At 46.6% G+C, this 140,740-nt stretch overlaps 6 protein-coding genes across 14 annotated transcripts in view; 3 read left to right on the top strand and 3 right to left on the bottom strand.

The window, feature by feature from the left end:
* Positions 1-42,982, top strand: part of CFH (complement factor H) — a 62,073-nt gene extending 19,091 nt beyond the window's left edge. The window contains exons 10-34 of one of the 6 annotated variants that reach the window (XM_081123735.1): positions 2,031-2,213; positions 3,859-4,035; positions 7,374-7,550; positions 8,355-8,537; positions 8,654-8,833; positions 10,312-10,488; positions 11,545-11,721; positions 12,268-12,477; positions 13,444-13,617; positions 14,326-14,502; positions 16,063-16,236; positions 25,485-25,661; positions 28,095-28,277; positions 29,923-30,099; positions 32,882-33,058; positions 33,863-34,045; positions 34,162-34,341; positions 35,818-35,994; positions 37,051-37,227; positions 37,711-37,920; positions 38,887-39,060; positions 39,768-39,944; positions 41,505-41,678; positions 41,869-42,051; positions 42,564-42,982. In XM_081123735.1, coding sequence (XP_080979861.1) covers positions 2,031-2,213; positions 3,859-4,035; positions 7,374-7,550; positions 8,355-8,537; positions 8,654-8,833; positions 10,312-10,488; positions 11,545-11,721; positions 12,268-12,477; positions 13,444-13,617; positions 14,326-14,502; positions 16,063-16,236; positions 25,485-25,661; positions 28,095-28,277; positions 29,923-30,099; positions 32,882-33,058; positions 33,863-34,045; positions 34,162-34,341; positions 35,818-35,994; positions 37,051-37,227; positions 37,711-37,920; positions 38,887-39,060; positions 39,768-39,944; positions 41,505-41,678; positions 41,869-42,051; positions 42,564-42,760 — 4,535 coding nt within the window. In that variant the 3' untranslated portion in view covers positions 42,761-42,982. The remainder of the gene's footprint in view (positions 1-2,030; positions 2,214-3,858; positions 4,036-7,373; positions 7,551-8,354; positions 8,538-8,653; positions 8,834-10,311; positions 10,489-11,544; positions 11,722-12,267; positions 12,478-13,443; positions 13,618-14,325; positions 14,503-16,062; positions 16,237-25,484; positions 25,662-28,094; positions 28,278-29,922; positions 30,100-32,881; positions 33,059-33,862; positions 34,046-34,161; positions 34,342-35,817; positions 35,995-37,050; positions 37,228-37,710; positions 37,921-38,886; positions 39,061-39,767; positions 39,945-41,504; positions 41,679-41,868; positions 42,052-42,563) is intronic. The other 5 variants (XM_081123736.1, XM_081123738.1, XM_081123737.1 and 2 more) reach the window with 5 other exon arrangements.
* A 2,392-nt stretch (positions 42,983-45,374) lies between these two features.
* LOC308550205 (complement factor H-related protein 3-like) lies at positions 45,375-51,222 on the top strand. Its single transcript, XM_081123743.1, has 6 exons — positions 45,375-45,527; positions 48,225-48,419; positions 48,856-49,041; positions 49,610-49,786; positions 49,991-50,173; positions 50,916-51,222. The coding sequence occupies exons 1-6, from the start codon at positions 45,470-45,472 to the stop codon at positions 51,110-51,112; spliced, it is 996 nt and encodes a 331-aa protein (XP_080979869.1). The 5' UTR covers positions 45,375-45,469; the 3' UTR covers positions 51,113-51,222.
* Positions 51,223-51,950: 728 nt separating this feature from the next.
* On the bottom strand, positions 51,951-64,472 carry LOC308550255 (coagulation factor XIII B chain-like). 2 transcript variants are annotated; one of them, XM_081123892.1, is made up of 13 exons: positions 64,411-64,472; positions 64,162-64,292; positions 62,741-62,941; positions 61,419-61,604; positions 60,437-60,613; positions 59,879-60,055; positions 57,343-57,522; positions 57,071-57,256; positions 55,918-56,100; positions 55,241-55,441; positions 53,936-54,118; positions 53,373-53,586; positions 51,951-52,183 (listed from the first exon to the last, which is right to left on the bottom strand). In XM_081123892.1, exons 2-13 carry the CDS (start codon positions 64,277-64,279, stop codon positions 52,150-52,152), a joined length of 2,040 nt encoding a protein of 679 aa, XP_080980018.1. In that variant the 5' UTR covers positions 64,280-64,292; positions 64,411-64,472; the 3' UTR covers positions 51,951-52,149. The 2 variants fall into 2 exon arrangements, with proteins under 2 accessions (XP_080980018.1, XP_080980019.1); XM_081123893.1 differs by lacking the exon at positions 64,411-64,472 and having other exon boundaries at positions 64,162-64,324.
* A 2,765-nt stretch (positions 64,473-67,237) lies between these two features.
* Positions 67,238-91,268, bottom strand: ASPM (assembly factor for spindle microtubules). Of its 3 annotated transcripts, none has more exons than XM_081123828.1 (27): positions 90,848-91,268; positions 89,321-89,464; positions 87,689-89,162; positions 86,363-86,467; positions 85,843-85,989; positions 84,631-84,876; positions 84,329-84,396; positions 82,963-83,104; positions 82,332-82,462; positions 81,734-81,909; positions 80,960-81,105; positions 80,793-80,878; positions 80,205-80,423; positions 79,719-79,926; positions 79,482-79,627; positions 79,243-79,371; positions 78,952-79,146; positions 74,219-78,439; positions 73,362-73,528; positions 73,043-73,136; positions 71,999-72,148; positions 71,262-71,453; positions 70,608-70,800; positions 70,321-70,475; positions 68,812-68,988; positions 68,233-68,402; positions 67,238-67,491 (listed from the first exon to the last, which is right to left on the bottom strand). In XM_081123828.1, exons 1-27 carry the CDS (start codon positions 91,088-91,090, stop codon positions 67,389-67,391), a joined length of 9,627 nt encoding a protein of 3,208 aa, XP_080979954.1. In that variant the 5' UTR covers positions 91,091-91,268; the 3' UTR covers positions 67,238-67,388. The 3 variants fall into 3 exon arrangements, with proteins under 3 accessions (XP_080979954.1, XP_080979955.1, XP_080979956.1); XM_081123829.1 differs by having other exon boundaries at positions 79,482-79,624; XM_081123830.1 differs by lacking the exon at positions 86,363-86,467.
* A 2,573-nt stretch (positions 91,269-93,841) lies between these two features.
* Positions 93,842-111,390, bottom strand: ZBTB41 (zinc finger and BTB domain containing 41). The gene is made up of 11 exons (XM_081124227.1): positions 111,268-111,390; positions 109,502-110,765; positions 107,379-107,586; positions 106,775-106,844; positions 105,883-106,030; positions 104,432-104,561; positions 102,806-102,901; positions 101,362-101,468; positions 99,920-100,025; positions 98,883-98,971; positions 93,842-98,503 (listed from the first exon to the last, which is right to left on the bottom strand). Exons 2-11 carry the CDS (start codon positions 110,622-110,624, stop codon positions 97,848-97,850), a joined length of 2,733 nt encoding a protein of 910 aa, XP_080980353.1. The 5' UTR covers positions 110,625-110,765; positions 111,268-111,390; the 3' UTR covers positions 93,842-97,847.
* A 2,897-nt stretch (positions 111,391-114,287) lies between these two features.
* Positions 114,288-140,245, top strand: CRB1 (crumbs cell polarity complex component 1; the record flags this gene model as incomplete). Its single annotated transcript, XM_081123983.1, is given in 13 exon segments — positions 114,288-114,298; positions 116,783-116,882; positions 116,884-116,925; positions 116,929-116,965; positions 116,968-117,054; positions 117,057-117,113; positions 117,116-117,137; positions 120,089-120,228; positions 123,363-123,512; positions 136,544-136,808; positions 139,721-139,930; positions 139,932-139,961; positions 139,963-140,245. Coding segments are annotated over 13 exon segments (1,434 nt in total).
* Between the last annotated feature and the right edge of the window lie 495 nt (positions 140,246-140,740).

The following is a 140,740-nucleotide window of genomic DNA, read 5'->3' as shown; positions in this document are numbered from 1 at the left end:
CCACCTTCCTGAGCTCCTCCTTCCCTGAAGTGTCCCTCTTGGGCGTTTGGGCTTGCAGAGGTCGAGTCTTACTGGTTGTGTATTTGGTTTTGGAAGGCTAAGGTGGCTCCAGTCAACGCGATCCAGTCAAGGCTTGTTTTTAAACTAATAAGCCTGGTTTGGAGAGCCTTTTACTCTCAGACTAATTTTTTCAGAATACGGATGAATACGGCCTCTTCTGGTCTCTCTACTAAATGATATGTGTTTAAAGATGTCTTTCCAGTTTGACTGATCAAATAGGAGTGTTTTGCCCGGCCAGCGTGGCTCAGCGGTTGAGCCTCAACCTAGGATCCAGGAGATCACCGTTCGATTCCCCGTCGGGGCACATGCCCGGGTTGGGGGCTCGATCCCCAGTCGGGGGCGTGCAGGAGGCAGCCGATCAATGACTCTCTCATCATTGATGTTTCTCTCTCTCTGTCCCTCTCCCTTCCTCTCTCTGAAATCAATAAAGACATAAAAAAAAAAAATCACGTGAATGTTTTCCAGAGTTGTGTGTGTCCTGGAAATCTTGGAATTTATTGTTTCCTAGTAGCTCTTTCCTCTGCTACTTACTCTTGCCATTCTCACGGGGTCTCGCCCGGCGCTGTAGTGTCATATATTCCTCCAAAGAACCGAGGGAGCGCTGCGCAGATTTGTGGCGCTCGCTCTTTCATTCCACAGTTCTTTCCACTCTGCTGATCTGGCCTCAACATTTGGTGGCGGCACCTCTTCGAGAACAGCGGGTTTCGTTTCTTCTGTTGAGTGTGGCCGACATGCCCTGCTTGGGCTTTCTCTCCCTGTGTTGTAATCTGGAAAGTTCCCACCTGCCCGTGGAGCCACTTTGAGACCAGGCCTCACCTCACTTGCGTCTGTCTACCAGGGGTCACAGGCAGGCACTGGCTGTGTCCATGCTGCCTCACAGGTGATTGTCATAGATTTGGGTCGGCTGCCTCCCGAGCGACCCCAGCTGGGCATCCAGCCCGCAGCCCGGGCCTGAGCCCTGACCGGGAATCGAACCGTGACCTCCTGGTTCATAGGTCGATGCTCAACCACTGAGCCACACCGGCCGGGCAAAACCAAATCTGGTCCTCAGTGGTTTCCCCATTGTGTGTGTGTGGCTAGAAGTGTCTTCATTAGTCTTTCCTTGTGTTTATCGATTTTACTCTTTTTTCCAACGAACCACCTTTTATTTAACTACATTTTCTCTTGGGTCTGTTTTCTATTTGCTCTCTGCTCATACTTTCATCTCTTCCAATTTGTTTTTCTTTTATCAGCGTTAATGGGTGTAATTGAAAAATGGGAATTGCATATGCGTAACGTGTTTTCTGTCTCGACATATGCATACGTTGTGAAGTGGCCACCAGATGGAGCTGCTAAACACAGCCATCCCCTCACAGAGTGACCACTGTTTCCCATAGGGGGACAGCACGTAAGCTCTACCTCTCAGCAGTATTTAAAGCAAGTCAGTCTTAGGAAAGGACCCTTTGCTAGGAGAGCTCTGGCATGCTGTAGGGTTCCAGATTCATTAGAGCGGGGTGGGGAACCTCTTTTCCACCTAGGGCCACTTGGATATTTATAACATCACTCTCAGGCCTTACAAAATTATCAACTTAAAAAGTAGCTATGAGAAAAGCTCCTCGACTTACTGACTTTCGAGTTCTCCCTGTGGTTGCCTTGGCAGGGCCAGACCAAATGACATACATACAGTGCAGGGGCTCCATGTTCCCCACCCCTGCATCAGACAAGCAGATTTATAACAATTTCTTACAAGGCATCTGAGTATTTTAAATCTTGCTTAGCTCCAAAACAAATTTTTTTAATGCCTTGCTTTAATATATTTTCAAAAACTCATAGCTTATTTTCTCTGACACCATACCTTGGGTGATTAGGATTTTTGCAGGTTTTCATTTAAAAATGACTCCTTATTTTTTAGGCTGTAATATTGTCTGAGTCCTTGTGAGAATGTTTACTGACCGTACGCTTACATTCTGCTCCTGCTCTCTTCCCTTCAGACATATGTTTAAAATCAGAGGCAAATATTGAGAATGGATTTATTTCTGAGTCTGAATCTACATACACCTTACACAAGGAAATAAAATACAACTGCAGACAAGGTTACGTAACAGAGGATGGTCAGACATCGGGATATATTACGTGTCTGCAAAGTGGATGGTCAGCTCAACCCAAATGCGTCAGTAAGTCATTCATGAGGATCCTGTGCAGTATTTAATGACCGTTGAACAAGTTTACTTTAACTGAATTCTCTTTCTTGGGGTGGTGGAAGCTGAGGTGGTAATATTTGAAAAGCTAAATAAAAAGTTTTTGAGAAGGTAGAGGTAAATTTTTTTTTTTACCTTCAAAATTAACCACTAGCCGGGTAGATAGAAGCCCACCTTTCAGTTCAAGGTTTTTGCACCGTAAGACATCCTGTGATTTGCAAACAGGTCAGGGAGGCTTCTGTGTATTCTCATGGAAACTCACCCATTTTCAGCTGAGACCTTTGCCTGTTGTACCTGCTTTTATTTAGGGGCTCAGACTTTTATGTCAGAGTCTTTGTTCCTAGACATGAAAGTTAGTTGTTAAGTAAAAGTATCGGTGCACAGTACATAACTTTGGGATAACTTCACCTGTGTGTTTATATGCTAGATACTGAAGGGCAGGTCGTCTTCTGAAAGACCATTCCCCCTAGAAAACCCACGGAACAGTTAGTGGAGCCTGCGAAATGCTTCCAGACGGAACTGGATTCTATCCTGTTGACAGATTCCTCTGCTTTACTGCCTCCATGTTTATGAACATTTCCTAAGAACAGCTTCCTCATTTTTTCTTACTCATCCCAAGACACACAGTGATATTTTCCATTCACTTTAGGTGAAGGGGACATGTAAAATGCCCATTCCTATTATTTTTATTTTTTTTCCAATTGAATCACTTCCTATGGGAAGTACCGAAAGAAGAAATGATAGAGGTTGAATCCATATCAGACTCATTTTATATTAAATTGAGATCGGTTATTCATTACAACACTCTTAATAGGAAAGAAAAAATGTCTGTATTATTCTTGTTATTATTATAGTTTTGCTTTCTTTTTTTTAAACCTTTAAGCTAGCGGACTGCATAATATGTTATAAAATTTGAGGTAAACTATTTAAACCTTTATTAACATCACTCCAGAAAAGAGTTAGTGAAAACTGAGACCATTTTTAACATTTTGTTTTCCTATACTAATTATAAATATAGAACTGTCTTTACATTCAATCTTGATAAGCATAAAGGAATATACAAAGAAGAATATATATTAAGAAGTATCTGTAAAAGCTAAATTAACATGTGAGCTTTAAAACTTAGTATGCTTTAAAGTAGAATTTTATAGTGTTAAAAATTTACTCACTGTTGAAAATTAATTTTGTGTTGAACCAGTTCATTTTCTCAAGCATGTATTTCACAACTGCTAACAAGTTTGGCATCTGCATTCACGAAATGCTATTCTGCTTTGTTAAAAAAAAAAAAAAAGTATAATGCATCTGCTATGGCCTGTTTTACTGCTAGCATGGAATAAATGTCTAACTTTAAATGAATTGAGAAAAATGCTCCTAAAATGAACTTTTTGGGTGATTTAGGCAATGGTGAAACTGCTGTGTAGAAATACATGTTTGTATTATGAGTAACGATTTTAGGACAATGATTTACCACTGGTACGCTTAGATTATTTTTATGTGATACATAATTTATTAGCACATGCTAAGTGATAAAGCTTTTTCTGTTCTTGGGATGGAACTTATGCAATTGGATTGTCCGTTAAATAATATTAGAAATGAAATCTTCAATTCTATTATGCATTAGAATCTTGTGATATGCCAGTATTTGAGAATGCCAGAGCCAAGAGTGATGGCACGTGGTTTAAGGTCAAAGACAGGTTGGCCTATGAATGCCAGGACGGATATAAAAACGGAGATGGACACACCACAGGGGTCATAGTGTGTGGTGAACATGGTTGGTCTGATACGCCCACCTGTCATGGTAAGTACTGATCTTCAGGATTATCCAAATAGACAAAATCTGTTCGTAATGTATACGGGTTTTATGATTCTACATGCAAGCTTTTATATTCTGTAAATATTATATCATATTGTGGTCACTCATGACCCAAACTGTATTTTTTTACAACTTCCCGAGCAGTTTCCTCCCCAGTTTGTGCCTGGCGCCTCCCAGCTCCGGGGTGCGTCCCTGCAGGTCCCGAGAGGATCTCTCTAGTCTCTGATTTCGAATATCTCTGAGGACTGTTGCGTGACTCTCCTTTATGTCTGCCGGTCAGCTGTCTGTCTTTCAGGGTTAGAAACAGAACTGCAGTCTGTGGGCAGCTGGGCGGTTGGAGAATATTCCAGCTCAAGGGGACAGTATGTGCAAAGCTTGGAAAACAAAACAGTATTTGGGAAATAATCGGGGATTCTGCTGAAGATGATGGAGACTTTTAGGTGGGAATGGGGATAGATGGACGGCTGAGAAGGTGAGGCGCAGAGGACAGATTTGGGACACGTTCTGGTGAGAGAAAACACAGGGAACGTTCCTGCATGCTGGGTGTCAGACAGTAATGACCAAGGGGCTCGCATCTTTACATTTTTCATAAGAAGGCAGGCAAATGGATTCGGCTTTTTGTAAGTGGGTGGGTGCGGTAGAAGGAGCACTGAGAGGGACAGCTCAGCTTTTGACTTGGGCACATGATGGTTGAGCTGCCCGCGGACGGTCAAAACTGGGTTATAAACTGTAGAGCCCAATGTTTAGGTGCAGCCAGGTCTCCAGGCGATGATCACCATGTAAGTGACGACATCTCCGAGGGAAGGGGACAGCCTGGGAAAGGCAGAGACCTCGGGGCTGAGCCCTGAGCTCCCGGCCTGTTTGAAGGTGTCAGCCAGAAGGGCAGTGGGCAGCAGAGCGGAGAGACAGGAGCCCCGGAGGGCAAGCGTTGGAATGGACGCTGTGGCAGGTGTGCACAGGGAAGGAAGGGATGAAGCCAGAGGAAGGGTCGCTGGCGGGTTGATGGGGTCCGTGCGCCGGCCCCACCCCACGATTTGCTAAGGCCGCGTCTCCGGGCAGCCCCAGAGCTCATCCGAAGGGGTGCCCACGCTTCCTGATCTGTACAGTGCTTCAGTGTGGACAAACATCCTAGTATTTTTTAAAATGTCTTGGTCATTAGACTCCATTCTCCATGGGCACTTCTCCCACAGGGCCTGCCAGGCAGCGCCCCAAGGAAGCCGCAGTCTAGCCACATTGCTATGGGGACGGGGGGCTCCTTCTAACTCAGTTGGTGCGTCCCGTTCGAAGAATGTCAGATGGTGGCGGATTTGGCTACTTAGAAGCCAACAGTAAATAGACCAGAAAAGGTTTTGGGTGGGACGGATGGAGCAGAACCTACTAGTACCTGCTGAAGAGAGACGATTAGTCAGAAATGTGCACGGCCGCGGGGATAACTCCTCCAAGAAGCTGGCTGCCTGGGGACCGGCGCCCAGGACAGTGCTCAGTGAAACGATGTGCGGAAGGAAGTAGTTTTGGGGAAAAGTTGGTTGACGGCAGAGCCCACCGAATGCCGAGGAGTGTGTAGTCCAGAGGGAAGCAGGCAGGGGCTGCGTGCCTGAGGTTGGGAGTCCCCGGCAGGGTGGCAGGGACAGGCAGCCAGAGCTCCTGTGGAAGCCCGAGGCTTTCGTGGCAGCAGAGCCCCTTCCAACATACGTGTACATACTGACTTCAGAGAGAGGACGGGAGAGGGAGGGAGAGAAACACCAATGATGAGAGTCATTGATCGGCTCCCTCCTGCTCGCCCCCTGCTGGGGGTCAAGCCCCAACCCGGGCCTGTGCCCTGACCGGGAATCGAACCCCATCTCCTGGATCCCAGGTCGAGGCTCAACCTCTGAGCCACACCTGCCGGGCTCCTCCCAGCTTTTTAACAGGCGGATGGAAGGAGCAGGGATGTGCGACTCTCCCGCTGTGAGGAAGCTGGAGTTGGACGTTTCTGCTCCCCTTGACCTAGGAGACAGGGTCGTGTGACAGGGAGCGTACACGGGAGAAGGGAGGCAGGACCACAAGGCTGAGTAGAAAAGGTTTACAACAGGTTTCAGAGAGGGGGAGACGACACACGGGGACTTTATGACCAGGAGAAGTAGACGCTCCGTGTCTAAGGCCCGGGTGATCGCGCTCCACTCAGGCTGTGCACACGCACCTAGTCGGCTCCACGTCGGCTGAGAGAAAGTGGTGAAAAGTACGAGGCGTCTGCCTTTTGAGAGCTTTCCTTGCATTATGGGGGAAAAAATGACAAAGCCAGTGAACCAAATGAACAACTGTGTCTAAGACATTTTTATATACCCTGTGCGCAAAGAAACAAAAGAACCTGAGGGCTTCTAACATAGGAGGGATGGAGGGCTCTGTCTCACATAGGACGGCACCAATGCCCAGAAGGGCTGAGAACCATTAAGGACGGCGCAACAGCGAGAGCAAGAACTGACCTGTTTAGAAATATTCAAGGACCATAAAGCCTGGAGTCTGGATTGACAAAGGGAGATGATATAAGATGACACTGGAATTGTAGGCAAGAGATGGATCCTAAAGAGTTTGGATTTTACTCTCTGTAAAAGGGCGGGGCTTTAAGGTGATCATAAATGCGTTTTCTGGGATTAGAGGCAGATCCAGGTTGTATGAAGGCAGAAGTTTTACACCTTCAAGGGGCCTTCTTTAAACACACACACACAGACACACACCAAAAAACATGCAAAATCAGGAGTATGACAGGAAAACATGAAGGAAAATATGAGGAAGTGATAAGAGAGAGCAGTAGAAACCAAGGTGGCCAACACGGCTTCCTATCGAAAATTTTATAACTTATGAGCTTGGGAACGCATTGGTAGGAATTGATTTAATTTATCAATTAAGTGACTTTTAACGTTCCTCTACTGAAATATATTAGAAATGCCTCTCTGAGTGTCCTGGTTCCCCACTGGTATTTAAACAAAAATGCCAATTTTTATTCAAGCATGTAGTTTAAAATTGGAGCACTAATGTTTTGGTTTTTTACGTGAGAGAATAGTAGTGTTTTGATAATACCCAAAATGTAACATTTGATTTTATAAGTGTTGGTGATAAAATCAGATCCATTGTAAGCAAGTAGCTTTTACAGGACACATCTATTGCTGTCCTGAGAATCCCATATGGACTTGAAGAATGTATTAAACATGACAGATAATGCATTTCCAGGGAGATTTTTATTTGATGCCTCTCTGTTTATGCAACACCCAGCAACTTATTTTTGCATGACATACACAGTTTACTGACTAGACATATGTTCTCATTAAATATTTAACTTTTTATAGAGAAAGAATGCATCGTTCCCGATATAGAAGCAAACTTACTTGCTCAGCCCCAGAAAGACAAATATGTCGTTGGAGACGTGCTGAAATTTTCCTGCAGACGGAGACTTAAACTTCTTGGACCAGATTCGGTTCAGTGCTACCACTTTGGGTGGTCCCCTAACCTCCCAACATGTAAAGGTGAATATTTCTCTGGCAGCCGCTCAAATAAGAATTAGAACTTTGGATGTTAATTTTGCTTTTCTCTCTGAATTTTCTATTGGCTTCCAGTGTGTCTTATAACTCAGTGCGTTAAGCCAGAGATAAACTTTGGAGGAACACGTGTTGGGTAGTAGATACCTCAGATTTCCTTATTTAAGAAAATAATCTTCAGTTGTTTTTTGAACTATATATTGGAAGTATCCGTAGATAGACATAGTGTGTCTGACACTGCAGCGACCTCTTTAGTCGTATTTTTTGCACCACATTTCACCACTAATGTTGGACGTTTCTGTCAGCATGGGCCTCACCTCAAGTTGCCCTGATTGTGTCTAAACAATATTCAAGGGTCATGGAGTTAATTCAGGCCCGTGGGTAACTGAGAGTGAAAATTCGTTGACTAAACGCTCGCCTCCAGTGACGGTCTTTTTAAAAAGAGTTTTGATGAAATGTTTCCCTGGAATGCGACTATCACCGTAAGTTACACAATTATATTTTCTCATTGGTTTGCATATGTTTTTAGGTCATCTAGAATATTGAACATGTTTCCTGGGCTTAAATATACTTCCAATATGCTAGTTCGGTGTAAGTAACAGAACCGGGAGACGTGAATGTGGGGCAAAGACCATTCTTTTTCCTTTCTCAAAGAACGTGCTAATAAAGCGGGTCATGAATGATAAATTTAAGAAAGCAAAATCTTCACTTTCCTGGATTTTAAGTTGTAAATTAATACAATTTTAAGTTGTAGACGATGTGACCTTGAACTATGCAGTATTTCTCCCGTAGCTGTGGTACAGGCGTGCGGTCCACCTCCCCCCCTCCCCGATGGGGAAACCGCAGAGACACCGAAGGGACACTATGAGCACGGTGAGGTGGTGGAATATGTCTGCAACCCGAGGTTCCTGATGAAGGGCTCTAGGAAGGTCCAGTGTGTGGACGGAGAATGGACACCCCCGCCCGTGTGTATTGGTAATGTGCACAAAATATCAGTCTCTCTCGACTTCACTCAGCACTTTGTGTTTCTACTCATATACGTGTATAAATTACATTTTAAAGATGAACATATGTCTGTGGAACTTTCACAGAGGAGAACAGTACATGTGGAGATATACCTGCTCTTGATCACGGCAACGTGTCCCATGCGACTCCCCCCTATCACCATGGGATGTCAGTAGAGTTCAGTTGTGGAGAAGCATTTACGATGGTCGGTCACAGATCCATTACGTGTATCAGAGGTAACTGGACCCAGCCACCTCAGTGCATTGGTGAGAACACACTTCTATAGTTGACGTTTAATAACATGTAATCGTTTTATTGTAAAACTCGACTTGCAACCACATTTTTGAAGTTCAGAGATATTCCTGAAAATGTCAGGTTGTAGATTATAACAAATCCTAACATTCATTGTTTATAGTTCAGTGGTGTGTACAGAGGAAAAATAGAAACCAGCAATAACATTGTATGTATCTGTCCCTGATCTTAACATTGTTTGCTTGACACGTGTGAAGCTCAATTTTACGTATAGACATATGATTAAAATGTTCCGCCCCAGTGATTATTCTGTACCTCCCTATAATCCAACTTTCCACTCTTCTAAAGATGTTTATTTTCTCCCAATAAACAAAGAAATTCTTTCAGAAACCAGTCATCATAGGGCATATGACAGCAACCATCACACATCCTTTTGACTACAAAGCTTCCTTCAGTCATCTCTGGAAAAAGATTCATTTTGTCTCCCTCAACACTCTGGACCAGTCCTAAAAAATAAGATGAATTCTCAAGCCTCTTGTCTGTTTTAAATTAGTCCCCTCTGTTTTAGTTTTATTTTCAAGGTTGCATTGCAAAATCATTACTTTGGCCACTTACTTGACTTTGTTTTGTTTTGTTCAACCTCACTTGACTCTCATCATTAGCAAATTATTAACAAATACTACCTAAGACCTACACTGATATCTTATCAGAATCAAAAAGGATTGTCAGCTGCATTGCATTTTTGAAATATGTGGCTGTATAAATAACTTCAATAGTCTCTATATGACTCGTAGCGAAGCCAGCAAAAATTTATTATTATGGCATTATAATATCATTGGATAGTAGGATGATCTGATGTATAAAACAGCTTCTCAGAGATTCTAAGAATATATACAAAATAGGTTATGACTTAAAGACCCAGTTCCTTATTCTGGATTTTGGTGATCATGCCAAAGATATGCTTAAATATTCACATTCTGTACATTGCACCGTAGATCAACTTTTATTATTATTTTACATTAAATTTATTTAACAATGTAATTAGACTAGCAATTTCCTATCTTCTACATCCACAGATAGTTTTTTTTTCCACTTAACGTTTTAAGATTGTTGATTAATATAATGTAGAGATGTTTGAGATCAAGTAAAAATGGATATGAAAATTTGCATATTTCTCAAGTGGGACCACATTTAGTCATGAGATGACTCTACTACGTAGATCAGACAAAAAGTGAACCTCCAGTGTTCTTGCAGTCCCCGGAGTGCAGAAGGTCTTTAGGATGGTTGTTGTTTCTGCAGTTTCAACACTGGACATAGGACTATGCTCGTACATAAGAGCTCGCCTCATGGACATGCTCAGGAATGACTTTGCTGGTGGAATTTATAGACCTAAATTCTAATTTCATTATACTCTAGACTGTAGAGTTATATTTATGTTAGTTGTTTGGATACTCCTAATTAGTGTTTTCAGTGGAATATTTCCATTTTATAGCAACAGGTGAACTTGCGAACTGTAAATTACCAACGCCGACCACATCTGAGAGAATCCAGTTGGAATGGGTTGACTCTGAGCATAATCGGCAAATGAACTACTCATGTGAAGGGAAGTCAGGGCAGAAACACTCAACCTGCGTAAATGGGAGATGGGAGCCTGAAGTGTCCTGCAAAGGTGAGCTCTTGTTTACAACATTTTCAAAACGTATTCTTTTTCTTCTTACCTTGTAAAGGGAGTCTCTGTGTCTTAAAATTTTTTCATTAGCTATTTATTCTGTATAGTTTTGCAGCTGGAAGGTAATTTACAAAATAACCGAAACACTGTTTCTGAATATTAAGTGTATCGTGCATTCGTCAGCTATATAACAAACCACCCAGAAATATGGTGGCTTTAAATTAGCATAGGACAGTGGGCATGCCCATTACTGTTGGAATACAATTGCTGCCAATTTCTCGTGTTACAAATGTGCCTTTGCCTATAACTCATGTGCTTATCTAAGCGTCTGTGGATGCATGTGTCTACCTACGTATCTGTCTTTGTAGGCATCCATCTGTCTCTGTGGGCATCTACCCATCTACTCATCTGTCTTTGCGCGCGTGTGTGTGTATATATAAATGTCTTTATTGATTTCAGAGAGAGGAAGGGAGAGGGAGGGAGATACAGAAACATCAATGCCTCCTGCGCGCCCCCTACTGGGGATCGAGCCCGCAACCCGGGCCTGTGCCCTGACTGGGAATCGAACCTCGATCTCCTGGATCCTAGGTCGATGCTCAACCGCTGAGCCACGCCGGCCAGGCTGTCTGTTCACTTACATCTGTCTTGAAAACACTGAGTTATTGCCACCACCAAATTCTAATAACACAGGGTTCGTTCCCGTTTCCGCTTTTCATGTCTTGCGGCGCCTCTTTAACTGTAGGGCACCTTGACCCACTGTCCTCAATATTTGTACCAGTTTCCTCAGGCTTAGAATATACAGAAAGCATTTTACATAAACCTTCCAAGACTGATGGTGGAAGGAAGAAAAAGTAAGGATCTGTGTAGGCCGTGAGAATATACACCCAGGGCGGTGTGTTAGTGACGGATAAGACGAAACAGTGTAAGGTTTAAACGCGGACATAGCATTATAACTTGATCTTTTGGGATGCCTATTACTGACCACTTCCTGAATTATTCTTCTAATATTTCTAACTTGCGATTTTTCACCAAGAAATCTAATTCTTGTATTTCTAGAAGCGCCAAGGTGCCCACCCCCACCTCAGATTCCCAAATCTCAAAATATGACAACGACAGTGAATTATCAAGAAGGAGAAAAAATATCTATCCTGTGTCAAGAAAACTTTCTAATTCAGGAAGGAGAGGAAATCGTGTGCAGGAACGGGAGCTGGGAGTCGATCCCGCGCTGCGTGGGTCAGTAGCGGGCCCAGCTTCAGCTGCCTTTCGGTGGGGCCCTCCCGCGTCCCTGTCGCCTTGTGGGGAGCAGCGCATTGCAGTCCAGGGGCGGAGATCAGTCTGCACCGTTCAGCTCCTCCTGAGAAATGAGCACAAACGGAAACGGCGGGTGGCTGTGGGAGTGCCAGAGACAACGGCTGCTTATGCGCATTTTAGGCCAGAAGATGAACAGGGGTGACGGGGCTCCTGGGGCAAATGGCCGGTGGCATGGGCTTTCTGGAGCCCTGTGTCTTTGCAAGTTTCAAGTGTTTTTTAGTTATTAAATCATTTCATTTGTTCAAATTATCCTTACTGTAAAATCCCAGCCATCAGAAGGCTTCACTGTCCCATCGGAAGACTTCACTGTCCCATCAGAAGGCTTCACTGTCCCATCGGAAGGCTTCACTGTCCCATCGGAAGACTTCACTGTCCCATCAGAAGGCTTCACTGTCCCATCGGAAGGCTTCACTGTCCCATCGGAAGGCCACCTTGGCGCCTGACCCTTGCCCTCTGCTCTTTATACAGAAAAGGCTCCCTGCCCCGAGCCGCCGCATGTGGAGCATGGACACGTCGAGTCCCCTGGCACCGCGGAGGACGGAGAAGAGACCCCGGGACCCCAGCTCTACGCACATGGCACCAAGTTAAATTATACTTGTAATGACGGCTTCAGATTGTCTAAAGAAGATGGGATAACATGCCACCTGGGGAAATGGGGGACTTCACCTCAGTGTGTAGGTAAGACAGCAGGCAAACTAAAAGCTTATTTTTGGTACAATAATCATCATGCCTTTGATGAAAATAATCATCATCAAAAGCATAATTCTTTAGATGTACAAATATTCCAAACCATTTATATATTTATGTGTCATTTATATATTAACACATTTTACCAAACAATTTTTGCATAAGCAAACCAGTCCCATTTTTGTTCATTTTATTGGTTCATAATGAAATCATTTTTAATTTTGGGGGGGTTTTTCCTACTAAAACTGGAAGTGTAGTAAAATCAAACCCAGCTATTCATCTAGGTCTGCATAGTCATATTCCTACATATTCATTTGGGTTTTAGTGAAGGCTCTGCTAGCAGGTTTTTTAAAAAATTTATGTTCTTCCTACAAATTTATGTCCCTTCTTTTTTAAAAAATATATTTTATTGATTTCAGAGAGAGGAAGGGGAAGAAAGAGAGAGAGAGAGAAACATCGGTGATGAGAGAGTCATTGATCGGCTGCCTCCTGCACACCCCCTGCTGGGGATGGAGGAGCCCGCAACCTGGGCATGTGCCCTGCTCGGGAATCAAACCGAGATCTCCTGGATCCTAGGTGGATGCTCAACTGCTGAGCCACACCCGGCCGGGCCCTGCTATGTCCCTTCTGATCTCTTACAATATATGCTACTTTTATTAAGGTGATTAATTCTCATGTGTTTCTTTTTATTACTCATGATTGGTTAGAGAACCATTGACAGCCCCATTTTTAGATATGTTCCCATTTTTGTATCAAGTTCTTGGTTCAAGCTGACAGCTGGACACAAAACACAATGGTGGTTTTAGAAGCATTTGTGTACCTTTTCTGTGATGTGATATTGGCACCTGTTGGTCATTTTCTTTCAAATAAAAGTACCAAATATGACAGCCAGTATATGAAATAAGTTACATTTCAGTTAATGAAATATGCATTCTTTTTGTGTGTGTGTTTTTTTAGGACTTCCTTGTGGACCACCACCTAAGATTCCCAATGCTAATATGTATAATGTGTTAAACAGTTATCAATATGGGCAAAAATATACGTACAGCTGTCTCAAAGGATTTGGAATTCAAGGACCTGCATCTGTAAAATGTGAAGGAAGAAAATGGTCCCCTGAACCAGAATGCACAAGTATAGTGTACTTAATTTCATTCTAAGGCTGACAAATATCTATAATTCAGAGCATTAATGATACAAATATAAAACTGCAGTCATTCTAGAAGGTACCTCTATAAAAGTTCTGGATTCTGGTAGAGAATTCATAGCCCCAGTAATATGAAAACTTTGGCAACAGGGGCCGAAGTATTTCATTTTGACGTCATCTGAGTTCACTTTCCACGTGTCCAATGGACATCCCATCGCTCTTCCTGTATCACAGCTGGTCCCTGCCTACCAATCTCAGCATTATTCAATTCACCTTTTAGTTTATCAGTTATCTCCTTATAAGTACATAATTTTCTAAGATGTTTGATGTAATTATGGGAAACAGATTTAGACAGAAGCAAAACATAGGAATATGTACATACTGTAGGTGGTCCATATGGACAAATAAGAATTTGGATGTAAGAAGTTGGTCTCAAGCGTTACCTGTCTGCCCATCTCCTCGGGCTTTCAATATCACCGTTCCCGCGGTACGCTTTGGATAAATGTAGAATCATTCAGTGTAATTAAGTCACGACTGCTAACATATTTCCAAGTTACAAGAAAAATATTATACAGGATGCATTGGTTTGGTATATACCTAATATTCTAGATTATAATTATTGGCCAATATGTGTTTTTAAAGCTTTACTGAACAAGTATACGGGTGTTTTTTTGTTTTGTGTATGTGCGTTTCAGAAGCAACTTGTTCTCAGCCACCCAGCTTTGATAATGCCATCTTTGTGGGCCCGAGGAAGACATTATATAGGTCAGGAGACCGAGTGACTTATAGATGTCAAGAATATTACCAAATGGATGGATTCAATTATGTAACATGTAAGAACAACAGGTGGATAGGATCTCTAGCATGCAAAGGTATGTTGATGAAATTTTAAAATTTATTTTTATTTTTATTATTACTTTTCAATATGTCTTTACTGATTTCAGAGAGAAGAAGGGAGAAGGCGGAGAGGTGAGAGAGAGAGAAACATCAATGATGAGAGTCATTGATTGGCTGCCTCCTGCACACCCCGGACTGGGGACCGAGCCGGCAGCCTGGGCCTGGGCCCTGACCAGGAGCCGAACCCCGATCTCCTGGGTCAGAGGTCAATGCTCAACCGCTGAGCCATGCCAGCTGGGTGAAAATTTGTTTTTAAAGTGTCTTTAATAATATAATACAAAATTGCTTCTTGCATCAATAAAAAAAAGACATAGGTTCTGGTTTAGGCCAGACCAAGGAAGGTTAACGCCTTAACCTAGAGGAGTGAGTGTGTCCTCAGAGGTGGGCGTTGGAGCCCCAGAGGTCTCAGCCGCATCGGAGTCCCTGGGGGATTGGTAGGACTGCAAATGGAAATCCACAGGCTCAGCTACCTCAGAATCAGAAACTCCAGGGCTGTGACCCAGAAACTTGAAGAATTCCCAGCAGAGTCTACGCACACATTTTTCCGGGAATAGTAGCTTTAGCCTGTGATTCCTTTATATCCACCTGAACCTCACCCGGGAGCTGCACGTTGCTCACTGCAGCGCCCGTAAGCACGCCAATGACTGAAGAGTATTTTTATAAAAATTATAAATTCTGTTTCCCTCAATTTCTGTTTGGATCTTCTAAGTGGTCTTCTTCCTTCACCTGCTTGGTTATCCCTCCGAGCACGTTGATTCATAATTTTTTCTCGGTGCGTGTTTTTCTAAGGACCTGAAGCTACAATTCAAAAGCATGATTGTAAACCAAATTCTGATGCCAAATAATCTCTTTATTATGAGTTTCTAGGGTTTATAAATTCATTTTGAATTTATATAATTTATGTTTATTTTATTAAATGTGAAGGAAAATGACCAGAAAAACCATCACCCTTTTTTTCTTTGCCTTTAAAAGAAATGGTTTAAATCTGTAGTGAATTAATTAGGGTGACATTGGTTATTAAATGGTGTTGGGAAAATTGGACAGATACAAGGAAAACAATGAAATTGGGTCACCTTCTTACACCCTACACAAGAGTAAACTCAAAATGGATTAAAGACTTAATGTAAGATTCAAAACCATAAAAATCCTAGAAGAAAACATAGGCAGTAAAATCTCGGACATTTCTCGTAGCAGTATTTTCTCAGATATGTCTCCTCGGGCAAGGGAAATAAAAGAAAAAATAAACAAATGGGACTACATCAAACTGAAAAGTTTTGCAGAGCAAGGTCATCACTTTGATGGGCCTGAAAATCTCTATTAACCTTCGAGAGAGGATGGGGAAGAAGCTTAACTCACCCAGAAAAATATTGCTTTATCTCCTTTGTCGCTCTTCTGTGTAAATTTGTGGGAATGTCCAGTCTTAATGACAGGTGAACTGCTGGCTTTAAGTGCCCAGAAGCAGGTGGGAATCCCGTTGGCCGATGTGCGTTCTCACGAGCGCGGCTTGGGGACCCGTGTTGTTTCCTTCTGCTCAGATACTTCCTGCGGCAGCCCCCCCGCCGTGGAAAACGCCTTTGTGCAAAACAACATGTCCCGGTATTCGTCTGGCGACACAGTACGTTACGCGTGCAAGAACTCTTTGGATCTCTTCGGCAACGCAGAAGTGTCATGTTTAAATGGGAACTGGACAGACCCACCTCAGTGCAAAGGTAGGGTGTCAGTCCCCGTCCCCCGTCTCTGTGCAAAATACTTGGAGTGGGCACCTGGCTCTAGTGCTGCGGCCCAGCCGCCCCTCATTGGGTGATTGGGGCTGAAAGGGGCCAGTGTCCCTTCCACCTAGCCCACGGCCACCTGAAGATCTGCCGATCACTCAGTAAATCCAATAACATCTCTTTTTAGAGTCCAGGTGGAAATGTGGGCCCCCTCCTACTATTGACAATGGAGACATTACCACGTACCCATTGGCACGCTATGCTCCGGGGTCTTCAGTGGAGTATCAGTGTCAGTCCTACTACGAACTTCAGGGAAACAGGAAAATAGAGTGTCGCGATGGAAAGTGGAGTGAGCCACCGAAATGCTTAGGTGAGTCCTTTACTGTCCTTGTGGGCCCCGGGAAATACGTGCAGTGACTGTCACGCTTTGCTGTTTAGAACAGAACTTTCACGGACTATCAACCACTCTCTTAGATGCTTGACAGCCAAATAGTAATACGCGAGGTTATGAAGTTTGAGAAATTCGTGAGCAACCAAAAGCTATTTGTCTTTATTTTACTTCATTTTCCCCATCACCATTTATTCCCCTGCACCCTCCCCACCTCCGCCCACCCCCTTCAGCGATTCTTCAGTGAAAGCTCTTCGTAGTGGACTCGGGTCGACATGTGATGATCACGTGTTACAGATAGTTCCTCATTTTACTGCCATTGGTCGTCTTAAATGACTTATGTGTACATGATGGGTTTTCAGTGCATTGGTTTGGAAAAGATTTTGAGAATAAATTCCTGGATCTGTGTAGAAGATTCTACATGAAAATCTGAAATTCTGTGGAAAATATTTGGATACTAATTAACGCTTTATGGTCCTTTTTTTTTCCTTCAGACGCTTGTGTAATATCAGAAGAAACCATGAAAAAACATCACATAAGGCTCAAATGGACACATGAAAAAAAAATTTATTCAAAAACAGATGACTATATTGAGTTTACATGTGAATATGGATACAGAAAGGTGTCACGAGAGTCTGCATTCCGAGCACTCTGTCTAGAAGGGAAAGTGGCATATCCCACTTGTGCATGAAATGACAGTTACGTGGCAGTCTTAAAATCAAAGTAGGCACATTCATTCAGAATTTTTTTATTATTAAGCCAAATTCTTCACAATTTAGTTTTTCAAGTAGGTTTAACTCATTTTTATTCATAACTCAAAGTTTGTGTTAAGTATTATGTGGACGATGTCATTAGAATCCGAGAGACCAATGAATCACTTCCTAAAAGCATCTCATTAAAATGGGACAAACCCAAAGGCTGCGTGTTCTGTTCATGAAATGCCTGTGGCCCGAACTGAGCTGCGTTCCCGGCCCGCTCCCACCCCGCGTTCCCCTCACTTCTCGAAGCTTCCTCACAACCGCTGAGGCTTTTGAGACTCTTATGTCAGAGGAAATGGGAAGACATGCTTGTCTGCACCTTCAACATAAAATTACTTCACAAACATGTAAAAACCAAACTCTGTCACACCCATGCTGCCCATTAGACGTTAAAGGTTATTAGTTAGTGTTGCTTCTCTACCAGTAGCTTAATACACCCCAAAAGTGACGAGATGCGAGACCCTCTGCATGTCCATCTAGCAGGTGTAATAATTCAGACAAATCATAGAGAGGTGCTAGAACCTCAGTGGGGCAGAGCCGTTGTAACACGGACATAAAAACTGATAAAATACAAGGTCAGGGACAGTCACACCCGCACATCCGCACAATGTGCCCTGAGCAGTGCCCAGAAGTTTACAGGACAAAGGCCGGGAGGAGGTACAGGGACGCGCTCCCTCCGCCGCAGGGAACCGGCGCGCGGGTCTTCAATTCCTGTGTTTCCCACTTCTCTGTCCTCAACATATGTCCCCCCGAACCACAAGACATGCTAGTGGAACATAAACAGACCCCGAGGGCAGGAGCGTGCGGCCTGAGAGGCGTAGAGAACTCTGCCACGGCCAGGTGGACACTGTCAGGACAGACTCCCCAAGGGAGGCTAGCGGGCCATCAGGCAATCTCATGGGCTTCTGGTTTCCCATAGGGGTGTGTTGTCAACCTGTTGAACAGCCCCCCTCTTTGGTAGATGATACATGGCCCCCCGTGGAGTTTTCGTGTGTACTTTGTACCGAATGTGCTTTCGTGCGCTAGTGTTGTAAGTACCATCTGTTTGGGGTTTCTCTGAACTTTCTGATGGACACCAGTCTCTTTTCCATATTGTTGTTTTCGTTTAGAGACAATAGGATCGTCACATTTCATCTCACACTTCTGTGATATAAATTAGAAATAGTCTCCAGGTTGTTACTGGCTTTTGGAGTTCATGCTCATTTTCTGAGGCAGAAAGTTTTGAATTGTATGTTCTTACAATTATGACCCGTGTTGAATGTACTCTGTGTCCTTCCCACGACACCCTCACACCGTGATAAACAGACTATTTATTTTCCATCTAGGTATTTAGGATTAAAGACCTTCCGGTTGTTTTAATGAATTTTCGAATCATGTTGTCAGTGATTTTGTTGTTGTTAAATAGGGTCCTTTTACTTGGGCCATACTGAAAGCATAAATTAATTGAGAATTGACATCTCACTGATAGCAAGTCTTCCGATCCACAAACATTATGGGCCTCATCATCTATTTGTCTTTAAAATTTTTCTCAGTAATGTTTTGCAGTTTGCAGTGTAGCGATCTTACCAATATTTTGTCAGATTTATCCCTTAATATTTTAAGGGTTTTTTTTTAATGTTTATAAAAGATAGTGTTCTTTTTAACATTTCATTTTCTAAGATTTTTTTCTCCCAATATAAACAAAATGCTTTTGTGTATTAGTTCCAGTAACTCTCTTTTTGTGAAATTCTGAGAGTTTTTTTCAATTACAAATTCACATTCTATGCTCTCCTTACGGTGTTCACGCTGTTTTCCCTCCCTCAGTGAATTGGAAATCACCTGGGCTGAATGTTTTATCATTAAGACACTTTTCATGTTCTCTGGTGTTTCCCTTTTGAACTTCATTGTATCTGATGTTACCAGAACCACTCACTTTTTACACAATTGCTTAATACAAGGTTTGCATTTTTCAACGTTCTGTTTTTATGGTGTCACTTTCGTTTTGTTTTGTTTTGCTTTTTAAATATATTTTTATTGATTTCAGAGAGAGGAGGGAGAGGGAGAGAAACATCAGTGATGAGAGTCATTGACCCGCTGCCCCCTGGGGACCCCCAGCCGGGAATCGAGCCGCAACCTGGGCCCTGGCCCTGACCGGGATCGAACCCCTGACTTCCTGGATCCCGGGTCGATGCTCAACCGCTGAGCCAGGCCACCGGGCACGGTGTCATGTTTTGTAATTGGCGTTTAGTTTTAATTTAACATCAGTAATGAATATTGATGGCTTATTTATGCCATTTGCTAATCGCTGCTCATTTGTGCCATCTGTGTGTCAGCATGCCTGAGAACCCCCTGCATTCTTTCCATGAGCCTGTGCTTTCAGCATTTCATTTTATACCATTTGTTGGTTATTAAGTGTCTGTGTTTTTAGTAATTGATCTAGGGCTTTTCATATACATTTTTGGCAGTCACAGTAGTAGATTATTAATGAAAAATGGAGGGGCTTTTGCAAAACTCACTGAACTTTGATATTTACTGAGTCGCCTCGATAAACTAGCTTCTGGTGTTTCCCTTAAATTCGCGTTTCACAACTGCTCGTGCAGCGGATCTGAAACCTCGCGCAGCGCGGCCCAGCACCTGTTGGTGCAGCACCGGGCGCCCCAACATGCTGCTGCTGGTCAGCGTCCTGCTCGCCCTGTGGGCCCCCTGGGCTCAGGGACAGGGTAAGTTGAAAACGACCTGAGTGTTTAGCTTCCTTCTTAAATGTGACCTTGTCCGGGCTCGTTTGTCTTCTTGCTGTTGCGGGTGTTAATCCTAACCCCAAGGATATTTTTCCTATTGCGACAGAGAGAAACTCCGATGTAGGAGACACATCGACCGGTCGCCTTCCCCACGCGCCCCAGCCTGGGCCAGGGGTCGAACCTGGAACCCAACAGGCAGCCCTTCGGGGCCCGGCCGAAGCTCTAACCCCGCAGGCACCCCGGCCAGGGCTGTCTGTGCTTTTGAAAGAATTGTCGAGTGGAAAGTATCTGTGCTGTAAGGTGACACTAAGGAGCAATCGATGGAATAATTGTCACGTACCCACCCGGGGGTATTAAAGTAGATTGTTTTCTGTCTTCTGAGTTCCACAGTGTGGGAGCCACTCCACAGGGATTGGGGGGAGTCATGTGAAGATGCTCCTGATAGTGTGGCTAGAAAACATGTCACAGAAAAGCTAGATTATGTCTCCAAAACGTCTGGGGGACTCTGACTTCTATACACGAAAATTTGCAGAGCAATGCATATTTTCATCATCTTACAAATGACAATGATTTTATACATTCTTATGTCAAACGTCATGAGGCCATAAGTTTTTTAAATGTTTACAACATTTTAATTTTAATGTTATAAAGTTAGTACAGGTCATCAATATTATAATCAATTTAATATTTTACCAAAATTGGCTATATGTGAGAGATGTATTTCTTTTTTAAAATAAACAAATATTTTCGTATACATAGAGATAAAAGGGGGAGATCTTTAATACTTTCAACAATAAAGATAAATTATTAAAATAAATATATTCTTAATTTCCAGTGTAATCTCAATACATTTTAATTGGTGTTTAGAAACCATGGACAATCGTTGAAAATTTAAACATCTTTAAAAGCATTACTTATTATTACATTTTCAAATACTGCACTGTCATTTTCTGTCTGTCATTTATTTTATAGCTCAGTCCTCCCATTTTTGAGTTACCATAAATTAAACTTCCAGTAAGCCCAGCTATGAGCAGACTATGCATCCCTGTGCATTATTAATTTCATAATTTGTTGCATGTTGGAGTTTGTACGTTGTTTAGTTGGGTCAATTTCCTTCAGTAACAACGATAACAACACAGCAAAGCTCCCTAAGTGTCCAGTTAACAGCACCCCAGTCCCTGGTGCACTCACAGGAGGGGCTTGAGCGTCCAGTGATGTGATGTCTGGGAGCCGTCCTGGGACCAGTCCCTCCTGGGTCTGGAGGGACAACCCTACCAGGCGCCTGGGAGGACGGGACTCAGAATATTTGTGAACAACCCTTATCACAACTTCACAAGCCAAGGAAGCTGAGGGCAGAGAGAGGTATAGCTGGCCGTCCAAAGTGGCTGAGCGATTGAGGGTCAACCCAGGAACCGAGAGGTCCCGGTTCGACTCCTGGTCAGGGCTCCTGCCCGGGTTGTGGACTTGATCCCCAGCAGGGGGCGCGCAGGAGGCAGGCGATCGGTGATGTTTCTCTCTCCTGAGTGTTTCTCTCTCTCTCCCTCTCCCTTCTTCCTCTCTCTGAAATCAATAAAGACATAAAAAAAAAAAAAATCATGTGAATGTTTTCCAGAGTTGTGTGTGCCCTGGAAATCTTGGAATTTATTGTTTCCTGGTAGGTCTTTCTTCTCCTACTTGCTCTTCCCATTCTCACGGGGTCTCGCCCGGCGCTGTAGTGTCATATATTCCGCCAAAGAACCGAGGGAGCGCTGCGCAGATTTGTGGCGCTCGCTCTTTCATTCCACAGTTCTTTCCACTCTGCTGATCTGGGCTCAAATTTTGGTGGCGGCACCTCTTCGAGAACAGCGGGTTTCGTTTCTTCTGTTGAGTGTGGCCGACATGCCCTGCTTGGGCTTTCTCTCCCTGTGTTGTAATCTGGAAAGTTCCCACCTGCCCGTGGAGCCACTTTGAGACCAGGCCTCACCTCACTTGCGTCTGTCTACCAGGGGTCACAGGCAGGCACTGGCTGTGTCCATGCTGCCTCACAGGTGATTGTCATAGATGTGGGTCGGCTGCCTCCCGAGCGACCCCAGCTGGGCATCGAGCCGGCAGCCGGGGCCTGAGCCCTGACCAGGAATCGAACCGTGACCTCCTGATCCTAGGTGGATGCTGAACCGCTGAGCCACACCGGCTGGGCGATATTATTATTTTGGAAAGAGACACCTGCCCTGATGTTTTAGTAGCACCGTTTATTTTAACGGACATTATGAGAATCAGGAATTAAAATGTGTCAAGGGATGTATGCCCACTGCTTGAAAGCAATCACCAGAAGCTCTTCTACTGCTAATTAATTTAACAAAATTCTCGCAATATTATTTGGTTGCTCTCTTCGTGAAATTTGCAAGTGGATCCATTGTTGAGATACAGTAAAGTTGACAAAAAAGAACTGAAAGGGGAGCTGTATAAATTAGGATAGACCCGGTCAAGGGTATAGAACGCAGGTCAAATCCAGCCTGTCCCCTCTTTGTAAACCAAGTTATATTACGGGAGCCTAGCCAGTCCCATTCGTTTATGTATTGTTTGTGGCTACTTTCCCATTACAAAGGCAAGCAGAGTGGTTGGGACAGAGACTTTTTATCTGGTCCTTTATGTAGAAGGATTTCCAAACCCTGGACTGGGTTATCCTATTAGAGTAAGAGAAATATGTTCCAAAATTGCATTAGCCTCATAAGCTAAATTTTATTTCCTACCCATGCTGACCTCCAATGTGGAACAGAAGGGACTCTGCTCATTCTGTTCGTTGCATGAATCGGAAGTCAGCCACAGGGTCTTTCCATGTCTTTCTGTAGCCACTGCGGCTGGGGAAAAAAAGATTAAAAACTCCCACAATGGCTCTTAAAGAGTCCTTCCTAAAAGGAAACATATTACTGCCACGCTCATTCCACTGCCCTGTGCAAAGAAGGGACTCGGAATATTTGGAAAGAGTCCTTACCACAACTTGACAAGTCAAGGAAGTTGAGGGGAGAGGAAAGCAGAGTTGAAGGGATGTATTACGACGTCCTTGCCACACAGGGAACATCACGATGGATGGGGCAGCTTTGGAGAAAGGGTTCAGGAGAGCAGGGGCACAGACCCTCCAGGCGGCCAAGGTGAGGAGGGGAATGAGTGGGCGGGGAGGGGTGCGAGCTCTGCTCCTTTGAATGCCATTTCACTCTGTGGCGGACCAAGAAAGGCATCTTTATTGTCATGTACTTGACTGTTTTCGTGGGTAGAGATTCCCTCGTAACCCACATGCCCTTTCTCTTCCCAGAAGTAACATGTGAGCCTCCAAGGATTGCAAACAGTCACTTCACTCCTGACAGGACGAAATACAGAGTGGGACACATAATCAGATACAACTGTAAAAGTGGGTATTACCCTTCCACCCGAGGAAACACGGTGAAATGCACTGATATCGGCTGGGAGCCTCCTCCAAGATGTAGCTGTGAGTTCCATTCACACCTTGACCTGCTTCTTAATTCTGAAGTTACCTCTGATAAATTTAAAACTAAAGGAGACCGAGTACTTCCAGATCTTTGCCTCACTGACAATGTAAAGCAGAGAATCTAAAGCATTCGCTACTGTTCAAAGTAGCCGATTCTAATTAAGATTAAAACCACATTTTTGTTAATAAAAAACTTCTAATCTTTCACTATTCAATGTTAACTATATGTGGATGAATATATATTTATCTCACTAATATAATTCCAATATGTGAATTAAAACACTGGGTAAGAGTACCACCATTTAACACCTAGTATACTAGTCACTGATCGCTGTGTAACAAATTCCCCCAAACACACTGTCTTAAAACAACAGCCTCTCTGGTCGGTCCCATTGTTGGCAGGGGCAGGATTTGGAAGCGGCTTAGCTGCCTCACCTGAAGCCACTCCCTGCCCCGCTGCCCTGGGAGGCTGGCCAGGCGGGGGCTGGGCTGCCCTGGGCTGCAGGATGCACTTCCAAGAGGGCCCACGCCCAGGGCTCCTGCAGGAGGCCCAGGGTCAGTCCACCTGGGTGTCCCCGCAGGGCCTTGACTCGCCCAGAGCCAGTGACCTGAGAGACCTGGAGAGGCCTCCGGGCCATTTATGACCTGGCCGCGCACCGCCCCTCAGCCGCACCTGCTCCTGAGAACAGAGGCCCTCAGTCCAGCCTCACCCAGGGGAGGGGACTGGGCTCCTCGGAGGAGGGAGACAATGTCCTGTGGAGACACTGTTGATTTTCTAAAGTCGTCACGTGCCACCAAATGCCACGCAGTTCAACAGGGTATTTTATTTCTACCCCTGATTCTTCTCCCCTTTCCAAGAGTTTTCTGTCTCTGCAACCGCACTGCTTTTCTTTACCTATCAGCTCATTGTAAAGGGGCCCACACTGAAGCTGGACCTTCCGTGAGTGAACAGTGAACTGATACAAACAGTAGGCCAGTGGCCTCGGAGTTGATTCAAGGCCAAGTCCAAATGAGTGTTAACGTGCGGTTCCCTTAAAGGGGCTGCTGCCGCCACCAGGAAACAGACCCCAGGGCGCGTAGGAAGATGCTTCATTATTGACTGATTGATTTAGGTAAAATTGACACATAAAGTTATATTAATTTCAGGTGCACAGCATAATGGTTTGATGTTTTTATACACTGTGAAATGGTCACGAGTGTTATTTACCTCATGTGAATTGTATAACTTTTCTTGTCTTAGAATCACAAATGCAATGAGTGTAATTGAAACAATTTCTCTCTCATTTGATGTTTATTAAGGTAAAACATTAAGTATACTGTTTTCTGTTTGCTTCTATTGCTAGTTCAGCCCTGTGACTTTCCAGATATACCACATGGATACCTACATAATGAAGCAAGATATAAACCATATTTTCCAGTAGCAGTAGGAAAATGGTATTACTATTCCTGTCATAGCAACTATGTGACTCCTTCAGAGAGTAGTTGGGAGTACCTTACATGCACACGAGATGGATGGTCGCCAAAAGTGCCCTGCCTCAGTAAGTAAACCTCTCATCCTGTGCATGTGGAAACATTTCAGAGCGGAGAAGGCAAAACACGAGTACAATTCAGCCTGCGTGAGACAGTTAAGGTCGAGGGAAAGATCAGTGTAAGTTTTTGTTTTATGAGGAGCTTGTCATTAAAAACACGGGAGATAAAAATAAAGACTATGAAAATAGTTATATCATTTATACATAGTAAGTTGTGGAAACTACAGATAAAGAACATTTCATATTATGTTTTATTTTCTAGCAAAGTTCAGTTTTTCTTAAGCTATGTGTTATTTGGGGTACTTATGCATTCTGATTTAAATATTGTAAAGATAAGTTTTAATTTATTATCTTGACCAAATTAATGTGTATGTTTTTTCATTATCTTAGGAAAATGTGTTTTCAATCATTTGGAAAATGGACACTCTCCAGTTTCTGAAGGAATATATTTACAGGGTCAGTCCCTAAAAGTTAACTGCTATCAGGGCTACAGTCTTGAAAATCAGCAGACCACAATGACCTGTACAGAGGATGGATGGGTCCCTCCTCCCAAATGCATCCGTGTCGGTAAGAAACTGGCCTAAGATCCAGTCTGTCTGGTTGTCTAGGCCTCACCTGTACTAACTGTGGCAGAATGTTTCAACCAGCTTCTTGTTTTGCCAATGGACTTATTTGGTTTTATTTTTTCAAGTGTGTATGAGTGGAAACGCCAATTTCTTGATATATTAATAGCAAAATAAAGAAAACTACCAAAAGACCATAAAGAGCAAACCTGTAATAATAGCGTTTCATAATCAAGATGACAGGTTAGGAGTTTCTATTGACTTCCCCACAAAGAACACTGATTCTGACAGTCACCCGTGGATGAGAGCATCTTTGCGGGGTCCAGAACCCAGCAGAGAAGTTTCAGTCACCATTGGAGCAAAAAGATCCAAGATTGGATGCATTGAAGACGCTGAGAGCAACAGTTCCACCTTCCTGAGCTCCTCCTTCCCTGAAGTGTCCCTCTTGGGCGTTTGGGCTTGCAGAGGTCGAGTCTTACTGGTTGTGTATTTGGTTTTGGAAGGCTAAGGTGGCTCCAGTCAACGCGATCCAGTCAAGGCTTGTTTTTAAACTAATAAGCCTGGTTTGGAGAGCCTTTTACTCTCAGACTAATTTTTTCAGAATACGGATGAATACGGCCTCTTCTGGTCTCTCTACTAAATGATATGTGTTTAAAGATGTCTTTCCAGTTTGACTGATCAAATAGGAGTGTTTTGCCCGGCCAGCGTGGCTCAGCGGTTGAGCCTCAACCTAGGATCCAGGAGATCACCGTTCGATTCCCCGTCGGGGCACATGCCCGGGTTGGGGGCTCGATCCCCAGTCGGGGGCGTGCAGGAGGCAGCCGATCAATGACTCTCTCATCATTGATGTTTCTCTCTCTCTGTCCCTCTCCCTTCCTCTCTCTGAAATCAATAAAGACATAAAAAAAAAAAATCACGTGAATGTTTTCCAGAGTTGTGTGTGTCCTGGAAATCTTGGAATTTATTGTTTCCTAGTAGCTCTTTCCTCTGCTACTTACTCTTGCCATTCTCACGGGGTCTCGCCCGGCGCTGTAGTGTCATATATTCCTCCAAAGAACCGAGGGAGCGCTGCGCAGATTTGTGGCGCTCGCTCTTTCATTCCACAGTTCTTTCCACTCTGCTGATCTGGCCTCAACATTTGATGGCGGCACCTCTTCGAGAACAGCGGGTTTCGTTTCTTCTGTTGAGTGTGGCCGACATGCCCTGCTTGGGCTTTCTCTCCCTGTGTTGTAATCTGGAAAGTTCCCACCTGCCCGTGGAGCCACTTTGAGACCAGGCCTCACCTCACTTGCGTCTGTCTACCAGGGGTCACAGGCAGGCACTGGCTGTGTCCATGCTGCCTCACAGGTGATTGTCATAGATGTGGGTCGGCTGCCTCCCGAGCGACCCCAGCTGGGCATCGAGCGGGCAGCCGGGGCCTGAGCCCTGACCAGGAATCGAACCGTGACCTCCTGGTTCATAGGTCGATGCTCAACCACTGAGCCACACCAGCCGGGCAAAACCAAATCTGGTCCTCAGTGGTTTCCCTGTTGTGTGTGTGTGGCTAGAAGTGTCTTCATTAGTCTTTCCTTGTGTTTATCGATTTTACTCTTTTTTCCAACGAAGCACCTTTTATTTAACTACATTTTCTCTTGGGTCTGTTTTCTATTTGCTCTCTGCTCATACTTTCATCTCTTCCAATTTGTTTTTCTTTTATCAGCGTTAATGGGTGTAATTGAAAAATGGGAATTGCATATGCGTAACGTGTTTTCTGTCTCGACATATGCATACGTTGTGAAGTGGCCACCAGATGGAGCTGCTAAACACAGCCATCCCCTCACAGAGTGACCACTGTTTCCCATAGGGGGACAGCACGTAAGCTCTACCTCTCAGCAGTATTTAAAGCAAGTCAGTCTTAGGAAAGGACCCTTTGCTAGGAGAGCTCTGGCATGCTGTAGGGTTCCAGATTCATTAGAGCGGGGTGGGGAACCTCTTTTCCACCTAGGGCCACTTGGATATTTATAACATCACTCTCAGGCCTTACAAAATTATCAACTTAAAAAGTAGCTATGAGAAAAGCTCCTCGACTTACTGACTTTCGAGTTCTCCCTGTGGTTGCCTTGGCAGGGCCAGACCAAATGACATACATACAGTGCAGGGGCTCCATGTTCCCCACCCCTGCATCAGACAAGCAGATTTATAACAATTTCTTACAAGGCATCTGAGTATTTTAAATCTTGCTTAGCTCCAAAACAAATTTTTTTAATGCCTTGCTTTAATATATTTTCAAAAACTCATAGCTTATTTTCTCTGACACCATACCTTGGGTGATTAGGATTTTTGCAGGTTTTCATTTAAAAATGACTCCTTATTTTTTAGGCTGTAATATTGTCTGAGTCCTTGTGAGAATGTTTACTGACCGTACGCTTACATTCTGCTCCTGCTCTCTTCCCTTCAGACATATGTTTAAAATCAGAGGCAAATATTGAGAATGGATTTATTTCTGAGTCTGAATCTACATACACCTTACACAAGGAAATAAAATACAACTGCAGACAAGGTTACGTAACAGAGGATGGTCAGACATCGGGATATATTACGTGTCTGCAAAGTGGATGGTCAGCTCAACCCAAATGCGTCAGTAAGTCATTCATGAGGATCCTGTGCAGTATTTAATGACCGTTGAACAAGTTTACTTTAACTGAATTCTCTTTCTTGGGGTGGTGGAAGCTGAGGTGGTAATATTTGAAAAGCTAAATAAAAAGTTTTTGAGAAGGTAGAGGTAAATTTTTTTTTTTACCTTCAAAATTAACCACTAGCCGGGTAGATAGAAGCCCACCTTTCAGTTCAAGGTTTTTGCACCGTAAGACATCCTGTGATTTGCAAACAGGTCAGGGAGGCTTCTGTGTATTCTCATGGAAACTCACCCATTTTCAGCTGGGACCTTTGCCTGTTGTACCTGCTTCTATTTAGGGGCTCAGACTTTTATGTCAGAGTCTTTGTTCCTAGACATGAAAGTTAGTTGTTAAGTAAAAGTATCGGTGCACAGTACATAACGTTGGGATAACTTCACCTGTGTGTTTATATGCTAGATACTGAAGGGCAGGTCGTCTTCTGAAAGACCATTCCCCCTAGAAAACCCACGGAACAGTTAGTGGAGCCTGCGAAATGCTTCCAGACGGAACTGGATTCTATCCTGTTGACAGATTCCTCTGCTTTACTGCCTCCATGTTTATGAACATTTCCTAAGAACAGCTTCCTCATTTTTTCTTACTCATCCCAAGACACACAGTGATATTTTCCATTCACTTTAGGTGAAGGGGACATGTAAAATGCCCATTCCTATTATTTTTATTTTTTTTCCAATTGAATCACTTCCTATGGGAAGTACCGAAAGAAGAAATGATAGAGGTTGAATCCATATCAGACTCATTTTATATTAAATTGAGATCGGTTATTCATTACAACACTCTTAATAGGAAAGAAAAAATGTCTGTATTATTCTTGTTATTATTATAGTTTTGCTTTCTTTTTTTTAAACCTTTAAGCTAGCGGACTGCATAATATGTTATAAAATTTGAGGTAAACTATTTAAACCTTTATTAACATCACTCCAGAAAAGAGTTAGTGAAAACTGAGACCATTTTTAACATTTTGTTTTCCTATACTAATTATAAATATAGAACTGTCTTTACATTCAATCTTGATAAGCATAAAGGAATATACAAAGAAGAATATATATTAAGAAGTATCTGTAAAAGCTAAATTAACATGTGAGCTTTAAAACTTAGTATGCTTTAAAGTAGAATTTTATAGTGTTAAAAATTTACTCACTGTTGAAAATTAATTTTGTGTTGAACCAGTTCATTTTCTCAAGCATGTATTTCACAACTGCTAACAAGTTTGGCATCTGCATTCACGAAATGCTATTCTGCTTTGTTAAAAAAAAAAAAAAAGTATAATGCATCTGCTATGGCCTGTTTTACTGCTAGCATGGAATAAATGTCTAACTTTAAATGAATTGAGAAAAATGCTCCTAAAATGAACTTTTTGGGTGATTTAGGCAATGGTGAAACTGCTGTGTAGAAATACATGTTTGTATTATGAGTAACGATTTTAGGACAATGATTTACCACTGGTACGCTTAGATTATTTTTATGTGATACATAATTTATTAGCACATGCTAAGTGATAAAGCTTTTTCTGTTCTTGGGATGGAACTTATGCAATTGGATTGTCCGTTAAATAATATTAGAAATGAAATCTTCAATTCTATTATGCATTAGAATCTTGTGATATGCCAGTATTTGAGAATGCCAGAGCCAAGAGTGATGGCACGTGGTTTAAGGTCAAAGACAGGTTGGCCTATGAATGCCAGGACGGATATGAAAACGGAGATGGACACACCACAGGGGTCATAGTGTGTGGTGAACATGGTTGGTCTGATACGCCCACCTGTCATGGTAAGTACTGATCTTCAGGATTATCCAAATAGACAAAATCTGTTCGTAACGTATACGGGTTTTATGATTCTACATGCAAGCTTTTATATTCTGTAAATATTATATCATATTGTGGTCACTCATGACCCAAACTGTATTTTTTTACAACTTCCCGAGCAGTTTCCTCCCCAGTTTGTGCCTGGCGCCTCCCAGCTCCGGGGTGCGTCCCTGCAGGTCCCGAGAGGATCTCTCTAGTCTCTGATTTCGAATATCTCTGAGGACTGTTGCGTGACTCTCCTTTATGTCTGCCGGTCAGCTGTCTGTCTTTCAGGGTTAGAAACAGAACTGCAGTCTGTGGGCAGCTGGGCGGATGCAGAATATTCCAGCTCAAGGGGACAGTATGTGCAAAGCTTGGAAAACAAAACAGTATTTGGGAAATAATCGGGGATTCTGCTGAAGATGATGGAGACTTTTAGGTGGGAATGGGGATAGATGGACGGCTGAGAAGGTGAGGCGCAGAGGACAGATTTGGGACACGTTCTGGTGAGAGAAAACACAGGGAACGTTCCTGCATGCTGGGTGTCAGACAGTAATGACCAAGGGGCTCGCATCTTTACATTTTTCATAAGAAGGCAGGCAAATGGATTCGGCTTTTTGTAAGTGGGTGGGTGCGGTAGAAGGAGCACTGAGAGGGACAGCTCAGCTTTTGACTTGGGCACATGATGGTCGAGCTGCCCGCGGACGGTCAAAACTGGGTTATAAACTGTAGAGCCCAGATGGTGGCGGATTTGGCTACTTAGAAGCCAACAGTAAATAGACCAGAAAAGGTTTTGGGTGGGACGGATGGAACAGAACCTACTAGTACCTGCTGAAGAGAGACGATTAGTCAGAAATGTGCACGGCCGCGGGGATAACTCCTCCAAGAAGCTGGCTGCCTGGGGACCGGCGCCCAGGACAGTGCTCAGTGAAACGATGTGCGGAAGGAAGTAGTTTTGGGGAAAAGTTGGTTGACGGCAGAGCCCACCGAATGCCGAGGAGTGTGTAGTCCAGAGGGAAGCAGGCAGGGGCTGCGTGCCTGAGGTTGGGAGTCCCCGGCAGGGTGGCAGGGACAGGCAGCCAGAGCTCCTGTGGAAGCCCGAGGCTTTCGTGGCAGCAGAGCCCCTTCCAACATACGTGTACATACTGACTTCAGAGAGAGGACGGGAGAGGGAGGGAGAGAAACACCAATGATGAGAGTCATGGATCGGCTCCCTCCTGCTCGCCCCCTGCTGGGGGTCAAGCCCCAACCCGGGCCTGTGCCCTGACCGGGAATCGAACCCCATCTCCTGGATCCCAGGTCGAGGCTCAACCTCTGAGCCACACCTGCCGGGCTCCTCCCAGCTTTTTAACAGGCGGATGGAAGGAGCAGGGATGTGCGACTCTCCCGCTGTGAGGAAGCTGGAGTTGGACGTTTCTGCTCCCCTTGACCTAGGAGACAGGGTCGTGTGACAGGGAGCGTACACGGGAGAAGGGAGGCAGGACCACAAGGCTGAGTAGAAAAGGTTTACAACAGGTTTCAGAGAGGGGGAGACGACACACGGGGACTTTATGACCAGGAGAAGTAGACGCTCCGTGTCTAAGGCCCGGGTGATCGCGCTCCACTCAGGCTGTGCACACGCACCTAGTCGGCTCCACGTCGGCTGAGAGAAAGTGGTGAAAAGTACGAGGCGTCTGCCTTTTGAGAGCTTTCCTTGCATTATGGGGGAAAAATGACAAAGCCAGTGAACCAAATGAACAACTGTGTCTAAGACATTTTTATATACCCTGCGCGCAAAGAAACAAAAGAACCTGAGGGCTTCTAACATAGGAGGGATGGAGGGCTCTGTCTCACATAGGACGGCACCAATGCCCAGAAGGGCTGAGAACCATTAAGGACGGCGCAACAGCGAGAGCAAGAACTGACCTGTTTAGAAATATTCAAGGACCATAAAGCCTGGAGTCTGGATTGACAAAGGGAGATGATACAAGATGACACTGGAAGTGTAGGCAAGAGATGGATCCTAAAGAGTTTGGATTTTACTCTCTGTAAAAGGGCGGGGCTTTAAGGTGATCATAAATGCGTTTTCTGGGATTAGAGGCAGATCCAGGTTGTATGAAGGCAGAAGTTTTACACCTTCAAGGGGCCTTCTTTAAACACACACACACAGACACACACCAAAAAACATGCAAAATCAGGAGTATGACAGGAAAACATGAAGGAAAATATGAGGAAGTGATAAGAGAGAGCAGTAGAAACCAAGGTGGCCAACACGGCTTCCTATCGAAAATTTTATAACTTATGAGCTTGGGAACGCATTGGTAGGAATTGATTTAATTTATCAATTAAGTGACTTTTAACGTTCCTCTACTGAAATATATTAGAAATGCCTCTCTGAGTGTCCTGGTTCCCCACTGGTATTTAAACAAAAATGCCAATTTTTATTCAAGCATGTAGTTTAAAATTGGAGCACTAATGTTTTGGTTTTTTATGTGAGAGCATAGTAATGTTTTGATAATACCCAAAATGTAACATTTGATTTTATAAGTGTTGGTGATAAAATCAGATCCACTGTAAGGAAGTAGCTTTTACAGGACACATCTATTGCTGTCCTGAGAATCCCATATGGACTTGAAGAATGTATTAAACATGACAGATAATGCATTTCCAGGGAGATTTTTATTTGATGCCTCTCTGTTTATGCAACACCCAGCAACTTATTTTTGCATGACATACACAGTTTACTGACTAGACATATGTTCTCATTAAATATTTAACTTTTTATAGAGAAAGAATGCATCGTTCCCGATATAGAAGTAAACTTACTTGCTCAGCCCCAGAAAGACAAATATGTCGTTGGAGACGTGCTGAAATTTTCCTGCAGATGGAGACTTAAACTTCTTGGACCAGATTCGGTTCAGTGCTACCACTTTGGGTGGTCCCCTAACCTCCCAACATGTAAAGGTGAATATTTCTCTGGCAGCCGCTCAAATGAGAATTAGAACTTTGGATGTTAATTTTGCTTTTCTCTCTGAATTTTCTATTGGCTTCCAGTGTGTCTTATAACTCAGTGCATTAAGCCAGAGATAAACTTTGGAGGAACACGTGTTGGGTAGTAGATACCTCAGATTTCCTTATTTAAGAAATCAATCTTCAGTTGTTTTTTGAACTATATATTGGAAGTATCCATAGATAGACATAGTGTGTCTGACACTGCAGCGACCTCTTTAGTCGTATTTTTTTCACCACATTTCACCACTAATGTTGGACGTTTCTGTCAGCATGGGCCTCACCTCAAGTTGCCCTGATTGTGTCTAAACAATATTCAAGGGTCATGGAGTTAATTCAGGCCCGTGGGTAACTGAGAGTGAAAATTCGTTGACTAACCGCTCGCCTCCAGTGACGGTCTTTTTAAAAAGAGTTTTGATGAAATGTTTCCCTGGAATGTGACTATCACTGTAAGTTACACAATTATATTTTCTCATTGGTTTGCATATGTTTTTAGGTCATCTAGAATGTTGAACATGTTTCCTGGGCTTAAATATACTTCCAATATGCTATTTCGGTGTAAGTAACAGAACCGGGAGACGTGAATGTGGGGCAAAGACCATTCTTTTTCCTTTCTCAAAGAACGTGCTAATAAAGCGGGTCATGAATGATAAATTTAAGAAAGCAAAATCTTCACTTTCCTGGGCTTTAAGTTGTAAATTAATACAATTTTAAGTTGTAGACGATGTGACCTTGAACTATGCAGTATTTCTCCCGTAGCTGTGGTACAGGCGTGCGGTCCACCTCCCCCCCTCCCCGATGGGGAAACCGCAGAGACACCGAAGGGACACTATGAGCACGGTGAGGTGGTGGAATATGTCTGCAACCCGAGGTTCCTGATGAAGGGCTCTAGGAAGGTCCAGTGTGTGGACGGAGAATGGACACCCCCGCCCGTGTGTATTGGTAATGTGCACAAAATATCAGTCTCTCTCGACTTCACTCAGCACTTTGTGTTTCGACTCATATACGCGTATAAATTACATTTTAAAGATGAACATATGTCTGTGGAACTTTCACAGAGGAGAACAGTACATGTGGAGATATACCTGCTCTTGATCACGGCAACGTGTCCCATGCGACTCCCCCCTATCACCATGGGATGTCAGTAGAGTTCAGTTGTGGAGAAGCATTTACGATGGTCGGTCACAGATCCATTACGTGTATCAGAGGTAACTGGACCCAGCCACCTCAGTGCATTGGTGAGAACACACTTCTATAGTTGACGTTTAATAACATGTAATCGTTTTATTGTAAAACTCGACTTGCAACCACATTTTTGAAGTTCAGAGATATTCCTGAAAATGTCAGGTTGTAGATTATAACAAATCCTAACATTCATTGTTTATAGTTCAGTGGTGTGTACAGAGGAAAAATAGAAACCAGCAATAACATTGTATGTATCTGTCCCTGATCTTAACTTTGTTTGCTTGACACGTGTGAAGCTCAATTTTACGTATAGACATATGATTAAAATGTTCCACCCCAGTGATTATTCTGTACCTCCCTATAATCCAACTTTCCACTCTTCTGAAGATGTTTATTTTCTCCCAATAAACAAAAATTCTTTCAGAAACCAGTCATCATAGGGCATATGACAGCAACCATCACACATCCTTTTGACTACAAAGCTTCCTTCAGTCATCTCTGGAAAAAGATTCATTTTGTCTCCCTCAACACTCTGGACCAGTCCTAAAAAATAAGATGAATTCTCAAGCCTCTTGTCTGTTTTAAATTAGTCCCCTCTGTTTTAGTTTTATTTTCAAGGTTGCATTGCAAAATCATTACTTTGGCCACTTACTTGACTTTGTTTTGTTTTGTTCAACCTCACTTGACTCTCATCATTAGCAAATTATTAACAAATACTACCTAAGACCTACACTGATATCTTATCAAAATCAAAAAGGATTGTCAGCTGCATTGCATTTTTGAAATATGTGGCTGTATAAATAACTTCAGTAGTCTCTATATGACTCGTAGCGAAGCCAGCAAAAATTTATTATTATGGCATTATAATATCATTGGATAGTAGGATGATCTGATGTATAAAACAGCTTCTCAGAGATTCTAAGAATATATACAAAATAGGTTATGACTTAAAGACCCAGTTCCTTATTCTGGATTTTGGTGATCATGCCAAAGATATGCTTAAATATTCACATTCTGTACATTGCACCGTAGATCAACTTTTATTGTTATTTTACATTAAATTTATTTAAAAATGTAATTAAACTAGCAATTTCCTATCTTCTACATCCACAGATAGTTTTTTTTTCCACTTAACGTTTTAAGATTGTTGATTAATATAATGTAGAGATGTTTGAGATCAAGTAAAAATGGATATGAAAATTTGCATATTTCTCAAGTGGGACCACATTTAGTCATGAGATGACTCTACTATGTAGATCAGACAAAAAGTGAACCTCCAGTGTTCTTGCAGTCCCCGGAGTGCAGAAGGTCTTTAGGATGGTGGTTGTTTCTGCAGTTTCAACACTGGACATAGGACTATGCTCGTACATAAGAGCTCGCCTCATGGACATGCTCAGGAATGACTTTGCTGGTGGAATTTATAGACCTGAATTCTAATTTCATTATACTCTGGACTGTAGAGTTATATTTATGTTAGTTGTTTGGATACTCCTAATTAGTGTTTTCAGTGGAATATTTCCATTTTATAGCAACAGGTGAACTTGCGAAGTGTAAATTACCAACGCCGACCACATCTGAGAGAATCCAGTTGGAATGGGTTGACTCTGAGCATAATCGGCAAATGACCTACTCATGTGGAGGGAAGTCAGGGCAGAAACACTCAACCTGCGTAAATGGGAGATGGGAGCCTGAAGTGTCCTGCAGAGGTGAGCTCTTGTTTACAACATTTTCAAAACGTATTATTTTTCTTCCTACCTTGTAAAGGGAGTCTCTGTGTCTTAAAATTTTTTCATTAGCTATTTATTATGTATAGTTTTGCAGCGGGAAGGTAATTTAGAAAATAACCGAAACACTGTTTCTGAATATTAAGTGTATCGTGCATTCGTCAGCTATATAACAAACCACCCAGAAATATGGTGGCTTTAAATTAGCATAGGACAGTGGGCGTGCCCATTACTGTTGGAATACAATTGCTGCCAATTTCTCGTGTTACAAATGTGCCTTTGCCTATAACTCATGTGCTTATCTAAGCGTCTGTGGATGCATGTGTCTACCTACGTATCTGTCTTTGTAGGCATCCATCTGTCTCTGTGGGCATCTACCCATCTACTCATCTGTCTTTGCGCGCGTGTGTGTGTATATATAAATGTCTTTATTGATTTCAGAGAGAGGAAGGGAGAGGGAGGGAGATACAGAAACATCAATGCCTCCTGCGCACCCCCTACTGGGGATCGAGCCCGCAACCCGGGCCTGTGCCCTGACTGGGAATCGAACCTCGATCTCCTGGATCCTAGGTCGATGCTCAACCGCTGAGCCACGCCGGCCAGGCTGTCTGTTCACTTACATCTGTCTTGAAAACACTGAGTTACTGCCACCACCAAATTCTAATAACACAGGGTTCGTTCCCGTTTCCGCTTTTCATGTCTTGCGGCGCCTCTTTAACTGTAGGGCACCTTGACCCACTGTCCTCAATATTTGTACCAGTTTCCTCAGGCTTAGAATATACAGAAAGCATTTTACATAAACCTTCCAAGACTGATGGTGGAAGGAAGAAAAAGTAAGGATCTGTGTAGGCCGTGAGAATATACACCCAGGGCGGTGTGTTAGTGACGGATAAGACGGAACAGTGTAAGGTTTAAACGCGGACATAGCATTATAACTTGATCTTTTGGGATGCCTATTACTGACCATTTCCTGAATTATTCTTCTAATATTTCTAACTTGCGATTTTTCACCAAGAAATCTAATTCTTGTATTTCTAGAAGCGCCAAGGTGCCCACCCCCACCTCAGATTCCCAAATCTCAAAATATGACAACAACAGTGAATTATCAAGAAGGAGAAAAAATATCTATCCTGTGTCAAGAAAACTTTCTAATTCAGGAAGGAGAGGAAATCGTGTGCAGGAACGGGAGCTGGGAGTCGATCCCGCGCTGCGTGGGTCAGTAGCGGGCCCAGCTTCAGCTGCCTTTCGGTGGGGCCCTCCCGCGTCCCTGTCGCCTTGTGGGGAGCAGCGCATTGCAGTCCAGGGGCGGAGATCAGTCTGCACCGTTCAGCTCCTCCTGAGAAATGAGCACAAACGGAAACGGCGGGTGGCTGTGGGAGTGCCAGAGACAACGGCTGCTTATGCGCATTTTAGGCCAGAAGATGAACAGGGGTGACGGGGCTCCTGGGGCAAATGGCCGGTGGCATGGGCTTTCTGGAGCCCTGTGTCTTTGCAAGTTTCAAGTGTTTTTTAGTTATTAAATCATTTCATTTGTTCAAATTATCCTTACTGTAAAATCCCAGCCATCAGAAGGCTTCACTGTCCCATCGGAAGACTTCACTGTCCCATCAGAAGGCTTCACTGTCCCATCGGAAGGCTTCACTGTCCCATCGGAAGGCCACCTTGGCGCCTGACCCTTGCCCTCTGCTCTTTATACAGAAAAGGCTCCCTGCCCCGAGCCGCCGCATGTGGAGCATGGACATGTCGAGTCCCCTGGCGCCGCGGAGGACGGAGAAGAGACCCCGGGACCCCAGCTCTACGCACATGGCACCAAGTTAAATTATACTTGTAATGACGGCTTCAGACTGTCTAAAGAAGATGGGATAACATGCCACCTGGGGAAATGGGGGACTTCACCTCAGTGTGTAGGTAAGACAGCAGGCAAACTAAAAGCTTATTTTTGGTACAATAATCATCATGCCTTTGATGAAAATAATCATCATCAAAGGCATAATTCTTTAGATGTACAAATATTCCAAACCATTTATATATTTATGTGTCATTTATGTATTAACACATTTTACCAAACAATTTTTGCGTAAGCAAACCAGTCCCATTTTTGTTCATTTTATTGGTTCATAATGAAATCACTTTTAATTTTGGGGGGGGGGTTTCCTACTAAAACTGGAAGTGTAGTAAAATCAAACCCAGCTATTCATCTAGGTCTGCATAGTCATATTCCTACATATTCATTTGGGTTTTAGTGAAGGCTCCGCTTGCAGGTTTTTTTAAAAATTTATGTTCTTCCTACAAATTTATGTCCCTTTTTTTAAAAATATATTTTATTGATTTCAGAGAGAGGAAGGGGAAGAGAGAGAGAGAGAGAGAGAAACATCGGTGATGAGAGAGTCATTGATCGGCTGCCTCCTGCACACCCCCTGCTGGGGATCGAGGAGCCCGCAACCTGGGCATGTGCCCTGCTCGGGAATCAAACCGAGATCTCCTGGATCCTAGGTGGATGCTCAACTGCTGAGCCACACCCGGCCGGGCCCTGCTATGTCCCTTCTGATCTCTTACAATATATGCTACTTTTATTAAGGTGATTAATTCTCATGTGTTTCTTTTTATTACTCATGATTGGTTAGAGAACCATTGACAGCCCCATTTTTAGATATGTTCCCATTTTTGTATCAAGTTCTTGGTTCAAGCTGACAGCTGGACACAAAACACAATGGTGGTTTTAGAAGCATTTGTGTACCTTTTCTGTGATGTGATATTGGCACCTGTTGGTCATTTTCTTTCAAATAAAAGTACCAAATATGACAGCCAGTATATGAAATAAGTTACATTTCAGTTAATGAAATATGCATTCTTTTTGTGTGTGTGTTTTTTTAGGACTTCCTTGTGGACCACCACCTAAGATTCCCAATGCTAATATGTATAATGTGTTAAACAGTTATCAATATGGGCAAAAATATACGTACAGCTGTCTCAACGGATTTGGAATTCAAGGACCTGCATCTGTAGAATGTGAAGGAAGAAAATGGTCCCCTGAACCAGAATGCACAAGTATAGTGTACTTAATTTCATTCTAAGGCTGACAAATATCTATAATTCAGAGCATTAATGATACAAATATAAAACTGCAGTCATTCTAGAAGGTACCTCTAGAAAGTTCTGGATTCTGGTAGAGAATTCATAGCCCCAGTAATATGAAAACTTTGGCAACAGGGGCCGAAGTATTTCATTTTGACGTCATCTGAGTTCACTTTCCACGTGTCCAATGGACATCCCATCGCTCTTCCTGTATCACAGCTGGTCCCTGCCTACCAATCTCAGCATTATTCAATTCACCTTTTAGTTTATCAGTTATCTCCTTATAAGTACATAATTTTCTAAGATGTTTGATGTAATTATGGGAAACAGATTTAGACAGAAGCAAAACATAGGAATATGTACATACTGTAGGTGGTCCGTATGGACAAATAAGAATTTGGATGTAAGAAGTTGGTCTCAAGCGTTACCTGTCTGCCCGACTCCTCGGGCTTTCAATATCACCGTTCCCGCGGTACGCTTTGGATAAATGTAGAATCGTTCAGTGTAATTAAGTCACGACTGCTAACATATTTCCAAGTTACAAGAAAAATGTTATACAGGATGCATTGGTTTGGTATATACCTAATATTCTAGATTATAATTATTGGCCAATATGTGTTTTTAAAGCTTTACTGAACAAGTATATGGGTGTTTTTTTGTTTTGTGTATGTGCGTTTCAGAAGCAACTTGTCCTCAGCCACCCAGCTTTGATAATGCCATCTTTGTGGGCGCGAGGAAGACATTATATAGGTCAGGAGACCGAGTGACTTATAGATGTCAAGAATATTACCAAATGGATGGATTCAATTATGTAACATGTAAGAACAACAGGTGGATAGGATCTCTAGCATGCAAAGGTATGTTGATGAAATTTTAAAATTTATTTTTATTTTTATTATTACTTTTCAATATGTCTTTACTGATTTCAGAGAGAAGAAGGGAGAAGGCGGAGAGGTGAGAGAGAGAGAAACATCAATGATGAGAGTCATTGATGGGCTGCCTCCTGCACACCCCCGACTGGGGACCGAGCCCGCAGCCTGGGCCTGGGCCCTGACCAGGAGCCGAACCCCGATCTCCTGGGTCAGAGGTCGATGCTCAACCGCTGAGCCATGCCAGCTGGGTGAAAATTTGTTTTTAAAGTGTCTTTAATAATATAATACAAAATTGCTTCTTGCATCAATAAAAAAAAGACATAGGTTCTGCTTTAGGCCAGACCGAGGAAGGTTAACGCCTTAACCTAGAGGAGTGAGTGTGTCCTCAGAGGTGGGCGTTGGAGCCCCAGAGGTCTCAGCCGCATCGGAGTCCCTGGGGGATTGGTAGGACTGCAAATGGAAATCCACAGGCTCAGCTACCTCGGAATCAGAAACTCCAGGGCTGTGACCCAGAAACTTGAAGAATTCCCAGCAGAGCCTACGCACACATTTTTCTGGGAACAGTAGCTTTAGCCTGTGATTCCTTTATATCCACCTGAACCTCACCCGGGAGCTGCACGTTGCTCACTGCAGCGCCCGTAAGCACGCCAATGACCGAAGAGTACTTTTATAAAAATTATAAATTCCGTTTCCCTCAATTTCTGTTTGGATCTTCTAAGTGGTCTTCTTCCTTCACCTGCTTCGTTATCCCTCCGAGCACGTTGATTCTTAATTTTTTCTCGGTGCGTCTTTTTCTAAGGACCTGAAGCTACAATTCAAAAGCACGTTTGCAAACCAAATTCTGATGCCAAATAATCTCTTTATTATGAGTTTCTAGGGTTTATAAATTCATTTTGAATTTATATAATTTATGTTTATTTTATTAAATGTGAAGGAAATTGACCAGAAAAACCATCACCCTTTTTTTCTTTGCCTTTAAAAGAAATTGTTTAAATCTGTAGTGAATTTATTGGGGTGACATTGGTTAATAAATGGTGTTGGGAAAATTGGACAGATACAAGCAAAACAATGAAATTGGGTCACCTTCTTACACCCTACACAAGAGTAAACTCAAAATGGATTAAAGACTTAATGTAAGATTCAAAACCATAAAAATCCTAGAAGAAAACATAGGCAGTAAAATCTCGGACATTTCTCGTAGCAGCATTTTCTCAGATGTGTCTGCTCAGGCAAGGGAAATAAAAGAAAAAATAAACAAATGGGACTACATCAAACTGAAAAGTTTTGCAGAGCAAGGTCATCACTTTGATGGGCCTGAAAATCTCTATTAACCTTCGAGAGAGGATGGGGAAGAAGCTTAACTCACCCAGAAAAATATTGCTTTATCTCCTTTGTCGCTCTTCTGTGTAAATTTGTGGGAATGTCCAGTCTTAATGACAGGTGAACTGCTGGCTTTAAGCGCCCAGAAGCAGGTGGGAATCCCGTTGGCCGATGTGCGTTCTCACGAGCGCGGCTTGGGGACCCGTGTTGTTTCCTTCTGCTCAGATACTTCCTGCGGCAGCCCCCCCGCCGTGGAAAACGCCTTTGTGCAAAACAACATGGCCCGGTATTCGTCTGGCTTCACAGTACGTTACGCGTGCAAGAACTCTTTGGATCTCTTCGGCAACGCAGAGGTGTCATGTTTAAATGGGACCTGGACAGACCCACCTCAGTGCAAAGGTAGGGTGTCAGTCCCCGTCCCCCGTCTCTGTGCAAAATACTTGGAGTGGGCACCTGGCTCTAGTGCTGCGGCCCAGCCGCCCCTCATTGGGTGATTGGGGCTGAAAGGGGCCAGTGTCCCTTCCACCTAGCCCACGGCCACCTGAAGATCTGCCGATCACTCAGTAAATCCAATAACATCTCTTTTTAGAGTCCAGGTGGAAATGTGGGCCCCCTCCTACTATTGACAATGGAGACATTACCACGTACCCATTGGCACGCTATGCTCCGGGGTCTTCAGTGGAGTATCAGTGTCAGTCCTACTACGAACTTCAGGGAAACAGGAAAATAGAGTGTCGCGATGGAAAGTGGAGTGAGCCACCGAAATGCTTAGGTGAGTCCTTTACTGTCCTTGTGGGCCCCGGGAAATACGTGCAGTGACTGTCACGCTTTGCTGTTTAGAACAGAACTTTCACGGACTATCAACCACTCTCTTAGATGCTTGACAGCCAAATAGTAATACGCGAGGTTACGAAGTTTGAGAAATTCGTGAGCAACCAAAAGCTATTTGTCTTTATTTTACTTCATTTTCCCCATCACCATTTATTCCCCTGCACCCTCCCCACCTCCGCCCACCCCCTTCAGCGATTCTTCAGTGAAAGCTCTTCGTAGTGGACTCGGGTCGACATGTGATGATCACGCGTTACAGATAGTTCCTCATTTTACTGCCATTGGTCGTCTTAAATGACTTACGTGTACATGATGGGTTTTCAGTGCATTGGTTTGGAAAAGATTTTGAGAATAAACTCCTGGATCTGTGTAGAAGATTCTACATGAAAATCTAAAATTCTGTGGAAAATATTTGGATACTAATTAACGCTTTATGTTCCTTTTTTTTTCCTTCAGACGCTTGTGTAATATCAGAAGAAACCATGGAAAAACATCACATAAGGCTTAAATGGATAGATGCAAAAAAAATTTATTCAAGAACAGATGACTATATTGAGTTTACATGTAAATACGGATACAGAAAGGTGTCACCAGAGTCTGCATTCCGAGCACTCTGTCTAGAAGGGAAAGTGGCATATCCCACTTGTGCATGAAATGACAGTTACGTGGCAGTCTTAAAATCAAAGTAGGCACATTCATTCAGAATTTTTTTATTATTAAACCAAATTCTTCACAATTTAGTTTTTCAAGTAGATTTAACTCATTTTTATTCATAACTCAAAGTTTGTGTTAAGTATTATGTGGACGATGTCACTAGAATCCGAGAGACCAATGAATCACTTCCTAAAAGCATCTCATTAAAATGGGACAAACCCAAAGGCTGCGTGTTCTGTTCATGAAATGTCTGTGGCCCGAACTGAGCTGCGTTCCCGGCCCGCTCCCACCCCGCGTTCCCCTCACTTCTCGAAGCTTCCTCACAACCGCTGAGGCTTTTGAGACTCTTATGTCAGAGGAAATGGGAAGACATGCTTGTCTGCACCTTCAACATAAAATTACTTCACAAACACGTAAAAACCAAACTCTGTCACACCCATGCTGCCCATTAGACGTTAAAGGTTATTAGTTAGTGTTGCTTCTCTACCAGTAGCTTAATACACCCCAAAAGTGACGAGATGCGAGACCCTCTGCATGTCCATCTAGCAGGTGTAATAATTCAGACAAATCATAGAGAGGTGCTAGAACCTCAGTGGGGCAGAGCCGTTGTAACACGGACATAAAAACTGATAAAATACAAGGTCAGGGACAGTCACACCCGCACATCCGCACAATGTGCCCTGAACGGTGCCCAGAAGTTTACAGGACAAAGGCCGGGAGGAGGTACAGGGATGCGCTCCCTCCGCCGCAGGGAACCGGCGCGCGGGTCTTCAATTCCTGTGTTTCCCACTTCTCTGTCCTCAACATATGTCCCCCCGAACCACAAGACATGCTAGTGGAACATAAACAGACCCCGAGGGCAGGAGCGTGCGGCCTGAGAGGCGTAGAGAACTCTGCCACGGCCAGGTGGACACTGTCAGGACAGACTCCCCAAGGGAGGCTAGCGGGCCATCAGGCAATCTCATGGGCTTCTGGTTTCCCATAGGGGTGTGTTGTCAACCTGTTGAACAGCCCCCCTCTTTGGTAGATGATACATGGCCCCCCGTGGAGTTTTCGTGTGTACTTTGTACCGAATGTGCTTTCGTGCGCTAGTGTTGTAAGTACCATCTGTTTGGGGTTTCTCTGAACTTTCTGATGGACACCAGTCTCTTTTCCATATTGTTGTTTTCGTTTAGAGACAATAGGATCGTCACATTTCATCTCACACTTCTGTGATATAAATTAGAAATAGTCCCCAGGTTGTTACTGGCTTTTGGAGTTCATGCTCATTTTCTGAGGCAGAAACTTTTGAATTGTATGTTCTTATAGTTATGACCCGAACTGAATGAACTCTGTGTCCTTCCCACGACACCCTCACACCGTGATAAACAGACTATTTATTTTCCATCTAGGTATTTAGGATTAAAGACCTTCCGGTTGTTTTAAGGAATTTTTGAATCATGTTGTCAGTGATTTTGTTGTTGTTAAATAGGGTCCTTTTACTTGGGCCATATTGAAAGCATAAATTAATTGAGAATTGACATCTCACTGATAGCAAGTCTTCCGATCCGCAAACATCATGGGCCTCATCATCTATTTGTCTTTAAATTTTTTCTCAGTAATGTTTTGCAGTTTGCAGTGTAGCGATCTTACCAATATTTTGTCAAATTTATCCCTTAATATTTTAAGGGTTTTTTTTTAATGTTTATAAAAGATAGTGTTCTTTTTAACATTTCATTTTCTAAGATTTTTTTCCCCCCAATATAAAGAAAATGCTTTTGTGTATTAGTTCCAGTAACTCTCTTTTCGTGAAATTCTGAGAGTTTTTTTCAATTACAAATTCACATTCTACGCTCTCCCTACGCTGTTCACGCTGTTTTCCCTCCCTCAGTGAATTGGAAATCACCTGGGCTGAATGTTTTATCATTAAGACACTTTTCATGTCCTCTGGTGTTTCCCTTTTGAACGTCATTGTATCTGATATTACCAGAACCACTCACTTTTTACACAATTGCTTAATACAAGGTTTGCATTTTTCAACGTTCTGTTTTTATGGTGTCACTTTCGTTTTGTTTTGTTTTGCTTTTTAAATATATTTTTATTGATTTCAGAGAGAGGAGGGAGAGGGAGAGAAACATCAGTGATGAGAGTCATTGACCCGCTGCCCCCTGGGGACCCCCAGCCGGGAATCGAGCCGCAACCTGGGCCCTGGCCCTGACCGGGATCGAACCCCTGACTTCCTGGATCCCGGGTCGATGCTCAACCGCTGAGCCAGGCCACCGGGCACGGTGTCATGTTTTGTAATTGGCGTTTAGTTTTAATTTAACATCAGTAATGAATATTGATGGCTTATTTATGCCATTTGCTAATCGCTGCTCATTTGTGCCATCTGTGTGTCAGCATTCCTGAGAACCCCCTGCATTCTTTCCATGAGCCTGTGCTTTCAGCATTTCATTTTATACCATTTGTTGGTTATTAAGTGTCTGTGTTTTTAGTAATTGATCTAGGGCTTTTCATATACGTTTTTGGCAGTCACAGTAGTAGATTATTAATGAAAAATGGAGGGGCTTTTGCAAAACTCACTGAACTTTGATATTTACTGAGTCGCCTCGATAAACTAGCTTCTGGTGTTTCCCTTAAATTCGCGTTTCACAACTGCTCGTGCAGCGGATCTGAAACCTCGCGCAGCGCGGCCCAGCACCTGTTGGTGCAGCACCGGGCGCCCCAACATGCTGCTGCTGGTCAGCGTCCTGCTCGCCCTGTGGGCCCCCTGGGCTCAGGGACGGGGTAAGTTGAAAACGACCTGAGTGTTTAGCTTCCTTCTTAAATGTGACCTTGTCCGGGCTCGTTTGTCTTTTTGCTGTTGCGGGTGTTAATCCTAACCCCAAGGATATTTTTCCTATTGCGACAGAGAGAAACTCCGATGTAGGAGACACATCGACCGGTCGCCTTCCCCACGCGCCCCAGCCTGGGCCAGGGGTCGAACCTGGAACCCAACAGGCAGCCCTTCGGGGCCCGGCCGAAGCTCTAACCCCGCAGGCACCCCGGCCAGGGCTGTCTGTGCTTTTGAAAGAATTGTCGAGTGGAAAGTATCTGTGCTGTAAGGTGACACTAAGGAGCAATCGATGGAATAATTGTCACGTACCCACCCGGGGGTATTAAAGTAGATTGTTTTCTGTCTTCTGAGTTCCACAGTGTGGGAGCCACTCCACAGGGATTGGGGGGAGTCATGTGAAGATGCTCCTGATAGTGTGGCTAGAAAACATGTCACAGAAAAGCTAGATTATGTCTCCAAAACGTCTGGGGGACTCTGACTTCTATACACGAAAATTTGCAGAGCAATGCATATTTTCATCATCTTACAAATGACAATGATTTTATACATTCTTATGTCAAACGTCATGAGGCCATAAGTTTTTTAAATGTTTACAACATTTTAATTTTAATGTTATAAAGTTAGTACAGGTCATCAATATTATAATCAATTTAATATTTTACCAAAATTGGCTATATGTGAGAGATGTATTTCTTTTTTAAAATAAACAAATATTTTCGTATACATAGAGATAAAAGGGGGAGATCTTTAATACTTTCAACAATAAAGATAAATTATTAAAATAAATATATTCTTAATTTCCAGTGTAATCTCAATACATTTTAATTGGTGTTTAGAAACCATGGACAATTGTTGAAAATTTAAACATTTTTAAAAGCACTAGTTATTATTACATTTTCAAATACTGCACTGTCATTTTCTGTCTGTCATTTATTTTATACCTCAGTCCTCCCATTTTTGAGTTACCATAAATTAAACTTCCAGTAAGCCCAGCTATGAGCAGACTATGCATCCCTGTGCATTATTAATTTCATAATTTGTTGCATGTTGGAGTTTGTACGTTGTTTAGTTGGGTCAATTTCCTTCAGTAACAATGATAACAACACAGCAAAGCTCCCTAAGTGTCCAGTTAACAGCACCCCAGTCCCTGGTGCACTCACAGGAGGGGCTTGAGCGTCCAGTGATGTGATGTCTGGGAGCCGTCCTGGGACCAGTCCCTCCTGGGTCTGGAGGGACAACCCTACCAGGCGCCTGGGAGGACGGGACTCAGAATATTTGTGAACAACCCTTATCACAACTTCACAAGCCAAGGAAGCTGAGGGCAGAGAGAGGTATAGCTGGCCGTCCAAAGTGGCTGAGCGATTGAGGGTCAACCCAGGAACCGAGAGGTCGCGGTTCGACTCCTGGTCAGGGCTCCTGCCCGGGTTGTGGACTCGATCCCCAGCAGGGGGCGCGCAGGAGGCAGGCGATCGGTGATGTTTCTCTCTCCTGAGTGTTTCTGTCTCTCTCTCCCTCTCCCTTGCTCTCTCTGAAATCAATAAAGATATTTTTTTTTAAAAAAACACCAGGCAAGAGTACCACCATTTAACACCTAGTATACTAGTCACTGATCGCTGTGTAACAAATTCCCCCAAACACACTGTCTTAAAACAACAGCCTCTCTGGTCGGTCCCATTGTTGGCAGGGGCAGGATTTGGAAGCGGCTTAGCTGCCTCACCTGAAGCCACTCCCTGCCCCGCTGCCCTGGGAGGCTGGCCAGGCGGGGGCTGGGCTGCCCTGGGCTGCAGGATGCACTTCCAAGAGGGCCCACGCCCAGGGCTCCTGCAGGAGGCCCAGGGTCAGTCCACCTGGGTGTCCCCGCAGGGCCTTGACTCGCCCAGAGCCAGTGACCTGAGAGACCTGAGGAGGCCTCCGGGCCATTTATGACCTGGCCGCGCACCGCCCCTCAGCCGCACCTGCTCCTGAGAACAGAGGCCCTCAGTCCAGCCTCACCCAGGGGAGGGGACTGGGCTCCTCGGAGGAGGGAGACAATGTCCTGTGGAGACACTGTTGATTTTCTAAAGTCGTCACGTGCCACCAAATGCCACGCAGTTCAACAGGGTATTTTATTTCTACCCCTGATTCTTCGCCCCTTTCCAAGGGTTTTCTGTCTCTGCAACCGCACTGCTTTTCTTTACCTATCAGCTCATTGTAAAGGGGCCCACACTGAAGCTGGACCTTCCGTGAGTGAACAGTGAACTGATACAAACAGTAGGCCAGTGGCCTCGGAGTTGATTCAAGGCCAAGTCCAAGTGAGTGTTAACGTGCGGTTCCCTTAAAGGGGCTGCTGCCGCCACCAGGAAACAGACCCCAGGGCGCGTAGGAAGATGCTTCATTATTGACTGATTGATTTAGGTAAAATTGACACATAAAGTTATATTAATTTCAGGTGCACAGCATAATGGTTTGATGTTTTATACACTGTGAAATGGTCACAAGTGTTACTTACCTCATGTGAATTGTATAACTTTTTGTGTCCTAGAATCCCGAATCAATGAGTATTAGTATGTTAAGAATGGAGCATAATTCACCAGTGAAACTATCTCTCCTTTGATTTTTGTGCATGTAAAACATTGTTTGTACTGTGTTTTGTTTGCTTTATTTGCTAGATAAGCCCTGCCAATTTCCAGAAATAAAACATGGGCGCCTTTTTACGGAAGACAGATATAGACGCGACTTCAAAGTAATGGGAAGGAAACAGTTTTTGTATATCTGTGATGACAACTACGTGACTCCTTCGGAGAGCAGTTGGGATTACATTGTGTGCAAAGCAAACGGATGGTCGCCGAAGGTGCCCTGCCGCAGTAAGTAAACCTCCCAGCCTGGGCAGGTAGAAGTATTTCAGAGCGGACCGAGGAAAACGTGAATTCAGGTCAGCCTGTGTGAGAAAAATAAGGCTGAGGAAAGAGATCTATGATCAGAAAGACCAGTACAGGTATTTTCTTTTACGATCAGTTCCTCATTTAAAAACATGAGAGAGAAAAATAAAGACTTTATAACAATATTGATACCATTTATTCATACTTAATTGTGAAAACTACAGATAGATAAATGTTAATATCGATTTTTCTTTTTTAAACCCATTTGCCAGCAACTTCCGTCTTTCTTCAGCTATTTGTTATTTTTGGGTGTCCAGGCATTCTAATTTAAATATTGTAAAGATGATTTTTCATTTATTATTTTGACCAGATTTGTGTGGGGCTTTTTTTTTTTTTCTCATTATCATTTTATAATTCTTAGGAAAATGTGTTTTCAATAAATTGGAACATGGATATTCTCCAGATGGTGAAGAGACATATTTTCAAGGCCAGTCTACAAAAGTCACCTGCCATCCTGGCTACAGTCTTGAAAACCAGCAGGACACACTGACCTGCACGGAGAACGGCTGGTCGCCTCCTCCAAGATGCGTCCTTACCAGTAAGACCAGTAAGTAAACAGCTCTGAGCTCCAGCCTTTGATTTCCTGAGACCAGACTGACTTCTGTGGAAATGTTCATGTATCTGCTCTCGAGCTGAATGTATCACGTCTTCTTCGTCTTAAAACAAAGGCAGCCCGGCCGGGCGGGGCTCAGCGGCTGAGTGTCCACCTGGGATCCAGGCGATCGGGGTTCGATTCCCGGTCAGGGCACAGGCCCGGGTTGCGGGCTCGATCAATGACTCATCATTGATGTTTCTCTCTCTTCCTCTCTCTCCTTTCCTCTCTCTCAAATCAATAAAGATATATTTTTAAAAAACAAACAAAAACAAGAAAACACAAAGTCATCTTTGGCCCTGGTCTGCGTGGCTGGTGCTCAGAGCGTCGGCCTGAGCACTGAAGGTGGCGGGTTCAATTTCCAGTCAAGGGCATGTACCTGGGTTGCAGGTTCCACCCCTGGGGGCATGTGGGAGGCAACCAGTCCATCTCTCTCTCCCTCTCTCTCCTCTCTCTCTCTCTCTCAGACTAAGCACCTTTATACATGTATAGAAATACAGTTGTCAACTTGATTTTGCTCTAGAACATTGTAATATGCCAATATTTGAGAACGCCAGGGCCGTAATCATGGGGAAACCGTTTGGACCCAACGACACGCTGGACTATCAGTGCCTGGATGGATACGAAAACAGAGATGGGAGCACCGCGGGCTCCATGGTGTGCGGTGAGGGTGGCTGGTCCCGCTTGCCAACCTGCTTCAGTGAGTATTTTCATTCCAGTATTTCCTTTTTCCAAGAATTGAAAAGTCTACATGTATGCAGTCCTTGCTGGGACCCTCTAAGGCATTTTTAACACACAAGGTTTAAAATGCAGAATAGGGACGGTAGTTCCTATGGAGCTTTACGCAGACAGTTGCCAATAAATCAACGCCTTTTCCTTCAGCGCTTAAAGTGCTGTTTTTCAGAATCTGCGGAAAAGTGCGGGCCTCCTCCAGCTGTTAGCAATGGAGACATCACCTCCTTCCCGCTAGCAGAATACCTCCCGTCGTCAAGAGTCGAATACCAGTGCCAGGCCTACTACGAACTGCAGGGCCCTAGATATGTAACCTGTAGTTCTGGGAAGTGGTCCAAACCCCCGCGATGCATAGGTAAGTTCTTCAGATGCTTCTGGATCCTGGGAGCGTGAGAGTCATGTTTACGTGCGCACTGCGGTCTCCTGGTCGTGGAGCGACTAGATTGGGGGCACCTGAGGTCACCAGCTAGTCGAATGGGAAATGGAGAAAGAATAACCGTGGCCACAGTGGAGCAGGTTCTCATGGCCCACTTGATATGAAGCCACCTGTGTGGGTGCCAGACACCCCAAAGATAAAGAGCTGAGGCTCTGGAGCCACCTGCCAGGGTCCACGCTCGTCACCCCCACCTGATAAGCTCTGTGACCTTGGGCGGGTGTAGCCGGACTTCCCTTTCCCTCGGTTCCTCGTGTGACCAGGGCAACTGCCCGATGGAGGAGCTGTGGGGCCTCCTAGACAAGTGCTAAGAGAGTCCTTGGCCCACGTTAGTGTCTGTCATCTATTTCGATTATTTCATCCTCTTGTGTTGTCCTAAACCAGTCATTAGGTTGAAGTTTGATTAGCCCATAAAAGAAAAGATTATTCGGCCGGCCGTGGCTCAGCGGTTGAGCATCGACCTACGATCCAGGGGGTCACGGGTTCGATTCCCGGTCAGGGCACAGGCCCGGGTTGCGGGCTCGATCCCCAGGAGCCGATCAATGAGTCTCATCATTGATGTTTCTCTCTCTCTCCCCCTTCTTCTCTCTCTCTGAAATCAATAAAGACATATTTAAAAAAAGAAAAGATTATTCATTGTTTTCGTCTTTTTCTCTACTTTCAGATCCATGTGTAATATCTGAAAACCACATGAATGAAAATAACATACAGTTAAAAGGGAAAGATGACAAAACCTATTATGTAAAAACAGGGGACACCGTGGGATTCTCATGTAAACCGGGACACAGAGCAGCAACCTCAGAGCAGTCGTTTGAAGTCGCGTGTGTGGAAGGGACAGTGAAGCTCCCCAGATGTGAATGAAGAGCCCCCACCCCCCGCTCTCACTGCCTCAAAGCTGGCAAACATCTCCTGACGTTTCCTGCTCTTTTCTACTTTATTTCAAAGAAAATAAAAACAATATGTTGGCCTCATTTTCAACTTAATCTCCCCCCAAAGATGTTAAAGCAGCCGTATCACGCTCAGCTCGTACCAAGACAGTAACTTCACTCCTGTGGGAGTGGACTCCTTGCCGGGAGATCGATAAGCAGCCGAGGGGGAAGGTGCGCCCTCTGCGTACTGAACCGGGTGTTCAGACAGTCAGACAAAACTCCTGGGCTTAGAACTTACTGGGGGACACAGTACAAACTCGAGATGCAGCCTGGCTGGTGTGGCTCAGTGGTTGAGCATCGACCCGGGAACCAAGCGGTCGCCTGTTCGATTCCCGGTCAGGACACAGGCCCGGGGTGCGGGCTCCGTGCCCGGTGGGGGGCGAGCAGGAGGCAGCCGACAGTGACGTTTCTCCCTCATCGATGATTCTCTCTCTCTCTCTCTCCCTTTTCCTTTCTTGCTCTTAAAAAAAAATCAATAAAAACATTTAAAAACACACACACACAAAACACAAGATGTTAAAACAGTAAAAATAATCCCGTTACAATATCCCCTTCCTGGGCTCAGCGGGTGGGTTTCTGGGCTGAGGAGTCGTGCTGAGGACCAAGGACAGTTTTCATTCCGTTTCCCTTTGTGTGGTTCGAACAGTTTGACAGGCCGAAGCCGTGCTTTTCTGTCTGACAGAAATAAATCGATTAATGTAAACGTGAAAATCTTAAAATATCTGGCCCTAGAAGACGGGCGATCGAGATTAGGCTGGGGGTCCAATCCTCCAAACCAGAAATGAAAGGACCTGTTCTGGTCTTTATTTTCAGACAGAGAAAATGTTCATCATAAACAATTTAGATTCAAATCTTCAGGCAACTTAAAACGTCGAGGTTTCTATAGTCTCCAGCTGTTTTCTTCCAAAAACTGTTTCTCAAAATGTCTTGTGATGCGTTGAAATCCGAGTGTTCTTTCTGCCACTCATCCTACGTCCTTACGGGTTCTTGATAAGACGGTGTCCTTGGGGGGAGGGAGAGAGGGGCCAACAGACATTGGGAGAGAGATTTTTGAAATAATCATCATTTTTGTTAAATATTTATTACAGTCCCAGCCTCTTGATATTTCATATAATTAGTCATTGTTTTCACTAAAACCACACTTGAAAAACTATGCCAATTCCTTTTTATAAACTCCGTGTCGCTTACTACATTAACACCATCCCCCCACCCCCATTTTTCTAAGTTATTTAGTTATTTAGTTACTTTTTTCTCTTAGGAATTAGAAATCCAAGATACGTGAAAACATTTAAACAGCATATAAAATTTTTCTATTCTGATTTTTACCACCATTAAAAAATTAAAGTTATACACCATCATTTTATTATATTCTTTTAGTTGTATTACTGTGTTTTTTTAAGGTTGTTTTCTACTTATCAAGAAGTGGAATATGTTTTTTTTAAATTGTCCCATGAGGAAACACTTCAGTAAGTCATTTCAGGTTTTTACATAGAAACGTGTTCCTGGTAAATAAACCCCATAGTTTCAGTCGTTGTTGTTAACATGCTCTTGTATCGGTAGAAGGATTTGTACAGCCGTGTTTCCGATCTTTATTAGTTATTCATGAACCTACCCTGGGAAGCGGGAGAAAATGCGACTTTCTGTCTCAGAACGCGCAGGTTAATTTCTGCACCTGTCACTATTCCTCACATGAATCGATTTTCTTTCTAACCCCCTCGCGAGGGTATTTTTTCCGTTGCTTTTCAGAGAGAGCGGAAGGGGGGGGGTAGAAACATCGCTTGGCTGCCTCCCCCATACGGCCCGACCAAGGCCAGGGATGGACTTACAGCCCAGGTACGCGCCCTTGGCCGGAATCGAACCCGGGACCCTTCCGTCCGCAGGCTGAGGCTCTAACCACGGAGCCAAACTGGCCAGGCCTATAAACTGATTGATTTGCCAAGTTGCCAAAGTGCCTCGAGTACCCTACAGCCCACGGTGCTTTGAGGTCAGACAGCTCGCCAAGCTCGTTGAATTAATACCCCTGGGAGCTCGCTTGGCTTTTTAAAAAAATCTATAGAAAATAACTGTTTTTCTTTGTAGTGACCATGAAGTGCAAGTGTCCTAGAGCCTAACAGGTCTGACGTTTGCCGCACGGGGAAGCTCCCGGCGGGATGAGGCCACGGAGCAGGGCGCGGGCGCGGGCGCGGGCCTACCTCCGTCTCTGGACGCATCGTGGGTACCTCAGCTGCCCCCGGTCGCACCGCACCGGGAGTTCGATTCCCACGGGAGACAGCTCGGCCATGTACGTGTCTCTCCGACAAAGAAAGTGAACGTACTCGCCGTGGAAAATATAGGGCCTGTTGTCAAAACTCCACTTCAGGAGCAAGTTGTTCTTGTCCATTTCCGCCGGAGACAACACGCACGGCTCTGGGAAAAAGAGGAAAAGGGACCTCGGTGCCGCCAGGAAGCCCTGTGCCGCCTGCAAACGGGGCTCGTGTTCACGTCGGAAGAAAATGCCCGGGGCTCCCGGGCCGGTGCTGCTGGGCGGTTGAGCGTCGACTCGTGAACCAAGAGGTTGCCGGTTGGGCTCCCGGTCGGGGCACCTGCCGGGGCTGCGGGCTCCTCGGTGCCCAGCAGGGGGCGCAGGAGGCAGCCGGCCAGTGACTCTCATCAGTGATGTTTCTCCCTCCCTCCCTCCCGCTCCTTCTCTCCGAAATCAATAAACCCATATTTTAAAAAGAAAGGTGGTCTTGGTCTATTAGAGACGGGCACGTACCTAGGCACGAGGGCGGTGCCGTCCACACTCCCTCCAAGCAGTGGGAGTCTCTAGGCCCCTGTAGGAAATGATGCTGCGAACACCTGTATTCCACCGAGGACCCGTTTTCATAGGTGCCGGTTCTGGCGCCGACGACGACCCCGTTTTCAATAAGGGGGGGAGGCCCGCAGGTGCCTTTAGACTCTGCAAAAACACATACAGTGCGTGGCTGTGATCAGCACCCGGCGCGCTCATAATGGCTACGGAAACACGGGAGATATTTCACGGAAAAGCGTTTATAAGGTAGCTCGCCAATCGTTTTTAAGAATCGAGAGCATTTCTGCAAGAGCTTCGTCCTGGAACACGGGCTGTTGCCGTTAGAATCTCATGTTATAATATTTTAATACACATTTAAAATTAGCCAACATACGTGACCCGCGGACGCAGACAATAGTGTGGAGAAGACCTGGGGGGGGATGCCTGGTGGAGGGGTTCAGTGGGGGCGGAAGGGGGGCCTCTGTAATACTCTCAACAATAAAGAAAAAAAATTAGCCAAGTGTTGCCCTGGCTGGTTTGGCTCCGTGGTTAGAGCTTTGGCCTGCGGACTGAAGGGTCCCGAGTTCGATTCCGGCCAAGGGCACGTTCTTCAGTTGCAGGCTCAGGCCCTGGCCCGGGCGGGGTGGGGGCGGGAGGCCGCCAGTCGATGTGTGTGTCTCTCTCCCCTCCACTGTGTCTGAAAAGCAATGGAAAAAACATCCTCGGGTGAGGGTTTAAAAAGATAAAAATAAATAAATGAAATTAGCCAAGTGGTGGCCGTCGTGGTTTTGTTCCCCCCACCTCGGGAGGGTGCGTGTGAGAGTCGTCCTGAAGCCACACTGTGTGTTCTCTTATTTTCCTCTGAACAGTGACCGTTTTAGGCCCCAGGGGGACACAAAACCTGTCTTTCTACGTGAAGCCCTTTCTGCGGGAACCCCAAACCCCAGCTCCCAGCGAACCCCAGAGCTGCCCATTGTGGCAACGAGGGCGCCCGGTCCCCCCGCAGCCGGGGTGCTTACCAAACCCCTCCCAAAGCTCACGCCCTGAGGGGAGGAATAGGGGACACCTGTAATACTTTCCACACTGAAGTAGAATTTCTTTTAAAACTTCACTTCTTGAAATTAAACGACGTGGGCAAAGCCGCCCTGCGGAAGTGTGAGTGCTGACGGGAGCTCGGTGGGCGCACCCCCGGCTTCATGGGCCGGAGGCGATGGCAGCCACCTGCCTTGGGGCTCACGCTGGGAACCCGAGGGGCGGCACGGGCCACCCGAGAAGGCGGGGTCGTCTTACCTCTCCGCACGCACACAGGGTACGTCAGTCGTCCTCGGCTGCACTGCACGGAGAACCCGGGCGGCGGGGCGGCCGGCGCCAGGTCGAACCCGGGCTTGCACACGAAGTCTATCCAGTCGCCGTGCAAGACCTTCCCCTCGTATCTCCACTTCAGCCCGATGTTGTTCCTGGCCATGGACCCCTCATCCACGGTGCACGGCTCTGCAAGACAAGGCGCCCTCGCCAGTCCCCCCCCGCCCACGGCCAGCGATGGCCCCGAACAGAGACGGCCGGGCCCACAGCGGCGTTGAAGCAGTTGCTGTTTACTGCCAGCCGGTGAACTTATACATTTCTTGTTACGGAAATTGCATAAAAATACAGACACCCTGGTCAGAGAAAATCGCTATGTCCTGTTCTGAGAAGGAAGCTGCAGGGGCCTGACCCATCGTGAATGTTGTTTCAGGCACTTGAACGTTACCCAGCGAGCGGGTATTAAACGATCTCATTAAAAATGGCCACAAACGGTGGTCCCTTGGTGCGGCGAGGGCTGTGTTGTAAGTGACCTAACCGTGGTCGTCTCGCAGCGCGAGTTTGTCAAACCCTCGCCCCCCAGGCCCTCGTCCGACGCGATGTGATGCGCCGGTCGCGCCCACCGAGCCGGGAGAAGGCGCGTTTGACCCTCCGTGTGCCCGTCTTACCCAAGCAGGCGGGCGGGGGCGACCACTGTCCGTCGGCGCAGCGGGACGTCCTTGCCCCCTGCAGGATGTAATACTCGTGGCACCTGTACTCCACCGAGGACCCCGCCGGGTAGCTGGCCGAGGGCCCGTCAACGACGGCCCCGTTCGCTATGTCAGGCGGACGCTTACAGGTCTCGGTGTTTTCTAGGGAGGGGAAAAAACGTTATTTTTTAAATTAATACGAAGTTATAACCACATAATGATATAAGACAGGTCCCCACGCAGCGGTGCCTCGGTATCCGCGCCACGCGACTTAGTCGGTTTCTAAATTCACCAGAAACGAGAAACGTTCTTCGGCTCGGATATCTTTAAAACTGAGCAAGACGAGAACAGCGGAGGTTTTACCCTCGATCGGGGACGAACCTTTTTCGCTTTTCTTGCGTGGGGACGAACCGTGGTGGAGAAACCCCTAAAACGTACAGTGACCTTGACCCTGAGGACCACGGTCAAGGCGAAACCTGCCCCCGGTCGCCACCCGCTTCCGCTCATCCCCTCCGGCTTCCCTCCGTCTCCCATGGCGCTCAGCCCAGGGGTGGGAATTCCCATCTTCCCCGCTCTTTGGAGTCTTCCTCTGACCCTGCTCGTTTCTCTCCCACCCCTCATAGCTTTCCTTTCAAGCAGTAAACATCCTCGCTCCGCCCGCTCGGGGAGATCCCTCCAGGACCTGGTCGGGAAGCAGAAGGTCCCGGGAAGGGGGGCCCAGGGGCACCAGGGGGCACAGCCTGGTCGTGCCCTGGGGCGCGTCGGGGGTGGAGGGCCCAGGAGGGCGGGCGCCGGGGCAGCGTGGGCAGGGCCACCCGAGCCAGGGGCACGGAGCTGTCCTAACGCCGTGGGACGCGAGGACCTCGGCCGGGCGCTCGGTCCCGCTGGGCCCTGCGTACCTCCTCTAACGAAACAGCGTCGCTTACCCGCTGTCGCTTAAAGCTCGCGGGTCCTGGCGTCAGAGTGAGACGGGAGCCGCAGCCCTAACGCACATTCCAAGCTGCTTTCTTTAAGTTTCTCTGTTTCCTACACTGGCTCCCCGGGCTCACAGAACCCCAGGGGCCTAACCCGTCCAGGCAACGGCCTCCCGCTATTGGGGGTGAACGAAACCGAGCGGAATCGGCTCCCCTACCGACACACTCGGGGGCGGGGGTCCATCTCCCACGGCGGCAGGTGACCTCCCTCGGCCCACGGAGGCGGTAGCCGCTCCCGCAGGCGTAGCTCACGCTGTCCCCGCTGCGGTAGGTCTTCGAGGTCAGGGCCGGGGCGCCGTTGGCCACCAGGGGCGGGTCCCCGCAGGCCGCCGCCTCCCTTTCTTCTGCAAAGGCAGGGTTTTGAGAGGAGAGACCGCTGAGCCCCACGGGCCGGCTGCGCGGGAGGGGCCGCCCGGGAGGCCGTGCTGACCGGTGCACGTCGGGGGCTCCGTCCACCGTCCGTCGCCGCAGCGGATCTCCTCCGGCCCCTGCCTCTCGAAGCCCGGCTCGCACTCGATGCGAACCGCTTCTCCGTGACGGTAGGTTGTCCCGGGGGCTTGAACCTTGGAGTTTGGGGGCAGGGGTGGAGGGGGACATCGGCTCCTCCTTCCTTTGGGAAAACAGCGGCAGGTTAGGTCACGTGGTGACAAAGGACAGGGCTTGGGATTCAACAGGCGCGTTCGTTGGGCCAAGGGCCCTAAGAAGTACGTGGCCGGCAGGCTCTAGGGTCACCCCCTGGTCCCCGCCTTCCCACGTTCAACCCCTTGTGTCCTCCTCGTCCCCACGAGCAGGAAGGGCGGTTGCTTGTGACCGAGAGGATACAGCAGAGACGGGGGGACGGGGACGGCCGCGGACAGGAGGCTTGCACCCCAACGGCACAAGGTCGACTCTGTCTCCCGGCTGGTTCTGTGAAAAGCCAGCCGCCCGCATCGAGGGCGTCGAGAAGGCAGGGGGCAGAGGGAGGGCCGCCTCCGGGGCAGCGGGAGGAGACGGAGGCCCTCCCCTGGGCAGCTGGGAGCCCCAAATGCCGCCGGCGGCCCCATGAATTTGGAAGCCCGTCCTTGCCAGTCCGGCCTTGGCCGCAGCCTTGCTGGAGGGAAGGCACAGGGGCCAGTGAAGCTGAGCCCGGGTCCTGAGCCACAGAAGCTGACCGATAACGCAAGGGTGTCGTGCAAGCTGCTGGGTTTGTGATCGGATGGCCTGGGGCCAGCACGGCCCCGAAAGAGCCAGCGTTTCACCCCCGTGGTCTCCTCTAACCCTAAACCAGCCTTGAGTGGGGCCTGTCGCATCTCCCACATCACCAAGAGGCTAAAACTCACGAAGTAAGCAAATTATTAGTCAGTGGAGGGCCCACTCTCGAACCCGCGTCTCTCTGGATTAAAATCGGTTCCTAACGATTCTAAACTACACAGCGGCTGCGGGAAACTGCCACCGTTTAGTGGCTTCGAATAGCACAGACGTGTTCGTTTAGGCCAAAAGTCCAGGCTCCGTCTCACGGGGCTAAAATCGGGGCGTCGGGAGAGCCGAGTTCCTTCTGACGGCCTTAGGAGACGATGGACGTCTTGGTCTTTCTAGAAGCTTCCGGAGGTTCGGGACCCGTCCTCCTGTCCCTCCACGCTCCTGATTCATTGTCACCTGACGCCCTCTTCTGCTCCCTCCACACGGATATCTTGGGGGGGGGTGGCAGGGCCGGGGGGCATTATCCAGCCCAGGACACCGCCCACCCTGCCTCTCATGACTGTTGACCAGAGAAAATAAAGAGCGTGTTGGGACGCTGACCCGTCTGGGTGGCGGCGAGTGCGAAAGGAGGGACAAGTCGTCTGCGGTTTGTTTCTGAAACAATATACAGCAGCGGGCTCACCGCCTTCCTCTCTACCGTGGCACCAGGCTGCTGAGCAGCACCGGACACCCCGAGGCTCTTTAATTAACTAATCAATTTAACAAAACATCAAAGGTGCTGCTGAGCGCCTCTGAAGAGTTTCGACGGCTCTGGGCGTGCCCACGGCAGGCCTCTGGTCAGCTCCCCCTTTGGCTCTCGTGGCACCTCCCCCCAGTGCCTCCGACTCCCGTGGAGCTTTTAAGGCCCAATTTGGACACGTAGATACGTGTCCCCAGCGTGGCCGCGCTCCCGTCGGAACCTGCGGTGTCTGTTCAGGTCCTTTAGACTTAACTTGGTTATTGGTTGTTCCACTCGTCCCACCGTAGCGATGGCTTTTCCCTCGTTTCCTGTGCTCACTAGCGCCTCCTTCGGGTCAGGTGGTGGCTGTGGCTGACTATGAACTGATCCCACCTGCGCCGGAAGCCGCGCCAGGGCTGCTACAGGTGAGGGTCGCTGTCCCCCGGTGCCTCCTTGTCACCCCCACGCTGGGCAGTGCAGCCTGCGGCGGCTTCTGCCTTTACCCCACGGTTCTGAAGAGTGTACTTTCCCATCAGGAAATGTGCGGCCAAGCGAGAAAGTTCCCTCGCAAAGCTGCGAGCTTGGGATAATTGGATCTAGTAATCCCCAATTTTTAAAAATATATATTTGTTATAATAGGAGATTTAGAATTTATAAGATGATTTTTTTTTTAAAGTAAGTTTAAAAGACATACTCAACCATCTAATAACATCTTAAGATTTCTTTAGATTAACTGGATTAATAGCAGTGGTGTAAAAGACTTTTTTAAAATAGCACACGAACTAGAGACCTTTTTTTCATAGATTTAGAGCTGATTAAGACACGATATTTTGGCTGATAACGATGATGGTGCCAGGTGGGTGTTGGAAATACCAGGGGGGCCGCCATATAAAATATATGACTGTCTAACCACTGTGCTGTACCTGAAACAATACAACATAGTACTGAATGTAACCTGTAATGAAAAAAACAATTTGAACTTAAAAAAATAAAGCATAGAATTATTTTTATAAAGAAGAGAAAAAGAGACCTGATATTTTATCTCTAGATGTGAAATTTTAAAAATTACCTTCGCATACAGGAGATTCCGGGTACCAGCCGAAGTTGTAACACTGGATTAAGTCAGACCCACTGAGAAAATAATTTTCATGGCAGAAAAACTGAACCACCTCCCCTTCTTCATAGGTTTGCTTCACCGGATAAAAATAACCATTTTCTATTAATCTTAAAGGAGAGCATTTTAATTCTAAAAGTGGGGAAAAAATACAAAGAAGTGTTATTTTTTTCCTGCTAGAACAAAATTCACCTGCCGCTTAACATGCCAGATGTGGAATAGAAATTAGTAGATTTGCCACAGTTTATTAGACAAAAGAAAAGCTTGTCGATTTACCTGTGTATGAAAGATTGTTACGCTAAGGTTAATTTAATTATCGGAGCTAACAGGAATTTTTTTCCCTATTCGAGATCTTTCAAGGATCAAGCCCTACTGGCAACATAATTAAAACCAGAAGCAAAACAAACAGAAAACCAGAAGTAAAGAAAGAACAGGAAAAGATTGAGCACAATCAGCATCTCGTGATCAGCAGGCCCTTCTGTCTGAGACGACGCTTGTGCGCTGAGAACCCACTGGTGCATTTCGGGGGCAGAGACCACCCGTGGGCGTGACACTCGGCCTCCTCCGTCGTCCCCCCAGTCGCCGTGTAGTAGCCGGGGTCACACCGGTACCCCACTTTCTCCTGCACCCGGAACGTCGTCTGCGTTGTGGAGTAATTCCCGTGGAGTAACGCGGGAGCCACGCATGTGTCTAACGGGAGGGACAGTTACATGTTATGACCTCACCCCGAACCCAGAACAGCCAAAGCAATCTCCCAGCGAACGCTCCTGAGTCTTAAGAACGTATGGCCGGGGTGGAAATGGGGGACATCTGTAATGCTCTCAACAATAAAAATAAAAATAAAAATAAAAATAAAAATAAAAATAGCATCTGTGGCAGAACCAGCCCTTGGGAAAAATTAAAAAGAGTCCATTTGCTCTGCCTCTCAGTCCCCTTTTTTCACACACCTTGTGTCCCGACCCCGCCCGTCTCCTGTTCTTAAATTCTGAGTCTAGTATATTTGACCGAAGGCCACCGCAGGCTGTGTAGTAACCATTGTTGGTCATGTCTCATCTGTGGGTTTGTATCATTTAAATAACCAGCAACACAGAAACAGAGCAGGAGGTGTGTTCAAGTCATTGCATTAGTTTAAGTATATCTGTGCGGGTTTACGATATAAAATAGCGCCCACGGTCTCGATGTCCCGTCTAGAAAAGGAAATAGTCATTCATGGACGTTGCAAGGCGCAGCTTTATTGAGGATTTTTCCTTTTATCCCGCTTGAATTGTTTATTAGTGGTGTAAAGTGAGAACCCCTGGATTAGGTGTGTTGTGGGCGTTGAGAGCCTTGAGTTAAGGAAACACCCGGCGTCCGAGGAAATCAATATAATGACCCTCTCTGCCTTTGCAGACGTAACAGAAACTCGATTGTGCTGAATAAAAACGCCCATCGGCGGAGAGAGCGGCGGCCCCGCCGGCTCGCGCCCGCGGCTTGGGGGCGACCGGTGAGCACCTACCCTGTTCCTCCCTGCAGGCCGGCGGCGAGGACCAGCCGTGGGGGAGGCACCGCACCTCCTCCTCGCGCCGCCCCGACGGGGTCCGGAACCCCGAGGCACAGCCGTAGCGCAGGGCCTCCTGGACGGCGTACAGCACCTTGGAGTCCGAGATGTGCCCGTTGGCCAGGTCGGGCCTGGGGCATTTTTCTGCAGGGGGGGGGAGAAAATATTTCTTTGCTTAACTTGATGAAATGAAGCTCGTCTTCGACGGAGTCGTAAAATTAAGGCAGACGTGGAAGGTCATTCTCGGGATGTCAGGCAGAAAAGCGTCGGGTCCTCGCGTTTTTACTGGATTTGACTTCGTTTTGGAAACGGCCGGCACGCTGGGCCTGGCCTTGACTCTGACACCGACTCGCGTGGGCACAGGCATTCTTGGTCTTGACTAATTTCAGTTCTTCCTGTCGTTCCTGCCTCTGCCGTGTCTGCTTCGAGAAAATGTGTCCACTCACTGTCATTCATGGCAAAGGAACGACTGTGTGTGAAATGTGTCTCCTACTATTTTAAGTCCCCCGTGTCGGATGGTTGGTAACATCCTTGACGAAAGCGGGCTCCTGCTTTACGGACCCTTCGCTAGTTCTGCAGACGTCAAGCGTCTGGCCGGCTTCCTAGGCCACAGTTATCGGCGTAAGTTCCCCATTCCTTAAGGTAACTCGATCGAATAACAATTTCGGTAATTATTTCTATTCTCTCCACGGGGAATTATTAACAACAAATAAAGAACATGATGTTTTAATGAGAAACGTTATTTACAGAATATGCCTTCATTTTGTAAAAAAAAAAAAAAAAAGTGGGAAAAGGGCATACAGGGAATAAATGGTGATGGGAAAAATAAAATATGAAATAAAATAAAATAAAATAATAAAATAAAATAAAATAAAATATAAAATAAAATAAAATAAAATAAAATAAAAGCCCTGGCCGGTGTGGCTCAGTTGGTTGGGCATCTTCCTGCGCACCAAAAGGTCGCTGGTTCAATTCCCGGTCGGGCACATGCCCAGGTTGTGGGCTCCTTCCCCAGTAGGGGGCATGCAGGAGGCATCCGGCTGATGTTTCTCTCTCTGTCTCCCTCTCCCTTCCTCTCTCTGCAAAAAATAAATAAAAATAAAATAAAATAAAATAAAATATAAAAAAATAAAATAAAATAAAAAATAAAATAAAATAGGCCGCGGGCTAGTCGTTTTGTTTTCTACGGAAGGACTGCCCACCTGCCACCTCTCCCGGACCCTCCTACTTGCAGGCGGTGGGCCTGCTGCGGGCGTTGAGCCAGCGCCCGCCACACTTACTGAAGCACCTGGGCTCCGGGGACCAGCCGCCGGCCGTGCAGGTCGTTTTCTCCTCTTGCTTCCCTTTGTCGGTCGTGTAACCAGCCAGGCAGGAAAATGACAGTTTCTGGTCTACGCTCATCGGAAAGTAAAAGCTCGTAAACGTGTAGTAATAGAGGGCGACCTGTCCATTCTCCACGCTGGGAAGACCGCAGGGCTTCTCTGAAACGAGCAAATGGTCGGGCTGGAAACAGGGAACCGCGCCTGAAACCGTGCATGACACTCGCGGCCCTTCCCAAGCGTTTGCGGACGCTTTTGACCAGTTATTTTTATTACCTAATTTTTTTTTAATTTTTTTTTTTAGAGAGAGAGGAAGGTAGAGAAACATCGGCCGGCTGCCTCCTGTGCGCCCCCTGCTGGGGATCGAGCCTGCAACCCGGGCCTGTGCCCTGACTGGGAATCGAACCTTCACCTCCTGGTTCATGGGCAGACGCTCGACGGCTGAGCCACACCGGCCCGGCGATTCCCTACATTTTTAAGTACTTCGGTGACGATCCTTCTCAGCTGGAATTAACCTGCAGGCGAGGCCAGCGCCCAACAGTCAGGTGGGAACCGGGCGGGCCCCTTGCTCAGAAAGTTTCCCCGAACTTCCTAAAGCTGCGCTTTCTAGGAAACGCGTGATGCCAGCGTGAGTCACACCTTCCGCGCAGGAGAATAGAACCGGAGGAGACTATTCGTGCAAATATCACCGTGCCCTGGAAGGTAGTATTCCTTGGCTTCGGGCAGGTCTGGTCACCCGGGCGGCCTGGCTCGGAGCAGTTCTTGCCATTACGGAGTCACAGCTACCGGTTGGTCTACACGGCCCCCCCCGTGCCGCGTAATTATGAACGGAGCCCCCCCACTCTCGGCAGTGCCCTCGTTTGCGAAACCGGCAGAGGGTCCCCCTCCCGATCACTGCTGCGTGACCTCACCAGGCGCTGCACCGGGACAGAGATCGGCGCCGAGAGCCAGACGTCTTTCCGACGCTTTGTGGCTCTTTTTTCCGATCCCCCCCCTTTAAGCTCTCACTTGATGGTCGGAGCATTAAATCTGCCCGGGCTTTGCAGCCTGAGGAACGGGTCCTAGTGTGAAATGGGGACTCGGGTTAATAACACAAACGTTAGCCCGAACTTCCTTTCAGGTATTTAGACCCCGGTCCCCTTGTGCCTCAAAACCCGGAGGAACAAGGGTTCTGGGCCCTGCTCCGTGTTTCTAAGCTGGGTGGCTGTAAGGATAGTTCACGAGTTTTCCCAAAGGAACACAGTCGATCTAAATATTACAGCAAATTAGAAGCTGGTTTTTTATTAAATTGATACATAAAAATGAAAGACTATAAAAAGCTCAATGTTAGAATTTCCTTTTATAATTCCGAGAGAATAGAGAATATGAAAAATTAATGTTACCTTCTGCACGGAGTTCTCCCGAGAGCACTAGTAAGATAGTAAGAGCCAAGTCTTTGGACCCCATCTTCAGTGGTGAGCAACCGAGATTTCCAACATGTTTAAAGCCCCGGGGAGTCATCGGTACACAGCACCTCCGAGGAAAAAGTTAATTATTTACAGCAGCTAAGTCCCTTTGGAACAGGCCTTGTATCTCAGCTGAAACATTTTCAAATAATACTAAAATAACGCAACGACGTTAACTGGCAATACCTCTCACGCCCAAATCCAGCAAGAGCCTGATAACCGATACAGGGAGCAATAACAGAAGCACAGAGAACGAACTCGGGCTGCATTTAAAAAACGGGGTCAATTTAAACTTCATTCCCTATTATAAGCCCACAGGGTAAAGGTCACCGCTGATTTCTTTACGGACATATAAGGACGCCACGCGGCTGAAAGGCTCTTCTGAGAAGTCTCCGCCCCTTTCCCAGAAAAAACGTCGAGTCCCCCTCCTCGATTAAAGGAGCCCCAATACAGAAGCCAGCGCCCCCAGAGGGGCTGCCCTGCCCGGGAGCGGCCTTCTCTGGGTCCCAGGGCCTCCCGAACAAACTCTCGCTTTAAGCTCTGTGCTGGCTCCAGTTTCAGTTCTTTCCTGCGCGAAGCCAAGAACCCACAGCGGGTTGCGGGCCTTCAGGGCGCAGGGCCCCGGAGGCCTGTATATTTTTGTAACTATAGAAAGTATATTCCACCTAGCAGTGGAACAAAGCGGGGGCGCATTTTTAACGTTTCAAAATCTACGTCTGGAAAGATCTTTTATTTCAGGTCAGAACAAAGGTGAACAACCTAATTTCTAAATGTTTATTTAAAAAAAAAAAAAATCAATGTATTTACACGGCGCGAACTTCAAAGGGTATAGAGTGAAAAGTCGCTGTCGCAGACGTCTCCCTGCCCCCGGCTCCCCCCTCCAGAGGGCAAGTAATGGCCTCGGGCCTTCTGCCTTTTCCCAGAGTCGCCCCAGGCACAGGGAAGCAAATCCATACCTTGTTTAGTTAACAGTACGCGCTGGTGTGCGAGTGGCGTCCTTAGTTGTTTATAGGGACTGTAATTTCATTACTCTTGGGTAATAACATCCCTAAAACGCCTGCAGGGTCTCGTGCGGGTGTCAAGTAGAAACGAACCCCAGAACTGAAATGTGCGGTGATGAGACAGGTAAATATTGCCCCGTTTTTCTAATGGAAATGATGCCAGTTAACTCTCCCAGGAGGGTGTTTCCCACGGTCCCAAAGTTTTCAGACACTGCGTGTTCGCGATCAGACGTGTAAAAACGTGGAGCGTAATTTAAATTTCTCCCCCAAGCGAGACTGCAGACGGGGGCAGGGATGCGAAGGCGGCTTTCCGCTCGCGTCCGCGCATGTCCTCGGCTCCTCTGCGGAGCTGTTGGTCTGTCCCGCGCGCGGTTTACTCCTTGAGGAGAAGGGTCTGATTCTGAGCTGCCAGTTCCCTTTCCTCGGTGTGCGGCTTCTCAGATTTGTTAGGGCAGGTTTTGCAAGGTAACCTTTTTTTCCTTGGAGATTTTGGGACCTGTGCCGTGTAGTTAGAATCAGCCCAACGCTGGTGGTGTTTTTTAACTATTCCCATCGTTTCTTATCGCGCATCTTTCTCCTGACGGGTGTCACTTGGCTACAGGAGCTCGTTTTCCCGAGTCGCGCGGGGCTCCAGTCGCCTATCGAGTAATTCACTTCTTACTGCCAGGGTCTGAATGTCCCCTTTCCGCACACGTGGACTCCCGTGTACGTTTGGGGTCTGTTATTAATTCTGTTCCTTTACCTCCTCTAGTCATCAAGTCAGCACCGGACTTTTAGCGACTCGAGCCGCAGAACCCAGGTGAGCATCTAGTGAGTCTGGTCCGCCCTCGTCAGCTTTTTTTTTTTTTAAATGTCCTGTGCGGTTCTGCTTGCCTGTTTACTGGAATTCTCCCTCTGTCACTTTTTCGTTACATCAAAAATCGAGGACTGGTCGAAGAATATAAAAATTACTGGCACCCGTAGCTACTAGCAACAAGCAATCTAAAAGATAGTATATTTTTAATGACTAAATACTTTTAAAGTACTAGGCTTTCATTGCTAAAAACAAAAAATTAGCAGTTATAAAGATAATAAACCTGGAAAAAATGTCACCCACCTATTGAGAAAAAATTGACAATTTTTAAAATACAAAATGCACAATATGAATTTCTTCCACCCCAGATGAAGCCAAAATATGGGGCGAGTGGGTAACGAGCTGGATTAAGGGTCTATGGGTGAAACTTCCAAGAATGTAAAAGTATGGGCTTTATTTGCAAAACCCACAACTGTGCATCATTCACTTACACGTTTAAACTAAGTTTAGGAAACAAGATGAGGGCACAGGAATCAGCGGCCCCCGCCGCCTCCCGCAGCCACGTCAACATCACCACTAAAACACAGAACCACCTTCACGCGGAGCCTCCTGAGATCTGGCTGCACAGAAGCCCCACAACCAGGGAGCTGGAGCAGCACCGAGACCGGGAGGAGGGGCGGAGACGCGGGCGGATCGGGGCTGGATCCTGGAGACGGGCCGCGGGCCCACCCCCGGTGCCGTGGGGTAAACCCAGGAGGACATCTCGGCAGCGGAGGTTTCCCAGAGGTGCGGGGGTCCCAGCCCCACAGCAGCCCCCAGCCCAGGGCTCCAGGGCCGGGAAGAGGCGTCCCCACAACTTCGGGCTGTGAAACCAGCGGGACTGTCCCTGAGGGTCACGGAGGCCGCGGGAGTCCCAGGCTCTGCTCTTAAAGGGCCCGGCACGGACTCACTCGGACGCTCCCTCTGAGCCCAGCGCCGGGCAGCAGCCTGAAAGGAACCTTGGTGGGCTGGCCGTATCTTCTTCTCACTTGTGAGTAGTCGGCAGAATCTAAAACACCCCCATTTACCTCTAAGACGAGCTAATAATTTACTCTATTCCCTTTAGGAACATGGTGATACCCAAACTAACATGTTTTAAGTTAACACACGAATGACAGTGTTATAATCATTTCATGACATTAGTTCCTCAAGTGCATAAAGCTATTAATAAAAGAAACAATGAAAAATGTAAAAAGAGTTTATTTGGAATATGTATTTCTTTAATTTTAATACAAAATCAGATTTTAAAAGATCTACAAAAGAAGCCAAAACACTACACAGTCATGATTAGCGTTGCTATTTTCACCGCAAGGCGGAGCTGTGGACACGGCCTAACAGGGAAGGCCAAGCGTCTCCATCACCATCTGAATGGCTTGCAGGGGGTTCGTGATCTCTTCCAGGGTGTCCCGTCTCAAAACCCAGCCTGGCTTCAGTCTGTGGAGAGAACGAAGGTCCCGCATTAATGAAGTCCGCCTTGCTGCCTAAACTAAGGGGCGGCCGCTCCTGAGCACGCTGCTCCCGGGCACCCTCAGACACCCTCCAGCCCTCCCCAACCCCTGTCCGAGCCTGGCCACTCTTCCCTGCTGCCTCTGGCCGTTTACCAAACCTGTGCTTTGTTCCCCGTAAACGTGGCTCTTGGTCTTCTCAGCAACGCCGCCCACGTGGTGAAAAAGCCACGACGGCACCTGTCAACCGGCCCTTTCCTCTGTCCCGCCTCAGCCAGTCCCTTCTCACACCATCGGACTCTCACCAGGAGGCGCCACACCGTCTCCGCCAGCACGCGAGGCCGCGCGTGCGATGCAGACTCTCCACTTCCTCCGCCTAAGCGTCTGCTCCCCGGACCCCAGCACGGGCCTCATCCCTCGGGCGCCGCCCAGCCCTCCCGTCCAGCAGGTCCCTCAGCGCCAGTCCCGCCTGCCTGCTGAATCCAGTGGGTCCCGCACTGAGGCCTCTAGACGGATTCTTCCGCCCAGAACCACAGACCTGACTGTCTAGAGCTGCTCTGCTCCCCGAGATGCCCCCTTCGGCTCACTGTTCCCCGAGATCCCCCCGACTCTCTTCTTGTTCGACGCTGTTTCTCCATGGTCAAACGCGCGCTGCTCACAGGACTTACTCCTGCGTGTCCCGAGCGCACGCTGAGTGCAGTGACAAACCCAGAACGCGCTTCCTGCTTACCGGGCAACCACCCTGGTTCTCACGGGCGTTTCTGGAATGGAGGAGCCGCTCAGAGAGGAATTCTGATTCTGCTTACACAGTGTCCTTTCAGTATCTACTCTGTGCTTATGAGCTGTAAGCTTGTAGATACTATACACACAGTCAACAACTTTGGACCTGTTTCGAACATCCTAAAAAAGAAAATTCACATTGACTAAAACTAGTAAGTAAATTTTACATTCCTTCTATGCTACCCAAATCGATCACAATAAACCAACACTATGCAGTAAGCTAGCTCTCCAAGTTCAGAAGTTAGGCTGGGTGGGATTAGAAACTAATTTGTAAGACAATTATTAAGAAGGCAGATACTCAAATAGTGTCCACTTAAATCTACGCCGAGTAAAAGGCAAACATCAGAGTCCACAGCCACTCGTTCAGTTACTGGGTTCCCAGGATGACGCCCTCGGCCCAGCAGCCTCTCGCCTAGACCACCGCATACCTACACTTGTCTCTCCCCGTAGTAGTCCCCCCACATCCAACATGTTCCCCCAAATCCATTCTTGCACCAGTAGCCAGAGTAATGGGAAACCTGAAACTCACAGAGGCCCGACTTGCTGCCTGCAGGAGCACAGCTAACAGACAGCAGGTTTTGGTGAAAATGCTGCCGCTCTTGTCCGGGACTCTGTCGCCAGGCTTCCCCCGGTACCTCTTCAAAAGCTCCAGCAGGGTGTCCACAGAGCCCTCCACATCGTAAACCGCGGGCGTCGTCCTCTCGTACTTGAAGAACAGATGACGGGAAAGTGACAGTAAACACACGTATTCTTAGCAACCACCAGTCACGAGGGAGGCTGGGCGCCCAATGTCTGGACCACGCCCAGCAGTGCAGAGATTAACGAGACGACCTGTTACTATCGACTCTGAATTCGTCTACGGGTGTCTCTGCACTTTAATGTTTTCCTATCTAACCGACATCGAAGTTCCACAAAAACGAATCCCGTCTCGTGTTTCTGAAGGTGAACACCCTGAAGCGAATGCAAACAAGCCCGAGACAAGGCCGTTTCCGCAAGAGCCTCTCAGGAGAAAGACCCTGTGTGTCAGCTGACGGCAGAGTGAGATCGAGATAAAGGCCAATCTAACTCACTGCCCTCGTCACGCTCTGGAGAGGAAGGCGGGCTTGCTTTAAAATAAAGTGCGCTGAGTACCGGTAGGTCATGCCCCAGATTCCCAACGGCAGCAGGGCACTCATTTTGAAACGTGCAGGGTAACGAGTAATGCTCAGGCTAGAAAGACAAAAACCCACCACCACCAGGTTATCAGGAACTGACTGGCCCTTCTACGGTCCTGTTGTACTGACTCACCCAGTCCTCACAGCAACATCGGAGGGCGCTGGCATCACTGCGCCCACTGGGCAGGGACAGCGGCTGAGGCCAGAGAGGCTAAGTAACCGGGAGTGGGCTGTGGAGTGGGACTCGCACCCAGGCAGTTGGCACGGGAGCCTGTGGCTCCACCACTGCTGCTCCACCAGAAAACGGGGTCGCGTGCTCCAAGCTGCGGCTCGGGGGGGTGGGGAAGACAGGCGTGTCTCCTTTACCTCCGACTGCGTGACTACCCTTCAGTACAGATACCGGCCCTGTCCAACCCGAGACGTAAATGCCACTAGACAGAGCATGCGGGTGACTGGGCAACGCAGCACCTCTACCTGCTGTTCTGACAGTGCCGTCGGAGAGAACACTGGTCGGCAGGCAGACAGAGCTGGGTCCAAGTTCAGCTCTGCCACTCATCTCCTGGAGTCCTCAGGTAAGCAACTTATGTGAAATCATCCTGCTCTCTAGCTGGGAGTAATACCAGCTCCCCCAGAAGTGGTTCTCACTAAGTAGGTGCTCAATAAACGCCAGTATCACAGTTGCTAATATTACGAAGACAGAAGAAAACCATAAAAATGAGTGTTTCCTGAACAGTCCTGCTAACAGATTAACCATATTTTCCCCAAGGCTCTCGCACTCGAGTGAATTAACTTGGGGTCTAAGTTCTGGTGACAAGCAACAGGAACTGCACTTGCTGAGCCTGACTTTGCGACGTGAAGAGTTCACAACTGAAGTGGACAAGCACCTTAGCCACGTGGAGCAGGACCTGCACAGCGTAGCTGACGACTTCCATACAGGGGACACTGCGGTTACAACTTCGGATCAGAGCAAATATCTTCAAAATCGCTCCACTCCGGGCCATGTTCTCACAGCAGAGCGGAGACAGTCTCGTGACTACCTCTGAAAAGGGGAGAAGAGACACAGCAACAAAGGGAGATTTTCGCTACTGCTGCTCGAACGTTCTCTGCGCGCTCAGAGGGGACAGTGCGCTCCCGACCTCACAGCAGGTGCTGCTGGGACAGGGCCACTAACCGAGGTGCTTGAGAGCCTCGAGAATCGCAGACAGGTGCTTGTACGTCAGCAGGTAGTGAAGAGCAAGCGCGGTTCTCTTGTAGAGCTTGTCTTCCTCTCGAACCTCCCCATTGATGACCCGCAGGCTTCTGCGAATCGCTCCGATCTTCGTACAGCCGCTTTTCTTCCTCAGGGAGTAGCCTCTCCACAGCGCCTTGGACACAAAGTGCTGTATGTTAAAGACCACAACCCATGGTGCTCTGAACTTGTATCTGCGTTTATTTCCAAAAAGTAAATATTTTCAGTAAATTTATGTGATGTGATCAGACACTTGGCAACTAAAACGTCGTATCAGGTTCTAAGAAGTAGCTAAATCAGTCTTTCTAAAAAGAAGTACATTAATATCCCTGCACATAAACTGAAGTTCATTCATTGGCCAAAGATCTCTACCTATTCAACACGCTGGTACACTTTCCATCTCTCAAACAAACTTCCTCCAGGGAAGCTGAAGACAACCCGGGGGTGGGGGCGCAGCAGTGAGCTGCGGCAGCTCAGTGTGGGCGCCCCGCCCTGCCGGCCGAGCCCAGCCCTTAAGGTGCACGTGACCGTTCTCGACGTGTCGGGCTCCCGTCAAGGAGCCCAGCCAGCCTGCAGCTCAGATCAGTGTGGAGATACCTGAACCCTGGCGATGCCTCTGTTCAGCTTCTCCGCCTTTCTGCGGAGGAGGAAGCGGCGCACGGCCGCCTGTATCACTGCCGCCGCCCTGTCCCGCCGTCGCCGCCGCTCCCCGGCTTCCCGCCGAAGGTCTGCGAGGCTGCGACAAACCTGCACCAGCCCCTTCAGCCGCAGCCGTGTTCGAAACCACCTCTGTTTAAAACACGGGAAGATTCCGCTTTGGTTTTCTGAGGAAACGAGTGCGTGTGCACACCGACGACTCCGACCTAAGTCCGCGTCGGCGCACACAGGGCTCGCGTCCAGAGCACACGCAGAACTCCGGTAAGGCACACGGGAAAGGGGCCGGCAGAAAAAAGGCAAAGTATACACTAGAAAAACCCATTTTAAAAGCACACGACACAGAGGATGTGAATCCACAGAATTGGCACTCGCTGCCGTGGCAAAACCGGAGAAGCGGCCACTGCCATGCGTGGTCAGGACAGAGGGAAACAGGCCGCCCAGACTCTGCCAGGCGGAGCGTGAGTGCGCGACTTCAGAGTACGTCTCAGCTTTATTCCTGCGTCAAAAACCACCAACCCCTTCCTAACCCGTCGGGGCATCCCAGCAGCTGTACGGGAGAGGCTCAGTATCACACGACTGCATACGGCCGTGGCGGAGCGCACTTGGGATTACTTATCAAGCATCACGATGTGCACCACACGTTACATCCCACAGCTCCCCTGCAGAGCAGCGCTGACCTGGATACAGATGACGGCATCCACGTGCTTTGCCGCGGTCCTCGCGGCCACGTGACGTCTGTACGCTCTCTGGATTCTGAGGGCAGACAGGTGACACCGGGCAGCAGCTGTAAAGCGGAGAAGCCTCACGCTGGCTTTCTGTTCCGAAATCTAGAGGAGAAAAAACATTAATAATCAGATATTTGACTTGTAAGACGATCAATCCATGTTTACTCCTGTACATCCTTACTACGAAATTATATAATTTTTAAAGGTCAAATTATTTACACTGTAACTCAGAAGTGATGATAATCCTTCACAGAATTTCCAGCTGTGTAGTCCAGCGTTCAGGGTATAGACAGTAAAGTTATATTTTGTGCAATTTACCAAAGAATAGCACTTAATTTAACAAGAGCTCCCAAGAACAGCTGGTTAAGACTTTGCATGTGTTAATTATCCTGACAGACGTATATGAACAATAAGCTCAAAAAGCTCCAGTATTCCAAGCCGCGGTCCTCACGGATGGAGATGGAGACGTTAAATCAGGCAAAACCGAGTTATTTCTCAGCCAGCCTAGGGAAGGCCCAGCCAGCCCGAGGCTCTGTGAAGCTCCCTGCAGCGGCCTGGAGGTTCTTGAATTTCTCAATGGAAAGTGAAATGGAAAATCATGATTCCTTTTACATTTTTAACTTAAGAATGTCACATTCCACAGAAAAGGCGATGGTGCACAATTTCTAAACCCATCTAGGTCTGTGGTGAAAACTGGAGCTCCTGTGAGGGGCAAGCCTGGGTCCGTGGGTACCTGTGCGCGATCCCTCCTCCTGACAGTCTCACCGGGAGGGGCGGGCACTCCCGTGGCTACGGGCAGGACGTCTAACTAACATGCTCCCTATAGCAGAGAGCAGGGAACAGGCGTTAGGAACAGCTGCTTTGTGTTAAATAAAAGTTTTCACTGACAACAGTGATGTGTTTAAAATAATGCACAATTAGGTCTTAAACACAGTCTTTCTGTTTCTCGGTCCTAGTGCAGTGCTCTGCAGACGAGCTGTTTACTTCTAGACCTGCCTTCATCATCAAGTGCTCGCGAGCTCTCCTTCCAGAAAGTATTGCTCTCCATTTCCTCTGAATGGTGACTGCTGCCGCTCTCAAGTTCAAAAACCTGAAAAGTAGTTATTGGAAAGCAATTTCAAATTAATCTACTCAGTAAGTGTTTACTGACCCCCCTTTAAATAAGTCCTAGAGGGTAAAGAAAATACAAGAAAGGCAGTAACAACGGAAAATAAAAGGAAACGTGTGCTTCATACTTAAGTTCTAGCAGCCATCATCTCAGCCACACACACGCACACACACGGCCTCCGGCTCCCCCCACGCAGTGCGACCTTACCGCGCTCTCGTCTGCTTGGCAGAGAAGCCACGCTGAACGGTTCTGACAGCTCTCAGCACAGCCAGGTACTCCTTCCGTGCCCTCCAGCCCCTGTACCAGGCCTGAATCCTGCAGGCGGCCCTCACTTCACACGCATGCTTCCCGGCTCTGTATCTCCTCCACGCAGCCTATCAAACACATAAACACCCAGCGCAATTACATTCTTTGAGGACAGCAACTGAGTCTACCTTCCCTCTGGTCCTCCCGCCCGCGATAGGATTTGACACAGTGTCAGCACCTGACACTGGCTGAATGGAAACATTATTTCTAAGCTTATCAGCAACCCAGCAAGATACCAACATATCATACCTGGGTCCACAGCCCAGGTTATTACAGGTAGAACAGAAATAACTGAAGTACCCGATTCAGTTCCTGGGTCTGCTTCTCTCCAGTGAACAAAGTAAAAGTGCTTTGCAAACTAAATGTGTTAAACACTCAGAATGAAGTGCATGTGTCCTTCCAGACGAAGACGCTCTGACTCACAGACCAGTACAGGAATAAAGGAATTCCATTTGGCCTAAATTATGCCAAATACCACTGTATCTTGGCTTAAATTTTTCACTTAAAAATAATGTCACCCAATGGAGACCTCCCCTTAATCAGACCGCGTTCTGGGAGCTACACTGACACCTATGGAAACGCTCCAGGCATGGGTGGTCACTGTCCAGACAACCCCAGTCCTAAGCTGCCATAGCCAAATTTTTCTTGGTGCCCTTTCACCCTCTCGAGTACTGTTCTTTATGACCTGCATGAGTTCACTTCAAAAACTCTAATAAACAGGGTCAAAGGAAGGAAGAAAGCTTTAAGTATCGAAGTACCTGGATTTTTAAGGTGCTGTCTTTAATCCTGTGAAACCTCCGTCTCTGTAGGAAGCCCCTCGTTCGAGCCTGAATGGTGACAACACTGCTCCTGGTCTGTAAATACGCTCGTCTCTGGTGTCTTGCAGACGCACAGGCCCGGCAGCGATTCTGCACGACCACAGCCGCCCTCCTCAACAGCAGGAACCTGCTCCGACACACAGCCATCCGGAGGAAGGCCTGAACCCGCAGGGCAGCACACTGCTGTGTCTCCAAGGTCCCTGTGGCCATTTCCCAAGAGGCTGGAGGACTCTTTCCCTCAGCCTCACTCTGAGAACCAGCAGCCAGAGAAACTCCGGCCCCCGTGTGCGGCCTGGCCACTGGGCTCCCAGCAGCGTCCTGCTGAGTCCCGGCACCGTCACAGTGGGATGCGGGTGGCTCAGCAATGGCTGCCTTCTTGTCCTCAGGTGCCTTTTCCAGCTCCCGTCTGTCTCTCAAGCCTCTACAGGCAGGCTGAAGAGTCCGTGCAGACTTCTGGACTGCTGAGAGCTGTCTCCTCTCTGCCGCTCCTCTGACGCAGGCCCTGTAGCGATTCTGTATCACAGTGGCTGCGCGTCTCTTCGCTCGGTAGGCAGCACGGGCCCTGTGCATCCGGTAGAAGGCCTGGAGGCACGCGGCGGCCTGGTGCCTGCGCTGGACGTCCGTCCGTCCCAAAGCCCTGCAGGGAGACTGGAGATGGGTGGCTGCTTCAGTTCGCGCTGCCTTGACCGCTCTGTATCTTCTCTGAACAAAAACCACGGCGGCTCTGACACAGAGATGACGCCTCCTCATTCTGAAGGCTCTGAAGTGCTTCTGAATGACGGCAGCAGCCTGATGCTGCTCCTGCATCGGCCTCCCCACCCTCGTGTCCTGAAAACCTGCCCGAGCGCAGGCTGCTGCTCTCGGGAGTGCACCGTGTTCGAGAGCCTTCTCTTCACTTACTCTGTGTTTTTCCTGTATCGTGTCTGGAGCCCACCCAAGCCTCTGGTGGAGAAGACACTGCCTGGGCCCCCTGTCTGTGCTCTGGACCACAGCGGCCGCTCTGTGCTGCTCCCGGAGAGGCCGCCTGGCCCTCACTCCCTCGCACGTGGCTGGCAGGACCGCAGCTGCACACTTCTGTCCAAGATGACGTTCCCTCCGCAACCCCGTAGCCCTGCGGGCTCCGTACCACTGCTGGACCAGGACCACGGCATGCGCTAAGGCCTGGTACCTCCTGCGCGCCCTGTGCCTTCTGAAAGCAGCCTGGATGACCGTGGCAGCCACGTGCATTTCCCGCAGCTGCCTTCTCACCATCCAACCTCTGAGCAAAGCCTGGATTTTAACAACAGCCTCTTGCAACCGCAGAAACTGCAGGTGGCGCTTCGCACGCATGTTAGCTCGATGTCGTCTCTGAGCCCAGACAGCGGCCTTTCTGAGAGACAGGAATCTTCTCCTTGTCACTAGGGTTCTGAACCTCCTCTGGACAACAGCTGCGGCCAAATGCAGAGCCTTCAAGTGTCTCCTGGCTCTCCATCCCCGGAAGGTGGCCTGGATGCGAATCGCAGAGCACCGCAGCCTGCTGTACCTCTGCAGCTGCCCGGCTCCGGCCTGCGCCACCCGGCACCCGTGCTGCGCGGTGTGGGCTGCCTTCTTCAGCTCAGCGAAGCACATCTGCTCTCGGTGCCTCCGGTAGCAGGACTGGATCAGCACTGCTGCCCCGTGCATCCTCCTCAGGGTCCGCCTGACTCGAGCTCCTCGGAAACTTGCCTGAAGAACAGTAACAGCCTTCACAATGGCCGTGTACTGTGCGCGCTGAGTTTTACCTCGATCGTAAGCCCTGAATCTCACTTGAATGACGACGGCCGCAGCTCTCATTTGACAGAACCTCCCCCTTGACTGGTGCATCTTAAACACGGCTCTGATCAAGGTGGCCGCCCTGTGCATGTGCTGCATACGTCTCCTCACTCGAATGCCTCTGTACACAGCTTGGACTAGGGTGGCTGCCCTCTTTAAATTAAGATATTCCCTGCGTTGCTGGTTTGTGGTTTTCCTACTCCGGTACCATCTCTGAATGGCGACAGCTGACGCTCTGCAGGCCCTGTACCTCTTCCTGGCCCTGTGAGCCCTGTACCTGGACTGTATGATGACCGCCGCCCTGCTGACCGCCTGCATCCTCTCTCTTCTCACCCTCATCCTCCGGAAGGCAGACTGTAAAGTGAGGACGGCTGCCTTGGTCCTCAAATACAAACGCTGCTGCCTCCTTCCAAGACTGCAGGCCCGGTAGTGCACCTGAATCCGACGGGCAGCCTCGCTCATGGTTTTCCACTTCCTGCGCTGCACGTGCATCCTGTAGTACCCCTGGATGACGACAGCACACTCCTGTCGCCTCTGGATCTGTCTCCTCGCTACTCGCCCCCTCCACGCAGCCTGCAGCGTCAGCGCGGCCTGCCGGAGCTCCGCGTACGCCACACGCTGCTTCCTTCCCTCAGTCCTTGCTCTCCAATGTCGCTGGAGGGCCAGCGCTGCTGCTCTCAGCAACTGGAACTGCTTCCAGGCCTGGGCCGTTCTGAAAGCGGACTGAATCCTCAGTGCTGCCCGATGTTCCCTTTGGATCTGCTCCCGAACTTTCCAGCCACGATAAGCAGACTGGAGAGAAATCGCAGCTGCCCTGGTCTTTGAAAACTGTGCTCTTAGGTCATGAACAGTCCTGCGTGCCCTGTACCACCTCTGGATCGTGACAGCCGACCGAAGCACAGACTTATACCTCACCCTCTCACTGTAGCCTCGGAAGGCGGCCTGAATGGAGAGGGCAGCTATGGACTGCTGTCTGATGAGCTGGCGAACTCTGTAGCCTCTGTAGGCTGCCTGCAGACGGGTAACTGCCCTTTGGACATGCAAGTCCTTCCTCCGGCTGAGCCGTGCCTGGTACGCACGGTAGTAATTCTGAATGACTAGAGTTGCTCTGCACATCTGCAGGTAGCTCTGCCGCGCCCTTCTCATTCTGAAGCATGACTGCAGTGAGATGGCAGCTCCCCTCTGCCGCCTCACTTGCTTTCGGACCAGGTACCCTCTGGTGCAGGCCTGCAGGCGGATACAGGACTCCCGCAGCTGCCGGTACTCCTCTCTCCTCAGCGTGGCCATTTTCAGGGACCGGTACCGCTGCTGGACAAACAGGGCAGCTGCTTTTAAACGTAAATACTGTTCGCGAGCCTGTTTCATCCTGACAATAGACTGCAGCTTGACTGTCGCATGTTTTAGGCTCAGGAACTTTTTCCTGGAAATGTAAGCTCGGTAGCATGACTGAACCTTCACGACAGACACGAGGGCGTGGTGGAGCTGCTTCCTGGCCCGCATCCCGCGGTACGCAGCCTGCAGAACCAATGCGGCAGCACGTGTTTCCTGGTAGGACGCGAGAACTGTCCTGGCTGACATGTAAGCTCGGAAGCGAGCCTGGATTAAGAGAGTGGCCTTCTTCATCTTCCTGTATCTCTGTAACTGTTGGTGTTTCCTTACGTGAGCCTGCAACCTGATGGTCATTTTCCTAAGGTTCAGAAACTGAGACCTCTCCCGTCGCATTCTCCAGTTTGCCTGCAGAACACAGGCAGCCCTCACCCGCCTGTGCAGGTGCCGGGCCCTTGCCGCCCTAAATGCAGCCTGCAGGCAGAGGGCCGCTGCCCGAATCCGCACGTAGCGGGCGCGCTGGGCCCTTCCCATCAGGTGTGCCCGCCAGAGCCGCTGGACCGTCAGCACAGACTCCTTTTTCCTCCTGTACAACTTCTGGGCTTGAAAGCACCGAAACCTTGTCTGAATGAGGACAACACAAGACCTGATGTGCCTGTATCTCCGCAGCTCCCTGTGCATGCGGTACCACGACTGTATGGTGGTGGCGGACTTCTCCTCCTCAGCCCGCCTGCTGGCTCGCCACCGTCTGAAGGCCCTCTGCAAGGTCACCGCCGCTCCTCTCCGTAACCGCATCTCTCGGCGCTGCCGCCTCCTGAACGCAGCCTGGATGACCAGGCACGAGGATCTGAGCGTCTTGTATCTCTGCCGATCCAGCTTCCTTCTCACGCACGCTCGCCAGTGCCTCTGAATGGTAACTGCAGCCCCAAGGCAGCGTTTGTAAGAGGCGACAGCGATTGTCATTCTTATTCTAGACTGCAGGGCGACTACACAGTGTCTCAGTCTCAGAAACTGCTTTCTAGCGGAATGTCTTCTCCAGTTTCTCTGCAAGAGGAAAGAATGGACACAAAGTAAGAGACATAACTTTCTGTACTCAACACACTCGAATGTATTAACATTTTAAACATCTTACTTAAAAATAAGTACACTGAATTAAAAAACAATGTATTTTTTGAAAAAGACACTTGTCTCTTGTGCATAGTTTCTACATTGATGCGGCTATGGCCAACTCACAAATCCCTGTCTCAATCCAATGAAATCACCTAAAACTGGGAATACCACCAATATCCTTCAATCAAATGTGGTGCCTCATGCAGTGAAATGCTCATCAGCCACAAACAGGAATGAACTCCTGGGCCACGCAATACCTCGGATGTGTCTCAAAGGCACATGGCGAGGGAAGAAGTGCCAGTCTCAAGACAGGCAGGACAGAGTGATGGCGTTTACCGGAGGTGCAGAGGGAACATGCAGGACGCATCTGAGGGTTTATCGTATTTCACTTCCTTCCTTAGGAAGTCATTAAAACTCTTTAAACTCAAGTCTTCTGGATACTACACCTGGATAACCAACGCTGCCGCATTCTGAACTTTTCTTAGCTTTTCCCTTTTTAACAGCAGTAACTGTCTCTGTGCTAAGAGTCTCCGCCAGTGTTTCTGAATGACCAGAGCCGCGTTCGCTGCCTTCTTCAGCCGTCGTTTAGTTAGGAAATCGATCACAGCTGATTGGATAATTCTTGCAGCTCTGTCTCTCTCCTTAAAAAATATTAATAATCACATGAGACTCTCAATTACTATTTGTAAGAAAAGCATCAAGATGGACAGGCTGTGCCACCCTTTCATGTGTAGTACCTGCTGGTGCCTTAGATCCGCTTTGCGTTTATACCTTCTCCATGCTGCCTGTATGAGCCGAGCAGCCCGGGTTTCCCTGCGGAGATCTAGCAGCCGCGCACAGAGAAACGACAGGTAGGTAATGACCACCTACGAGAAAACATAAAAGATAGAGACAGGCCAGAGACAGGGAATATCCGGCTCCCACCTCTGAGACATTTACTTCTCAGGTGTCAGATGAGGACTCTTCCTCCACGTACCTTTTCATCTGGAATTGTGTTTGACATGTCTGAGTGCTGAATCATGGCAGGTACCCCCCCGAGGTCTCTAACCGCAGCCCTCACCAACTGGAAATTCCTCCTCTCGTTTTCCAGGAGCTCTTTGTGGAGCTCTGGACTATTTCCTGCTGCACAAGGAAGAAAAAGATCAGAGCTCTGGCCAAAAGTCAGGCGTGGCAAAGTCACAGTGTGAAACGTTATGGGTCAAGAGGGACTGACCGACATCGAGTGCCTTCAGGGACACATCCAGGCAGCTCTCATCAGACTCAGAGGATGAGTTCAGGACCACTGAGCCCGTCTGCGCACACTCCACTGTCTGAGTGGTCCGCTGACATATGGCGTCCAAAGGCACACAGCAAGGGTGGTAGTGGTGGATCAAGTAACACAGCACGCGGCCGTCAGAGAAAGACACCGTGAAATTCTCCACCTGGTGGGACACACCAGAAAAGGAATCAACTGCACTTGGAGAGTATCTCCTTTTAACAGCTAAGAATGTCACATTAACTGCTCCAACCACCTAGTATAACCCCACATTCAGAGCCAAATCCTCAGTTACAATGCCTTCACTCATTGGAGGAAAGGTCTGCTTATACATATGAACTGAATTATTTAAGAAATGCCAAGACAGAACTTATGCATCAAGTTTAACTGACTTTAACCAAGATTTACTTAGATACTGGGCTACAAGAAGACAAGGAAATGCACCTTCTGGTTGTAGAAGGCGCACACGGCGTTCACCCACTCCATCAGCAGCGCTATGCTCTCGCTGCAACGTTCAAAGGGACCGCTCTGCCTTGTGTCCGTCTCCTTACTGATGACAGCCTCTGAGCGGCGGGAAAGCGCGGACCCTGTTCTGTTCACCCTCAGGTGGTGTAAAAATTCAATTTCCTCTTTTAACTCATCTAAATTAAGAGAAATATCCACCTGAAACACAAATGAAAATAGCGTCTTTTGTCCTTTAAAGGGTAAAATACCTTTGGATACAGTATCATTTTTAACCCACAGAAGTTAAACTCTACACAGAAGTGATGGGATGTGCAGTGGTCAAGTCCACAGACTCCAGGCCACATAAGCCTGGGCCCCACTCGCATCTCATCTCCTCCCCATGAAGTGACCTTTCCCATCAGCTGCTTCCCGTGTGAGTGAGGTGGTGCTAACAGCCACCTTAGAGGGGTGCTGTGAAGATGACCCCAGTTCCTGGGACAAAATAACATCCAGTAAGAAACAGTCATTATTGTTAGTCTTTATTTGACAAATGGATAAAAAGTGGAAAATGCACGAGATGTAAACTACCTGGAAAGCCAGAGCTATTTTCCAAAGCAATGCGAGCGTTTTCTCTCTGTGCCTGTCCACGATGTCCTTAGACAGGATTGCGTTTCCTGCAGATGGAAACACAGTCCTTCAGCACAACACAGGGACACGGGCATCTTCCCTGAGAAGCAGCATCGCTCAGTTCTCACCATGCTCATCATTTAAGGGGACCCCGCGGGACCTGAGGACCTGGAGCACAAGGTCAACATTGTGCATCTTCTGGAGACGACTTATCGCAGGGATTCTGAGCTGCTTTGAGAGGTCCCAGTTCCGTGTGAGAAGCTCCATGGTTCGCCTAACAGACAGTGATGAAAGTAGACAAACGTAGACAAAATAACCCTTCACTTATAGTTATCACCCATGTAAATCTCCCCAATTTAAAGAGTTCGAGGTTAAGAAAGACTCCAAAGCACTCCATGGAAACTCTTGCTCCAGTCAACACCCTAAAGGCCACCCTGCCTTCCCCGCAGGTATGGGGTGCTCACAGAATCACACCAAAGCCAGTTTCAAGGCTTCCAGTTTGACATGAGGAAAACGTGTGATTTGACTCCAGACCCCTCGTGTGTAAAGTGAGGTCCAAACCACTAGCATTGGTCTCGTGGGGCCACTGCCGACAGTGTTGTCTCGAGGTCTGATAGTTTACTAACTCCGTGCTTCTCCCACCCCGTTCTGGCACCAGCAGGTCTCACTCACACACCCTCATCATAGGCCAGCAGGGAAATACAGTGGGTAGGAGACAGTGTCTGGGCCTAAAATTGACACTATTTTCCCAAAAGTGTTGCTGACACTTATTCCAATTTTTTTAACCCTAAATTCATTCCATTTTGTGAAAAAGCAAGCAAGACGGTGTAAATACAGAAAAAAGTGTCTTCCAGAAAATTTAGTCTGTTCCTCAGTAAACCAACTCTATTTCTCATACTTACACAAGGCGCACCCCACACTGCAAGTCCACAGCGAGATTGGTGACAGCGAAGTCAAATTCATCCAGTGGCGTCTGAACATGGCTGACAGGCAACCCCAACAGGCTCAGGTGACGGGAAAGGTCGCCTTCGCCACTCAGAAAGTCCCGTGAAAAAGCCAGGAGAAGGTCCTTACTAGCCTGGGGAGAAACGAGCCGCAGGTATTATATTCCAGTCGTATAACTCTGTTTACAAGAAAAGTATCCTTTAAATCATTCTGTACATGTAAACCCTTTAAAAACGTGCTGATGATACTCTAAAACTAGCACTGATTTGCTGACATACTACATCAGGAAAGAACTTCCCACAGATTGATCCCTCAGAAGCCCAGTCTGTGCGTCTCAGTCACAGTTAAGAGAAGGGTGGGTGATGCTCACGTCACTGACAAGACAGGAGGGCTGGAGCTGCTGTGGGGATCACTAGACGACTCCTCTATTCCTCCCCAGAGCTCTGCTCCAGGGAACTAACGTTTCCTGAACTAACGTTTCCTTAACGTACACAATACAGGCAACAGAGGTCTTCAGTGTGAAACACACAGAGAACACACTGAAGAAAACTGCACCTTGAATCCAGCGTCTTTACAGAAGAGACAAGGGTCGTGGTCGATGAGCCGGGAGAGTTTAGCGTAATCAAGGAAACAAACGAGCAGCAGCAGCTTCTTCAGTGTGAACCTGGAGAGAGCTTCCTCGTGACCTTGGACAGCACAAGAAAGCGCAGCAAGTTAACTGGGAAGGACCGGTTTCTGCTAGTAAGGGAGTAACAGGCAGTACACACTCAACGCCGCGTGCCTTTCTCAGTGCTCTGCACGCCTGGATTCACTACTAAAGCTACAGCTAGGTACCAGGTAATGTTCCCAACCCAGGCAGGAGGAAGAGAGGCTCAAAGGCAGCACCCGCACAGTTCACCTCGCTCAGCGAATCCTCAGTGAGCACCTGTATACGCAGGCACCAGCCCAGGCGCCACACAGGACAGAAACTAAAGCGGATATGACCTCCACGGGGCTACGGCCTACTTGGGGGGGGGGGACGACACACGCAGGTATAAACAGTTACAGGGGTGGAGGAAACGATGGGGCATAATGGGGGAGGAGGAAGGGAAGGTGGTAGGAAGAGGACCCTATTTACACGGGTTTCTCCAGCAGGTGATTTCAGAGACAGAGAGCAGGGAAATGAGGTGGAGGGAGGACTCAGTACCATCTCTGTACAGATGAGGGACGGAGGGGTGTCTGTACTCAGCAGCTAAGTCAGGATTCCACAGTAAGCGGCTCAGGATAAACACAGCCATCCCCGTGACGTCACTGTTGTCTTCCAAAGCTATGAGTTCTCCAAAGACCGTCTGGAAGGAAATCAGAGCTAAAGTTAGGGCTATGTTAACTCCGAGAAGCAAAAGGGTGCAAGGGGAAGCCAGACAGTGACCTTCTAAGGACTGGCCATGTTCTCTGTCCTAGGTAGTGGGGAGGGACCCAGACTTCTGCCAAATAACCTCTGCACACTCTACAGACGTGTCTGTGCACTTTTAGTGTGTATGGTACACACTTCACAGTGAAAAAGAAAAGCTTGGGGCTCAGATAAATTCTTCAAAATCTGCTTCAACCTCTGCCACAAAATAGCTCTGTCCCAAATAGGGAGGCTGCACGTAGCTGAGGCTCCAGAACTCTCAACATGTGAAGTGGAGCCCAGGATACGAGATTTTCTCATTAAGCATTCATTGAAAAAATAAGAAACTGAATTGAATTTCAATTTAATTAAATAAGAATTAAATAAGAAGTCTTAGCAAGGACACTGTTGAGCTATGGGATGTTTGTTACCTGTCAGCCCCAAGCTCTGGATCAATAGAAGCCAGATTATTATAGAAACTCCTTTCAGGCCGAGATTGCTCTAGTCCAAAATCTACAGTAAGTGGAAGGACTGGATACCCACAGGACCAAGGTAAGAAGCCAAAAAAACCAAAAGGATACCAGTAAAAGACAGTAGATATTTTTTAACAGTCAACTACTACTGTCTTTCTAACTCAATTGGTTTTAACATTCTAAGGATTACTGAGCCACACACCACAGGAGCCTCACATTCTGATGACATTTTATGAGCTGTATTCAGAATGGTCACAGTGGCCTCGGACGGGTGCAGGTTCACTCCTGGCCAGGTGCTGACTCAGCAAGTCCTTCACATCGGTAAAGTGGAAATAGCAACACTTACCCCGGTGGGCTCTTACCAGGTTTCAATTAGAAAACGGACTTAGAACAGCCTAGTTCAGTCATTGTAAAGGCTCAAAAAAGAGCTTACTAATTCGCTATTATATCTAGTACCAATTATACATATATATATATATATGTTGTTGTTGTTTTGGTTAGTTTCTGATATATATATATTTCAGAAACCAAAAAGTTACTATAAAATTAAATGGCGATAACACACTTTGGCATAGGGTCCACTTACCTCACGAGCATTTACTAAAGGACCTTTGATTTTAAACTGAAAGGATAAGCTAACCAAGTGATTTCATAAGTGAAACCCTATTTTATTAAAAAGTCTTTTTTCAACAGCTGAAGGTGGTACTTACCTCCAGACCAATCCGTAGCCACAAAGGGTTGTAGGACAGCAGCCAGTTCAGAACCTTCTGCCGCTCTCCTGAAACGCATGGAAAAGCGGTGAACAAAATTTCAGAGAGGAATCGGTGGGGGTGAAAGGACAATCACATATGTGAAATAAGTTAATTTAAATAAAGTACTTCCACTCAAACATATATGACATTTAAATATGGGAGATTGTAGCAGCAAAGCCAAATCATGTATAGATTTAACTCTGAAACACAAAATCTGTGTTTTTAAAGAAATAATCATAGAGGTTCTATAATTTTCTTACCCACATCTTTCCAGAGGTGCCTGTCTTTTCGGACAGCTAGCCGCCGGGCTTCGATCTCGATCTCGAGCTTCTTAATGGCCTTCACCATCTTTTCAGAGGTAAACAGACGACAGGCTGCACGGCGCAGCCGGTTCAGCCTGCACCGCGCAGTGTAAGCTCGGAGCGACATTTCCTCCTTTGTAGGAGCTCTGGGAACGCTTGACTTGTGTTGACTCTCCACTCCCAAAAGGAGAGTAGCAGCATTTACTGGGTGAGACGAAGGAAAGAATGGTTCTGCTTAAACAAGATGTATGCATATCCTTAAATCCAGCAATGAATGCAAGTTAAGGTGCCCCTTTCACACTTGCCCTCCTCTTTTCCATCTCAAAATAACCATGTTGCCATTCACTGGGTACCTTCGGCCAACCTGTCACTGCAACCTGTTGGCTCTACCTGTAGAAGGTATCCCAAGTCTAGTCACTTCTCACAACCACCACCACTACCACACAACTGGAACATTATCTTCTCGAACCCAGACCAGTGAAAGAGCCTCCTAACTGGTACCTCTGCCTCCATTCTCTTTATAAATTAAAAGCATAAGCTCCTAAGGAATGTAACTTTTATGGGACATTAGTAAAGTTTACTTTCATTCTCTTTCAGGAGAAAACCCAAGTGTTTGCACATTTCGTCTTGCTCTGAGTCTTCTCTCTTCAGGATAAACACTGAGCTGTTTAAAATTCCCCATAGCAGCTGGGTTCAGAGTGCTCGTAACACTATCACCTGTCTACAAATGTCTAAAACTCAGGCACTAGATAGCAGAGGAAAAAGAAGAAAGTGGGGACACTGTGCCCAAGTGACGAGCCACACCAGCCTGTTCAAGTTCTCCCCCAGGACATTCGCTTTATTAAAGCAGATGAAGCTGAAACGGACTGCTCAGCAGCCGCGCGTTTCACTGTAACTCAGACCAGATACACATTAAAATAATTCATCTGGAAACCTCATGGGCTGACGTGTAAGAGTGAAAAGTGAGAAGGAACATAAAATTCTGCACGCTCAGCCCAGAATTCCCTAAAAATTCTCACCGACATAATCTTCAGCACTTATGTCGATAAATTAGTGAACCATGCCATTGACTGTAATTAAATATGTATAATTAAAACAGGAAAAGTTCATGCTAAACCCTACCTGTCAAAACAAGGATGCTATTTAACTGAGGGTGAACGTGGGGCTTACCTTCCGAGACGTTTGTCTTCACAGTGAGGTCATCCGGGGTCAGAATGAAGTTGAGCCACCACGTGAAGCCCTGCTGCTGCTTTTCCTTCCAGCGCTCGTCATAGAACACATTTTTTGCAGCAAACGGCATCGGGTGTCTAGGGATGCCTAAGAACACAGGTAGGTTAGTACATGAGACCTTTTCCATTAAAATGTCATACAATATATAGCCAAAGAGCATTTTTACTAGCAAGGCGCCTGAGAACACAGAATCCCATTTCCTTTCCAGCGCTTGCTGGGAATAGTGGGAAGCACCGTGGGGCATGAAATGCAGTCTCCGTAGAAAGGGAGGCTGAGGCAGCAGCTCCTGCTTATTTACAAACCCCGATTCCCCGTGAGAAAACACCCTGTTATTTGAATACACACTGTAACAGTTCTTCAGGGCTTCTCTGTTCATCAAACATTTCGTTTCCATTTGAACCACAATCCCTGAGTCACTCACCATCAGTTTTCAAAGACTGTGAAGACAAGAGACACTTGCCTGTTTTCAATCGTTTTATGAAGGTCAAACTAGACTGGGCCACAGGAACAATGCGTGGTGTCCTTTTGTTTGTTTTAGAATTAGGAGTTTTGAATGCTAAAGAATCTAAAATAAATTATAAAGCAAATAATAGCATTAAAAAAATGAAATAAAATCCCTGAATGAACTGTTTTAGAGTTAAATTTGGGTTCTTTCTCCACAATCATGTCCATGTAGCAAACAGTGGACGAATACTAAGTGCCAGGCACCAGCTATGACTCAGTGGGCCCATCACACCTACAGAGGAAGAGACTCCCAGTATTTTAGGAAAGAGAAGAAAGGAGTCAAGGCCAGAGATGTGAAGCTAAAAGGAAGTTACCAGAGTGGCCAACTTAGCTATGATGAGAACTCAGTTAAAACAGAAGCAGTGGAGACAAATTAGAGTGAACAGCACCACCAAGGAGCCTTCATAAGCAGCGAGGCGAGGGAGGCCTTAGAGGTCTCAGGAAGGAAGGTGGAGGCAGTCTGTAGCCAGGTGATAAAGTCGACAACCAGGAAAACGGAGCTGAGCTGAAAAGGGTTAAGGGCTTACTTGAGGTTAGAGATCATGAATTTACTTATTATTTATTATTTATTTTTTAATCCTCACCTGAAGATGTGTGTATTGATTTTAGAGAGAAAGGAAGGGAGAGGCAGAGGGCAGGAGAGAGAGAGAGAAAGAGAAAGATCGATGTGAGAGGGAAACATCCATCAGTTGCCTCCCGTACGCACCCCAACCGGAAATCGCACTCACAGCCTAGGTGTGTGCCCTGACGACGTGGGACCCTGCACCTTCTGGTGTACAGGACAATGACCCAACCCACCGAGTCACCGGCCACGGCAGAGGTCACGAATATAAAGACCAAGAGCAAGGTTCAGGCCTGGAGCAGGCAGTGCTGGGCTGGCCCGGCATTTTCTAGATAGCACAAGGGAGAGAGGTGAAGGAAGTGTGGGTAATGAATTACGGAACTCAAGCTGAGTAAGAAAGAGTGTGGAGAGCGCCGGGTGTGTGGGCGGTGGCCGTGGCGGGGGATTCAAGGCCTGCAGGTAGCAGGAGAGTGGAGCAGTGCTGGAGTTGGGTCTCTAGAGAAAATGCTGATGTGGGAGAGATGGTGATTAGAGATGGGGACGCCTTCAGGAGAGCATGGCCCAAACCTCCACATCGGTCCCACCTTCCGCTAAGCAGATGCGTAGCTGAAAAGCGTACGTTAATTCAAGCTTATTAACAGCCCATTTATGAGACCGAAAGAAACAGTAAATATGCCCTTGATCAGTGAACTTTCTCTAAAGTTCTTACGGACAACTCACCAGTCTTCTTCCTCAGGTTTGGTCTCCCTCTGCTGCTAACACGCTGTGAGACGGGTGTTGCCAGCACTTTTGTTTTCTTAGTAGTCGATGTTTTAGACTCCACAGGAGAAAAATGGATTCTTTTGGTTTCTCGTTCTGTGCGTCCTGTGACTGTCACCACATCTGCGCCTTCCCCGTTTCCTTCACTCTTTCTTTTACGAGCAACGAAAGCTGTCTCTGAGGAAGGAGCTATTTTTTTGCAACCCTCAGAGTTACTTACTACTGGATCTATAACTGGAAGGTCAGAGTGCAAAGCATCTCTCTCTCCTAGGCCATGTGCTGTACACTCATCTTCACCTGCTACACTGCGGAGGCACCTTCTAGCCTTCGGTTTGCTGGTCTCAGTTTTGTCGTCTCTGTGAGCAGTGGGCCTCAATTTGGTAACAGTGGCAGAAAGGATTGGGCGTCTTTTAAGTTGTGCATTGTGGCCATGTTCAGAAATATCCTGAACTGCAGAAAATTTAGGCTGATTTTGTTTTGTGAAACTGTAACAATTTGGTTTCATTTCTAAAGCTCTGGATTCTTCAAAAATAGCTTCGGGAGAGTTCGAACCCTGACGTTCAGGAATGTAAGGTAAAACTTCATTTTTTCTCTGCCCTTGAGGAGACTGTGAGGCCTGAGAATTTTCTTTTGATAACGGTGATAACTTACATGTTTGTTGAGATATAGTTATATGTGGCATATTATCTTTTACAAACTGATTAGGGGATACAAATGGATTCACTGACCCCAATTCTAGCTCCTGATTTAGTCCATAATTATCCTTAATGAAGGAATCTGGACTTAAAATTGTCTGATAAGTTGCATGTGCAGTTTTTGATTCCAAATGCATAGGCCTTGAATGATCTTTCAGAAATGTCCCTGACGAAATACATGTCCCTGGTTCTAGCTCATTATTAGCTGTGTGGCTATTTTTTACAAAGGCATCTGGACTGAGAAAATCCCCCTGGCTTTGTGTAATGTTCAAAGTTGAAGAACAGTTTGGGGTAAGAGTAAGTTTACTGTCCTCTTCAATTTGGCCATTAGTTATGGAGTCAAAGGATGTTTCCGTTACGACTTTCCCATTAAAGTCATTGGGAATGTGGGCACCTTCTAATGTCCACAGTCCCCTGTTCCCAGGTGCGTGAAGAGATGTGTAGGTGGTGGACCGACGCACACAAAGCGGCAAGCAGGTGTCCCCACGGCTCTCTTTGAAAGTGGGACTGATTGGTGAAATAGGTATTTTATTCTCTTCGAGGATTAAAGAATTGTTTTCTGTTGGGGGACAGCCTTCAGTCCCACCAAAATTTTCACAAGCTTGTAGTGGGCTCCTAACTCGGTCAACTTTTTGGGGAACGCTAAACGTTTTGTTAACATTCTGAATATCTGAAATCCTCTTTTTATGACTTGAAGAGGCAGAAACTTTCTTCTTTTTAATAGTATCCCAAAGACTCCTCTGCAAAAATAAGCAAAACATACAAATTAGGTGGATAGCTGTTGAATATCACCTTTAATAAGAAATCTTATGTGTTACTTCAACAAGGGTGTTATCCAAACAATTTCTACAAATTATCATTTTCTTAGAATAAATCACAGGTGATTAAAACAAATTACCTTTTTCTTTTTCGGCTCTTCTGCATTTCCTAGTAATATAACTTCGTGTTTCAGAATATCATTGACAAGAAATGTCACAATCTCTCTTACTCGGCCTTCTTTTAATGGTGTCCAGTTAACAGAAATAACAATTCTTTCCTTAGGCTATAATCAAAAGAACATTTTTTAAATTACGGTAACAGCAGATGATGCACGATAACAAAAGCATACTATATACAGCTCGGACTACAGGGCAAGGTTAACAACTGCTAGTCGCCAACACTCCACACCATAGCAACATTTAAGGCAGATGTACTTTCCCATCTCGTTTTATTACAAGGAAAGGAGCTACTAGTAACAACGAGGTTCACAACAGAATAAAACTGCAATAAACTCTTAATTGTAAATAAAGCAATGGAGTAGAAACCGTCTCCAAATCATTTTCAATTATTGGTGGTTTTTAAAATTGTAATCACAGCCCGGCAGGGCGTGGCTCAGCTGCTGAGCATCGACCTAAGATCCAGGCCATCAGGGTTCCATTCCAGGTCAGGGCACATGCCCGGGTTGCAGGCTCGATCAATGACTCTCTCATCATTGATCTTTCTTTCTTTCTTTCCTTTCTTTCTTTCCTTTCTTCCTTCCTTCCTTCCTCCCTCCCTCCCTCCCTCCCTCCCTCCCTCCTTCCCTTTCTTTCTTTTCTTTTTTCTTTTCTTTTCTTTTCTCTCTCTCTCTCTCTCTCTCCCCCCTTCCTCTCTCTGAAATCAATAAAGATATATTTAAAAATAAATAAATAAATAAAATTGTAATCACAGATTTCCCTGTCTTTAAAACATCTATACCACTTCTGGTTCAAATGCAGAATTATGAAGACTTCTGGCGAATGGGCTGAACTCCTTCCCCCCAGAAGCCTCCGCAGCCACATCAGGGCGAGCCGGCGGCTGCCCACCCAAGGGTCTCCTAGGACCCCCGCGGTCCGCAGGCGCCTGGCGGGCGGCACCGGCATCGCCCCACTTCACAGGCGAGGCGAGGTCATCAGGGGCCGGGAGGCGGCGAGTTACTTTGCTCGGCGCATTTCGGTCCAAGGGTTAGTGACCAGAACCCAGGCGGTCCCTCCGACGCCGCCGGAGCTCCGGCTGCGACACCGACACCCCAACTCCCTGAAACCCCAACAGAACAGGACAAGCTCTGGGGCTGGTTTTCCAGGGCAAAATAAAAATAAAAATACAGCTCCGTTTTAAAGCGGAAACTGTCAAACATCAGAAACAGCTGTTTTTTAAAAAAAAAAAAAAGTGAGCTCCTACTCTACAAAACAGTACGTTGTAAAACAAAAACAAACAAAAAAGATTTAATTGGCTGCGGCCGGGCTGCCGAGGATGCTCCGCGCATGCGCGCTGGCCCGGGTCCCACGCCCCGCCCCGCCCCCGGGAGATGAGGGGCCCGGGTGCCCCCCAGGGGGGAGCGAGCACCCGGCTTCCTGCTCCGGGCCCCCCGCTCTGCGGCCTCCCCCTGGGGCGCCCCCCGCCCGCCCGCCGACACCCGCGCACCCACCTGCAGCTGGAAGGCGCGCGGCCGGACCTGGAAGCCGCGGTCGGCGGCGGGCCCGCGGGCCAGCGAGACGGCGGCCGCCTCGGCGTTGGGGTTGAGCACGGCCAGCGGCAGCGTCCGCGAGGCGCCGGGGCGCAGGGCGCCGAAGCACAGGAACGGCCTCGGGCAGAAGTGGCTGAGGATCAGCACCGGCGGCGGCCCGCGCTCCGGGGGGCTCGCGCCGCCGCAGCCTCGCCGCGTCGCCATGGCAGCGCGCGGGCCGCTCCGCAGCGAGTCGCCGACGCCTCGCCCCCGCCAGGGAAAAAAAAAGCAAAGAAGGAAAGAAAAAGGAAAACGAGGGAACGAGCCTCACACACTCGCCGACAGAACGCGGGCGACGCGGGTGTGGCGGCCGCCTCGCCTCACACTTGCCTCCTCCGCCCCTGGGCACGCGCGGCGCCGCCCACGCCCTCGCGGGGCCAATCAGCGAGCAGGCGCGCCGCCAGGCCTCCTCAAGGGCCAATCACGGGGCAGCCTCGCCGGGCCAATGAGGCGGCGGCGCTTGATTTAAATGATTGCTCGGCGGCCGGTCGCTCGGGGGCGGAGCGGGCCGCAAACCGAGGCGCGGTCTTTGCGACACCCGGGGGCCCGCGGCTGCGGCTCGAGCTCCGCCTCCGGGTTTCTCCCGTGCGGGGCGGCGCCGGCACCGCGGAGGGAACCGTCCCGCGGGGGCCGGGGCAGCCTTCGGGAGGACCGATAGGGGGGCGGTCCCCCCGGCCGCTTTCCCGTCGCCGGTTCCGAGGGAGACGGGGGACGCGTCGCGCCGCCTGCAGGGGGCCGTGGGGGCGGCGGGGCGCACGCGGCGCGGGTGGGCGTCCTTAGCGAGGGGGTCGGGCGGCCCCGGCTGGGGAGCCGAAGCAGGGGAGGCCCGGGCCCGGGCGCCCGGCAGCGGGGTGCGCGTCGCGGGTGGGCTGGGCCGCGTGGCACCTTCGCGGAGGGCGCAGGGCCGGGACCCGCGCTACACCCGCAGCCGGGCGCGAATCCTGCCCGTGCCCGGAGCGCGCGGCCCGGCCGACGGCCGCGGGGACCGGGGCGCGCGTGGGCCCGCGGGTCGGGAAGCCCTGCGTGGGGGGACGAGGAGCGCGGGGGCGTCAGATCCGCCGACAGCCGCTGGGGCCCGCGGCGCAGCCCTGCTGCCTTGACAATATTGAAACAAAATCGTTACAGGGGTGTTTTGTTTGTTGAGTCCGTTAAGATTGATGCACAGTGAGGACACTACTACATAGTTGTTTTTTTAAGGAAAGTAAGTTAGTATGAATTGTTTTCAAGGACAATGCCTGTTCTTTCACCCTGTGACTGTGACCCGGGGTGAGCGCTGCAGATAGAGGCCCTGGTGAGCTTCAGCCTCTGAACGGTCAGCTGCAGCCGGCCACTGTGGTTCACTTTGTTGACTAGTCGCTGTTAGTACTTAAACTTAGGCTGAGAAGCCTCTTGAAAACCATTAAATCATGTAATGGTGAATACATTTAATACGTTAAATATCTCAAAATAATATCTAACTTGAGAGAAATGACATGCATATAAGTGGGCCCCAGAATGCTTGGTTTTCCATCCGTTCGCCGTCTTTGCAGAGCACTGCATGCCCACGCTGAGACACTGCAATAAGACCTGGATAAAGCTTTAGGAGGGCCAAAGGACTTTTACATTTATTTTAAATATCAAAATAACACAGAGAACTAGTTCAGTATACAATGCACTTCCTAGTCTACACAGAGGACCGAATTTTTCTATAGAGACATATGTACTTAAGAAACACAGACAGCTGAAGTATCTAGAAAACTCACAAGATTAACATTATACACAGTTGACAAAATAACGGATTTTGATTATTTTAGATTCTTCCCTGTAACTGCTTTGAAACGTGTCCTTAATGATTCAAAGCAAAACTTAGGATTTTAGGCTGAAAACTAGGTTCAAAGCATTTTCACTTTAACGTACATCGTTAAGTCCCATTAATCAAAACATTTACATGTGGAGCAGCTCAACGGCCACCTCTGGATTCATTTTTTGGCAGCAAAACTGATCAACTGTAATAGTTTTATCTATAGGCATAAAAAAGTCCGACTGTGGGAAGAATAGAAGTCCTGTAAATTACACCAGTATGCTGTCCAACACTAACGCAAGCAGGGATACCAAGCAACAGGCGAGAGAACCGTGAGAAGTGTACATGCTCTTCATTCAAGTGCTTGAGAATTTCCAACAGTAACACAAGCGCCGAAAACACTTCTTTACCTAAGAACTTGAAAAAAAAGAGGTATGTCCGTCTCGGTATAACCTCTAGCCTGTGAATATAATCTTAATTCCTGTTGGTATAATGGCTGCAGAGGCTAAATTAAAATCCTTCAGGGATTTTCCAATAGTCACAGACTTAAGATCCATCAATACACAGCAAGTCCATACATGAGGAGTAAACAAAATGTAGGCGTTCTACCAAATTCCTATTAATTTTGTTATCAGTGCTACTTCCAGGGAGGAAGTGCAGAAAGCATGCTAATATTCCAGGGTAAAAGGATCATTAAGTAGACATAATTTTGGAGGAAATAAGAGGGCGATCACCCTAAAAACCACTGCAGACTAGATCGAGAGATGAATGTACAAAGCAAGTGGAGATCTAAGGAAGAATTGTCTATAGTTCCTAAGAACGGGTTAGAAAATTATTTGCACACTACCCACCACTCACTCGAATAGCAAGTAACATTCACCATCATCCTGTTGAAAGTTTTAGGGATGCTGCTTGTTTCTCACACACTCCCATCATTTTAAATTTGGCACTGAATCTTCAAGTAATCCAAACACAACTTTAAAAGTCCTCACTTTTCCTGAGTTGATAAACTCAAGCTTTACGTTGGTGGGATGCTGACCTCCTGAAATCGGAAGCCATTCAGAGTAGAGCTGTGCGGTCACGGTAACCGACTGTTGTCAAAAAGCCGAGGTGAGGATGACACACAGAGGCAGACACACAACTCATTTTACTTTATTTGTCAGACTCCTATAGGAAGCGTCTAGAGACAGGCCCAAGAGTGGCGTTACAGTGCCTAGAAAGGCCAAGACAGACATCGAAAACAAAAAACAAATAGTCACACAAGTACTTAGTGCCTATTTCCCTATATAAACATAAAGCAACCTAAAAAAAAAATTTTTAAAGTGCTGCCTGACCGGCAGGCAACACAAACATAAGACCCATAACAGCAAGATCAGAATCGTTTATTACCCAGCACAATCTAGTCAGCAAATCAGCTCAAAGCAACTACAACACAGTGAAAAGGCACAGAGCATTCGATCCAGAAAGACAGTCAAAGAGCCAGTGCTCCCAATCTGACTTGTTGCCAAGGGTATGGCAGAATGACCCGGAAGGAAGAAAACTCAGACTCAGAAACGTACCAGTTTATCTGTGTTTTTAATTTGTTTGCAGTTATAGAATGAAAAACAATGCATGATATTTAATAACTTATCAGCCCTTAACTAACAGTTTACAGTCAGTCACTCCGCTAAGATGTGTTGACCCTTTAAAGGTTGGTGGAAAATTATTAGTGTACCTATTTCATGACCTAACATCACTGAAAAGGAGTCACTTATTAAAGCACCAGTTTAAACCCTATTTTTGCTACTCCTCTGCTCCTGACAATAAATGACTAAATTACTTGAAAGGATGCAGAGATCACTACCTTCGGAGTTGGTTAAATCTTGCTGGATGAGCAACAAACCCTAACCTTAAACAGTATTTAAGGCTGCAAAACATAGGTGGGGTGTTTCATACAAAAATAACTTCAACTTGTCTTAAAAAAAAAAATACTAAGGCAAATGATTTTAATCGTGTAGTGTAAAAAATAGGTTTAGTATTTTGTACTTAATAGTGTCCACCTAAAAGATAACATTCCGTTAATTAAACTGAGGAAAACTGAGCATCCTTACTTGTGATTCGTCAGTATGACTACTCCCAGAGTACTTTCTTCTGTTCTTATTTTTATACATATAAACACAAACACTTAATCTTAGTATTCAAACTAACAATTTTTTTAAATCCATAAGCCTAGGACTTCAACTGTGCTTCTTTGGACAAATATTTATTCAAACAACAAAGAATTTAAATTCTTTTGAACTATTTGAATACCTACTAAAATCTTTGGTGCATTTAAGTAAAAACAGATTAGGTTAACAAATTTCTACACTTAATAAATTATTCAACTTACATATTAAGTGCTAACTGCTATCGGCTAAAACATTAACTTAAAACAATAAATTATGCTCATAAAATAAAAAATTCTCAATGAGGCTAAACTTAGTTGTAAGATTCAAAAGTTAAGTACAGGTACAGAAGTAATTTTAGAGTTAATCCAACATTTTTCCAAAAAACTCCAGAATGGTAACAAAAGGTTAACTGGAAAGAGTAGGCCTCATTTCATATTTTTTGTGCCAACTTCAAAAACTTATATACATTCAGTTTGCCCAAATCCATGAGGTTTTCACAATTTAATGTTTCTTATCTAATTTGGAAATTAGAGGCGGCAGATTTTTGTTTGTGTTCCTGCTGAGACATCTCTTCATGAGAAGTATCCTCGCACCTCCCAGCCTGCTGAAGATGACATGAGACGATGCGGCGCCTGGTACCTGCCCCTTATTAATGGTGTGAGCTTAACTGAGTCCTTCATCTTGGTCTCTTCCTCTCTAAAGTGGGAACCCAGCACTTCCACTCTCTCAGAGCTGGTTGTGAGGTTTAAATGAGATAGCTAGGAAAGCCTTTTATAAACCACTATTCAAGTTTAAGTTACCTACAATAACTAAATAGATTTATATTTCACTTTACAGGAGAGATGCATTCCAGAAAGGCTGTCTACTGTAAACCAATTCCTACAATCGAATCATATACTTAAAGCATTTAGGACATTATTATTAAAAGAACCCTAAAGTCAGTACCTTCAAAAAAAACCAAAGTACTCTTTTCAATGTGAAAATGCAACCCCCTTTTCTTCTGCTTCCAAACTTAGAATCCGCCATACACACGCGCATATGCCACCTGCCTCTCTGCAAGCCCAAAGTCTCCTACGCTGCTCACACGCGAGGCACTACGTTGTTAGGTACGATTTCCTTACACAGTAGTAAGTTTGTTAGTTACAAGTCTTGTCCTTTGGATAAAAATCATAAGGATATTTTTAAAAGTCAATTTGAAAGACTAGCAGACTAGCAGTGCCTCCTTCAGCCAAGTTCAGTCACGGAAGTACCCAGATAGAGTAACATGTCCACACAAAAGAATGTTTAAAAAAGAAGCATTAATACAGTAAGTACATCTACTGGTCCTAGGGTATGTATAACCGAACCTTAGTAAAGAGGCAAAACTGAGGTTGCTTTGACTATTTACAAGAGCTACTCAGGGTAAGTGCCTCAGTTCTGAACCCTTTTCTTCTATCTCCACCAGCATGGCGAGCATTCCTGTAAGAACCTTCTTTCCTTAAGTGCTTCAGCAAACACGCTTCCCCAGTAAGTGGCTAAATTTTATTCATTAAAACTTCATTTTATTTGTGATTTTTTTTTTTCACAAGGGCTGGGCCAGACATTACAGTTTACACAAAAAAAGTGCTTAAAGCAATTAGGAGTGTAAACAAAACGGAAATAGAAAACTCTTAAAATTGCTATTTTCCAGTAGTTTACATACAAACGACATGCTAAGGAGATTCCACCCTGCCTACTCTAGCCCCCAAGCAGTGCTACTAGGAAACAGGATCCTAGTCGAAGCTCAAACTGACTTGAAGATATATGGAAAGTGCACATCTCTAAAGGTATTTTATAATTACCTAGCATTTCACTGATTTTTCCCTCCATTACTTTTAACCAGTGAGATTTTGCTGTAACTGCCATTTCCTTTCACCAAGTGCTCCACTTCTGTCTCATACAAAAATAAAAATCAAGGCTAATTAGGCTTTAGGCTTATGTGAAAAGCAAAAATAAATCTGGATTAGTTGTACACACACTGTGGCTCCCTTTAATTAAGGTAAAGAACACTGAGTTTAGTTAGACACAAAGTGTGTAATTTGGCACCTTTTCTAACAATTATGTAGGGAATATCTCGGTTCTGTTTCCTAGAGTTTCAGTTAGCCAAGGTCAACGAGACCAAAATTAACCTGTTAACTAACTTCCATTAATTAGTGAGATGAAGATATATGCTGTGATATAGTGTTAATGGGAAATAAACAGCAAATACGAAGGGTGAACTTGCCTTGAGCAATACTGTCCTATTTTGCTTTCAACACATCATCAATTGTATAATTTAATGCCTAGATCTATATTTGCCTTTCTTGCTCATAATAATTGAAGCATAGGTTAAAAACCAGTAATATGGACAATTATTTCAATTCAACATTTCACTGAACAAACTACTCTGACACTAGTTAGCTTTCTGGCTCTGAGTTTACCGAAAGACCAAAGGAAAATGATCACCTGAAATTGTGGCCAGACTAAGAAACGACACAGAAGTATCCAAGGCTTCCTTTTAAAGTCAAATCCCTAATATCGGTTTTTAAGAATCTGGAGGAAATAGTGAATCTTAGGGTAAGGAACAGTTCCAATTGTAAGTAAACTCCCATAAAGTCTCCCTCAGAGGTGACGTGGTCCTCGCGCTTGTTTGGAAGATGAAAGGGAGGAAAGAGGAATGAAGCTAAAGACAAGTAAAATTCCAAAAACACCCTAATGTCAACAGCTAATTTTGAAAAGTTTGAGATACCACTAAAATTAACAGTAAATAATCTTTTAAAATCACAAAAAATGTTCACTTCAAATATTATACTGCAAAATGTATCCAGACATTCAGATGTTCAGTAAACAGAGAGACTAGTTTTCCTGATCTGAGATGGTTCTGAGCACTTGGGAAAGTGGAGAAATGAAAAACCGCAGTCGTACTAACGCGAAAGCCACCGCTGCGAGGCCACCAGCACACGGCCGCAGGCAGAGCCTGTGGAATGTTTCGACTTCATCACGAGTGATGCTCAGGGTTGGAGATGTTTTGCACGGCAGTGGTGTTATCGAGGCCCAGTAACGTCCCAAGGTAAGACTGTTCCCTGGGATCCAGCATCTGCTCCGGTCGAACGGGATGAACTATATTTGCAGGCTGAGGAGTCAGGGTATATTTCTCCAGAAAAGCTAGGTCGGCTGCTCGTGGGTAATCTGTTGACTGGGGCTGTGGTGACAGGATGTCATGCGAAGGTGGAGGCAGGGGGGTGCTGTGGCGCCCTAGCTCGTTTGGGGTGTCGGGCATCTGAACGGGGACCAGCGTTACGGGGACACACACTTCGGCAGACACGCTCTGCAACATGGCCTTGGCTTCCGGCTGATACACTTTGGGCTGGTCCATGTATTGTTTTGTTTCCGCCTGGAAGATCTTGTCATCCGGCGCGTACTCCACGGGCAAGGTGCCGAGCTTCTCCTCGGAGGCGCTCAGCGGGTCATCGGGGGACTTGATGCCGTGCACGTGGTCAGTGTGGTACTTGAGCTTGTCTTTCCGCTTGAATGTTGCGTTGCAGTGCTGGCAGTTGAAAGGCCGGGCGTCAGAGTGAATGACCAGGTGCTTGGTCAAGGTTTTCTTAATTCTGAAAGACTGGTTGCAGATCTGACACTTGTACGGTTTTTCACCTGTGTGAACAGAATGAAACGCACTCGCTTGGTAAGACACTGGCTGTATGCAGCAAGCCAGTGAGGCCGTATTTAAACTGCTCTTTCAGAGAGAAGGAAATAAATGTCTTTAGTTACATAGATATAGAGGAGCCTTAAACACGCAAAAAGAGGAACATGAGACCTAAGAGCTGAATAAATTCCCAATGAAAAACGTTTTCCCAAATTGTACAGAATGAATTCAAAGTGCTGACACCTGTACATTAGAGTACTGCTCACTGATGACCTCAACTTGAATATAATGAGTGAAAGTATTAATGGGGGGGAAAAAACAAACAATTTAACCAAGAACAAGAACGTTTAAATGCCCATATTTTACTCTTGAATAATTAAGTTTTACCTGAATGTGTCCGAAAATGCATTTCAAGACTTGATTTGCCTTTAAAAATTTTCTTACAGACGTCACACTGATGAAAGGTGGCTTTGTACCTAAGGAGACATGAAGAGTTGACCTTTTCAGTGCAACTTCAGTAACTAACACACCACAAGTCCAAGCACAATGGTCAAAGGAAAGCTCCTGAGGCTGCACTGGGAGCTGAAGCCGTCACTTTCTTCACGGAATAAATACCATTTAATTGAAAGACTAAGACAACCTATAGGTGGAAACTTGGTATTTGGCAGGTATTTTCTCAAAAATGCAATGAAGCCAGGCTGTCACTTCAAGGGAAAGAAACTGACAATATTTGTTACTGATAAAACTCGAGCTTTCAAGCTAATACAAGAATTTGGAAAACTCGCATCTGCCTGTGATCTCGACAGTGTCCCTGCACCCCATTCTGAGGCGCTGAAGGCGATGTCAGCAAATGTGACAGCTGATCCTGTCCTGTGAAACAGGCTAACACTGGAAGATCTGCGTAACTCAGTGAGCCTATATTTTGCAAATGACAAATGCATGATATGACGATGTTACGTACAGGTAACGCACCTATTCAAGCACAAGACAGACCAAGAGTGGACAGAGCAGGGGTGAAAACTTCATGCACCTTGTTTCGGATTCTGCCTGGCCACTACTGCCCTCATATTGTGACTACAAACACTTCCCAGTAACTGCTGACTCATTAAGTATAACACACAGGGCACAATACACAGGCAGTATATTTATATACGCAAAGAGCCACGGCGACCAAACGATTCCCCAAAGAATGCAAAGATTTTATATTACTCATTAAGTTCGATGTCCACCACCTCCCCGCCTTTGAACAACTGAAAACAAGGGTGAGGATTCCCTCTGCTCAATTCCTTTAGGTCTGAGAGAGCGAGAGCTGGTTAACCAGCCTGTCCCCAGCTAAATAAAACAAAGTACGAGACCTGCTGAACGTCCCTCCAACCCAGACTCATCCTACGCAGTCGCGACGAGCAGCTCGCTTTTTCACTTACTTCTGCCACACTTTCTCCCCAAGGTGCACGCTCCTGTAATGCACGGTGAGGTGATCCCTGCGGCCAAAGCACTTCCCGCACTCTTCACACTGATGCGCCTTCTCCCCTTGGAGAGTCACCCAAACACTGTTGTTATAATATGCATTTCAGGTTTTCCCCCAAAAAAATGATCTAACAGGACGGTTTCGGGGAGAAATATGCCAGGAAGGGAACCCCTATCCCAGGCTGTCTGGAGGAGTCCGTGAATCCTGTTCCCCACCTCAGCAGACGTCAAACCTTACCTTTCACAGTAACAGAGCAAGACAAATGAAATTACTTCAAAACTCAGGGTTTTGCAGGGAGAACATGTAAGTCTGGATATCAGACATCTTAAATGAACATACACTGATTCAGACGAGGCCCTCTGACTGTTTAGAAAAAGGACCTGAACATTTTCAGATCTTCGTACTTTACTTTCAAAGACTTTTCATCTGTGGGAATTTCTTACATTTACCATGAGCCAAAATACAAATACAAAGGGAAATTCTAGGTAAGTCTGATATCTCATCTCTCTTCTCACATTCAGGGACAAAGGCGTGGCCTTAATAATCACTTTCTCAACCTAATACCAGCATGCAACTAAACCACGTGGCTCTAGAGTTAGAAATTCAGAATTCTCCACCTAAAAATGAAAATGTAGGATTCCAGTGGGATCGTCCTAAGATCTTTAACATCTCTTTAAAATGGTAACAACTACCCAACGGGCCTCGCTGGGATCATTTCAGAACATGACAACTACCTGCTGTATTCCCGATACTTAGTTGTGTTTCCAGTAATAATATTAATCACCTGTCCTACTGTGCTCACAGAGGTGGCTCTTTCTCACACTGTGCTCACAGAGATGGCTCATTTAACACTTCCTGAACATCAATCTGAGAGGAAAATATGAAAGAAATCCCCAGGATATGAAAATTATAGACACAGTATAAAGATCTGAAACTGATCGGCAGGAAAAGGTACTCTTTCCAAAGATGGGGATTCAAAAATTCACTGTGACGTGAATTGTATTACTCAGTTACAATCATCTCTCTTCAGTCTAAGTTTTGCTGACTTCTTTCAACTACAATCAAAATGATATTATCTTGGCGTCTCCCTTAGAGAGCTGTCAACAGCAACTGCTGCATACACCTGCATAATATGCACACTGCAAATGTGGAGCATCTGATTAAAACAATTTTAAAATATAGTTTGTAGTCATAAAAAGCAACCAAACGATTAAAATTACAGTGAAGAAAAAACAGGTCATAAAATTATGACGCTTTTTAAAAAAGGTAGTTAGGACCAGCATCACAAAGGAGTGGCCAACACATACCAAATTATTAGAATAGTAGGCAATAGAAACACAATATAGTATATCCTTTTAAAAAAGGGTTTTGGAAACATCCTTACCAAGCACACCCTACCTGAATGTATTTTTTTGTGCTTTGTAAGGTGGTCGTGACGGATAAATGTTTTCCCACATTCATCGCATTCGTATCTTTTGTCGTCATGATGCACTCGTAAGTGGAGCCTATAAAGAAACAGAGTTGAAGACCACTGAACACGGTGAAACAGAGGGAGAAACCTGGTTAACTCCACACAGTGGAAACGGGCTGTCTGCTCCGCAGCCTCATCGTTACTGGCTCCCTCTCTACGACTCCGAGCCCTTGCCACTCCTACTGCCCGACTCCAGGCTTCCGGCTCTGCCACCGCATCAGAAAGCACGCACGCGGCCTCTGCACAGGCTACACTACCCTGGAGGACACTCCCTCCTGACCTGCTTCACTGGACCTGCCAAATGTCTAGATTCACATCTATCTGGCCGGTGAAGTCTCAGAACAGAAAAAGCAGGAGTGACCACAAAAGGCATTAGACAAGAGGGTAAGTGCAGGAGGGACAACACCAACGGTGGCAAGTGACCAGCAGTAACTGAAGGAGCCCTCTGGGCAACCGACAGCACTTACACAGAGAGAATTTAGTGTATTTGTAAGTAATGAGCTTTCTGACAATTACATTTCACTACTTTTCTGCATATTTAACCAAACAAAACATGTCTCATTTTGTAGTTCACCAAGGACAGATTATAAAAGGTTTAAATTATTAAAACTATTTAACTGGAATGATTCTTATCCTCGTAACCCTCCATCTATGTCCCAGGGAAATGAATGGCTTTCTCATTCAAGTTGCCCAAACACACTGGTTCTGCTATAACTCAGTGAACTGACTGAACTGCGTGTAAAGGAGCAGCATTCTGTTTAAACTTAGAGAGGGAAATAACACATGAAAGGGTAAACAGCAAAGCCTTAAGATTAACATTCTTCAGAGTGTTAATAAAACGTAACATTGTACAAATATCTCACAGTACACAGTCGCCTATTATTTGTTCAGGAAAAAAATAACCTTTCAGGGACTGCAAATATGGCCAAGAAGCCAGTTATAAAAATAATTATCTAAGTTTCAGATAATGAAGACCTTCAAAAACTGAGAATCCTGGAGTTTTCTGCCATATTTTCATACCAAACTATTCTTTGACAAGTGAGAGCGAAAAAATACACTAATTTTACAACATTAGAGTTAGAATAAGTTTTGATTCAAAGAAAAGTAATGAAATAAATCTTTAAATGATGACAATTCAGACAGTAAAGCATCCAGCAAATTTGTGATGAGGAAATATTTAAAAATACTTTCTACCACAGGATGAAAACAATATCAAAAGCTGTAGGGGGACGTCTACAAAGTTTTTTGCATAACTTTGTCATACATGCTAAGAAATGTTTTAATTTAACAACTAAACCACTGATAAGAAAACAGAATTAAAAGGAAGAGGTAATTCTCACTAATATAAAAGGAAAAAATAGCCTGACTTACCTGTATGAGCTCCCATGACGAAAACTCTGCCCACAGATGCTACAGAGATGAGGCTTTTCTCCACTGTGGATCCTCAAATGTTCTTTCAAAGTAGTTCTATGTTAAAAAATACGTATTTAAAGATCTTTTCATGCCAATGTACATACGTAACAGATTTCCAGAAAGCTTACTAGGAACATGTTCAAGCTGACAGATACTCTCACCTACACAAACACGCTCGCTCTCTCCCCCATTATGCCACTGGCTTGCTTAGTGATTTAACTATCTGGCTGAAACAACATTTAAGAAGTACAAATAGAAAATACTCAACTTTTACTACTGAATTAGGAGATTTTGGAAGAGTGAGTTCAATGATACATAGGGAATCCAGTTTATCAGTACTCATCTGTTTAAACAGGTGTTCAATACTCGTTAAAAGAATGTCCTAAGGCAAAGAAAACATACAGGTACCTGGACTTCCAGATGCCAGTGTGGAAAAGGGAAACCGTATAAAGACCAGTTATAGTTCCTGGTGACCCTGCACTGGCTTCTGTGTGACCACTGCTGGTCCAGACCCATCAGCAGCCCGTCCAGTAGTCCTAACATTCAGAGATTCCCACCTAGGTAAAGGGCTGGGAAAGTTATGTGGGGGAAAAGAAAGGAAAGGCCATGTGTCTGATCCTCGCAGGCTTCTGACTGTCACCACCTCTGTTCTTACTTCAATCCCATGATGTACTGAGGTGAAGGCTGCCTCGGAAATGAAGCGGCTCTCTCCAGTAGGTGGCGCTCCTCTACAAGGCCCACCAGCACCTCCCAGGTGAGCCTGCAGGTGCAAGAGTTTTGTGGGAAACATCCACAAAACTCTTCCTAGACCCCTACTTAGTTAAAAGTAGTAACACGAAAAGGTTGTAGTGGTTTTGGCTTGTTCACTCTTTGCTTTTGCGGGAGCTTCTGTTGTGTCCCCAGTGTTCTGAACGGGTGTCAGGCCTGGGGGCTCACTGCTTTTCAGTACTGGGAAGGCATCGATCCGACACCTCCCCAGCTGGGAGAGGGAAGGTGCCCAGCAGCAATGACCCCTGTGGGGGATGGAAGAGAGTCCAATGGCCTAACTTCTCAAGCCGTTTTACTCCACGGCTCCTTTTTCTGCCTCACCTTCACCCCGGTTCCGGAGTACCCGATGCCCTAGTTAGTTCCTGTGCCTGCTGTGAGGTCTTGGTGTAAACCGGTATTTCTCCGCTGCCTCCTCGGGATTCGTCTTCCTCGCATCTGCTGAGTCATTACCATGGATCCACTGGCTTTCTAGCTATAAACCTGTGTTGTTCCTGTCACCTTTCTCTCTCTGTCTTTGCAGCTTACTGTCTTTAAGATAAATAGATAAATGAATAAACTTTAATGTATTCCTAGTGGGGGTTCAGAAAGAGACCAAATGGTATCTACATTACATTCACCACCTAAACACATAAATCCTGACTTTATACCATCTTCTCTAACACTTTATACAATTTCTTCCTTTACCTTTAAATTTCAAATTAAAGCATAATTCAAGCATGTTGCGTCTTGCGTTACTCTAATCCTTATACATTGCATTTCTTAATAATTTCTACACAGCAGTACTGGGATTTTCTGGGTGTGTGGATAACTGCTCACCTCTCTCGCACTGATTTCCCACAGATGAAGCAGGTCCACTTTCTCTTTCCTCCATGGGTACACTCTATATGGCGCTTCAAGTTCCCAGTGTCATTAAACTGGCGACCACATATATCACATGGAAAGGGACCTAAAAAAGAAATAACAGTGTGCACTTAAAGTTTGAGGAGTGGATACTAAGTTACACTTAATTGGTATGTGTGAAATAACAGAGCCTATGGGTGACCTGGGGACCTGCTACCTGTTTCCATATGATGGCTTCTTAGAAATGCTGAGATGAAAACTATGACAGAAAAACTTCCTAAATTCAGAGATGTCTAAGCAAAAGAGAAAAATCAGCCTCCCGCAGACACTAGTATTAAATACTAGAATCGCAAAAACGAAGTATTCCTACACACTAGTCCGGAAATTATCTGAAGGTAGCTGTTTTATTCAGACAAAATATCTCCCTATTTCCCAGACAAAACATTTCAAGTCCTTCAAAAGCTTTTCCCAAGAAATAATGTTAAGACCCTGTCATTGTAGTTCCCACCTCTAGGACATATATTTGTCAATTTCCATCTTGAATGCAGTATCCAGAATGAATGCCATATTCCAGATCAATTTAAAATCAGTGAGACGACTACCTCCTAATTTTGAACAATACATTTTTATTAATATAGTTCAAAACTACATTGGCTTTTGTCACGGCAAACAACATTATTGGTTCAGACTGTGCCTTAAATGCCTCTGTTCTTAAGCCCATCTGTAGAATGAGTTTGGATTTGAGACCATTTTACAGTTCCTCCAATGACTAGAAGTCAGATCGTCCCCATGCCTACGACTTTGTATTTATTCTTAATTAATTTAATTTATTTTAACCTTTTGTACAGCAGACGTTTCTTTTTACATTTTTATTTTCTACTGTATTTATTATGCTTGCCAGCTTTATGTTAGCTACAAATTTCATAAGCATATGAACGGTACATATTTGTACCCATGAACAAGCCTCCAACAACTTGGCATGACAACTCATTACTGGGATTAACTGTCATAAGTGTACCTCACTGCACTACCATCAATACCACAAATCTCCACTGTTCCCATAAGCATCAGGGAAAGAATTTATCCAATACGATACTGAATTCCAAATAGACTGAGTCTACTGCATTCCCTGAAAAATGTTTTTCCTGGCACAAAACTGCTGTATCCTGACCTCTCACAAAGCTGTCCAATTATCAAGGGGGAATAAATGCAGTTTAGAACCACAGACATCTGCCACCAAAACAGTAAATAAAGAGACCTATTTCCTCATCTCCAGGAACTGCAGCAAATGCAGTATCCCTCCCAATTTACATGACTTCCTGTCCTTAGTGGGGCAACTGCAGGAGGCTCCCTCAGCGGCAGGCTCCCCCAGCAGGCTGTGACCACCGACAATGGCTGCAATGCTCTCAGAAAAGCCATCTGCTTACCCAGGTGGAACTTCTCCTGGTGCTTTAGCCGGGCAAACCGTGACCTGAAATGCTCCTCGCAATAGGTGCACTTGAAGGGCTTGTCCTGAGAGTGCAGGATCATGTGCTCCTCCAGGTGAGGCCTTCGCGTGAAAGACTTCTTGCAAATCTAAATGAACACGCACACAAAATGTAAGGGAACCTGAATCAAGAAGATACAAAGCTCATGACAAGGAAAAAACGCGTAATTCGAGTAGTTAAGAAGACTCTGTTGAAAGGGCTGCCCTATAGCTTTGCCTGAGGCTTCCTGGGTCCTTGCTACCAGGCCAGAAGGAAGCTGAAGTAGCCCCATCAAGAGACCAGGGTAGAAACGACTCAAGGGCTCCAGCCAACTGTCCTTGCTCAGCTCCTATTTGCTGGCCAACAACTAGCTGCCAGCCCAGTGAGTGAGCTGCTGTGGAAGTGCCCCAGGCCAGACCAGATAGGACCACCCACCTGCTGAAAGCAACTGAGTGACTGCAGCTGAAACCAAGTGGAACAGAAGAATCACCTGGCAAATTCTGCCCCCAAATTCAGACTACTGAGGCAGAAAACGGTGAGAGGCAATAAAAGGACTGTTTAAGGCCTCTGGGTCTTGAGGTGGTTTGTTAGGTAGCAACACATACTCAGAAATGGAGGGGACATTCTAATATTTGATATTCTCGTGCAACAGTGGTGTCATAGTTTACATACACGACTCCGAGTACATGGCACGGTGATTCCGTTAAAATAAAGCCAGGATTCCTATTTGTTAGGTCCATCACCTGAAAGCTAACTCACACCAGCCTCAATTCATCAACTATGGGATGTCACTGCATGAAGGAAATCTAAAAGTAGCTCAGTTTGTTCCCTATTACAAATTAAAAGCTATTACATCACATTTCCAACTTTCACTCTTAGTCTTCTTAATGGAAATAAATTCTTGTGCATTTTCAGGATGAAATCTGGAAGAGAAACATAAAAAGATTATCAGAAAAGGATTATATTCGTCACGTCAATATTGCATACAATCCGTGGACACTGATTACAAGACTCAGACAGATTCCTTTCTTACAGACACACGTGAGTACTTTTAGAATAAATGTATTAGTATCATTTCAATAAGTGAACTTAATTTTTTAGTTACATATGCAAACCATGCTAAATAGTCTTTCACAAATATTTATTTTTATCAACTAAAGACAAAGTTGAGCATGAGGAATAAGTTTTCTAGAGTCTAAAACCATGTTATTTTGAAAACAAACTTGCCAAAACCAAAGACAGGAAACAGGATAACCAAATGCTGAATCTTAAATTTCTACAGTACAGACTAAGGAGCTCATTTCAACACCAAAACATTTGCTGCTTTTAATAACTTTATAGTCTGCAAATTAAGCAATGAAAACACTGGAGACAAGCACTCCACACATTTCCAGGGTTCTACATATTTAAATTAGAAGACGCAATCCAGCGTATGACGGAAGCAAGGTCATACTTGCCTCTTAACATGCTTGGCTAAAGTCTTCTTGCTTGCGTGGAGTTTATTACAATAAGGGCACTTGTGCTCCTTCTTATGAAAGTCTGTTTCATTACTGTGCTTCTTTCTGTGAACAGTTAGGTTAGACTTTGTCGAATAGCGCTGGTGACAAATATCACACTCAAAGGGCTTCTCACCTGTGTGAACACGTGTGTGGCTCTCATATTTCCCTATAAAAAGAGAGAAATCAAAATTAAATTCAGCACATTTACCAGAGTGACTGAAATTTGACAGTGGAAAAAAACACCTCATGATTAATAGCCTACCTAATACACCAACTCACACCCACACCTAAAAAAAGTTTACCTAAATCTGTTACATTGATAAAACTCAAAGACTTATTGTTTTGAGCTTACGGCTCAAAATACACCTTTCCTGGAAAACTTGGGTCACCAAAGGATGAAGTTTAATCCGGGACTTTATTGGGAGACAGGTGTTATTGAGTGTTCCAAGGTAAAACCTGGAATGACTTTTCACTGACATCACAAATAACAAGAAGGTTTTATAAACTAAAGGTCATTAGTATTCAGAATCAATTCCTTGGGCTGTGACTAGCATTGGGGGTGAAGGAGAGAAACAGAATAGAGTAGAAAATATCAAAGTGTATTCACCCTAACTGGCATGTCAGAGACACTCAACTATACTAGATTAATGAATAATTAGAGCAGCTAGCATTCCTTGAATACCTTCTACACCTCAAACATTTTAAAGTGATTCACAAGGACTATCCCATTCAATCCTCATAACCACCCACTCTACCTACAAAGGCCAAGACAAGTTAAGTAACTTGCCCAAGATCTGGATTCAAAAATGCAGTGGGACATCCCCACAGCTCATGCTTCTTTAACCGGTATGTTATAATCTCAATTGCAATCTCTCTAAATACTGGGGGGGAAGTACACAGCCCCAGTGAGGCTAAGCAAAAGGGGGGTGGGTAAAAGAGAGGGTGATATAAAATACATTCAGAAAGGTAGGCTGGAAAGAAGCCTGCAACGTGACCTATTTATTCCCACAATTACCTGTGCTTGCCCTTTAAAAAGCTGCAAAAGGCCTTTCTCTTCGTATATCAGGACCTTCATCTTGAACAGTTATTTTCCCAAATTGTGTGCAAAGAACTCTAGTTTCTTGGCACATTAAAAGAGTAAGACCCAAACGTGTCTTGGGATAAAATTATTTCAGGAAATGCCAGGTCAAATAAAATGAACAGGTTACTTTACTGAGAATCTGACAGAAGTAATACAGATTGGGAATTATGGTATATGGCTGTCCCAATCTAACTTGAACATGGAACCCCTCTCATAAAGCATCTCGCAGGCCTAGAGTTCAATAGCAGTTTGAGATCTACATGCTGGGCCTATAAGATCATTTGTGAACTGACCCCCTCCTCACTCATCTCAAGTCAAATTAGGTGAAATTAAGGCAGAATACAGGAAGCATGTGCTAAGAACACAAAGTCTAAGAAGCAGAATCTATTGGAAAAATGAAACGTTCTCTGGAAGCTCTATCCAAAAATGTTGTTCTTTTCTCTACACCCCCCAAGGCTCTACCAACAAAATTAAATTATATTCAATACAGTTTTATTCTCAACTATACGTTAATCTAATCTGAACCATCCCAATTCTAAACAGTACTAGACACTGGAAAAGTGACTGTATTTCAAACTTACATATTACCAAGTTCGAGGGGAAATAGTATACAAATTATTAAATTAAATCTAATATAATCTAATTCAATTTTCTATAATGACTCAAAAATAGCACCCATCTATGAAATTAAAGTAGCATACAAATCAGATCCCCTCATTCATCCTGACTCTGGAGTTTCTCATACCTGACACATGAACTAACGAACGATCTGCCACCTACTGTCAGGACACAAGAAAGAGAAAATAAAGGCTAATATCAGTATTTAAAACTAATTCCTGACATCACAGCAGAGTTAAACTAACAGGATAAACTATGTATTGAAAATCAAATATCCACCTTGGGTAAGTATTCTTTTCAAAATTTACTTTCCGAGTTTCGTTGTTAATCACCACCTTCGAAAGAACCCCTGAAGTACTGAAGGCAAGCCCTCTCCTCTTACCTATTCGGTCAAAGGTTTTATCACACTTAGGACACTGCAGGATTTTCTTGTTGCTGTTCTGAATGACCACGGGAGTCAGCCCGCGGTGAATGCTTCCCACGGACTCGCCAGCCTCGGGTTCCTCCTCCACGTCCTGCTGCTCTTTGTCACTCTGCTCCTCCGTGTCGGACGACTCATCTGACATCTCCTCTAGCTCGTCCTCTTCGGCGTTGTACTCACTTCCAGCATCCTCGGAATCATTTCTATCAGACTTCTCCTTATCGGAATTGTCCTCGTTCAGAGGGTCCGACCCATCGCCACTCTCTGGCTCCTCATCGCTGCTGTCATCAAACTTCACAGGGCACTTGCGGTTCCTTTTAGATCTCCTTGTGGAAAAGCTCCTCTCCAGCATCTTTAACCCATGTTTTTTCCCCAATAAAAGGGACCTGTGGGTTTTGGCCAGATGGTTCTCTAAGGACTTCTTATAACAAAAATGTCTGCTACAGAATTTACACTGATGATTATTCGACAGCCTTCCAGTGACGTCGCCTAGTGTTTCTTCTGGGGACGGCTTGTCTGTTAGCTCGGACTGAAACGGGGCGACGCTCTCGTTGTTGAGCAACTTCACGGCGTCGATGATGTCCAGGAATTTTGCAGCCTCTAACACGAGGGGTATTTCGTATTTGTACACGAAGAATTCCGACGTGTACAGAAATTCGAGCAGATGCTGGAAAACGGAGTGCGTGACGTGGTCCAGGGTGACGACATCCGTGCTGGGGTTTTTGCTCAGACAGGCGTGGAAGTAACTGCTGCCCACAGCCACCACGACTTTATGGGCGCTGAACTCTTTCCCTTCCACCACGATGAGCAGGTCGCAGAAAGACGGCTGCTTCTGCCTGTCGTCATTTAAATACTTGAGCAGGTTCTTATTGTATTGCCAAGAACTCAGGAGCGTCCGCTGGTCCGGGGACGGGGCCAGGTCCTGGTAACGGCGAAGGGCGTCGGGGGTCGGCCGGTCGGCGCGGCGGGCATAGGTCAGCGGGTCGCACGCCGCTGCGACATGTCCCCCCGAGGAATCTTTAGGGTGGTGGCCCAGGTGGATCTTCTCGTCAAGACTGGCAGCAGCCTTTCGCCTTTTCTTCATTGCAGTGCAGCGACTTCAGAGCCAGAAACTTCATAAGTGTCTGACGGGAGGGGCCGAGGAAGGAAGAAATCCCACGAGCACGCGCCCCTAGGCCGTCCTGGGGGGCAGCGTGCGCAGGGCCGCGCCCGAGGGGGTCATGGTCTGCAAGAGAGCGAGACCCGCGTCAGGCCCGCGGCCCCCCGCCCGCCCTGCCCGCGGCCCCGCGAAGCCGTGGACAGTCACGGCGTCCACTCGCGCGGGGCGCGGCGGGCCGCGTGGAGGAGACAGCCCCCCAGGGACGGCCGGGGCGCCCGAGCGCGCCTCCGCGGCCTGAGTTCGGGGAGGAGGGCGCGGCGGGGACCCGGGGCTGCGCCCGCGGTTTGGGGGCGCCGGGCTGGTGCCCAGAAGGCCTCCGCGGCCGCGACACGCGCTCGGGTTCACAGACTTCCCCGGGGCGGCCGAGCGCCCCTCGGCCCGCGCCACCCCGCGGAGGCGAACCCCCGGGGCGCGCCGCGCGGGACGAGCGGGGTCCGCCGCAGGGACGACCCCGCCGGCACCAGCGCCCCCGCGGGCCCAGCCCGGGCGGACACGGCGACCGCCGGCGGCCACCCCGCTCCCCGCCCCGCCCCGCGGCCCCCGGGCAAGCGCCCCGCGGGGCCATTACCGGGAACCCGGGGCTCCCCCGCTGGCTGCCGGCCGCCGAGCTCCAGTCCCGGGCGCGCTCGCTCCGGCGCCGACCCACTTCCGGGTTCAGCCCCCCGCCCGCCGCGCCGGCCCCGCCGAACACGTCAGCCGCGCGCGCCGCCGCCCAGCCGCCCCACTGCCCCGGCCGGCGCCGGCCACCGCGCATGTGCGCGTTCCCAGCCGTGCGCATGCTCTGTACGCCCTTCCAGCTCACCGCGGCGAGGGGGAGCCCTGCCGTGCGCATGCTCCGTACGCCCTTCCAGCTCACCGACGCGAGGGGTGGGAGGGGGAGCCCTGCGGTGCGCATGCTCCCTAAGCCCTCCCGTCCGGCTTGGGGGAGCCGAGCAGTGCGCATGCTCCCTAAGCCCTCCCAGCTCACCGTGGGGAGGGGAGGGGGGAAAGCCCTGCGGTGCGCATGCTCCGTAGCCCCGCCCCTGTCCCGCCGCCGGAGCCTCGCTGCGCCCCGAGTCCGGGACTCTGGGGGGTCTTCGCGGCGGTTGGGCGGCCTGCGGGGCCGGAAGCCGCGGGAACCCGGCGGGGCGCCTGGCGGGGGGCGGAGGGGAGCTAAGGAGCCAGCGCCCGAGCGCCGCGGCTCCCACGGTCCCTGGGCGCGCAGCTGCGCCGTCGCCCCGGGGCCACCCCACCCTCCGCGGGGCGGGTCCCCCGGTGTCCCGGGAGTGCGCCCGCCGTGACGCCGTCGCCGTCGCCGCGCGCCGAGGGCACCGGGCCGTGCGCGGGGCTGGCACGAGCGCGGGGGCAGCGCAGGGGGCGCAGCGCAAGGGGCGCAGCGGGCGAGCCGGCCCGGCGCTGCCGCACGGCCGGCCTCGGGGCGGTTTCATTTTTATTTTTTATTCTATCAGACTCATAACATCGCTGAGCGCCTGCCCGTCCTGTTCGCGTCAGCGTGTATGAAGGAACATTTTTCCCCACTGGAGGGTGCGGTTTGTCAGTTACAGAGACTCCCACAGCTCTCTTAACGGGTGTCCTTTATAAATAATAAGAGATGATTATTTCCAGGACACTAATGTAAGACGCTGAGCAGCGTTCATGAAACTTTCCATAAATGAAGTTTCACCAGCAGGAATCTGGGCTTATTCTGCAATGTGCTCGTGATTTAGTTAGGAACACGTGACTTAGACGCCGAGCATGTTATATTCTTTTATTCTTTATTGGACACTAGGTATGATGTTCTTGGTGGTTAACGCTGTAGAAATGTACCCAAATAATTCATAATGAAGAGAAATACAATCTTATGGTTTATAGTACAGGGCAGGGTAGAAGTAGATTTACAGTTGTTAGTACACGCAACAGTTTACCCTTGCATTATTAGGTATTAATTATTGCATTATTTTCCATATGAAACGATCAGGAAAGATGATGCTGTCGGAGAAGGTTTTTTGCACTCCTATTAGTACTTTTTTCATGTTTTAACGTCTCTGATGTGATTTGTCATAGCTTAATGGGCAGCATTTTTTTTTTCTTTCTCAGTGATACATAAAATGATGATGCATCTTACGAATGATGGTGTCTTAGGCCCAGTGAAACATGTCACTGATCGGGAGGAATCACAAATAAATCCTTTGCAATTAGCTGCTCGGGTTAGATTGAACAACTTCTGCGTAAATATTGACCTCCAAGTCACTCTTTCAAAATTCTCGTTAGTGCAAAACCTTTTTCCCAATTAAATGAATTTCTAGCAACGTCCGATACAAACACCATTACCTATTTTTTTCTACTGACAAAATGTTCCCCAAGAAGCCTGAATGCCTCCAAAAAATATTCCTTCCTGGGATTCTACATGTTTATGTGCATTGAACCAAGGTTGTCACGGTCATAATGTTGACCCATTCTTAACCCTAAGAGTCATCAACGGCGAGCCCAAAACTAAATTTGAAAGGCATGATGCAAGGATAACAAAAACAAGAGCCCAACGGTGTGATTTCCCACGTATCTAACCAGCAGTTGGGAGACAATGATCGGCACAGACAGATCTCCTGATTAGAAGGCTCATTAGTGAGAAGGTACCGAATGCTAATCACAAGACTCTCATCCACACTGACAAGGGCTGGCCCCGCGGGCGTTCGCCAGCGACCGTGGAGCCGCTCCCTGGTGGTGGCAGCCACAGGCCGGGCAGGGAAAACGTGCTCCTGGTGGAGGAATTTATCAAGTGGAAGCCAACGGGCATCCCAGGCCCTGGCTTCCAGGAAACCCCCAGAGAGCAGCCAGCTTCATATCAAATCGTTGTGTTTGGGGGGGGGGGACCGGGGACGATGGCAAATGAAGAACTAGCTTCTTGTCTTTGGGTGGTTACTATAGCAATAAGCGTGATGGGAGATTTTCAGCCTCCAGTGGTTTCTATAACAACATGATAGGGGGCTTTAGAAACAGACCCGAGGCAAGTGGATTCTTCAGGGGTCTCTTAACCCCTTTCGAACCACGGGATTAGCATCCTTATAGACGTTAGTTGGCTTATTTGATGGAAGCCTTAAAAACATTGCTTTTATTTTGTAAAGATTAAACACTTGACTGCTCTATAAAGACCTGGCTTTAGCTGATAGGCTCTTGGGCGTCTTTCTTTGGGGAAATAATTGATAGCATCCTTCCTCACGCTGTGTCTGCATCATGACATCAAATAGCCTTAAAGAGATTTCTCTCATTGTGTCCCCCCCAATGTGGGAAGCAGTAAAGACCCCTCGCGATCTCGTTACTTCTCTCATAGGTCACCCGAAGTTGTTCTAGTGAGACCTCGTACGCACCATTATTACCCCCGACGGGTGCTGATCTCTCTGCTCCAACAAAGGGAGCCTGAGTAATCACCCTTTGTGGCACTCCTTCCAGTTGGGCCTGGCTCCTGTGTGACCTATAATTTCATAGGTATTATAAGAGGGAGTTGACTGAAATCGTTCTGAATGTACTTACTACATTTTAGCATAGTAAGAAATGATCGAGAAGAGAATGAAGGCTGCCACTTGGTAGGTAAGTGTCCTTCAGGATCCCGCAATGAGTGGAAGGTCAGTGCGAACGGACGACAGGTGAATGATACGGGAAGAGAGTGCTAGGCCTCGTGATTTTCCAAGAGAAAAGCATATGGAAACCTTAGGTGTAGTCACACAATCAATTACACTAAGGGAGATGGGAATTCAGTGTGCTTGGTTCAGTTCAATAACGAATTATTGATTACCTGCTCTATGCTGGATGCTGGCGTTGTATATACAAGGATGAATAATATACACATACAACAGTGAGGGCCTCGTTTCTTAGAGCCCCCCGGAATGCCCAGGGAACCAAGGGCCTTCCGGAGCCCGACCACTTACCTTAACTGCTCTGTGCAGATCCCAGCAAAGGAAGTCGTTTGCCCGATGATTGGCTCTAATTTGCTTGATTGGATCCAACGAGGCTGAAGTGAGAACTTCACAGCCAGGCTTAAATGGGATTTCAGGTTGCCTCGCTCACTCGTTCATTATTCAACAACTCTCCACTAGCTGCCTACCACGTGCAGACCGTTTGGGCTACACCCTGAATAAAGATGTGCCCATCCTGCCCACCTTCCTCCCCCCCCCCCCTCCCGGCCCAGCCCTTGAATGGAATTTCTCCCCCCAGTGAAAGCCAGGCCAAAGGACAGTCAATGAGCCACTCACTTCTTACAAGTGGAAATCCTCAGATCTGGACATTTCTACTCTATCTCCTGTAGCATCGTTTATAGCTCACATTTCATTCTAAAAGCAGCTCATTGGGGATCTGATGTGAAACCAGGAAGGTCCCAAATATTTGCAGTTGGAAACCCAAAGTATGATTGAAATTGTTAGATGGTTCCCCGGCGGGTCAGGGGCCACCCAATCCCTCACACTTCTGAGTGTAACGGAGAACAGCAAATCTTGAATAAAGGATATATTCTTCCTGGGCAGCTGAATTAAGTCCTTCTGTTGCAGCTCTCACTTCCTAAGAAATGTCTCTGAGCCAGAAGTTTAAATGGAACTAAAACTACATAGTGAGATATTAAAGGTTTCTCTGGAAAAAACAAACCCCGGAGAACAGATTCTCTCTAAGCCTAATCCACGTCTATCTTCGTTTAATCCTGAGCGAGTCTGGGTACTTTCTGGGGGGAATTGCCTTTGGCGTGTTGAATTAGTCGCTACTTGGGTTTGTGTTTTGTTTCTCAAAATAAAATTCCTGCAGTGAAAATGTGTACTTTTTTGGCTATTATAGCTATTGCTATATTTTGTGCTAATCCAGTAAAGTTTCTTTTAGGAACTCAAAGCTATCTCTAAGCATCTTATATTAAAACAGTAAGAGCAAGCATTTATTCTGCACTTACCACGGCCTGCCAAGCATGTATGTATGTATGTATGTATGTATTTATTTTTAATATCTCTTTATTGATTTCAGAGAGAGGGAAAGAAACAGAGAAACATCAATGATGAGAGAGAGCCATTGACTGGAAAGGGCAGGAGGTGACCGACTGGGCTGCAGGGGCTCCTTCCCTTTCTCACCCCGAGCTGGTCCACACTCCAGTTTTGTTTATTGGGATTACTCATGGCATTTGCCTCAAAAGAGATCTGCTCCACTTTTAAAAGAAAGAGTCTGACGCCCACTCTCCTAGAACTTCTTCTAATATCCAGTAGATGGCAAACTTTACTGCAAGGAAGCAATTCGGCAGACTATATAAATTGGTCTGAAAATATCGATTCTACTTCACATTTGTGTGTGTGTGTGTGTGTGTGTGTGTGTGTCTGTGTATATACAGGGTGTCCCAAAAAATGTACACACACTTTGAATAATTATTAATACCAATGGGTTAAATCTGAAAAGAAAGAAACACCAATTGAGCTATCAGCTGTTAAGTGTGTATGCATTTTTGGGGGGTCACCCTATATTATAGAGAGTAAAACAACTATAATATAGATTTGATATATATGTGTGTGTGTATATATGTGTGTGTGTGTGTGTGTGTATCATAGAAAATAAAACTAAGAATTTAGAAAAGAAGTTCAGACATCGTTTTTCTCAGGAGCTGGCACCGGAGCTAAGACGTGAGTATTGAGAAGCTGGTCACACATTTGAAGATGTGATAAGGAACCCAGCATCTGGGGGGAAATCTAACGCAAAAACCGATGGGCTGAGATCTCCCACAGGGCACAGCCGCCCGCTCTGGGCCCAGCCCCTGCTAAGCTGGGAGCGCGCTAACTTCCCAGGTGCAGGCCCGGGGGACAGTGCTGGCTGCCAGCAGGGCTCCGTGGGAGGTGATTGTGACAATGCCCGTCATTCATGGCCAAGCCCAGCACCAGGGCGCAGACGGCTGCGGGCCCGCGGGCCAGTTTGGCTGGGATGCCGCCAGGAGCGGGGAGCTCTTTAACTGTATCTCCAACCACCGACTCGAAAGCATCATCAACAAACACATTTCTGTATTTTTATGCAGATTCCTTTCGCAACAAAAAACGACACCAGGCGCCTCTCAGAGTCGTGCCGGGAAGATTCCACGCGTCATAATTTCGCAGAAGACAGCTGCCGTTGCTCAGACACGGCCATCGATGTGACGATGGGACAGACCCTGGCTTCTCCAACCCCTGCCAGGGACGTGCCACCTGTGTGACCCCCCTCACCCGGGGAACGCAGATTCCTGTGCCAATGTCCTCCCGGGTAGGGTGGGGCCACCTGCAAAACTGCCGTCGGTCCCTGTGGTCCGAGCTCTGCCACCAGGACCCTGTCCGCCCTGTGTGCGTCTGCCCCTTGGGCCGTTCCCGAAGGTTCTGGGAGCTGGATGGCGACGCCCCCGTGGGGCTGCGTCCCAGGATGGGGTCGCCGGCTGCTCCTGCTTCTGCGTCCCAGACGCCAAGGCAGGCGCTGCGACCAGCAAGTGGATGACCGCGCCCCAGATCCTCGCAGGACAGGGCCGCGTGCCCGGATGAGATCAGAACAGATACCTGTGTTTGTCCCCGAGGTTACTCTAAGTGTGATGCCACTTGAATCCCAGGGGATGTGATTCGATCTTTCTTTTTCTTTATTATTTTTTAATATGTCTTTATTGATTTCAGAGAGAAGAAGGGAGAGGGAGAGAGTCACTGACCGGCTGCCTCCTGCTCGCCCCCTACTGGGCATGGAGCCTAAACCCCGGGCCTGTGCCCTGACCGGGAATCGAACTGTGACCTCCTGGTTCATGGGTCGATGCTCAGCCGCTGAGCCACACTGGCCGGCGGCTCTCTCCCTCTCTCTCTCTCTTTAATACGACAGAAGTGGAGGTGAGGTTTCGTGTCCCGTCCAACTGCTTAGGAACATGGGCTGGAGAGGAATTAATCCCTAGATACCAAGCTTCCTAACCTACTAAAGACCCACAGAGCCTAGAGGTCCATGGCCTGTCACTGTTGTCGTTTTAAGTGGAATTTTACATCATTGGAAACACTCGTCCTTCGTTGGTCATCTGTCTCGAGAGTGAGGCTTTACCAAGTGGCCCTTGTAATAGTTTAAAAACGCTAATATTATAGGAAAATGCCAGCCTTTCAGTCCCATGAAATAAACCTGTTGTAGACGGGGAAGGTGTGAAATCAGAGCTGGGGGTTATTCTACGTGCGAATTTAAGGTCGTATTTATGTAATAACACGCATAGAAATCAAGTGAGGAAAAATAAACCCCGTGGGAATTTTACATAAACAGTGCTGAAAGGGCAGTGCTGTGGAGTTAATTACACCCCGAATTTTCAGGTGTTCTGGGAATTGGGCGACTACTCCTGAGGCGGCGGAATGGAGAGAAGCAGCCATGGGATTCGGCCTTAAGTAGATTCTATCGCCGGCTTTTCAGTAAAAACAACAGCAACAAAAACAAACAAATTACACCTTAATATGATGCATATAATAAATTTGGGTAATGGTAGTTGAATACATAGAAAATATTTTTTTTTAAATAAGCTTTCTAATACTTAACCCACAAGGATTGACTTATCAAACGTATAACCATTTTCAACAGCGTTAGCACTTCCCAGGGCCTTGCTGGATCCTTCGACATCTCCATGGAAGGCAAGATGGTCATTCCCATTCCCATTCCGAGGGGTCTACAGCTCGGAGAAGGAAGGGAACTCCCACAAGCTCACACGGTTAGGTCTCTGCAGAAGGGCAAGACTCCAACTCTCCTTTATTTGATAAACAAGGTAGAGTTGATCCCGAATCTGAATTTCCAAGTGAACCAGACTCAGAAGGAACGCAACCGAAGGCACCGAAGGCCGCAAATATATTCAATGAAATAACGACGTTGAGAAGAGCGCTGGGGTTGTCCATTTCTTTTGTAAACTGTTAAGCATGACTTTCAATCACATCCCGGTCTTGCCTCTGACTCTGTTATGCCCAAGTCATCCTCCAGTGGCCAGAATCTGCACTGCTGGAGGCAGGTACCCGGCCAACAGGCAGACAGAGCCTGGGCGTTTCCACACAGGCTTCAGAGGAGAAGGGGGCTCTCCTACCCCTGCTTCACTGTCTCCAGAAAGCTCCAGGGCAGAAATCACACGAAGCCTTGATTCCCGAGGAAACACAATGAGAGCAAGGCCAACACCTGGGCCACCTTTCATCTCCTTACCTGAATGTGCCATGAATAATTTTTCTACGTTACCCTTATATCTATTATCACCTAGACTTGGAGAAGATCATCCCAAGGCCCACAAATGCAAGCTGACTTCACTTTCCCACAACGACAAAATTAACGTATTGGCTCTGAGGTGTATGGGAAAGTCACAGACGAGACACCAAAGGCAGGTTCTTGCAGATCGAAGGACTATGCAAATGAGCCTCGAGTTCCAGGAATTGAGGTCCCCTGGCCAGGGTCGAGCACAGGACTCTCTCTCCAATGACTTACATAGAGTCGACGTTTAGTAAGCTTTTTAAATCAAGAAGAAGATTCTAACAAGCGATACATAAACAAATGATAGTCACTATCACGTTTGCAAATACTTCACTTTCCTTAGTGAGATCTCAATACCCGTGTCTGGGGACAGTCACACAGCCATGGGGAACAGGAGTCTAACTCTATAAGCCCGCAGATGTCCTTTCCCCAAGACCCTCATTTCGTCTAAGCCAAGTGCAAGCCCGCCCGTTCTCAACGCTAAGTCCTTGAGGAAATCCCATCCAAATGAAAAGCCTCCTCTTGACAAAGTCAACAACGCCCCCCAAGGGATTTGTGCTCGGCTCTGGCAGATAATCCTACTCAATCAACGCGAGATTAGAAACTGCACGACTAAAACATCCCTGCAATCCAAACATAAGAGGACATAAGTCACCGCTCATATAATGAGGGCTTTTCCTGCTTTTTGCATAATTTACTGTTTCATTTTTCATAAGGGACCTTATTAATGGGCCCTCTCTATAGAAGAGTGACACGGTGATATAAGTCATCCTCCGCTGCCTTCACGAATATTAACGACGTTAGTTAGTACTAGGTAGTAGTAATTTATTCAGCTTTTCTCATGCGTGAGATACTGTGTCTCTTCCTTAAACGCACATTGAATTCTCACAATAACCCTACGACATAGGTACTAATATCTTCAATTTATGGACGGGGGAACTGAAGGGAGCCATCACGGTTTCCAAATAATTCCGCAGGAAAAAAATGAAAATACTCAAGCTGTAGTTCAAACGACCATGAGATATAAATATGGAAACATAATACTTTCGGGCTTAAAGAGATCATTCCCCAGGGTTTTGAGGTAAATATTAATAACATGCCGCAGATCTCGGGCCGACGGCCCTGGAAAGAGACAGAATAAAGATATTTGATCTCAATGCGACCAAGAGCTGGTGGGATCATTTCACTTTACTCTCCAGCTCCGGCTGCACCTGCACAAGTAGTGGCTTCACAGGGACCTGCTGGGAGACCTCGGTGCCTCCATGCTGGTCACAGCCCGGTCACAATAACACTACCTGTGAGGACAGCGCTGGCAGTTACACTTGTCACAGCCGGCCTGGTAAGTGACCAGATACCTTTTAAAAATTTAATTTTTTTTTATTTTGCTTAGAATAGAAACAAATTGCTTACAGCAAATAGAAAATAAAAATTTCTTATTGTTGACTAGATGCCAAAATTCGGAGATTGGCCCGTTCCAGACCCGGTGGCTAACACGTAGCAGCCAGGTCCTTACTTCGGGGAAAGGCAGAAGGGAGGAAGGGCAGCAGGGACACGGGGGAAGGAGCCCGTGTGGTTGTGTGACGCTGAGTGACTGTCCAAACCCGAGGGACCGCTCAGGGCTGGCGGCACAGGCAGGCGACGCCAGGTCACAGCGCTGCGCGTGGGCCCTGCCCATAGGGACACAGCCTGACCCGCTTCCTGGGGCTTCAGTGGACGGTGGACGATTGAGAGAAATAAACCCAAAGGCAGGAATCGAGAGAAAGGTCTGCACTGCTTTTAACCAAACAGAAGCCTGTTTACCAGAACTAAGATGACCTGCAGCTGAGGGAACCGGTAGCCAAGAGCGTCACCGAGGCCCGGCCGGGCGGGGCTCAGGGGTTGGGCGTCAACCTGGGATCCAGGCGATCGGGGTTCGGTTCAGGGCACATGCCCGGGTTGTGGGCTCGATCAATGACTCTCCCATCATTGATGTTTCTACCTCTCTTTCTCCCCCTCCTTTCCTCTCTAAGATCAATAAAGATATTTTTTTAAAAAAAGAGCGTCACCGAGGATGCTGACATGATGTGGGAATTAAGAAAGGGACACCGAATTTGGACAGTTTTGCTTCTGACACTCTTTCTCGGGTCACTGGGTGGATGATGATTTTGCGCACACAGAAAATTCAGAAGGTCTTTGCATCTTTTCTCACGGTTCCATATGAAGAGAAGATTTAGTGCCACGAGCTGCTCTACGCTGAAGGAGAGGGGATCACGCCACGGGATCCCGAGACCACGGCCACGGGACTCCATGGCCGACTCCACGGAGATGACTGCGACGGGTCCTCGGCTCCGAAGTCATTAATTACGAGAAGTGTCAGTCACCTTAAATGCTTATCTTGAAAGTTTTCCTGTTCCCCAGATGAGATTGGATTTGTTTTAAAAAAAAGAACCCTGGGGACTTGGATCAGCATCATATTGTTTCCGCGTTCAGGGTTTTACAGAAAACCTTGTTAAAACTATTGAATGCAGCCTTGACTGAAGGAGTCTATTTATACACATGGCCAAAGACGAGCGCAGGCAAAATCCCCACAGGGTCCCCGTGGTGGGGACAGGGCTGGCAAGACTATAAATCACAGCCCTCCTAGCGCTCACAGTAGGATACGGTAATGCAGGAGCCAGAAAGCAAAGGAGTATTTATGAAGGGCCCGGGTGACTTCCCAGCCCGGCCGACGTGGGAGTCTTGGGACTTAGAATGGGAAGGAAATTGAAAATAGTTGGGGCTTTCTTCCCTAAGTCCACTGTAGCACAAGAAACACCAGCTTATAAAAACTTGTGGAAACCATTATTCAGTGAATATTTGTAGATCCTCAAATAGGAAATAAAAGTATTTAAAAAGTAGACATTCCAGTTTTAAGAGACTGAGGGTTCTTGGCGGGAGGGTTGCCGTAAAGGACTGTGGGATCTTGATCTCACATGTGCTTCTAGTTTCCGTTTCCAACTCCGCGTTTCTTCTTCAGATGCTTGAGAAAGACCCCAAGGGTCACACGTCACGAATGCATTACACTGGTGAGCAACAAATTTATGTTGCGGTTATAATTGGACATATGACCCCATTCAGGTTTTTATTAAGACTCCAAAATTAGCAATAATATCATATTCTCATTATTTGCTTATTAGTAGTCAATTCTCTAGGTTATTTGCTAAACTAGGGTTATACTCTAAGTGGTTGATTAATACGACTTGGATTGCATTCGTCATTAATGGAAGGTCATCTCCTCCCATTTGCTCAGGACCGGAGTGGGGGATAAAGAAACAGAATCCCTGCTTTTGGGAAGCTTCTAGTCTATGGAGAGAGGCAACTATACATAAAAATAAACACACGGTAAACATTATTATAAGAGCAATGAAAAGGAAGAATTGGATAACAGGAGGGTAAACAAGAGGATCTTGTTCAGAGCTGTCCTCAAGGGAAAGTCATTGTGAGAAAGGAATAGAAGATACAATTTGAAAGCTAAAAGCAGCCAATCACAGTCTTGGCGGAGGGTTTTCTGGGAGAGGGAACAGTGTTACCAAGGCCCTGGAATAGAAGACATTCTAGGATAGGAACACAGAGATGGGAATGGGGCCAGATCAGAAAGGCGTTTCAGGTTAACGATTTAGAATTTTATTCTGCATGGAAAAGGAAGCCATTGAATATTTTGAAGTATATATATATACAGGGTGGGGCAAACGTAGGTTTACAGTTGTTCATATGCAAAATAATACAATGATAATAATACAAGAATAAACTCTGTGTTTTGCATACTCACAACTGTAAACCTACTTTTGCTCCACCCAGTATGTAGTATAACATATAAATATAATATATGTAAGTATATATTATATAAATATATATTACATATTCTTCATATATATATTTTTTCAGGTACACATGTATGTAAAAAAATAGTTCTGGTAGGTACTTTGTATTAAATTTAATATTTAAATTCTTTATAAAGTACTAAATCTTTCATGTTTTATTTCTCTTCTTGTCCCTGATAAAATGACCCAGCTAAATCTGTTCAAATACAAAATAATTTTTCATTCCGTCTCACTGAAGTGTTAAGATGTTATCAGTTACCTTTACTTTGAGTTTTAAGAGAAGGATTCAGGGTTGGCCATGAGGATGCTGCTGACTTTTCAGCTCTTTCCTTGGAAAAGAGTTCATATTTTTCTTGCAGGAAATTCAAGCGATTGAAATGTTTAAGGAACTGGGGGCTTTAGTGTAGACGTCTGGTTAAACCCAGGTAATCCTGAAGCCCATGCATAGAGAACCCTGGTCGATGTTCCACTGCTCTCTTTATGAGCACGAAGCCTCCTCTGACCAGGTTGCCCTCCAGGCGCACAGGGTCTCGTTAACTGGAGCCCGCACAGCGTCGGTCAGCCTCCTTTCGGGCACCCGCTGGAGGGCCCAGGAGCTTGGACTCAGCAGCAACCCTGAACTTGGACCCTGCAGGAGACAGGGGCGCCCGGTGTGAGACCGGCATCGACGAGTGCGACAGCGACCCCTGCTGGCCTGGCGGGGAGTGTGCGCCGCTGTCCCGGGGGACACACTGCGGACGCCTCCCCCCCTCGGCCGCCCTCATTCGGCTGCCCCAGGCTGCAGGTCAGGTCTGCATCTGCCTCCACCCCGGGGGTTCGCCGGTGAGGCCCCAGAGGGGACAGAACTTCCGAGCATTTTACCGCCGATCCTGCATTTAACCAAATGGTGTGTTAGCAGCAAACCTGCTGCTGGGTCAACTCTGTTGCTATGGTGCGAAGGGTCCCCCTTGTGGGCATGAAATTCACCATGGGTCACATCTCCTAATTCCTAAAATCAGGAGGAAACGTGAAAACTAGGGACCGAAGAGGTGTAGGAAAGGGGAGATATTTTGATACGTTACCCGGGAATTGGAGCCCAACTCAAAGTCTTTATCTTAAAAACAGAAAATGTTGGAATTTTTATATTATTAAATTTTATAGTGATGTTAAATTTCATGTTATTCAAATCTGCTTTGAAAAAGTTATAGTAGTTATGTTTACTCTGAGAAAAATTATCTAGTTTCATGCAATCTTCCTCAACGATCCTATAGCTAAAGTCATTGCATCTATCAAATTTAAGTCACCCTGTATTTTCCTACAGCATTCTTACTCTAAAGCCCGGAGGAAACTGGCGTTCATGTTTTCCTATGACCGGTTGTGCTTGCGTCTGCTTCCTTATACTGAAAACCTTCAGAAGTTTGGGGGCTGTTCCTATAGTTGGTCGTGAGTGGCAATTTACCTATAATTGCCTAGATGCATGGAGAAGCTAATTACAACCCAGATTTCTACCTTATTTCGTTCTCAGATTAATCCCTGAGGGAAATATTTCAGTCGTTATTGGAGATTTCTGAGGAAAGTAAATGAAAAATAAGAAAGAAAGGAAGTCTATTTACACTTAGTATGCCCTTCCTTTTCGTAAAATTTTTCTTTTATTGATTTTTAGAGACAAAGAGGGTGAGAGAGAAACATCGATCTGTAGTTTCCCTTATTTCTGCATCATTGGTTGATTATTGGAGTGCCCTAACCAGGGATCGAACCTGCACCTTGGTGTATCTGGATGACTCTCTAACCAACTGAGCTACTTGACCAGGGCCTAATACTTCAGTTTTGAAGTATAATGATCTTCGATCCTGGGCAGTGTTTGTTGTAAGGTGGCTGTTAGAAGATGTTATTTCTTCATTCACTGTGGCCTCTATGAGAACTCGGAGGAGAGGCCTCTCCAGTGTCAACGTCAGGATAAGTAGTATTTTTCCTGAACAACTTCTAGCTTGCATGCTTTCCCCCACTCCTTAATAAAATGCATGCAAATAAATCTTGATAAATGATAAAAAAGCATGAAATAAATCTTGGAATACAGCATATTTCCCAATCTCGCCTGCCGCTAGAAATCTTATAGGTAAGCTTGGGTTCTATGAGCATAGACCTTTTTCTGAAACATTTATTTATGCATTGACGTCACCCCTGGGATTATTTAAATTTCCTGTTTCTGTTTCTTATGGTTGTCTCTTTTTTTTTATTTCTCTCTAAATTATTAGATCTTGGTGTATGCATTTTTGTCAGCTACTCTAAATCCTTCTTGGAACAAGGTAGGGGTTATAAATTTTTTTAAAAAAAATATCGCTTTTTAGGGTCATAAAGAGGAGATTCTAGCAAAGCCAGAGGCCATTGCTAATATTGCCTCATTGGATAAAAGGATATGGTTGCCCATCGGATCTGCAGATCCTAACAGGAGAGGCCGTGGAATATTCCAGAAAAGTGAAGTGGATTTGATTCCTAAAGAGCTGACTATCTGAGTTAAGAGGTCCTGGCTGCCCCAGATCTTCAGGGCATAATGAAATAGTTTATTTTTCTCTCGTGTGAATTCAAAATTGGCTTCTCATGATCAATTGTCCTTGAAATGGTGATTCAGGGTCACAGGCTCACTTTTTTTTTCATCTCCAAAATGTGGTGAATGTTCCTTCCTCCCTCTCCCCCCCCGCCTTTCCTTCTTTCTTTCTTTCACAGAAGTTTATTTCCCATAGTTTTGGAGGCTGGAAGTCAGGGTGGCAGCATGGTTCTTTTTCTGAGAAAGTCTTTATTGCCTATTCTACCTAAATGATGGTTTTGTTGAATACAGACAGGAGACAACACTCAAGAAGATAGAAATAAAGAGCTTGAGGCCGTGGGAGGTGAGAAATGGTGAAAACATGGGCACGAGGGGGCAGACAGTCCTGGCGAGAGGAACCAAGCTTCTCTGAAGAGCAGCAGCTCGAGTCCAGGGCTTCCCAGCAGGTGAAGCAACTTTCCACGGCCCAGAGAAACCAAACGTCTCCTTCAATCAGATGACTGAGAAAAACCTGAAGATCCACTCGGGTATCTTAATTCTTAGAACCGACGCTTGGACACTCACGTGTCTAGAGCAATAATGGTTCCTATTGTCTAATTCCCCCAAATCGTTGAAATGTTTTCTTTGGCGAAACAGCCTCACACGCAGTCATGGCCATCTCCTGCTCCCAGCCGCGAGGCTAGGGAAGAGCGCTGCATCAACACTTGATTTAAAGGCCTCTGCGTCTGCTTAAGCCCACGGATTCACAGAACTGTAATGGTAAGCTCAAAAAAAAAAAATCTATAATTGGGGAAGGTCTGGAGTTGAACAACACTGTTCTGCTCATTCCAAAATCAGTAAATTATCTTTATTTTCTACGACCCTCCTTGACCGTTACTGGAAGGAATGTTGGCTACTTCTTTCTATTATGTTTCAGCTGTCCAGTTTGGGGCACGGGACTCAGTTCTCGGAATATAATGTTGAAAATACACAGTCTCTTCCCAGAGGAAACCGAAAGACCACGAGGAAAAAGATGCATAAAAATACGAAAATATAACAGCCACAGCGAAGCCATAAAAGGTGCAGTCAGACAAATTGGTAGACAGGATCTGTTTGTGCTGCTTTTGCCAGATAGAATTTAGTGGGGATTATAAGAATCCAGACAGCGTGATACGTTAACTGTTGGTGGTTGTTGTTGTTTTTTAACACAGATGACAGCATTTCTTCTAAAACTTAAGAAAGGATCTCATGACCCGTGTGCCCCTCCTTGAAGCATCCTGTTCTAGCCAACCAAGCAAAATTGGAAACAACTGGCTCATGTTTTTCATTCTCACAATTTGTTTCTGTTTATCAAACATAGTGGTGATAAAACCTTTCCCAACTTTCCCAACTGTCTCATAAGCCAAGTCCAATGCTCGATTCCAACATTCACTCACCAGCTCCAATTAGCATTTGCTCCAGCTAAAAGCAGCACCCTCAGGGGTCTCTGGAGCCCTCCTTCGTCGCCTCTGAGGCTGCATTTTGGTCTGCTCCCCCCACCTGCTCTCTGCGGGGATCCTGGGAAGCCCTGCCTTCAAACCTCAGACAGAAATAGCGGCTTCTTAACGAGAAACACCCCGATGGGAGCCACCTGGCCAAGCGACTGCACACGGGGCTCCCACTCCCAGGTTCATCTGCATCAAGCACAGTGTTGCTAAAAACGTTCGCTTATCCTAAAAAAATGAAATCCTGCCACTTTACCTAAATCCAACTAAATTATCCACATAGAGCCACACAGGAAACACGGAAAGTGTCCTGTATCGATGAAGCCAAGAAGCATGTGGGACAGTCAATAGCTCCTGCCTAAGAGATGTTTTCAATAGAATTTGTTCATTTGCTGACTTTATGTTTTAAGCTCATTGCTCTTAGAGATGCATTTTCCCCCTTAATTACAATTTCAAGTTTGAGAGTCTGGATCCTAAGTAACTTGAGCAGATAGTAGCTACACATAGAAAACTCTTATCTTCTATTCCTTCACCTCTAAATGCTGGGCTCAGTCCTTGGGCGTCTTCTCTTTCCCATGTCCACTGACTCGCCAGGAAATCTCATGGTCTCTCTTGACTTTACATTGTATGGAGATGCTTATGACGCCAACACTCTTATCTCCGGCCCCAGCCTCTGTCCTGAACGTCCCTCAACTTTTCCATTTGGATGACAAAAATAATTTTCAAACATAACATCTCTCAAAAATGTGTGTGTGTGTGTGTGTGTGTGTGTGTGTGTGTTTAGTTCATCCAGCATGTACATTAAAAGAATAGCGGGATGGGGTTTTCATTGTATATATTTATAAACTATTTTATTTTAAGTGACTAATGTTATCAGTTAAGTCTGGGGAGACTTAATTGATAACAGTAAGTTTCATAAGACGAAAGATTTATGGGTGAATTTTGTCCAATAGTGAAATTTTACGTCTTTTCCCATTAAAGCTAACACAATTTTAACACAAAGGTGTTGCCTAGATGGTGACTCTGAAACTCTTTGGTAACCGTGCAGCCCAAATTCAACAACAGAACTGAGATTTCACTCTTTTGCACTTTTTTTTGGAATGAGGAACATTCTCCCGTGTGTGAATACTTTATTTTGTGACTTAAATGTTCTAATATATACAAATTTGCTTCAATGACTGAATGAATTTCAAAGGGGCAAATAAAGATAGCAATTGGCTATGTTTCTCCTTCACACCTGGGTTTCGAAGAGCCCCAGGTGATCAAAGTGAAGGCAGCGTTCCTTCTGAGTCCCCTGTTAAACAGATACTCTGGAACGCCATCAAAAGTTTTGGCCGAGAAGAATCATTTTTTGGATGGGAGGTTAAACAAAGGCCAGGGCCTCGGATTTATCTATTTCTCTGAGTGAGTTTTAACACCATTGACCTGGCCAAACTCCAATACCATTCATTATATCTTGCCTGTCTCCATTGCCCTTGAAATTTTAATAGGGCCCCATATTTCTTGTCTTAACCCACTTTCATAATAGTGCTCGGAGCAGCCATCCAGCTGTGGTCTTTCACTTAAGTAGCCGGATTTATCTCGCGGTGAAGGGCATCCCTGTATCTCTCCTTCCCCCCCAGAAGCAGGAAGACGCTCGGCGAATTTGTTCCAGTGAAAGACTTGAGCAGCTTAGACAAATAGGTAAGAAAATCCAAGTAAGATAATCCAATTTCTGACGGCGCATTCATCAGGGAAAAAAGATAGACTCGGACACCCAGCTGAGCGCTTCGCTTCAACCACAGTTAGATTCTGCAAAGTCCCCGAAGGTAAAACGCCAGGAGAAATTAAAACACCGGGACGCTCTACACCGAGGTGTTTCCAGGTCATCTGAAGCCTTCTTTGCCTTTGAATTCTCATAGTAAGCTCTCGGGCGCTTTGATCCATCCCGTCTGAACACATCCCCACGTCAAATTACACAAAGCGGCCCAGCGGGGCCCACGGCGCCCAGGAGCCAGCGTGAGGGTGTGTCTGGGGCATCTGTCCCCACTGGACTGTCCCGTCTGCGAGGACTTTTAGGATGCAGATCATGCCCCTAAAAGCAGTGGGAAGAGGGGGGAAGATTCCTCAGATCCTCCCGGTTTCTAGGGAAAGATATATTTCCTTTCATGACCCCAATATGTCATCTGACAACCATTCCCGTTGGGATTCTTGCTCTTAGGTCCTGAAAGATCATGAATTAATAGCCAGCTCTTCACTGGAGCAGCACCTCACTAGGCCTTCGGTTGACTTTGTCCCTCAGTCTGGTTTTCTCTCGTTCTCCCCCCTTTTAATATTTTAGCCTATGTAGGCGACGCATATTGGAGAAATAGAATTTTTCACTGAATGTAAGGGATATATTATCAGAGAGAAACAAGAGACAATGGCTATATTTGAGTCACTTGGATTGTCTGCTCAAAGCCCACTGGCCCCATATTTCACAGACAAATTTAGGTCACGGCAAACAAGCTGAGGAAATAAAGAAATAGAGCAGCGACCTCTACACTCGCACGTGGCCAAGGAGCAGAAATGTACACATGAGGTCACTGCTGCCCTTAGTGTCCGGAAATCTGAGCAGTTTCGAGTGAAATGCTTTGGGGGATCATTCAGGTAAAGCTGCTTGTAGGTATTTCGTTATTTGCCCATTTGATTGTCAGTGTTGAGAACCCCAGTGGAAGCGACCAGGGCCTGTGGGACTCATAAATGTTAGTTAACCTCACGCAAATGTACAAAATTCATTGAAGACGCAGCGTCCATCTCAAGACGACAGGCCCTGAACTTAGACTGAAGGCCAAGGTCATAAACCGAAATGCCTACGGACACGGCGACCATCCAGCTTCTCACGCCCGCTGGGCAGGTGGCACCTGGGCCTGGGGGTCTCTGTTTTCAGGGAACAGCGCAGACTCCTGTCCCACCCGCTCTGCCCATGATCCCGCCTCCCTGGGGAAGATTCTCGGGTAGAAAGAAGTCAAAGAAAATCTAATCTCCTTCATTAAAGGCGGAGAGACTTTTAATAAAAAGGGACTCGCCCTGTGCTTCAGAGGATAAGTAGGAACCTTTGAAGGGTTGTCTCACGCGAGGAGTTTCCGGGGAGGGAAGGTCTGATTCAGCCAGCGCCCCAGCTAAGCTCATTAATTCAGGGAACTTGTTTCTAAAAAGGGGATTTTTTTTTTCCTCTGAAACGCAGCTTGGCAGACCGGCGGTGGCTTTTTTTCATTTTCCGTGTCGCAACTTTTGGCCCCCGAGACACACCACTGTTGTGACTGAGTCGAAGGAGTTGTACAATCGTTAAAATCGTTTGTTAAAATCGTTAGAGTCCCAAGTTGTCATTTAAATTTTAAAAAAGCAACCGGGGATTGTTCTTCCCCAAAGCAGTGTTTCAAAATATGTCGATAGAGAAATGAGGCATTTTTTTGAAATTGCTCTTTGTTTTTTCCCTGTGATATTTTACCATGACATATACGTCTAGGTGGTGGGTTCATAAATTCGCGAAGGGAGAAACGCGGTTTCAGGCTTCTCTTCTTCCTTCAGTCTTTTTCCTGATATTCTCCCAACTCTTCAAGTTCAACAGCGTATTTATAATGACATTAATAATGTATTAGTATATGTTATATCATAATAACATAGATTCTATATGTACATTAACATGCATACAATGTGCCAATATAGTGACACTAATACTATATATTCTATTAACATTTATAACCTGATATCATATACTATTATAAGTACACCATTGTTATTAGTAATACTCCTTTTACTATTATAATTTTTAGGCAACCTTTAATCCTGGGCTGAGCGAAGGTGGTTAAAAGGCACAGACTTGCAGCTCTACGGTGAGTAAGTTCTTGGGGCGTAAGGTACGGCCCGGCGACCACAGCTGACGACGCTCTACTGGACGCCTGACGGTTGCTAAGAGAGTAGATCTTAAAAGCTCTCGCCACGCACAAAAGTGGTAGGCGAGGGGATGGGTCCGCTAACGCGCCTCTTGCAGTCATTTCTCAGTAAATACACGCATCACACCTAAACTTACACAAGGTCATACGTCATTTGTATCTCAATAAAGCTGGGGGGGGCTAATTAAGATATTTCACCCCTTTCTATTCATAAGAAGACGACCCAAGAGAGTCCCGCCTTGATTCCAGGTGATCCAATGTCTTTTTATATGAACACGTCTCCTGTTAAAACTCCCATTTTCCAGCCCGGGGCCTTTAAGAATATGCTGTGATAAGACTTCACAATAAGGCTACGCAAACATCATCGTCTACGCATTGCAGATTTATGTATTTTGGAGCAAAATTTCCGTCTTTAATTCCTTAGGAATTGTTGAAATTCTTTCCCCAAGAGCTGTTTCCCCAGGCAAGCGCTGAAGGCAGGCCCGGCTCCCCGGCAGGCAGCGGGGCGCACGCCAAGCGCAATTAGAACACGCGGGAGAATGCGCCCCGAGACCAGAAACCCAATTCCTTTTACGGCGCTTGGAGGCATCCCAATCGCCCTCCAAAGCGGGATCCATCAAACCGCTCGCACCCGGCAGCTCCCCGAAGAGGCTGTTGGAGTGAAAACAAATTTGTTTTGAGTGCGGCATCCTCAGGAAAGAGACCTCCTAGGCTCATTTGCCTGGTTGGCCTGGCCACCTCGAATAATAACTATTGATCCCGCTGGCTGGTTCCGCCCGGCTCTGATGGAAGGGCAAGGAGCAGACAGCCGGACAGAGTCCCATAAATTTCGTGTGGTTTCCCCGGATCCCCTCCGAAGAGGGGCTTAATGGTGTCATTTGGAAGAGCACAGAGCCGCCGGCCCCGATTCTGCCGGGAAGTTGTCAGTGTGTAATGGAAGATGATTTCATCAAAAGAAGTTCAAATGGAAACGAATGTTGGCCGTTGCCTTGCAGTTTCCCGCTAACAAGCCAGGTGAGCATCATCGATAACGCCGCGGGCGGGCTGGCAGCTCCACTTCGGAGAGCTGCCCCCCGAAACCTCACGACAAATCCCACTCCTGGGCTTTGCCCATCCAAGCGTCCGGCTTCCCGCACATCGCAGGTGGACGTGACCCGCTCCCAGAAGCGTGCTGGGGAGTCAGATTGTGGGTGCAGCCAACAGGAATGAAGAAGAATGTCCGGAAGGAAGGACTGTCGGGGAGACCCCCCCACGGGGATATACACCAGGGCCCCTGTCAAGTTCAAGTCTTGGGTAACGTCCATATCTGAGAGGGTCCCAGTCGGCGCGTCACGGGGACCTGCTTACAGAGTTTGCAGCTGAAACGTGGGCAAAGGCGCATTGTACTCTGAGGAAGCTGGGAGAAAATAGGCATGGAGCCAGGGGAGGGTTTTCAAGGCTGGGATGGGGCACAGCATCTTGTGGTACCCAAATCCCGGGGAGACAGGAACTCGGGGTGCTTGCAGCTACTCATCACATGCGACGAGAGGCACCAGGCTGGCGCGGCTGACACCTGAGGGCCCTCTACCCTCACTCTACGCCTGTGGTTTTAATAGTTTTCTCCGATGACAAGGAGCAAAAATAAAAATAAGAACACATCCCTACAATTCTGTATGTACATTTTAATATAACATGTGATGCTAAGTATATTTTTATATTTTAATATATAGGACATCTACATGATTTTTCCATTTGCAAGTGAGGAAGACGTTTCCTAATATCCTGCTCTAGCTAAGACCCCCGCGGTGCATGGCTGGAGGAACCTGCCGGGTAACGGGGTGGCCACTGGCGACAGCGAGAATGAGGCGCGGGCCGGGCCGGGGCTGACGCTGGGAAGACGGCAAAGAACCTGCTTCGGTCATTCCCACACGTCAACCCTTTCTGCCCAGATGCACTCTGAGCAGCAAAGAAGCAGATTGCATAGAAAATATGCAGAATTAGGGGCTTGAGCACATTGTAAAAGTCATGCCAGCTCGGCAGGTGGCTCGACCGGGGTAGAGGATATATAATATTTCGGAAAATAGTGCAAATGGAAAAACATACATTTCACACCGATTCCTGCCATGTCCGCTTCCCCGAGCTCGGGCAGGTACAATAATTCTTTCTCCTGGTACGATGCCTGGATTTTCACCTCCCCAACTCTGCTATTGTTGGACATCAAGAAAGGGCCCGAGGATGAAAACGGGGGAGAGGAAAGTGGGGCGGGTTGCTCTTGTGACACGCGGAACGTGAAACAACGGAGCTCTAAAGCCTCACTTACGCGAATCAGTCTGACCACAGGGAGCTTGCCTCCAAATGCAACTTTTAGGGGAAAAAATACGATGGGGCAACTATAAATATAAGACGTGTAACTGGATAGAAACTCGACAGCTTTTCGGTGGAGCAGGGACGATGCCCTCGCAGGAAAATTAAGTCCCGTCGGGAATGAGCACCTGCCGCCGAGGTTGGGGACTTTTGTTTTCTGGAGCCGCCACCGCAGTGGCCAAGCAGCCAATCGTGTTACAAACGCAGGCGGCCCCTGACCTTGACACCTGCGGGAGGTGAGTGCCCGGGGCATGTAGGCAAGTGCATGTAAGTGCCTACACTGCGAGGTGGCATCCACACATAGGCTAGATCATTAACTCGAGCATCGCCATGGCAACGGACAGGGCGCTGGGGCCGTCCATCAATGAAGCACAAATTAGAAGATAAGTTCAAACGGAAGGGCGCCCGCAGAAGAGGCCCGGGAGCAAACGCAGGACAAAAATAGCACCACGTCGGGTGCTTAATCGTCCCGGTTGTAGCCATGGGAACTGACATAAACTATCGTCTCTTACGCTAGGTTTGCTGCCGCCAAATTAACAGCTTCGGGATCCCAACCTGGAGGATGTGCTGGGTGAGGATCTGCGAGAGCAGGAGCCTAGCAGCAGCACCAGGAGAGAAGGGAAGCTGTAGAGGCTCAGGAGCTAATATTTGCAGTCGAAAGCCGGGGCTGTTTTCAATTTTCCTTTGTAAATCTAGACGAATGCACCAGGTACCCTAAGCACTACCAATTGCTTCTTTCTTTTTCTTTTTTTCCAAAGGATAACAATTCATTATTTAAGAGGGGAAACCAATGCGGCGGGGGGGGGGGGGGGGGTGCTATTATTTTACTAGAAAAAGATCTAAGGATTTAAAGGATTTAAGTAACCAAACTCTTACCAAGAAAGTGTTGCCCAAACAGTGCAACGTATGACTACCGACCACGTTTGACCCAATGGGATTATAAAATGTTTGGGTTATGACATGTTATTCCAGCCACAGAGCTTTATGAACTCGACTTCCATTCGCAAGAATGGAATTTTAATGAAGATCGGGTCACGCTGGTCTGTTCCTCTAATTCATTTTTTCCACAGTGCTGTACAGCCTGTAGCCCGCGAGCGGCAGGCCTCACCACGGGGCCTAGGTGTGCGTGAGCACAGCAACGGAATTGCCCGGACACGTGTTTCTCAGGACACGTCCCCATCATGAAGCAGCGAATGGCTTTCACCTGTGCTGGGTCCCTCCCAGACCAGCCTCAGATATTCGTGGACACCGCGGAGTGACAGTTATCAGGGAGGCATTCCATAGGCGTTAGCACCATTGAAGACGGACCCTCGAGAAAAGCTGGGGTTTTGAATAAGTAGAGAGAGGGAGAGAGCTTTGAAGGGCTTTAATTTTTATCCTATTACAATGTTTATTTTTTTTACATATATTTTCATTGATTTTTTTTTTTTAGAGAGAGAGGAAGGGAGAGAGAGAGAGAGAAACATCTGTGATGAGACAGAAACATGGACCGACTGCCTCCTGCACGCCTCCTCCTGGAGATCGAGCCCCAAACCCAGGCATGTGGCCTGGCTGGGAATCGAACCCGTGACCTCTTGGTGCATGAGGCAACGCTCAAGCCCCTGAGCCACACCAGCCGGGCTAATCATTTATGCCATGGACAGTGGAAAGTGATTCTGGGGCTATCAATAAAAGCCAGACTGTAGAGAGCCTTGAATGTCCGGTCTTACCAGGTCAGTAATTTACTTGGACATTACTCTTGGGACTGTGCAGAGCAAAACTATTAATAAATTGTTGAGAAGAGCCCATCAGCACTACTGACGGACGTAAAGCCAATTCTCACCTTGGTGGAGAGAGCAAGCATCGCATGAACCAGCAACACGTCCAACCCAATGAGCCCACGCAGATTCCCGTAATCCACCCCACTCCAGGTTCAATCATTCACTCCTGACAAGAAGCGGGGGGGAGAGCTAAGCAAGACCAGAGCTGCTTCCCATGATTTACTGATCAAAGCCAATTAGAATAGTTCTGTTTGCACTGGATTGAGTTTCTCTGAAATTACTTTTCAAAGTAAGAACAACAAGAGTGAGCCCACGTGATGCCATATTTTCTCCCTGGCCGTCCATAAAATAGCTAAAAATCACTTACCTGTATCCACCAAAGCTTCAAAGTGTGACTTTAGAAGTGCAAACATCAAGCGGGACGTAGAACTGAAATGCAAACCTTTTCTGCAGCTACTTTTGTATTTCGTTTGAAGATCTCACAATACGTTTCACACAATAGACTGAATCGAACCTTCCCCTGGGCCCCGAATGTTTTATCCGAGCGAGACCGGATGGTTCTGAACAAAGACGAAGTCCAGAGAGCATGTGTACACGTCTCTTGAATTATCCCTTTAAAATCGGGTAATAACGAAATAGGACAGAGGAATAAATGCTGAAGACACGGTCCCGCCCTTGACACCGGGCGCACACACCAACTAAATAAACAAAGAAGAAGCCGCCACCAGCAACACCACATTTTTCCCGATATCATTAAGGTCGGGAGTGGTCCACATAAAAGAACTTTTAATGTAACACATTTTCATAATTCTTGCAGAAAAATTTTTTTTCCACAATGTTAGCGAAAATATTTCAGAAATATATGACACATTTTCTTGCATTTCTGGAAGAAACACATTAAAAAGGTATAAAACATGTTGCATGCGGGTTTGTATTTAATTGATGGCTTTTGTTTTTAGCTCAGGCTGTGTCTGCCCTATAGCTCTTTTCCCATCAAGCTATAATATAGATATTGATTCGCTCTTGCTTTTATTATCTCCAAACTGCTATGCTTTTTACATTATTTTAAGCCAGCTCATTATATTATTTTCCTTGGAGGCCGTATGTCATAGGGAGAAAAATAAAGCTCACCTCTGGAGTCACCAGACTGGGGCACCAACCACAGCTTGGCTCACTTTGTCACCTGTTGAATGAAGGAAGCAACAGGAGCTTGGTCACTTATTGAAACGATTAAATGGGCACATGGATGAAACCCCTAACGCAGGGCCTGGCGCACATTAGGGACTCAGTAAATGTCACTCCCATCCACTCAAGTTGCTGCCCAGCACTCAACTGTCATTTCTTGTTGCCGAAAATATACATGGTGCCCCCTCCTTACCTTTTCCCGGGGCGAGTTCTATCCCGCTGAGAGCTGGGGTGCTTGAAAAAGGAGCTTATTTTAATTGTGTATAAAATAATAAATGATAAACTAGGGCCTGAGGAAACAGTTACTAAACTTTGCAATCTCTATTCTTGAACATAGAAACGTTCAGAATATGTCTTTTATTTTTTTATTTTTTAAAATATATCTTTATTGATTTCAGAGAGAGGAAAAGAGAGGGAGAGAAAGAGAGAGAGCAACATCAATGATGAGAGTCATGGATCCGCTGCCTCCTGCAGGCCCCCTGCTGGGGATCGAGCCTGCAACCCGGGCCTGTGCCCTGACCGGGAACCGAACCGGGATCTCCTGGATCCTAGGTCGACGCTCAGCCGCTGAGCCACGCCGGCCGGGCCCCCTGGACTTTCTTAATTTTCCTTTCCATTCCCTGCAGAGATTGTCAGTAGATTTGACGTCGCCTTGCATTTCCGCACGACTATTCAAAAGCCAAAGAGGAAACATGTAAAAACCAAAACCAACATTTCCACTGCGGTGAAGAAAGACGGAACCAAGCTCTTATTTGCCATAATGGAAGTTACCAAAAATGCCAATCGGAACCTGGGGTTTCCCCAAACTGATTTTTCCGTGATATCGCGTCAGCGTGGGGCGCAGGCGATAGCAACCCTCACCAGTGTGACCTTGACAGGAGGCACCGCGTGGTAAGTAGGGAGAGGACCTAGGAGTGTGAGTCGGCTGGGTAAGAGCGCAGGTGGGGCTTAGGCTAAGCCCCCCGATCCAGCTTCGGGGGGAAGGAAAACTACATCCACACACTCTACCTGGGAGGAGACGACGTTGAAAGTCAAGCCCACGCTTCTGGAAATGGTGCAAAATCATCAGAAATCCACACCGCCGGCCTAGTAGGTGTTTGCATGGGTATCTCCTTTGATACAGAAAAGTGTGTGGAGCCAGAACACATGGTTTTCTCAGGTTAATGGCAATGCTCATAGGTAATTCGCTCATGTAAGCTGGTTGGTAGCACCGTCAGAGTGTTTAAGATGTTCATTTATTTAGCAACCAACGTTGAAGCTATAGCAGGTATTACTACCAAATGGACATTAAAACTTGCTCCAAGTAATGAGTAAAAGAAATACTTATGCATTGAGCCGTTGGTCTTTATACTTAACCTTTTCTTGGATATCTATTTTACTAAAATAAAGAAAGTTACCCAAGTCCATCAAAAGAAAGATGAACTTTACTTATTTGCGTGTGTTTTTGTAAAAATAATTATCAGGTATTTCATTAACTATGACTTTCAATAAAGTGAGAGTTCCAGCAAAAGTCCTCTTCATAGCCATGTTATTTATATTAAACGTAAAGTGGCTGTCCTTTTTGTTCATTAATATAATGTATTCTGATGAAAATATGGACATACCGATACTAGAATTTCCCTCCATCATGATTACTTGTGAAGTACAATCTTATCATGGAATCGGATGCTAAACTGAAAGAATTTTAGAAAAATAAAGTGACAGTTTTAGTCAATTAAATGAACGGACTTCACATAAACAGAATAACAGTAAGCTTCGAGCAACCCACCGCATACTGTAAAAACTTGGACATAAATAACCAATTCGTTGTCAACTAAAACGCCCAATTAAGAAGACTGAATGACACAGGTAATCCCCGAGCACCGCCTAATCCCTTCATCTCCGCTGACAGCGGATCTTGTTTGTGCCAAGCCAGTCAAAACAGCCAATAAAAGAAGTTTCCATCGCCCTTCACACGCGCCGTTCCCCGGGTTCATCCGATAAATACGCGCGAGCCTGTATTTTACAGCGGGGGTGTCAATAGAACTGATTTTAAGCAAAGTAAAAGCATGAATTATTGTTTACCATTCGGCTTTTACTACCTCCGTCTGCTTCATTTCTTCCGACGATTGACCTTAATATAAGCCTTCTCTCCTCTCCTGTTTTTTTTTTATTTTATTTTCCCATCCCCGGTAAAATGTAAAACTAGCCTCTCTGCTTACACGGAAAGGAAACGCATGACCAAGGAATCGGTAAAATAGCAAATGTGTAAACTTTAGAAATCATAAGAAGAAAATACAGCCAAGAAAGTACCACCGTTTGCACCTCCTTGCCGACCAAGAATAAATAAAGGGGTAGAGTCAGCGTAAGGACCTAGGGATCCTGCGTCAGACCCTGATGATCGACAATTTTGAGGCCTGTTCAGTTGGTCTTCCTGCCTCTGCTCTCTCCTGCCTTCTTTCCGTGACATATCCCTGTGACTTTGACCTTCATGAAAAACCATGTTGGCCTTGCAGCCCACAGTTACCCATTTTTCCCCCGCTGCCTTCAGAAAACAAGTAAAAATGAAACGAAACAATGCGAAGTGTAAATCCCCAGCCCTCGCCGGTCCAGGCAACAGCGGTGAAGCCTGGTGGACGCGGGGAGCCATCTGATTTCTGATTTCTCCCGCCAATCACAGCTTGAAATGTCCTTCAGAACCCTTAGCTCCCACCGTCGTTTCAAAGCTCGCCGTTGACGGTGATCACTACATCCCTGTTTCTTTTTATTTTTATTATGATGATGATCACGCACCGAGGCTGTATGAGACGTAATTGCGCCGACTGCTTTGAAGTCCCGCCGTAATTTACCCCGAGATTTTAGAGTAACCCGAAGTAGGACAACATCTGGCAAATAGTCTCCTCTGTTTCAGATGAAGGGAAATTAAAACCAGTCTCAGCCCATCGCCGAGGCCGTGTACGAACGGCTGAGAATTACTGAAAACTATTCACGGGTCCCCCCGCCGGCCACGGTATTTATTACAAATCGCGGATCTGTGTGACAATGAGCTATGACACCCACTGCCTCTCTGTAATATTTTACGTGGAATGGCAAGTCGTTTGGTGATTTCTCTTTAAAGGAGAAACGGGGGAAATGATTCAATGTTCACTTTTAGAAGAAAAATGTAATTGACCCAAAGCAATACTTGGGCTACACAGTCAAAATAACAAACAGATGTTGACTCATTTGGACGGGCTCCCAGAGGCAATGACCCATGAGGTTCGTGCTGATCATGGGGATGCTAACTGTCCTCGAAACCAGATTCGAGAGATGCCACTCCAGTGGGTTTCTGGTTTTCTTTAGTTTTTTTTCCCCCAACTTGGAAATTTCGTGAAGTTTTTAAGCCAAGCTCTTGAATTGGTTGCCCACCCCCCCGACCCCCCGCTCCCATTTCTTTATTTCCTCCATGCTACTAGAAACTGTTCAGTTTCTAGTAAAGTCATGAAAATCCTTGGCTTCAAAAGACAGTTTTATAGGGAGAGAGCTCTGCAAGGTCGTCTCTTTCGGAAAATCCTTGGTAGACGTTGAAGGAAAATTCTATTTTTTCTATGCCCCCTTCGTCGTAGAATGAAGAGATTCTGTATTTGCTGTTATCAATGAGGCATGTTTCCCGGGAGTCTGTTCTGATTATAAAAAGATGCTTACGAGCTGTAAGAGAAAATGGCACCTTCCTGTCGTTGTCCGTGTCCGCTCAAGGGGGAGGAGATGTCCTGAAAAACGCAGAGGCAAGTTCCCCCAGTTCATGACCTTGGCTCCACGTCCCCCGCCCGCGGTTCACACCGCAGTCACCAGCAGCCGGCGGCCGAGCGGTGGACACGCCACGCGAGGCCTGAGGGGTGGCTCAGCACGGTTCCCATCGGCGGCCTTTATCTCTCGTACTTTGAAAATCTTCCCGGCTTCTTGAATAGACCTCAGGAACAGCGGTTTCTCAAAACCTCTACACACTCGGTGGCGACTGGCTGTTTGAAGCTAAATGCCTGCAACTCCAGCCCGTGTGCGCGGAAAAAGCTGCGAAGATGTCTCGTCACTGGGCCTGTCCCTTGGGATGGTCAGGGACGCGCTGTGACCTCCACGCCGATGAAGGCTTTCCAAACCCCTGTATCCATGGCAACTGCTCGGGGGGCACAGGAGCCTCTCTGTGCAGGTGCGAGACTTGGAGACACAGGTGTGAACTGCGACGGGCGCAGAGGCCATTGCCAGAGCCACCAGTGCGGTGGGGCCACCTGCAGCAGGGACGCCAGCGGCTGCTCTTGCCTGGGCTCTGGGCATTTCACCAGGAAATTTTGCGGGTGAGCATGAAGTCCGTATAAAGCTCTGTCTTTGGAGCTTAGCCCCCCATGTTCCTGGTCAGACTGGAAAGCTCTCCCCCCCTCGGTCCGCGGGCAGGCTGTGCTGAGCAGGACCGACGCGGGTCATCTCCACCACGATCTGGCCGCGGAAAGATGGGGTCACACCTGCAGGGACGTCCCGTAGGGAGGTGGCAGTGTTTCGGTCACACGTTAAGCAAAGTGTTTGCTCAGTCGCCTTTGTTAGAATATGTCTCAAGACCTGAAGTCCCAGGGTCTGACAGCCTGCAGGCCTCAGGAAGCAAACACATGCATCACAAACGAAAACGCTGATTTGAGCGTTGTCGGGGGGAGCGTGCCCCGTCCCTAAAACAGTGTCCTCGTTTATGCCAGGCAGGGAAATCCTGTGAAATCCTCAAAAGACTACGTTACAGTTTCAAAAAAGGCGAAATCGTGATTCTCAGGCAAATATAAATGAACATGTTTTGATAACTCTAAGTCATTAATTTATGGGGGGAC

The sequence above is a fragment of the Miniopterus schreibersii genome (assembly GCF_964146895.1).
Source record: "Miniopterus schreibersii genome assembly, chromosome: 21".
NCBI classification, from domain to species: Eukaryota; Metazoa; Chordata; class Mammalia; order Chiroptera; family Miniopteridae; genus Miniopterus; species Miniopterus schreibersii.
This window is presented reverse-complemented; position numbering and strand designations above follow the sequence as displayed.

Excerpts from the sequence above, each read along its gene's own strand:
- LOC308550205 (XM_081123743.1), top strand. The coding sequence starts at position 45,470 with ATGCTGCTGCTGGTCAGCGTCCTGCTCGCCCTGTGGGCCCCCTGGGCT. Across the intron at positions 45,528-48,224 it reads CCCCTGGGCTCAGGGACGGG|ATAAGCCCTGCCAATTTCCA; the intron begins GTAAGTTGAAAA and ends TTTATTTGCTAG. Across the intron at positions 49,787-49,990 it reads CCGCTTGCCAACCTGCTTCA|AATCTGCGGAAAAGTGCGGG; the intron begins GTGAGTATTTTC and ends GCTGTTTTTCAG.
- LOC308550255 (XM_081123892.1), bottom strand. The coding sequence starts at position 64,279 with ATGACTCCCCGGGGCTTTAAACATGTTGGAAATCTCGGTTGCTCACCA. Across the intron at positions 60,056-60,436 it reads TCTGCCCCCGAAATGCACCA|AATTAAAATGCTCTCCTTTA; the intron begins GTGGGTTCTCAG and ends CCCCACTTTTAG. Across the intron at positions 55,442-55,917 it reads GCCCCCGCCCGCCTGCTTGG|AGCCGTGCACCGTGGATGAG; the intron begins GTAAGACGGGCA and ends CTTGTCTTGCAG.
- ASPM (XM_081123828.1), bottom strand. The coding sequence starts at position 91,090 with ATGGCGACGCGGCGAGGCTGCGGCGGCGCGAGCCCCCCGGAGCGCGGG. Across the intron at positions 89,163-89,320 it reads AAGAGCCGAAAAAGAAAAAG|AGGAGTCTTTGGGATACTAT; the intron begins GTAATTTGTTTT and ends TTATTTTTGCAG. Across the intron at positions 73,529-74,218 it reads ACAGCACCTTAAAAATCCAG|GCTGCGTGGAGGAGATACAG; the intron begins GTACTTCGATAC and ends TGTGTTTGATAG.
- ZBTB41 (XM_081124227.1), bottom strand. The coding sequence starts at position 110,624 with ATGAAGAAAAGGCGAAAGGCTGCTGCCAGTCTTGACGAGAAGATCCAC. Across the intron at positions 107,587-109,501 it reads TAAAACCTTTGACCGAATAG|GGAAATATGAGAGCCACACA; the intron begins GTAAGAGGAGAG and ends CTCTTTTTATAG. Across the intron at positions 102,902-104,431 it reads GGGAAATCAGTGCGAGAGAG|AACTACTTTGAAAGAACATT; the intron begins GTGAGCAGTTAT and ends TTTTTAACATAG.